Raw genomic sequence first — 121,896 nt, 5'->3', positions numbered from 1 at the left:
GAGAGAGAGAGAGAGAGAGAGAGAGAGAGAGAGAGAGAGAGACGCGCCTTTGGAGCAAAGCAACTCAGACAGCTCTGGCGTGTTTGTGAGAGAGGAAACTCTGAATTTTTTCTTCAACTGTTTCGCCCTTAAACTTGGTGGGGGGTGGGGTGGGGATCCGCTTTAGGAAAGACTTCCTGACATTCGCAGTCGAACCAAGGGCGCACCCCAGTCGGCTATCTATCTCGGACGACGAGCTTCCCCTGGAGATTGTTTTTCTCGATAGTACTGGCAATTTGTTCAGGGGACACTACGTGTGCGGTGGCGCGGCGCCTCGGAGGTGGACTTGCACACAGCAGGGCGACATCGTGCGATCCGGAGTCACCCCCTCCCCGGCGCCTTTCCAGCAGCAGCAGCAGCAGCCACCCACTCCCGCCACCCAGCACCACCCAGCTTGACTGGCGGAGTGCGGGCTGGGCTGCGAGGAGAGGGGAGGTGCTGGTTCAGGCTCCGTCTCTTCTCCCTTTTTCCCCTCCTCTTCCTCCTCGCCAATCCCCTTTCCCTGCGGGAGAGACCGGTTTGCAAGGACAAGGAAGGCTCTCGAGTGCGGGGCAGACAAGGCGAAAACACCCGCCCCCCTTCCCTGCCCCGCGGTAAAGCCGGGCAGAAGCGCCAACCAGCCAACCAGCCAGCAGCCCCGGCCGCGCCACCGCCCTTTCTCCGCCAGGAGGCATGAGCACCTGCGACGCCAAGGAGTATCTGGCCAAGAGGGAGATCCCCCAGCTTTTCGAGGTAAAAACTCCCCTCGCCAGCCAGTGGAACCCGGCAGCCACTCATCTCTCGCCTCTGGACCCTGGGTGGAGCAAGTTCCCCCGAAGTCTAGGGGAAAGGGAGAGTCACAGGATGGAGAGGGCGAGGTTGTGGGATCTAGGGCAAGGTGGGAGAGCACGGAGCAATGACAGCAGCTCGGCATATTGAAGGGGCAAGGCTTGTTTCGAAGGGAGCAATGTCACTTACTCCAGACTTCGCCTCTGACCTCTTTCGCCTTCTTGTTGCACAGTTTCCCAAGATCTAAAACGATGGTTGCGGTCTTTGCCCCTTCTGGCTGGGCACCCGTGATTTGGGCGACATACGAGACCCTACAGGCAGAGAGGGGAATTGGGGTAGTTAGTACGGCAGGGGGAAAGGCATCCTCCTACCCCTGTCTGCTTGTTTTGGGTATCCAAATAGATGCCTTCGCTTACAGAACAGGTTGTGCATCTTCTCAGCCCCCTGCCTGCTTCCTTTTGCCTTGCCCACCTACCTGATTCTGCGGAGCAGAGGGGAGCTAACATTGTCCTCCCACTCTACTTTTAATGGATCTGGAAGCTTTCTTGCCTCCGGTTGCCTTGGCTTTTCTAGCTGCTTGTAAGGCAGCATTGATCCGACCTTGTGAGATGTGAATATGTGTGGAATTGGTGATCAGAAAAGCAGGAGGCAGGAATGTGTCATTTCCCATGGCATTCTCTGAAAGCTCTACATATCTTGACTCCAGGGTGAATGGATGGAGCATTCAGTGGAGATGCTGCTGCAGTTTATTTTCTCCTAGGTTATTTTCTCCTCATGTAGCCATGAATGTGGCTTCCTGCGATCAAACTGTGATATTTAAAAGGGAACATGATTGGGTAGCTAAAGTGAAAATACAAAGTCAGTTGCTTGTGCTACTTGAGACCTAAAGGGATTTGGTCTCAAGCATGTTCATCTGAACATCTTGGCACACTTAGGGTCGCAGTCTCAATTCCAAAGAATATTTTCATTGTCATTGAGTCAAATCTGTTTAATGAGAATTTTTAACCATAACATAAATTCTCCCTTCCCTCTGCTGGCGTTTTCATTTGTCTCATGGAATTCTTACTTTAGGGGATTCTCTAAGAAATATTTCTTTCTTTTCAGCAAATGACTGAAAATAACTAAGATGAATGCTGCATTTGTGAGTTGTTTAAATGGGTTAATTATAACTAACCCACTTGTAGTATCTGAACATAACAGTAAATCACAAATGCTACGTGCAGAGAAGTTTAGAAAACTATTAGAATTTTTTATACAAACACTATTTTTGTGTATTCAGTTATAGATTATAAATAGTAAAATTATTGATAAAATAGTTCTGGGGAGTGCAGTCCTATACATGTCTACTCAGAAAGTAGCTCAACTGAATTCAATAGAAAGTGTGTATAATAGTCAAGCTAACACCCTAATCGTTTCAAGGTGCCTATGGTATTGCTATGCTATTGATATGTTTTTAATCATTATACAACATACATGTATCTAATATCTAAATGCCTTACAATCTATATTCTTGCTCGTTGTCACAAAAAAATCAGTATGATAGGCCACTCTTACTCCCATTTAAGTGTTAAAAACATGAGGCAGTGGGATTACATGGGAGCTTTTGATGTTTGATACAGAAGGACTTAATTTGTGCCAGGACAACATAGTTTCTGCTGCAATTAAAAAGTTGATTCTGCTATGTACATTAATTCACACAAATGAAGGACATTTTGATATATTTGCGTGTTTTGCAAATATCCACTCATTATTTGTTCTACCTTCTGGTCATAGAGAGGAGTGAGAAACTAAGTAAGGGTCTACAGACCTGCCCAATAGTTATCTTGCTCAATTGTCTTACTATTCACCTATGCTTCTGATGTTTCTCTACACTTACGCTGTAAGGGCTGGAAACTTTTAAAAACAAATGCAAACAGGGACATTGACAGGATGTTGACTTACACACTGAATAGCAGAATACGCACAGGCTTGTTCATAATAGTTAGCATGAATTGTTATACAGATTTGACATAATAATTTGACAAGTTGCATTGTAGCAATCAAACAGTTTTGGCTGGGATGTGTGTGTGTTCTTTCCCCGCCATCCCTGTGTCTATCTATTATTCTCTGCAACATACCGACTTCTTATATACTTTAATGCAAGCTAGGTTCCATAGTGGAGGAGGATGTTAATCAATGACACAAGTTTAAACTTTTTTAAAAATTCAGTTTTTAAAATTCCCTTTGATTAGCATCATGCCCCCACATTTTGAATTTGTTGCCCAGGATATCTATTATCTTTCTGCTGGCAGCTGTCATCAGGAGATTTGAAGCAACTCTCATCTCGCTGTACCATCTGAATTGAGTCTGTGGTGAATTGACGCCTGCAGACACTCATGGTCTGGATGTGGGTCAATAAACTAAAACTGAATCCAAACATGAATTTTGTTTGGGATGGGGGGGCGGTCTCAAGACCAAGAATTGGTAGGACAGGCTGTTCAAGACAGGCAGTCCTCTTGGAGGAATAGATGCATAGCATGGGGGGTACTTGTGAGATCATCATTGTTACTTGAAGCCCAGGTGACCTCAGTAGCTAGAAGTGCTTATCCTCAAGGTGTCAACAAGTGTACTGATTACCTGTTTGTCTTCTGGGCAGGCAGAAGGCAGGACAGCAAAAGGAAAAGTAGGCTCCCTGGGGAGATAGAATGGAATATGAGAGAAGGGGGGAGGCAAATGGACATGGATATACAGATTATTATTATGATTATTATTAGATGACTTTCACACAAAAAGTGTCTCAAAGGAACCTGCATATTAAGCTACAAATAATATCAAAGGCATTAAAACCACATTTTAAAAGTCATAAATGAGAGAATATCTAAAAAAAGGTCATGCATCCATGTTATTTATTTATTTAAAGGCTTTAATAAGCCCATTTAATATTTTTAAAAAATTATAAGCAGGGACAAATCCTACCCACCCCACTACGAGATTAAGCATTACAGATAGGCCAATGCGCTCCAAATTAACAACCAAATGCCTGGGTAAAGATAAATGTTTCAGCCTGGTGTCTAAAACAGACAGTGATAGTACCAGGTGTGCTTCCATGGGGAATGTATCCCACAAATTGGGAGCCACCACTGAAAAGGCCTGTTCTGATGTTGCCACCCACCCTTCAGTTACCAGCATGTAGACAACAGAGGTTAGACTAAGCCTGTCTAGATAGGCTTGCAGCTGAATCACTAGCTAAAAGTGATGGAAGACAATTTGCACCATCTAGGCTATTTGACAGTAGTGGATCCAGAAGTTGTCCCAGGCTTTGCAGCTGCTCCTGTAGGGGGAAAGCACATTCACCACCACATCTGGAAGTGTAAAAGAGAAATAGAGCTGCATGTCATCAGTATATTGCTTACAGTACATCCCAGATCTCCAGATGATCCCACTCAGTGACTAATGTGGTCAGTGGGAGACCCCTGTGGGACCTCACATTGGAGCCAAACAACACCCCCCATTCTTATCAGTCATGAGAGGCAAGGTGCACAGCTCATTGTCCAAACCAAGCACCTGGTCTATATCCTCAAGCTGTACTAACTGAAACTCATCCAACACAACAGGGGCAAGGAATGCTTTGGATCCCTTTTAGATTCATCTGCTTAAAACCAGATTTGAGGTCCCGGCAGATGCAAACAATTTAATATTCAAAATGCTTTGCAAACAAGTCACAGCATGTTACTGTGTATTCTGCACCTCCTTTGGGCCAGAATGTTTTGATGGCAGACCATCCTAATAGGCCCTCACCCCTGTGGAGGGGGAAAGCTGCTGAAGGCCTAAATCTCAGCTGGAGTAGAGCCAATCCAACCATGAAAAAGGACTGATGTTGCAGTCCCACCCACAGTGAGACCCACCTTGCCAGAATTCAGATTGCTGGCTGGCGGGATCTCCTGTCACACTATGCAGCCAGCCAGAGATTTCCCAACTGCTGGCTCCCAGCCAGATGTTGCTCCTGGGGTGCTTGGGCCCCAGCACGGCTGGCCCGTAACCACTGCCCACCCCTGTACCAGGGAAGTGGCCATTACTATCCCAGATTACGCACTTTCTGTCCATTCAAGACAACCAGATTCAGACATAGCTGCCAAGATTTCCTTTTTCTCACGAGGAAGCCTATTCAGCATAAGGGAATTTCCCTTAAAAAAGGGGATAACTTGGCAGCTATGGATTCAGAGCGTGGCCTACCACATGCCTTGGGTTGACCTTTATTTATTGTACACAAGATACACCATAGTTATATCTTATGCAGTGTTTATGGGACAGATATATTCTTTGTACATATGAGAATATGTTTTGAACTTTAAAGTGCAAACTGTTCTTTTGAACTTTTCCGAAGAGGGTTGTGGTGATATCGCCCCTTTAAGACTGGTTTATGGCAATGGGTTAGAACAGGCATCCCCAAACTCGGCTCTCCAGATGTTTTGGGACTACAATTCCCATCATCCCTAGCTAACAGCACCAGTGGTCAGGGATGATGGGAATTGTAGTCCCAAAACATCTGGAGGGGCGAGTTTGGGGATGCCTGGGTTAGAACCTCAGAAAAAATGAGCTTACATACAGCTAACTCCCATTAAGGCTTCAAGGCCGGTGTCACAAGGTAATTGGGTGGTCTAAGTTCCCATAAACCTGGATTGGTGGGAGCTCTTGGCAGCCAGCTAAGCCAAGGTCAGTGTCTGTTTGGGCTTTTGACAGCATCTTGTTCCATTGCTCTGCCTACTGAGATTTAAGTGTGTTTGTTAATTAGTTGGATAAACTAGTGTTTGTTGTCTTCTTACCTTCTGAGCTATTTTTATCTGTGTAATTATTTATCTTTATCTGTGTAATTATTTCTACAAGAGAATTTCTCTCTCTCATAGGCTTTTGCTTTAGTAAAGCTGGTGTATGATTTTATGAAATTTGGTCTGGTCTGAGTTCCTGAACCCTTTAATTTTGACCACGCTTTTCGGACCAAGGGTCATCCACAACAAGGCTGCTACAGTGCTATGAGTAAACCTGCCAGCTTTAGTTTTGAGGCCACAACAGTTTATCTCTACTTCACAAAACTGTAACAGCAGTTATGTAAAGTGGTTGTTTAACAGATGTTGCCACATCATAAAAATGCATTAGGTTCTTCAGGTCACATATTTCTGGAGTTGCACATTTTTCTCTGTGTGTTACAGAGCACATGCATTTACCATGGAGCCTTTGTTTACTATGACAAATAGTGTGATTTACAAAGTGTTTACACATCTGTTCAAGTGGACAAACTGGCCTTATGTGAAAAGATGTCAGTAACACGCAACAGTTTAATTCTTTTATATCATGGTGACTTGAGCAAAATAAATCCGGGCTCACTGATCACTTCTCACTGTTTACCGTACACATCAGGGGTGTTTATATTTCAAGAACACCCTGTAGTTGTGATTTTAAACATACTTAAACCATTCAAACATTCATGAAAAGATTTGGCACTATCCACCAGGACCATATTGCTTTGGAATGCAAATGAGGAATCCTGTAATTGAACTATATCTCAAATCAGAAAGCTCCTGCATGTGGAATATTTACCCGATTGGGAAGATAATGAACCTATTCATTAATGTATTTATAATCCACATTTTCATAAAATATATCAATCAGCAAAAATAAAATCAGCAAAAAAGCATCCATGAAAACATCATTAAAAACATCAAACATCAATGATGCAGCATTCCCCACAGAGGAAGGATCTAATATGCAAGATCTTTCAAATACAAATTGCCAGCTGCCTTTTAAAGTGGTATAGCCCGTAGCCAACACTACTACAGTACATGCTTTTTAGGGATAGGAAGGTGATACCCAAATCATGTATTTCACAGAATTATATGATTAGAGGAGATCTAATGAATCATCCTGCAAGGATGTTCCTCACCAACATTCATGAATTCATTCAGTAACAGTGGTTTTTTTAAAAAAAAAATGTTGATGCATTTACTGTTGTATGGAACAGATGCTCTATAAAATGGGTATAATTTACTATGTCATTGGTGGGTAAAAAATGAAGTGAAACAAATAGAAAACATCCTATAATTTCCATTTATTTAAAATATTCTTCCAGGCATCAAGCAGGGCCATAGTGATGCCTTTAAGCAGCTTTTGTTGTCTATGTGATGAGTTATCCATATGTCTAATAAATCTAAATATAGTCATAATTGGAGTAGGCCTATTGAACGTAATGGGTATTACATTTATCATGACTAAAGTCCCATTGATTTCAGTGGTTCTTTTCTAAATGTGACTAAGTAGGAAAATAAATAATCAGGGAAACTTATTCCATAACAAGATAGCAAGTCTTGAAAATGATTTGCTATTCTATCACCAAGTGCTTCATTATACCGTATAATACCACATGTATAAAGGCACTGTGGGTTAAACCACTGAGCCTAGGGCTTGCCGATCAGAAGGTTGGCGGTTCAAATCCCCGCGACAGGGTGAGCTCCTGCTGCTCAGTCCCTGCTCCTGCCAACCTAGCAGTTCAAAAGCACGTCAAACTGCAAGTAGATAAATAGGTACCGCTCCGGCGGGAAGGTAAATGGCATTTCCGTGCGCTGCTCTGGTTCACCAGAAGCGGCTTAGTCATGCTGGCCACATGACCTGGAAGCTGTACGCCGGCTCCCTCGGCCAGTAAAGAAGATGAGCGCTGCAACCCCAGAGTTGTCCGCGACGGGACCTAATGGTCAGGGGTCCCTTTACCTTTACTGCTATCTGGGTGGGGAAGGGGATTTCTGAATTTTTATTGTTGTGTGCTTCAGCAATTTTATGAACCTAACAAAATATTGCACATAAGCCTTGGGGCGGATTTAAGAGTTCAGCCCCACTGAGTTGGTTGAAATAAATAAATAAATAAATAAATAAATAAGGGGAAACCAACTCATTTGGCAGTTTTGTACCTTAGCAGTGGTCCTGTAATACCCTAATCTACAAATTGATTTAACTGGTATGCTTGGATTGTTTCCAGGGTAGTCCTATTTAAATCAGTGGCATTTAACTTGCTTAGCTTTGTTGATTAAGAAGGCCTATGAGTACAGGTGACCATGTGTTCATTGGAAGCATTGCTTAATGAAAAATGTGCATTTTTCATGCTTTTCCTAAAAGCAAAAGGCAGCTAATAAATCAAGTCTTCATGTGCAGCAATGTTATGTTTCATAAGTCACACTTGTAATTCTAAGAGGCTTTTAGTTTGCCATAAAATGGAAACCTAAAATAACAAGGAAAAATGGGATTGGTATATAACAAAGATAATTGTTAGACTACAATCTTGTTTTCAACTTCACTGGCTTATAAATCACTTTGGGGCATTATGTTTCAGAGTTTGCTGAATGGATTAATGTGCTACAAACCCGATGATCCAGTCGAATACCTGGAAGGGTGTTTACAAAAAGTGAAGGAGCTGGGAGGAACAGAAAAAGTAAAATGGGACACTTTTGTCAGTCCAGAAAAAAGGACACTACCTGCACTGAATGGCAGCCAGTCAAGAAGATCCTTTTTCAGGAATGGTAAGATTTATTTTTGTATTAATTTTATGTTTCAGCTTGGATTCAGGTGACAAGATGAGTATAATGGGTAAGACACTGTATGATTGAAGGTGGTGGTGATGTGGGTGCATTGAACATTTAATGCCTTAGCGCATTAATTAGTTGTGATGTGATTATGATTTGCTGCCTTGTGGCTTCTGTTAGTGATATGTGGCCACATTACACAAATGGGAATCACACCAAATATAAATCAATCAACAGCTGTAGAAGGATCCATCTTCATTTCAATTTTGATTCTAATTTAGATTTACAGTATTGCTGAATAATCTTTAAGTAGATAAGTCTGTAATTCTATGCACTTATTTGGGACTAAGCCCCATGAAACAGAGTGGGCCATATGAATAAGCAGGAGTGGTGAGCTGAGGCCTCCAGATGTTGCTGGACTCCTATCATCCATGGCCATAGTTCTATGCTGGCTAGGGCTAATGGGAGCTGGAGACTAGCAATACCTGGGTGGGGGACAAGGAGGTAAGTGAGTGAGACCCATGATTTCTGCAGAAAAAATATGCCAGATTTGTTGGAATTCCAGTTGGAGCAGTCTTTACAGTTGGAGGAGGGAAATAATGTTTCTTCCTACGTAGCAACTTTCTCGCAATGAGAAGACTTATGATCTGCATATCTTCAGTTGACTGGTATTGACCAATCTGAGGAATTGTGGTGCTTTCTAAAGTTTGCTAAAGCTGTATAAAGAAATACTTATTTACGATGGGCAAAAGTGCAGAAATTGGAATGCTCTGAAAAGCCTTACTAGCGCCAAACATAACAAACAAATACAAGCAAGTGTATTTTCTCAGAAATGCCCAATGCCTAGTCATCATATACAATAACCTGATTGGCATTGCTGATATAATGAATATGGATTAGTTAGAACACCTAGAAAGCTGGGTATAAATCAGCTTGGATTTTAAGCCATTCCAAAAATCTGACTGGGATAACATACAATGGATACATAGGGAAAGTACCTAATTATTTTGCTGTTGTAAATGTTCCCATAAAGCTACTAGAATTCTATGCAATTTCTTGCTGTAGTTTCCCCTAAGCAATTAAGGCATTTCATGCCTTTTATGTGTTAAAGGCAGTAATTAGATTAAAATGTACACATAATGTGTGTGAAAAAAGCAACTCTGGTATGATGTCTTAACATAACTTTAAAATCAGACTTACAAAATAACTATAAGAAATTTATCAGCCTGGATGGGTTTTCAATTTGCCCACCTGCCTATATATGCTACATGTGATTCAACAACTGGAATAATGGGGTTTGGCAAGCTTCTTACCCAAGATGAATTGTTACTTGCTGTAGACTAATTTGCAAGGCATATCTTTAAGTTTCATATAGACAGCATCTTACTTACTAAACGAAACTGGAAAAATGTATTACCTTAATGTGCCAGTTGCTTGAAGTCCATCTAGGAAGCCCCAAATAGCAGGGAATTAAATTTGCAGGAAACCACTCACTCTCAGGGGCTTACTTCAAGCACAGAGTTGCTTAGTTTTAAACTTTGTGATGCCCAGTAAAAATTGCAACCTGTAGCTTCATGTGCTTTACTGTCTCTTCAGTATGGAAACTCTGTTTTATCCCTAGAGAGAACTCTATCTCTATTTCCTTAGGAAGCCATGGCAGTTTGCTTACCTTTGATAAACCATCTGTGATTGTCATTTAATCTCCATTTGTCTGCTGGATTCGCAGAACACAACAAACTAGGTATCGAAAGACCGCAGCCAAATATTTGGATATTGTAGGTTTCAAATTGTGTGGCATTTGTCAACTCTTTTTTCTGACCATTCTACAATGTGCTTTAAATTTACGGCATGTGTGTACATGGCCTTTCTTCCACTTTTCCTTAGGTCAGCTCTCCTTCTGGCTTCCTCCTTTGCCTCTGTTCATCACTCTCATGGCCTAATTTTCTTGGTTCAAGGGCAAAGAAAATTTTCCTTGTTCAGTCTGAAGCCATGGAGAGCTGCTGTCAGTGTGGACGTCACTGAGCTAAGTGGACCGGGGTGGTGGTGGTCTGATTCAGTATAAGCCACCTCCCTGTGTTTCTTTGTTGCCATCTTTGGACCCCTCCTGAAGCCCACACCTCAGCAGGGAGCCCACTGCCAATGTCTGGCCTCCCCAGGCCAGCTTCTGCTGCTCCTTTGCAGCCTCTGCCTGTCCATATACCTCCTCTAAGCAAGAAAGCTGCAACAAAGAAAAGGAGCAAGACTCTCTGCTCATCTTGCACACACTCTGTGAATTGGGGCCTAAGCGAGAGGCTGAGCCAATAGGCCACAATGGCAGCTGCGAGGAAGACTGTGGCCCACTCAGGGCCTCTTGTCCGATGGCTTCTCAAAACTACCTCCTGGAACTGCCTGCCTCCATCGGCTTCTTTTGGCCTGTTGGCTGCTTATTCTTCTGACACCTGTTTTGCTGGGCCCATGTTACTTTATGCTTCTTTTCCCTAGGCCAGGAAGCCTGCCTTGTTTATCTTCCTACTGTTGTGGAAGATTGGTCTAGAGTGGCTTCCAAGAGGAATGTTCCTTTTCATGGTTTGATTTGATGGGAGGCAGTTTTTTTTAAAAAAAAATTAAACTGATAATTGTTTCAGGTACTACAACATAACCGTTTGCCGTGAGGCATCTTTATATTCCAGCCGCAACCAGCTGGAACTGGTTCTGTGAGGAAAACGTAAAAAGTGGTATTTTACTCAGAGTAGCCTGATTGGCGTCAGCGGACCTAACTTAATCACATCCATTAATTTCACTAGCTCTGATTAAAAAATTAGTTGAATCCCACCCAAAGTTTTCTTAAAGGGACAATTTACTTTTCTAACAGCTTGAATGACGTGCAGTGCCTGCCTGTGAGACATTAGAGCAGCCAGTGCCTTTGCTGCCACTGCAAACATTAGCTTACTGCATTCCAGTACAGAAGGATTGAAATCATTATCTGACTGTATAAAAAATAAGATGCCCCTCATTATTGTTTTTAATTATTTTTTAGGCAGCCAGAATTTCATGCCAACAGTTGCATTGTTAAAATATTCCTGATTTTCATTACTGGTAAATGTAAGAAGAGTTCCGGTTTTCATATTTCCTTTTCCTTTCCTTTCTTTCTTTCTTTTTACTGTTATGAAGTGCTCCCAGACAATCCCAACTTTCCTTACCGGCGGTATGAGCGACTTCCTCCAATCCACCAGTTTTCCATAGAGAGTGACACGGATCTCTCAGAAACAGCCGAACTTATTGAAGAATATGAGGTATTTGATCCTGCAAGATCTCGACCTAAGATCATCCTTGTCATAGGTAAGACGGCAGGAAGAACAAATAGTTTTGTTGGATTAAGTGTGGATTTTTTTTTTTAAAAAAACCATTTATCCAGTGGATTAACTGCTTGAAATGCGCATTGATTCATAGGATAACTTTGGAGGATGAGGGTCAAGTGATGTAGGCAAATTGACTGACCAGCATAAGCAAAGAATTGTTTGGAAAGTCATCATACCTGCCAAGTCTCTTGTGGACGCAACTTCCGGTGTCGCTTTGCCCATCTATGGGCACCGAAAATGGCCGGCGCTGGAAGTCGCGTCTACACATGTCCGGAAGTGCGTAGATGCAACTTCTGGTGTCGGCGCCGGCCATTTTCTGGTACCCATAGATGGGCAAAGCGGCACCAGAAAAATGGCCACCGACAGGAACCAAAAAATAAGGGAGATTAACGGGAGAGGAGCTGAAATAGGAGACCTCTGGGAAACGGTAAGGAAAAACGGGGGTTTCCCAGGAAATACGGGGTACTTGGCAGCTATAAAAACCATATTCAGCAAGTTGCCAGAATGTCGAAGTGTTTTTGTTTTGTTATTAGTGCCAGGGATGTAATAGGCAGAAGTCGCAGTGCCTCCAGCGTCTCCAGAATAACCAAAAAGCCTCTAAAAAGGGGAAACTATCAGACTTCATACCCAAACTTTTGGGATACCTGGGATAGTTACACACTATGTGCTTCCTAATAGCATTCCTCTTTCTGATGCTCCATACAGAATGGGCTGTTTCATTTTTATTTGGTAGGGGTCAAGGCTGCAACTGGGAAAACCCTTCAGGGGAGAAAGCATTTCCTCACCAAATATGGGGGGCAGTGTGGCACCCCTCCCTCCGCAAAGTTTCACCACTTTCAAACCTTTCCCTTTGAAAAGAGAAGGGAGCAAGTTGGTTATTTGGAGAGCAAGCAAGGGAGACTTTGAAAAGCAGTGACATTGGCAAGAAAGTTTTTCAATCTCCTGGTCTCCACTGATGGGAGAAGCCTTTGTTTTGTTTGCCATTCTTAAGGGTTCTGTTCTCATCAGAAAGAGTTCTTAGCTCTCCTTAGCTCAGTGGTTTTCAGCCAGTGTGCCGTGGCATGCAACACTGGCCTTCCTCTTTCCTTCCCTCCCTCATCGGGTGCCCTCTTGCATCTCTGCCTCCCAAAGGCATGCAAAGCTGTTTGTTGCAGCTGCCCTTGCTACAAGGTCCCCCAGGTGAATGGGGCCTTTGGGGCTGACCAGGGGAAGCTTCCCAGCCCCCAGTGTGAGGAGGCACCTCTCTTTGGGGCAAGGGGGGCAGCTCAGAGACCAGAGGCGGCGGCAGCGGCTGCCCGGAGGACTCCTAAGGAGAGGGATAGGAGAGTAGGCTGAGGGAACACTTTACAAGGGTATTCAAAAAAGGGTGAGATGCTGCCAGCTATGCAGGAAAGAGGTGACATAACTGGGCTCCTGAGCCCCACAGGGGTGTTGCAGAAAGAATGTATCAGGGGTAGGCAACCTAAGGCCCAGGGGCCGGATGCGGCCCATTCGCCTTCTCAATCCGGCTTGTGGACGGTCCAAGAATCCGCGTGTTTTTACATGAGTAGAATTTGTGCTCTTATTTAAAATGCATCTCTGGGTTATTTGTGGGGTGTAGGAATTCGTTCTCTTTTTTTCAAAATATAGTCTGGCCCACTACATGGTCTGAGGGACGGTCGGTTGAAAAAGGTTGCAGACACGAGGGAGCTATGGACTCAAAAAGGTTGAAAACCTCTGCCTTAAATGTTAAAAGAGCAATATATTTAACCCTTTCCTGAGGCTGCAGCTCAGTGTTAGGTGCTAAGAGGAGGATGAGGGATTCCCATAACAGGTGCTTGAACAACACATTTAACCTAACAGCAGTGTAGAGTGGCATTGCTTACCTGACTTTCCAGTGTCAAGTGTCTCCACCAAATACTGAGACTGGGAGGGATGAGGGGCCAGGTGCATTGGATTGCCTCCACTGCCACACCTGTACAGTGCTCCCCGCTGCCTCACCCTTCTCCCTATCTGCAAGTGATGTGCAACCTTAGGAAATGCCACCCTCCCTGTGCTGTCCCACCAGTAGCTTCTGATTTAACCCTTGGTTGTAGCAGTCAGGGAAGGAAAGAAATGAAAAGGATTCCCAGGACTATTGCTTGAGTAGTGCATTTAATTCCCATGGCTGCAGTTCAGTTGAAATCACACATTTTGTGCACCATTAACAAGTTTTTTTCTCTGTGGAACCCCTTGGGTTGCTTTGTAGCACTCCAGGGTTCCATGGGATGCAGTTTGAGAAATCTCCTATTGTGCAGCTAATTAGCAGTTTGGAGAATGTTACATTCCACATCTTTGGGAAAGATTTTGGCAGACTGGCACAGGTGGTGGGTAGTTTGCAATGAATCTGAGAAAACAGAATTGCTTTTTTCCCTTATAAATAATAGGTGGCCCGGGAAGTGGAAAGGGAACCCAGAGTCTGAAAATAGCTGATCGCTATGGATTTGAGTACATATCTGTTGGTGAATTGTTAAGAAAGAAGATCCACAACACAAGTAGTAATCGAAAGTGGAGCCTGATTGCCAAGATAATTACCACTGGAGAGTTAGCCCCACAGGTACAAACATGGCAATATCATGTTATTCGCTTTGCACAAGATTTTTGTATGCATTCTTAATATATACTATCAACAAACTAATAAACCTTCTTGTGCTTGTTTTTCACACTTCAAGGAAACAACCATCACTGAGATAAAGCAGAGATTAATGCAGATTCCTGATGAAGAGGGTATTGTTATTGATGGATTTCCAAGAGATGTTGCTCAGGCTCTTTCCTTTGAGGACCAAGTAAGATATTTGCTATTCAAGACAACTTAACGAGTTTAAAGAAAAATATGATAAGCTCTTTTTGTTAAGAAGCTGAATGGCAGAAAAACTAAATACTGTATTATTACTCTTTTCAGATCAGTAGGCATTGCCCCAAATTCATTGTAAATGCTTGATTATATGCAGATAAAAGGTTGTTTTCTTGACATACATTTTGGGAATATCATGATCCCATGCTCTTCAAAACAACCAGAATTCTGTCATGTATTGAACAATGACAGCACTTCCTTTCCAAAGGGAAGAAAAAGAGCCTATTTAACAAATCGTATTTTTCATACATTCCTGATTTTAAAAGCAAAGAGAAAAGGTTATTCCTTAATGGCACATTTTCAATGCTCATTAGGAAGAGCACAATTTCACCAGCATATTTTTTTCACAGAGAGAGGCAGCCTCAAGGTTATTATGGGCTGCTGAACTAGAATACAGCATTCATACAATAGCTTTTGTAAGACAAACGTGTTAGGTAATAGTACACCTTTTATTGAATTAGCTTTTTGTGTGATCTCAAATTTTGCTTTAACTCTGTTCACTTTGCTATTACATTTTTATTGTGCTTGAAAAAGATGTCTTGTGAAACTTGCTTGTCTTATCACTTAAGATGCCGATTCCTTAACACCTAAAATAGTTATTGAAAGTGATTTGTACTGCAGGACATATTGACTAGAGAACATCTTTGTACAAGCTGCTTTTGCAGGGAAAATGACTAATTCATGTGTAGAACAGATTCTTCAGAGTTTGTCCTTATTTTGAGCTCATTGGGATTCAATTCTGACATTTCATATTCTTGACCAAAGGCTACCCCAAAATACATTTTGAGAAATACAGTTGTTTAGTAGGATGCTTCATTAATGTATATGAAAGCAAGCCAAGTGCAGGAATACTTGTGATGAGTCAGATGGAACATAGATTCATAGCTGTTAATTTACGGATTGGAAAATAAGGGATCAGCAGCCTCACCCTGTAGCGCGGCACCGGAAGCGGCTTCCGATGCCTGCCTGCCCGTGTCCGCATGTCTGGGCACCGGAAATCGCTTCTGCGCATGTATTTGGTATTTGGGTTATTTTTGTTTTTGAGGATTACTTTGTTTGAAAGTTAAGTTATGAAAATCAGTGGTGAGGAGGTTGCGTGCTTTGGTGCTTAGAATCATAGAATTGTAGAGTTGGAAGAGACCACAAGGGCCATCCAGTCCAACCCCCTGCCGAGCAGGAAACACCATCAAAGCATTCTTGACATATGCCTGGTCTCCTTGCCCTTTTGCTAAAGTTGAAGACGTGCTTAACTCATCTATCTACTTAGCTGTTTGTCTCAGTAATTTGTCACTCAGACTGAGACACTTCATCAGCTGGGCCTCCCCTCAACTTCCTCATGTTCATAGATCCCAGTCAGACATGACTTTTTTGAACTCTTGTAATGTAGGTGCAACATACGGTAGTCTTCAATAGCAATTCATTTATTAGGCAAATAAATAAATAAACAAACCAACAAACCACTTGATTTTTAAAAATCTCCATAAAGTGTCCAGATAAAAGTATAGAAGACATGTCCAAAGCTATGTCAATTAAAAACAAACTTACATTGAATAATCATAACTAAATACAAACATAAAATCTGTAAAGCATTAAAACAAATACAAATAAGTGCCATTTTTATTTTATTAATGGTGGTACCATGGATAAGTGGTGCACAAATAAACAGTAAACAATAATCTTAATAAACTGAAACAGCAATAGGTTGGCATCATAAAAATTAATATCATAGATCTAAACAGGCAGCAGAAAGCAAAATAAAGCATTTTATATTCCCCATGTACGTTCTTATGTGACACACAATGCTTCTGTAATATCTATAGGGCACCTAAGCAGCTAGTTAATTGAAAAAGATCTTTGGATTCCTGGAACAGTTTTGATTAACTCACATATAATTTCTCAAAGTCTGAATTTTGATTTGTCCTTTCTTCAAAATCATTAGGTAAACAAACACTTACTTCTCCAGCATAACACATTTCAGAGAGTTAGCAAATATTAGGAAGCTCTTTAAATTCCAAATGCATGTTGGAAAATGCTGAGAAAGAGGTCTGGCTTAACATTTACCTGTCCTCCAAGCTGAAAGCCAGTGAATCACCTGCAAGCAAGACTAGCATATTAAATACCATCCTCTGCTCCAGTGAGGCCCTCTTCAATGTCAGCCAAGCATTCTCAAGTGGATGTGGGCTGACTATAGTTTTATAGCACTTTTCTTCAAAAGTTCTTACTCCAATCCCCCCATTCCTGTGTTACATTCATCCATGTAAAAGTCTGTATATCATAATGGGCTTCAATTTATTTACTGCTGCTATAGTTATCCTATATAAATGTGAGTGCGAAGAACAGAGGGCCCATTGTGAACCAGACAGCACGCAGCAGTTACTTACAAAACGATAAATTTTAGGGCTAATGAGGAGAAATAAACAATCTGTTCCCCAGTTTTTTAGGCAACACTGTAATAGAAAATATTGACAAAACCACAAGCCAGAGCATACTCCAATCTCCTAGTTCAGCTCCCCGAGGAGAGGCATGCTGCTTTGACCACTCTAACATATCATCTCGCATCATTTTTATTATCTTCCCACTTCTATGAACACATGGAGTTTCTATATCAGCAACTTTCCCTGTTCACCTCAATGACATAAGACAGCTGCAAGCTTAAATTCTTTAATGCATGTAGACTGCTCTATTCACTGTAGTGAACAAGGAAACCTTAGAAGGCAGTTTTTACCACAACCCCACACATGCAAGGAATCATTGACTAGGGCGTATGTCTGCATGAGTGGGACTGAGCAGAGTTTTTCCCATGCCATATATCCTGTTGGGGCAAGACTCTGTATTTACTATAAAATGAATCCCAGTTACGTAGGCAAACTACAAGGGAAGTCATGGCTTCTCATATTTATTCACGGCAGCTGTCAGCCTCTCTCTCCCCTGTTGGCAGCTAATCAGAGAATTTAATATTCCATGTCTGGATGGATTCACAAATTCATATCAACTGATTTATCAGTTGATGACTGCAGTATCAAGTCTTGACTTCCAGGCAGGAAAGATCTAACAAAGATCAAGCATCCTAGATATGAACATAAGAGTCGTCCTGGATCAGACCAGTGCCCATCAGGTCCAGCAGTTTGTTCCCACACCGGTCAACCAAATATCTGTGGGACTCTCACAAGCAGGGTATGAGTATAGTAGTGCTCCACCACTAATGATCCCTAGCAGCAACTGGTATTCACAGGCATATTGCCTCTGATATTTGAGACAACATGTAGCCATCATGACTAGTAGCCATTGATTGCCTTCTCTTCCATGACCTTTAATATTATTTCACACCATCTCCATTAATCATTTTCAGTGGAAATATTAACATATTCAGCTCACAGTTAACAAGTGCAGAATAATCAAATCCAGCGATGTATATGCAAAGATGAACTGATCCAGTTTGTTCGTAAGATAAACCAGAATGTCCACTTTGAGGGTGGTCATTTTATTCCCCCATATTTTATTAGCGGATATTATTTTTCTGGTCTGGCCCTTCTAAATAACTGAGTAGGAGTACAGTAGTTTCCTTAAAATGTATTTATTATGCATTAATGGCATTTATATACCACCCTGTAATTCTCTTGGTGGCTTATAATAAAGATTCTCTGAGTTGCTTACATTAAAGGTTGTGGGCTATCCACCTGTTTCTAAATTTCTCATCCAAATTTGAAAACAGTGGGAGTTTTAAAGTTTAACTAATTAGAAGTAATTGGTTGCACATAGAACATATAACTTACATAATTGCTAAGTATCACTACAATAAGCAATTAGGAGGAGGCTGGAAGCTTCTGTCTCCATGTTTATTAAGCATAGTTTAGCACTATGTCCAAAAGCCTAAGTAGTGGTTCATCTTAACTAAGGTTTATAGAAGGAAGACAGAACCATGGTTTGAAGCTGGCTTGTTTAAAGCATGGCTAAGAGACTATCCACAGTTTATCCTGCCTTGGGTGCAGGACTAAATTTTGATTAATCAGAAACTGAAGCAAACACTTCTGAATTCTTCCAACCATGCTCAAGGCTCAAGGTTTAGCACGGGCATATACAAATTCGGCCCTCCAGATGTTTTGGGACTACAACTCCCATCATCCCTGGCTAACAGGACCAGTGGTCAGGGATGATGGGAGTTGTAGTCCCAAAACATCAGGAGGGCCGAGTTTGCCTATGCCTGGTTTAGCAAGTCTCCCACTGTGTATCATATTGTAAACATGTAGAAGCTCCAACAGCTATAGTTATCCCTTTCATTGTTTTAGCTGTTCATTCTTTGGATTGTCATTTGATTCACCAAAGGAAAATGTCACCAATTTGAAATACTGAAGACATTAAGCTTATTTTAAAACGAAACAGTGACTAAGAAGGGATATATATATATGGAAAAGTGATTCAGTGGTACATTGAATGGTAACCTTTGCTGTGTGAATGCAAAATAGATTCTAATTTTTGCAGTGACTCCATTAATGTCACTGTTCATGCAGAATAGGAATATAAATGATAATTTATACTTGCTTAAGGAAATTTACTACAGCATGGTAGTCATTATAATTTCTTCTTTGTAAGCAATATCCTTCCCAGAAAGGGCAATGATATCTCAAATGCAGAGGTAAAACAAAAAACACCTTAGAAAGAAATGGAGTTCCATCTCTTGCCACACACAAAGTGTGCTTTCTTTTATTTTTGCTAGCTAAGGCATAGTGAAGACTTCAAGGACATACATCTCTGAAGGTGGAACACAGCAATTCATTATGGATGTAGTGTGATCTGAGAATAATCTACAGGTGACACATCTATAGGGCTATGTATGGAAAACAGGCCCGGCTCTAGGTGTAGCCCCGAGCCGGTAGGGGGGGGCGCTCGCGGCGAAGCGACGCGGAAGCCGTGCTGCGTGCTGCGAGGGCGACGGAGCGATCTCCGTGCCTCAGCACCAGGGCGCCCGACCTGCTTGAGATGGCCCTGATGGAAAATGTTTTGTGCCATTCATTTTTGTGTAAAGGTGAAGCTACCATGTGAGCACTGCAAGCATAGCCTTTCTTTTCAAAAAGAATTTGCAGTTGTGGCATCTAAAAGAAGGAGGCTTAATTCAGTTCCATTTTAGCTTGATGGTGAAGAGTCATTTTGGAGCAGCATCTCTGCAGGTGCCTTTCTGCAGCATGCATATCTTTGGGCCTGTACCACAGTGGGTTAATCTGTAGTGGGATGATAAATGCAGGGTCCTGCCTTGCAGCAATATGTCAGACTACATGACCTGCAGCATTCATGGGCAACCTGTGGCCCTCCAGATTTTGCTAGACTACAATTTACATCATCCCTGACCAGAACTGACCATGGTAGCTGGGCTTTTGGAAGTTTGGCTACAACATTCACAGCTTCCCCAACTACCCTGTCAAATAAGCAGCAAAATTATTAACCTGAACATCTTTTTATATTAAAAAAATGCTGGGCCTTTTAATTGTTCTTTGGAAGACCATTTATGGCTGCTAGTTTTTATCTGCTATTTTACTTCTCTTGACCTTTTGTAGTATTTTATTGTTACAATTATTTTCTTATTGTTTGCTGTGCTGTTTGTCAACATAACTATCTCCAGGGCACCTCACACTAATGCATGTTATTCATAAAATAAATAAAAAGTCTGAAGTGCAAATTGCAGTTATAAAACAAGAGTGGGATACAAAATGTATCTATACACTCCTACTCCAGATAACTAGCAGCCTATCTATATACAGATGCAGGAAACGTGGCTGACCTTATCACTACTTCCTTCCTATACAGATTTTTATTTTCTTAATGTGCATAGGTTACTTGAGAAGCAGCCAAGTCACTAAAACAATTCTAGTTTACAAATAGTTTTAAATCCAAACTATGTTATTAATGTTGCTTGTGTCAAGACTCTGAAGTGACGAGGACACCATATTGTGGACTGGAAAGACTTTCCTGATCTGAGCCTATTGCTGGTGATCAGGGGTCCACTGAACCTGAGGCTGGCAGGTCTGAGACCCATCGAACCAGAGCCAAAGCTGTTTTGGACGCATTGTTCTGAGCCCCAAGAACTGCAACACTAGTCCAACAGTGCAAAGGGTCATGGGGCACAGAAGTGCCAGAGTGTTGGTTGGCCCTTTAAGAATTTCCAGTTCTTCAAAAGGGGCAGAACATAGAAGCAGTATAGCAAGTCCTTAGTACTGTAGTGCTGTGAGCAAACACTCTGCCTTGCCCCATGGGCCTTCACTGAACCAGAGCAGGATAATTTGCCTTGAGTGCAGGCCATTGTTTTCAAAACTTGCCAGTGCAGGGGGGCTGACCTAAATAAGGATAGATGAATTAACACTTGCAACTTGAAGTGGCTCCAAGCTTGATTCTACAATTCCACTGGGGAACAATTGGAAGCTTTCCCCCCAATGCAAAGTGCAGGTGTGGGGTAGTGGAGGATCTGGAGCAGGGGCACAGGGGAGGAGGCAAAAAATATGTTAAAAACAACAACAACCCTACCCCTTTTGCTACAGTTCATGCAGCCTGCCCCTTCTCCAGAGAATATTAGCACTGTTGTGTAGCATATTCTGATTTTTCCAGTAATTCCTGTAGCTTCAGTTTTTATACAGGTTCTAAAAACAGTTTTGTGTGAAGTCCAAGTGTGTTACTTCCTATTCATTCCTATTCATCTATCTGTCTGTGTCACAGAAAAATAAATACATAGCAAGTTTTGTCTTGATGGTTTCTACTCAAGAATGCAACGCCCTGCTGTTTATTCTCTGTACTGTTCTCAAAGGTTTTCCTGTATGCATTATCAAAGTAAGCTTTAGGCCTGCTGTACAAAAATTATTAAGAATTCCCATTGATTTTGCCTGCTAAACTGAGAACAAAGGACATGATTGAAGGGGGAAAGGGTTACAAAAAGTAGTCAAATCAGATTAAAACAGTTCTTCTTAGCATCCCATGAATACTTTATATTCAGTAGGGAATGAATCGATGATACTCTGAAAGTGCTTAACAAACAATGGATTTGGATGAATCATGAGCCATGACAACTTTCTTGCTCGGCTCCCTAGGGAATTATTGTTCCTTTCACAACTGAAGAAGTGAAAATGTGTCAAAGAATCCCAAGTTTTATGATGCTCTGTAACATAGGTTATATTTATTTTGGGAGTTACCAGCTTTATATACTATTGAATCACATTTTCATAGGATTTAAGACTCCAGCATCCCTTCAGCTCAAGCCTGTGAATGAAAATCCAATGTTAGTTATCTCAAAATACACATTTCTGCATCCTTTCGAACAGAATTAACACTTTGCAGGTATAATTCATGGAGAGAGACACTATTTGGAAAGCCGCGCATTACACTATTGCAACCAGAGTAAGACTGTGTATCCATTATCAGCATAAAATCCAGCTAGGTTGTTCCTTTTTCTCAGTTTGGATCAAAGCTGGTTTGGGGAAAGGGGCATCAAAACCCAGTACAGTATTTCATAAGGAACAACAGGATAGATATGGAGTGTGGCTAACGTTTTGTGTATACTGACTCCCAAACCAGTGGTGGGAATGAACTGGAGGTAGAGTAAATAGGAGTTCTGTCAGACCTAGCACACATAATTAAGGCTGTAACAATGGCTCCGTGACCTGTGCTCCTATAATGGGCACAGCTGAGAAACTTCTTGGGCAGGCATCTCCTATTGTGTTGTCAAAGAGTGAGCCAATGTTTGGCCATTCAGTAGTAATAATAATGATAACAACAACAATTTATTATTTATATCCTACCCATCTGGCTGGTTTCCCCAGCCACTCTGGGCAGCTCCCAACAGAATTAAAAGCACAATAAAACATTGTGGCACTCCTTCTGATTGTGACCTCTTATTGGCCCATTTGAAGCTGCCCTCTTTGGCGGGAAGAACGCCCCTCAATCCTGCTGGGTGCTAACATGTTCTGGCTGCCGAGGATGGAGGTGGATCACAAGGGGCCGCAACCATCACCCCACCCCTGTGGAAGCGGTGAGCAGCCATTCTAGGCCATTTTGTCTTGAGTTACTGAGTACAGTACCTGGCAGCTGGCCCTGCAGCCAAGAAGATAACCTAACCAAGCCTTTTGACCTTCCATATTTAAAATCTATTTTCATTCTCAGAGCCTCCCCTTTCTTTTGAAATATCTAACAAAGTGGCTTGATGTGTGGATGGTCCTGAATCCACCCATCACTAATGCACTTTTAGTACATCAGTGACAAGTTGCAGAATGCATCCACGAAAACACACATGTCCAGTGGGGCCCTTTCTGGATTGAATCTCTAAAGGCTTGTTTACTAACTCCTTCGATTCCCTTCTGTATTGGTTTTGTGTTGGCTTCTATGATGTTACTGTTCCTGGTGTATAATGATAGGAACCCACACATACTGTTAATTAATCTGAAACTGCAGGATGCCAATTTTTCAAAGTGCTTTGTTATGTCTAATTAGGGCCATGTACACATTACTGGCTTAAAACGCAGCAAGGTCATTCTTTTTCTCAATTTGGATTAAAGTTGGTTTTAGGAAAAATTAATCAAAATGCAGTATTTCATGAGAAACAGTAGGATGGATGATTTTATTTATTTTATTTATAAATATTTTTATTTGTTGTTTAAAAATGAACTCAAAGCAACTTACAAAAACAAAGATTAAAAATAGATATAAATCAAGAATACGAAGAACCTAAAATGCTCACACTACTGTGCACAGCAAATATAGTTCAACCCCACTCCACTAAAAATATGCAGATAATTAAACTCCATAGGCCTGGGTGGATACAAATACTTTAACCTGGCAGCTAAAAATATACTGTTCATGCCAGGCACACCTCCCTGGGGATGGTATTCCAAAACTGGGAAGTCACAACCTAGAAGTCCTCTTCTAGGGGAGCCACCCTTTGTACCTCATCAGAGAAGGTGAAGATCAAGAACATTGGGTCCAGGTTGGTTCATGTGGGGAGACGTGGTCCTTGAGATATTGGGGCCCTGCACTGCATGAGACTCTATAGGTCAAAACCAGCATTTGGAATCAAGCCTGAAGAAACCAACAATATTTATAAACTTCTATAAGTTTCTGGTCAGACTTGTTCCTTCTATTTCCTGTGTTCAGATGCTAGTTATCTAGCCAAAACATTCCCATCCATTCCACAAGAGGAAGGTATCAGTAAGCTCCCCAAGATCTGCAGAAGTGCTAAAAATGTTTCAAAAAAGATATACAGTATAAGGGTTTGGGTCGTTTCATGCCTCCAGGGATTCTGTTACAAGCATAAAATAGAGGGAATGAATGTGTATATGTATACACACACTCACACACCAAGCTGTATAAATTTACGCAGACTGATATATATAAGCCGTAGACAGGGAATAAGGCTGCACGAGGAGGCAGTGTAAATGTGATACAAACTTCTCTTGAGTTAATTATACACGTTAATTCTGAATGTGTTCCCCTTTGTAATATTAAGTAACTTATGCCAGCAATCCACCCCCTTTTTAAACACTTCCTTTCCAAATTCTAATAACATTGACGTTGCTCTCCATAGGACATCCTCTGTGCCATATCCTCATCTTCCCAATTAAACAATGTGAACTAAATTGGGGGAGGAGGACAGTTCAGGGTGTTTTAATTATGTAGTTAACTAGGTTGTGCTGTCCCCTGCCATGTACACTTTAACCGTCAGGCAAATTATGTGCGACAGATGCCATATTAATAGTTTCAAAGAAAATAATTACTCCCACCATAGACAGTGAAAAGTAAATATCTGTCTTAAGACTTTAACACAACAATTATGCTGGTAGAAGAATAACAGTTAAATTAGGGTTGTTTATGTCAGCTGTGTATTATTATGAAGAAACTTTATTATTGAGGACAGGAGTGTCATAGTCGGTGATGGATGCCTTTTTGTTTAAGTGACAAGATCGCATTTCTGAAGCTTTATGGGTGTTCCTCTCTACCTCTTCCTATGGTGCAGGTCACACTGAATATTAATTTGTGTGCTCCTAGGCAACAAGTGGTATAATGTCCTATGGTTTCCATACTAGCTGGCACTGAATTTACATGAGAAAAAAGGCTCTTAAATTGACAAAAGAAAGAAATTGCATTAGAAAATTAACTTATATATATATATATATATATATATATATATATATATATATATATATATATATAAACAAGTTACAGCTCTGGAATTTTCTGCCATGTAATAGTACCGGTAGTACTCTATGGGTGTGGGGCAGAGAGAGAAAAAGACACTCTTCTCTTCTGTCTGCTTGCTCCCACTGTATACCCTACAGAACTAATTTATAAGTCCTAAATTGCTGAGGAGAATGACTCTAGTTAAGAATGTTATAAGTAGCAAGCAGACAGCATACTTTCACGTGAGAAAATACTGAGGTTTTCAGGATTCACAACTAGTTCTTAGACATGCTCAATTCTTGTCCTTCCCTCACAGAAATGAAACAATTGCTCTCCAAAAGCTAAGGTGAATCAGTCTACTAATTTTAATATTTAATTCATTGGCATAATATCTCCACAGATCTGCACCCCGGATTTGGTGGTGTTTTTGTCCTGTTCAAATCAGCGGCTGAAAGAGCGACTAATGAAGCGTGCAGAGCAGCAGGGGAGACCCGATGATAACCTCAAAGCTACGCAGAGACGCCTAACGAATTTCAAGCAGAACACTGTTCCATTGGTCAAATATTTCCAGGAAAGGGGGCTGATCATGACTGTAAGTCTTCAGTCAATGTATATGCTTGGTAGACAAATTGTAAGTGTTGTTGAATTCCATGTAAGTAGAGGCATAGCATTATAGCTAATGTAATGTAGGTCTATTAATTTCAGGTCTATGTTGATTAAATACCACCACACATATTCAAAAATAAGCCTTTAAAAATGCTTCTTTCTCTCTAGAAAAAAAAACACATAGTCATGTGCCTTTTATCTTACATTTGGAGACTTTTAAGATTTTCATTCATTTACAGAAGTATGTATCTTTCCATTCCAAATATAGGTAGTCTAGGTTTTGTAATGCTTTCTCTATCGTAGATAACTGATAAGGCTCCATATAGCGTAGAGCTATTCTGATGCTCTTTCTGTAGGAACAGATATGCACATTCATAAAATATTATTAGAAGTTTGTCTTTAGAAATCATTTCCCACCTTTGGGGAAAATATATCAGTATATTTCTGAAGCTACCTGTGGTTATTTTGCATTCTAAAATAGCTTTTGGGTGAAAATAATCATGGAACTTCTGGGAACATGTAGAGTGGCACTCTGTATTGGCTGGCTCAGAACTATAAAGGGTGCATCCTTTTCAGTTTTGCCATTGATTCACGTGTAGTTTCTCTGCTCAGTTAGAGAAAGTGGTAAAGTTTGTTTCAAGGCAACAATGTCATTTATTTGAAAAACCCTTGGGAAAATGAGTCTTCAAAATCTCAGAAAAACTTTCCATGCTATGCCAGGGCTAGTGATTCATCAGTTCTTCACTAGTATAAACTAACAGCATTTCTTTTGAGTCACTCAGGATGCATACTAAAGTGGCCTGGATAGCTCTTGCTACCATTTCTGAGATGAACTCTGCTTTCAAAGTAAAGTGACATCTATGCACCTTTTTTCAATATAAAAGTATACTGCAATGAAGTATACACTTAGGGCAGTGATCCCACACACTTACCTCATTGAACTTAGTAGCACTTGCTACTGCATTGGATTGCATAGTTAGCATGTTTCACTCTGTCATCCAAGAATACCCAATGTTCCCCATACTGCATGTTGATAGACTTCGAATTTATGTCATCTCTGGCCATTGGCCATACTGGCTGGACCTCATTGGAGTTGGTGACCAAAATCTAAAAGGCCACATTTTCCTACCCCTTTCATTGTAAACATATATAATATTATGGAGTAACTCCTATTGATTTTTAAAAAGTGATTTCTTATGTTGCCTGTGGATGAAGTAATAATTTTATGTAAGTTTCAGACTTGCTTAAAAATCTTTGTGAGGACTCTTTGTCACAGCCATTCATCTGATAAATATTTCTCTAGATGTTGGAAGTGAATGAATTTCATTTGTAGGCTCCATCAAAGTACAGTACCATCTTAACATTTACAAAAGTCCACTTAAGGACACTTTACATTTATGACTATACCAGGGGATTGTGTGTAATACCAATTTTATTGTGTGTAAATGTTAGGAACCCACAATTGGCATTGGGTTTCCAACTCTCATACATATATATGATATTTACACATGCATGTATATCAATGGTGTGTTTGACTACATCTGTGTAGGTTAAATTGCATACGAGAACTGGCACATATCAATCAACAAATGGAATGAACTGTAAGGCTTGGGGATGTCATAGTCATAAGACTATTGGATTTCTATAAAAGTTATGTATGGCAAAAAGCCCACAACTTGGATCCTAAAACAGTCTATTTTCACTTTTCTCTCCCCCCCCCCCCTCATTGCACTTGAAAGGGTTATATAGCTTATCTAAGTAATGTAACATCTGCTTGCCATTGCAATAATTTCCTGCAACAATTAGGGTATTATCAACTACAGCCAGAAGGTTAAGAAAAAAAGAATTGGCAGGTCTTTACAAGCTACTACTACATACTTGGCAGCTAAAACATCTCAAGCAAGAGAGGAACTGGAGCCATAATGTAGAATATTTGTGTGAGAAATTAAAGGAAACAGGAAAGAAATAATAATGTTGATCTAGTGCGTAAAAAGAGGTTGGCTTGCAGATAAGTAACTTCCGTTTAGTTATTGCACAACAATTATTTATTTATTTATTTATTTATTTATTTATTTAAGGAACTTTAGCATTGTACAGCAAGCAACTAAACTGAGCTCAGGGAAATATTATTTGAAAAATAAGGTGATTGCATGGCAGTTTTAGAAGGATTTAAAGAAGGGAGAATGATCTTCTGGGCGAAAGTATGCCCTAGAATATTTGTGCTCTGACATAGTGCAGTGGGGGATGACTTGTATAATTGGGGCTTCTGTGATGGGGGAAGAACTGTAGGGACACTGTCAGCACAATCTTGTCTTGTGGAAGGGCTTTTGTAGTTATCCCTGCATGCCAGTCCCGTCTTAAGTACCGTATCACCTGCCAAAGAAGGCAAATCTGATTCCAGGGTCACAACAGAGCTTTTCTGCTGTGGTGCCTAATCTGCAGAAACATCTCCCTGCCTGCCACTCACACTCAAAAACCAAATCTCCTGAATTTTCAGCACCTTCTGAAAATCTGTTTACCCCAGCATTTGTTGGTCAATTGTTACCAAGTCGTTGAGGGGTTGTCTCATTTATTGTGATTCTGTTGCATTTTATTGTATTCACTTTATTTCTGATATTTTATCACTTGTTCTGTTGTTTGATTTGTATTCTTACTGTGACATAAAATATTGCAAGTAAATCAATCAATCAATTTTTCAAGTATCTATCATCTATAGAATGGGGAAAACCAGAGATCTGTTCAAGAAAATTGGAGATATGAAAGGAACATTTCGTACAAAGATTACCATAATAAAGGACAAAAGTGGTAAGGACCTAACAGAAGCAGAAGACATCAAGAAGAGGTGGCAAGAATACACAGAGGAATTATACCAGAAAGATATGGAGGTCTCATACACCTCAGGTAGTGTGGTTGCTGACCTTGAGCCAGACATCTTGGAGAGTGAAGTCAAATGGGCCTTAGAAAGCATTGCTAATAACAAGGCCAGTGGACGTGATGATATTCCAGCTGAACTATTTAAAATTTTAAAAGATGATGCTGTTAAGGTGCTACACCCAATATGCCAGCAAGTTTGGAAAACTCAGCAATGGCCAGAGGATTGGAGAAGATCAGTCTACATCCCAATTCCAAAGAAAGGCAGTGCCAAAGAATGCTCCAACTACCGCACAATTGCGCTCATTTCACACGCTAGCAAGGTTATGCTTAAAATTCTACAAGGCAGGCTTAGGCAGTATGTGGACCGAGAACTCCCAGAAGTGCAAGCTGGATTTCGAAGGGGCAGGGGAACCAGAGACCAAATAGCAAACATGCGCTGGATTATGGAGAAAGCTAGAGAGTTCCAGAAAAACGTCTACTTCTGCTTCATTGACTATGCAAAAGCCTTTGACTGTGTCGACCACAGCAAACTATGGCAAGTTCTTAAAGAAATGGGAGTGCCTGATCACCTCATCTGTCTCCTGAGAAATCTCTATGTGGGACAAGAAGCTACAGTTAGAACTGGATATGGAACAACTGATTGGTTCAAAATTGGGAAAGGAGTACGACAAGGTTGTATATTGTCTCCCTGCTTATTTAACTTATATGCAGAATTCATCATGCGAAAGGCTGGACTAGATGAATCCCAAGCCGGAATTAAGATTGCCGGAAGAAATATCAATAACCTCAGGTATGCAGATGACACAACCTTGATGGCAGAAAGTGAGGAGGAATTAAAGAACCTTTTAATGAGGGTGAAAGAGGAGAGCGCAAAATATGGTCTGAAGCTCAACATCAAAAAAACCAAGATCATGGCCACTGGTTCCATCACCTCCTGGCAAATAGAAGGGGAGGAAATGGAGGCAGTGAGAGATTTTACTTTCTTGGGCTCCTTGATCACTGCAGATGGTGACAGCAGTCACGAAATTAAAAGACGCCTGCTTCTTGGGAGAAAAGCAATGACAAACCTACACAGCATCTTAAAAAGCAGAGACATCACCTTGCCTACAAAGGTCCGTATAGTTAAAGCTATGGTTTTCCCAGTAGTGATGTATGGAAGTGAGAGCTGGACCATAAAGAAGGCTGATCGCCGAAGAATTGATGCTTTTGAATTATGGTGCTGGAGGAGACTCTTGAGAGTCCCATGGACTGCAAGAAGATCAAACCTATCCATTCTTAAGGAAATCAGCCCTGAGTGCTCACTAGAAGGACAGGTCGTGAAGCTGAGGCTCCAATACTTTGGCCACCTCATGAGAAGAGAAGAATCCTTGGAAAAGACCTTGATGTTGGGAAAGATGGAGGGCACTAGGAGAAGGGGACGACAGAGGACGAGATGGTTGGACAGTGTTCTCGAGGCTACGAACATGAGTTTGACCAAACTGCGGGAGGCAGTGGAAGACAGGAGTGCCTGGCGTGCTATGGTCCATGGGGTCATGAAGAGTCGGACACGACTAAACGACTAAACAAACAAACAAAATCATCTATCTATCATCTATCTATCTATCATCTCTCTCTCTCTCTCTCTCTCTCTCTCTCTCTCTCTCTCTCTCTCTCTCTCTATATATATATATATATATATATATATATCATATATCATCTATCTCCCAGTCAGGCGGAGATACTACCATACTACATAAAGTGTTCATGCTATGTATTTCCATGACAAGCTGTAAGATAAGACTGCCTCTCTATAAGAAAATTAAATAAACATGCTTTACTCCTTTTTTCCACAGCAATTTTTCCTTCCTAGAATTATACTTGCAAAACCCAAACAATACCATTAAATTGCAAAATACATTTGGTAGGCATTACTTCTAAGAATATATTTCCAGCAGTTATACATTTCAGTCTGCCAAGTAAAAGCCACGGAGATGGCGTTAGATTTCCCCAAGGACTCTCACTTCTCCTCAGCATTTCTTTGTGAGCTCTTTTTGGGAATATGAGAGCATTAGGCCTTTTAGTAATTCCTTTAATGCTATTGAACAGAAATGTGCATTATGATTTCTTTGTAATGTCACAAAAACCTATTTTGCTCTTGAAGTCTTGCTTCAACTTTTACAGATAAATCTAGCCCAACTCCTTCCCTTTAGTTAAATTTCAGAGTTTTTCTTTCTTTCTCATTTGGGATTCAGCATTTAAACTATACAGGTTTTAGCTCTGATTTGTGATCCCTCTGAACGCTATTTATCTTTTAAAAAGCAAGAATAAATAAATATACCTTTACTGTTCGGATAAAGGAAGCTGTAAGATTCTTGGAGGTTTTTTTAAAAAGTAAAGAGTGCATGTAAAAATAAATGAAACGCGACAGAAAACAGATGAAGAGAAAGTGACTCAAGTGAATGCTGAAAGTTTGACACTTTCAAAGAGGCGAGTAGAGATTGTGAGTTACCAAGTGAAATGAAACAATGTACTGTCTGCCTGTCTTGCTTTGTTTTGCCCTATCTCAGAACAGGGCACCAGTGATGGGTTGCATTTGTCTCAGGGCATCACATGTTGGGCAGGCCAGCCTTCATGGCTGGTAAGATAGAGTTGGCTTTTATTGACATATGTAAGAAGCAACACGCATCCATTTCCAGTGAAGATCATAGGAAAGGCTGAAATGTTTCCACCAAGAAGACTTCATATTAAAACTCAGATGATACATGCTGCGTTGTTGGGCTTAGAAAGGGTGGGAAATAATGTAGTCTTGGGTTGTTGGAAAGTTCCAATGAGTGAGTGAGTCCTGTTCAGGCTCACATTTCACTTCTGCCACAGCCAGAAAAGTACCGTAGACTTTTCAGCTGTTTATACAGGGTTAGGATGCACAGCATTAAGCTCTTAGTCCATTCTCTTTCATGACACCCAAGGAATGCCCTTCTCGTTTTTACAGCAGGAGTAGGCATCCTGGAGGGCACCACATTGGTTACCTCTAGACTTACAGGGTTAGCTGATGCTATGACAGCATCTTGCTCACCTTTGATGACGCCAGTACATAACTTGAGTCTAATGTACATACTTATTTTTGGATATTCCCAGTGCTTATCCGTGCTCTTTCCTTTAGCCCAGCTGGGTTGTATTTTATCAGTCCTACAGTCTGTTGGTATTGCTGTGCTGATACTTGCACCAGACCTTGAAGATTTGCCACCTGTCAAAATACACAGTATTGAGCTAGATGGATCATTGGCCTTTATGGCAGCTTTATAAGTTCATGGCAGTCTTCTGAAATGGTAATTCATCCACTACCTCCTCCTAGGTTTCTGCTTTCATACTGAGATTTCTTTTGTCCTCTGGGAAATTTGTCTCAGCTTGCAAACTTTTCTTGAGCCTTTATACAAACACTGAAGCCAAGGATTGATTTGATTGTCTTCTTTTATTAATGCCTCCCCTATTTCTCCCATCTGCTAGTGCTGTAACTTTGCAGTCCTGTTTTGTCTTGTTCTCTGCAAGTACTGGACGTTTTGTATGAATTTTACAGGGTTCAACACATGACTCCTTTTTTCATTAAAAGTTCTTAACTTTTCACTGCCCGTTCAGTTTATTACTCACCTTCCCTTAATCTGAAGGTCTAGTATGCCATTTTCTTAAGTGAACTTTTGTACTCTGGCCATATAAAGGCACCAGAGGGAGCACTCTAGATTGGCTCTGCTGCTTTGTCCATGCCCCCCTGTCGTTGCCACTGCCCCCAGCCGCCTACAGCTCTGTGCCAGTTGCTACTGCTAAAACCTCAGTTCCTACTGAATTACTAAAAATTGCATAGGATGCAGAGCTGACTTTGTTATCGTGTAGGAGATTGATATTGGCAATTCTGCTGCAAAAGTCTGGAGCAACTGCAAAATATTTTGGGTGTTCAGGAGATCGTTTCTGCAGGTCAACAGAATCTAATCCAGGCATCCCCAAACTGCGGCCCTCCAGATGTTTTGGCCTACAACTCCCAAGATCCCTAGCTAACAGGACCAGTGGTCGGGGAAGATGGGAAATGTAGTCCCAAACATCTGGAGGGCCGAAGTTTGGGGATGCCTGATCTATTCTAACCCAAAGCAGGCCTGTCATTGCCATGAGTGAAACCAGATTGGTTCTTTTGTAGTTAAAGTATGAGTTTAAATATGATTCCTTGGAAGATAATACAAGCAAAATTTATTCAGAGTTCTCCTTCATTACTTGTTATTTGTGTCCTTCGGCGAGGTGCAAAAATTCATTTTCTGATCGAACTGTGAGATCTTTAAATCCTGCACATATGATTGCTTCTGTTCTTTTGGGTTCTTTGTTTACCATTGCTATTAAACGGGGAGGAAAATAGCTCTCTCCTTATCTTTCTATTCTTATTGTGATAGTTACAGAGATTTTACTTTTTATCGCTGATAACATTACATTGAACATTCCTTGAATTCAACATGACTCAAGCTTGCACTGGCTGTGCATATACTACCAGGCCAGGTTCACGGTTTGTGTATTAATCCCTTAACAACTTGGGTCTAGGATACTTAAAGGCTGCCTTATCCATTATATCCCTTCTCGATCATGGAGGCTTTAGGGGGAGTCATTGCTCCCTTTAGGGAGAGGCCATTGCTAATGGCCACCCATGGCTCAGGTGCACAGCTCATGTCAGCTAAAAGCCACATGTTCAATACTGTGGACCCAATTTTGGTCCCCTGCCTGTTGAATTCTGACACCAATTGAAGACTTAAAAAAAAATCCAGCAAGTATTTAAACTGAATTCTGATTTTAGTTTAACTGAATTTTATTGCATCAAGTTTACTGTACACTGTTCAGAGACAAATATAATTAGGCATATATAATTTTAATTAAGCAAATATAAATTATTATTTAAATTGTTGATATAAAGTAAAAAATAAAGGCAAAGCAAAGCTGTATCTGTATGAAGTATCTCCCTTCCCTCTTCACTACTTTCCAATAGTCTTTTCCTTTTCCAATTATAGGATTTATCTGTCAGCAAAACAAAGGAGGTCTACGGTACCACGAAGGACAAATTGAAAATTGGTTTTTCCTTCTGTTTTGCCATGTGTATTTAGAAATACAGTTGTTGTTGCGAGCAAGAATAGAAGCTTTTGAAGCTTTCTTCACTAATTAGCATAAAACACTCATTATCTCTGGACTCAGCTAGATTGGTATAGAAAAAGTGTTTTATATGCGTTGGATATCCAGAAAGGAGAGGAGGAGAATGGCTATTTCAATTCCTGACTCAGCTCTGCAGTGAGGTGACCTGCAACATGGGAGCTATGAAATAACTCTCAAGTGGCAAAACGTTAGCTTCTAGCTACTGTATTTGCAAAGTGCTAGCTCACGTGGAACAGCAGAGGTGTTGAAAGCATGTGCTATGTATGAAAATACTCTACAAAACATGAAATTGCCATCAACGGTAATGGCTTTTTTAAAAAACAGAAAGACTGACCATTCAGAGCATAGCTGCCAAGTTATCCCTTTTTTAAAGGGATTTTCCCTTATGCTGAATAGGCTTCCTCGCGAGAAAAGGGAAAACTTGGCAGCTATGATTCAGAGTATTGAAAACAGTTGAGCCACATTTTCTTTTCTTGATGTAGATTCATTTATGGAATGAGATGTATTTCCATTAATACTTAAACACATTAAGGTTCTTTCCTCAATACTTTTGAGATACTGTTTCCATCTCTGTGTTCATCCAGTTATTTAAATTGCTTGTTAGGCTGTCAGCTTGTCATACAGGGTTTTAATTTCCTGCAGGCTTTGCTAATTTACTGCCTGTACAACTTCAGTTTAGCTGTCTTTGTTGAACTCAGCAAGGCTCCTCATAATTAAAAGTCAGAAACTACATACAGTCTTGCATTTCTAAGGTTAATAAATACGAATGATATTTTCATTGCCATATTCTGTTAAACTAATTAGTTAAGGTCTTGAGCACTCAATGCTTAAATTCACTATTTGATGGAGTATGGAAACATACACCTATACCAAGAATAGTGTAAACCATCCATTTACGTCATAACAGCTAGAATTACTTTTGCTATCATAAGTGCCCTTTTCCAAGCCACTATAATCACAAAAATGGCTGCTGAGATCCCTAAGTACCAGTAAGTGGACAGTTCACACCAAAGTTTATCTATGTGATTGTATACCTAAGTTAAGTGTGTCATCAAATGGTGAAAATAAACACTGGGGCTTATTAACTATAAGAAAACAGATATGGATTTCTAGATTGTGAAATGGTTTCAGATCCTGTAGTGGCAACATAAATTCGACTGTGTACACACCATAAATTTATAGCACATTTAAAGCACATCACTTACCTCAAAGAATCCTGGGAACTCTAATTTGTTAAGGGTGCAGGGCATTGTGCTCTGAGGGGTAAACCATGGTTCCCGTGCATTAAATAGATGACATGTAAATTATAGCAGTCTAAAACAGGACTAGGAAACCATGAGGGTAGGGAATACAGTCTACCAGGGCTCTCTGTCTGGACCTCAGGAATCTTACCTATTTCTTTACATTTATTTTATTATATTTATATCCCACCTTTCTGCCTAGAACCCAAGGCAGCACATGTGTAGTTCTCAGGCAGCCACCCATCCAAGCACCAAACAGAGCCATACCTGTTTAGCATCGGCAAAGTGGTGGCCTCATGTGCTTTCAAACTATACCCTTCAGACCAAGCCATGGGAATATATAGTGTGTACCCACCTTCTTTTTCCCAGCAATGTGGCTGGAATGTGTCCTTAAACTGATAATAGTTTTAGTAGTAGTAGTAGTAGTAGTAGTAGTAGTAGAAGTAATAATAATTTATTACTTGTACCCCGCCCATCTGACTAGGTAGCCCTAGCCACTCTAGTTGGCTTACAACAGAATATCAAAGAACACAACAAAACATAAAAACATTAAAAGCTTCCTGATACAGGGCTGCCTTCAGATGTCAGTGCCACAACTTTCACTCCCTTTCCTGAGACTGCATTTTATTAACTCAGAAAGAACACACTCTCTTTAGCCTAATGCAACATTTAGTGTTGTTCCACTGGAATTGTTACCAGTCTAGTGGTTTACAGGGAAAATGTTAACTACCTAATCTCTTTCCCAATTTCATTTTAATCTTTCTACTGTGCTTTTCTAGAACCACTTTTCTGTTACAAAAACACTCGTTTTGCTAAAGAACAATGATTGCCTTATTCTCAGTCGTTACTCTCTTCCTACATTGTCCACAATATGATCATTCTTGCCAGATACACTGTAAAAATCGCAATGTATTCAGCATGTATGAGACAGCAGTTTTACAAGGTTGTTTCTCTTTGTGATTTTCCACTTCCCTCTTTAATATGCCTACTGCCAAGCATTTCCATCTTCGATGACTTCATCTCTCACTGAATTCCATGTTCATGGCAGTTTATGTGCCTTCAATTCCAGATTGCTCAGAATTTCCCTTCTTTAGGTGTCTTGAAATATTTGAGGGCTGTTCCCTTTTGACGAAGTCACATTTTGGTTCAGGGCTTATGTAGGTACTTTGCAACAAGAAAAAGGAGCAATTATATTTGTGGTAATTTGCAATATAAATTTACAATAAACCAAGAGCCCCTCTACACATACCATTTACAGTGCTGCAGCTGCTATTTGTTTCAGTGTTTTTTGAAGCTAAATTTGTATGTCGATATTTTATGGTATGTGATTGCCCTGTTTCTTGTCCACGCGAACTAGTAAGTGGTCAGAGTTATGAGCAAGGACACAGAGCAGTGATAGTCCTTAAAAACGGGGTTTGTGTGTTTGTGATACTGGGGTATTTAACACCTGTTATTCCAGAATTAGGGTTTTTGGGGGGGTTAGATGGCAAGAATTTCTTGAATTAATTGCTTTGGTCTGAGATATGTCAGAAGAGACTGATGAAAGGGGGAAAGTGTGAAATGGAAGTTGCTTAGGCCTCCAAAGGCCACACAAAATGTGGGAAATAGCATAAAACAGCTTCAACACAATGCAAATATTGCAGAACTATTTCAGATCTTTGACCAAAAAAATTTTGGCTAAAGAAGAAAAGATGTTTTGATGACTGCAATATTCCACAATAGTGATGGAATAATAACAAGGTCGTATGGAAGCGTGCAGAAAATCTTTAAAAAGCCAGCAACAATAGTGCTACAATTTATATGTCTGGAAGGGACACAAACCTCTTTTCAGAAACTCCACAATATAGGTTTCCTCCACCCCATCCACTGTACAGAAGAATTGTCTACTGATGCTTTCACTAATGCCTTAGCCTAGCCAATCTCTTTTCTGTTGCCTTGATCAAAGCACAGACTCTTTGAATAGCTGTATAATTCCTGGCCTCTTGTGGTAGAGCACGTAAGAAACCAAATGTAATCATAACCAAAATTGTTTTTGTTCAGTCAATATGAAAACAATATTCCATAAGTACTCCGGATGGCATTAAGTGGCCCGGAGCAACATTTTATGTTTACTTTTATGTTTAGTTTGCCTATTAAATGTGCAGAATCCATATATATATATATATATATATATATATATATATATATATATATATATATATATATGAAGGAAATTTAGCTGAAATTACAAAGCACTGCATATTTTCCCCTCACTGTCCCAATGCTAAAATTTGCCTCACTTGTTTCACTTATGACTATCAAAGAGCTTGCATTAGGAGGAAAGGGTATATACAATACAGGAGAGGCAATAGAAAATTAAGCACACCAAAGAGGCTCTGCTTTAAACTGTGTATTCTGCGAGCGTTTTATCCATTAGCTCTCAACAAGCTTCCTTTCCTCTTAGTTCTAGTGAGACATGCTGTGTTATATTGCCTTTGATTTCTAGAGTTCAATGCTGTCAAGCCACTGAGAAATTATGCAGTTTTCCACCTCCACAATAACAATTACAAGGAATGTAGTAACTTAATCCAATCACATTACTCCACTTTTTAAACAGCGTTACTTAAACATCTGAAGCCCTTCCCACACTTATGTTCCCTTTGTACCATATGATAAAAAGACAATATGTGTGATCCAGCCAAAGTTAAGCACTCTGAATTTCCATAGATACAATGGGAGCGTATTTAACATTTACAACATGCTTTACTTTCCCACTTAAGTCAGTGGGACTTTACATTGCATACCTACTGGCTTGATTGTACTTTTGATTAAAATAAAATAAAATACATTTAGTATGTACTTTTGGTTAGACAAAAATAACCAGCCAATTGTTCTAGATCAGCCTTTTTCAACCTTGGGTCCCCAGACGTTATTGGACTACAACTCCCACCATCCCTGACCACTTGTCTTGCTAGCTAGGGATGATGGGAGTTGTAGTCCAACAACATCTGGGGACCCAAGGTTGAAAAAGGCTGTTCCAGATAGTTATTGGCAATAAAAAATGTTCAACATGAACTGAAGAATTAATGTAAATAATGATGAAGTAATGTAGGCTATATTGTGGTTGGGTTAGAAATTTGCATTCCCCCCCCCTACAGATTGTTTAGCTTTTGTAGCTTGAACTCAAGGTGGGGCTAGAAGTTATTAGCTTCTTAACACTCTCCCTGCCCACAGTTTTTAATACCCCCCTCCAAGCTGACTTTCAAAGGCAGAAGTGAGTCCAGCTATGGGATAAATGGTTGAGAGGCATTTGTAGGTGAGAATCAGCTGGTGAAGTAAAGATTTTGAACACAGGAGTTGTCCTCGGTTGAGTCAGGCCAACACTGACTAGAAGTGGCTCATCTGGTTATATTGGGAATCCTTCACAGTCCTACCTGGGCAGGGATCAAACCTGTGACTTCTGTATGTATACAGTAGCATGTGTTCCACTTTTGATGTATTGCGCTTCCCATTTTTCAATCCTCATATCTTTGCAAATTCAGGGATTGTAGCTATTCTTAGCAGAGAAAAGGAGGCATTGCAAAATTGGAATACAGAATAAAGATCCAACTGAGAGATGGTGTATTGCAGCCTTACAAGATATCAAGTTTCCAAGCTTTCAGTTTACACTGTTGTTGTTGTTTTGTATTGTCTCAGAAATAAGCCCTTGGACCAAATACAAACATTGCTATAGGGAAACAAATCCAATTTTCAAAGTCCATAAACTTTTTAAATGCCCATTATCTTTATTGTATTTATGAACCAAAAGGCAATATAACAAAATAGTTTAAATTGAGAATATGATTCAAGAAGCATAAACATAAGTTTGAACAAAAAAAATAGGTCTAATGTATTTTGGGGCATGAAAATGAACACTGTGGAGCTCTTGTAAACGATCTAGACATCAGTTATGAACCTGCAGTTAATATTTTTAAGAAGCAATTGTAGTTCGGTTTAAAAATCTTTTAATGCCTTTCTTCACTGACATAGCTTACCTAAAGGCATATAATCTGAAGATTAGGTTTTACTGTTGTAACTAGTAAATAGAAACAAACACAGCCAATAGCAGAAGGGCTGGCATTATCCTGCTTAAACAACCAAAGCTTGGAATTGTTAGCAGAGGAACATTTTGCTGGATACATACAAGGGAAGTGTGCTAGTTATTCATGATGGAACTGCATGGTATTGCAGTTCCATATATTAAGAAGCTTGTTTCTATTACCAGCAGCTGCACATAGGTTGCTGCATTTGTGCATTGAGGCTTAGCTGACATAAGAAATCTATGAGCTGATTGCCTATGTCTTTTTCTTTGCTTGAAAGTAGATTCAGGGGAGCTCAGTTTGGACTTCTCCAAAGCTACTGTTAGCCCCCTAGGGGAGGGGTGGAAAGGGCAGATACTATGGAGACTTATTTCAAATACTGGGCACCTGCCTTTTCCTCCCTTTATGACCAAGGGCAGTTTAGAAGATTCTGATAGAGAAAATGGCACTAAGATTAACCCCCATGCCCCAGCACTGTGATCCCAAGTTCAAATCACCCTTTCCCAATGGATGCTTCTAAGTAAAGAATAAGACATTGGATGATCCAATCACATCATGTCTAGTTTACCCCAGAGAGTTTAAGAAAATGTGCTTTGAAAAAAACCAATTAATGAATATTTTCACATGTACCAGTTTTTCCAGAGTAATTTATGGCCCCTCCCTTTAAAAACACCTCATTTTCTCTCTGCAATGCAATTCTTATATCCACTTTCTTAAATTCAGTGATCATTGAGTAAGGGAGTACAGTAATTACAATTAATATGGTTTTTTTCATAAGGAGGCTCTAACCCATGCATCCCCAAACTTCGGCCCTCCAGATGTTTTGGACTACAATTCCCATCTTCCCTGACCACTGGTCCTGCTAGCTAGGGATCATGGGAGTTGTAGGCCAAAACATATGGAGGGCAGCAGTTTGGGGATGCCTGCTCTAACCAGTTATTTCTGTCTGGAATAACCAAAGTAGTTACCTTCAATTGAACAGGCAAACTACCGGTATCTTAGGTAACCTTGTAAGCATTTGCCTCCACGAGAAAGCGATCTGACAGCAATAGGTAGATTGACCTACAAGTCAGTAATGGAAGAGATAATCTTTAAAGCTGAAATACCATACTTACTTACCTTGGAGTAAATCCTATTAAACAGGGAGGCTTACTTCTGAATAGACATGTATAAGATTGGGCTGTATAATATGTGGGGCATAAGCTGTTTTGCCTGATTAATTTGTGCTGCAAGTACTCTATTCAAGGTCCTGGGTTCACATATTGGGTACAGCTGGGAAACCAATGGCTGTTCCAGAGGCCACTAGATTAAACTCAGACTGTACCTTTTAGGGGCTATATAGCTCAGTAGTAGAGCACTTGCTGTACATAGGTTCCATCTTCAAGAAAAACACGTCAAATAGCAGCATCAGGGAGAAGGTTTGTCTGAGACCAGTCTGCTGCCAGATTGAACCATTAGACCCTTGGTCTGGCTCAGTGTAAGATGACTGACTGCATTCTTATGTGACTCCAGTACATTTAGTACACCCTCCTACATCTAGTTATTATTAGCTGTCTTGGAAAGTTAAGGATTCAAAATAAGGAGAGAAACTATGCTGAGTTTTAATACCTATACCACTTTCCTCCACCACTGTAATTCCCTTGGCCAAGACACATGTGTATATACTGTCCACTTCTATTATAGTTACTGATGACAGCCTGAGGGACAGAGCAAAACAACTTGACTAGTGCATCATTGGCAGTGCTGAAAAAAAAGAAACGACAATGCAGAACTTAAATGTCTAAGAACTGATTCAGGGAGGAGAAATGGAGAGGAGTAAATAGATTTCTTCTGTCAAAAACACTCAGCACAACTATCATTACATTTTAAAAGCAGTTAAAATGCAGTCATAAACCAGATTGACAGCATGGCCCTCCTCCTTCATTTTTTATCACATAATACTAACTGGTCACCCACTCAACACAAAGCAAACCTTCTCATTACTCACATATTAGCCTCACAGCAAGAGAACTTCCAATTAATCATGGCAGTATTTCTCAAGAGTATTTTGGGGTGGGGTGGGGGGAACACACAGCACTCATCCAGTTGCTGGTTTGTACAGAGCAGGAACATGTTTTAAAACTGGTTTAATGAACAGATTTAATCAAAGCAGTGTAGACCAACCCTGTTCATATTTACTTGAAAGTAAATATTGGTCCATTGCTCTGTGGACCTCCTATGTAAGTATGCAGAGGATTTCATTTCATTTCGGTGTGCTCAGCTATGCCTAACTCTGCATAGGATGGGACTCTAAGCTGTAGTCCTTCAGATACTAGGGAGACTTATTTTAAATTAACAAGTGGTAGGATGCAGTTGTAGGATGCAGTGGTAGGGACGCAGGTGGTGCTGTGGGTTAAACCACAGAGCCTAGGGCTTGCCGATTCGAAGGTCGGAGGTTTGAATCCCCGCAACGGGGTGAGCTCCTGTTGTTTGGTCCCTGCTCCTGCCAACCTAGCAGTTCGAAAGCACGTCAAAGTGCAAGTAGATAAATAGGTACCGCTACAGCGGGAATGTAAACGGCATTTCCGAGCGCTGCTCTGGTTCACCAGAAGCGGCTTAGTCATGCTGGCCACATGACCCGGAAGCTGTCTGTGGACAAATGCTGGCTCCCTCGGCCAGTAAAGCAAGATGAGTGCCGCAACCCCAGAGTCATCTGCTACTGGACCTAACGGTCAGGGGTCCCTTTACCTTTACCTAGGATGCAGTTGTCAACTACTATGCATCTGAGAGGACCAGTTTTATTCAGTGGTCCTTAGGCATCGCCTGCTTATTTTTGAAGCCAATACTCTTTCCCAGCTCTATTTGGAGATGCAGGGATTGAACCAGAGGCTTCTGCATGCAAAGCAGGTGCTATACCTCCGGGCTATGGATCCAAAGCTTTAACTGAGACACAACTCATTATTTTAGTCTCTTACCAATCGTGATTCATGAAAGATTGCAAGTTTACATTGACACAATGTTACGTGTTTGCATGCCTAGATAAAGAGATAATAGATGAGGAATTTGAATTTTTGGAGCATGTGTATATAAGAAATGTCACCAGCATTGTTTTGGATTATGTGACCACTATGTTAATAGGACTGGAGAAATGTAGTTGCCACCGGGTTAGGATGAATGCAGCTTAGTTAAATGATAATCTAACGTCATCAAGCAAATTATTAAACTACCACATAAGAAGAACTGATAAGAGTCAGTTCCTTAAATTATTTTGTGAATTAACTTTTAGAGAGAATGTATATGTACCGTTACAACCCAAATATTATGTTTATTATTTGTTAAATTGGTATACCGCCCTATACCTGGAGATCTCAGTGTGGTTCAGTGCACAGAATTCCAATATAAAAAACACAAAATACATAATACAACAAAAACAAAGACAATTCAATGACAAACCTACCTATACGACGCTGACACAAACCTCACACAAACACTATGTGAAAGAATGAAAGTATGCTACCCCTCTTCTCTCCCCCCCCTCTTCTCCCCCAACCTTATACTGTATACAGTATTAAAGTCTCACATCAAATATGACTGATCTATAGAAAGGACTTTATGATCTGAAAATTCAGTTGATTTTGGTTACTTTAGTAACCAAGGAAAATCTTTAATAAAAACATTTTTTTAAAATAACCCTCCCTTCCGCAGCACATTTTAAAAGGGCAAGGAAAGGGAGGGAGCAAGCCACCTAACTTGGCATGTGCTGCCAGAAAATGAACATTTTTAGGTTTCCTCTGTTATTTTGTTACTTTCAAAATATCAAAATAGAGGCATCAGAACATAAAGGTTAAACCAATTTAAAATGTTTATAAAGGTTTTCAAAAACAGGAAACATTTATTGTAATGGTATTTCTGGACCATGGGACGTGGGTGGCGCTGTGGTCTAAACCACAGAGCCTAGGGCTTGCCAATCAGAAGGTCGGCGGACTGGGTGAGCTCCCGTTGCTCGGTCCCTACTCCTGCCAACCTAGCAGTTTGAAAGCACGTCAAAGTGCAAGTAGATAAATAGGTACCGCTCCGGTGGGAAGGTAAACGCCGTTTCTGTGTGCTGCTCTGGTTCGCCAGAAGCGGCTTAGTCTTTATATATATATATATAATTTTTATTCATTTAATAATTAAACACAACCAACAACAAATAAAACAAACATATCACAAACATAAAACAACATAAAGAAAACTAAAATACAATAATCATTTTTCCTTTCACATTTTAAAAAGGGACTTCCTTGAGTTCCCCCTATCTGTGGTTCATTTCTACTCATCTTTAGCAATTCTACTTCTTAATTTTAAATCCTTCCAATTGATATTTTCTCAATATAACAACTTATATTGACCTACATTGGCTCCTACGGTAGTACGTTTCCGAGCACAATTCAAAGTGTTGGTGCTGACCTTTAAAGCCCTAAACAGCTTCGGTCCGGTATACCTGAAGGAGCGTCTCCTCCCCCATCATTCTGCCCGGACACTGAGGTCTAGCGCCGAGGGCCTTCTGGCGGTTCCCTCGTTGCTAGAAGCCAAGTTACAGGGAACCAGGCAGAGGGCCTTCCCGGTAGTGGCACCCATCCTGTGGAATGCCCTCACACCAGAGGTCAAAGAGAACAACAATTACCAAACCTTTAGAAGGCATCTCAAGGCAGCCCTGTTTAGGGAAGCTTTTAATGTTTGATGGATTTCTGTATTTTAATATTTTGTTGGAAGCTGCCCAGAGTGGCTGGGGGAACCCAGCCAGATGGGCGGGGTATAAATAATAATAAATTATTATTATTATTATTATTATTATTATTATTATTATTATTATTAAACATAATTCTTAAACCTGCAATTTCTATACTCTTCTAAGTCTACTCCTACTAATCAATTTTACAATATTTTTAAAATACATTTAAAAATCTTTCCAATCTTCTTCCACTGACCCTTCTCCCTGGTCGTGCAGTCTCCCGATCAGCTCAGCAAGTTCCATATAGTCCATCATTTTCATTTGCCAATCTTTAACTGTTGGTATCTCTTGAGTTTTCCAGTTCTTAGCTAGCAATACTCTTGCCGCTGTTGTGGCGTACAGAAAGAAGGTTACATCTTTCTTAGGATTTCTTTTCCGACTATACCCAATAGAAAGGATTCTGGTTTCTTGATAAATGTGTTTTTCACCACTCTCTTTAGTTCATTATAAATCTTTTCCCAGAAATCCTTTACTAACGGGCAAGTCCACCACATGTGATAAAAGGTCCCTTCTATTTTCTTGCATTTCCAACATTTATTATCTTGATTATGATAAATCTTAGCTAGTTTTACTGGTGTAAGATACCATCTATACATCATTTTCATTATATTTTCTCTTAAAACATTACACGCAGTGAATTTCATATTCTTCCTCCACAACCTTTCCCAGTCCTCCATCATAATATTATGTCCCACATCCATCGTAACCTTTTTTTGTTTGTTCATCTTTCGTGTGCCAATCCAGCAATAACATACATTCTGGAAAGAGTTTTTGTTTTTGATTCTAACAGTTCCGTTTCCAACTTGGATTTTTCTACTTAGAAACCAATATTTATATCCATTTTAAACACTTCATTAATCTGATGATATTGGAGCCAGTCATCAAGCTTATTCTTCAATTGATAATTGATGTCTTTAACTTAAACTGGTCTCCTTCTTCTGTCAAAATAGAAGCGGCTTAGTCATGCTGGCCACATGACCCGGAAGCTGTATGTCGGCTCCCTTGGCCAATAAAGTGAGGTGAGCGCCGCAACCCCAGAGTCGTCCGCAACAGGACCTAATGGTCAGGGGTCCCTTTACGTTTACCTTTACTACTATCTGGGTGGGGAAGGGGAAGGGGATTTCTGAATTTTTATTGTCATGTTCACATGACACATCTACACACTGCAGCCAACACACTAACATTTCACGGCACACAGTTTGGAAATCTTGGCTAAATAGTATTAGAAGTATAACAAAATTATTTAGCCACCATTATAAAATAAACCAATTATTTGGGGGGATGTTGCTTAGTTAGACACAATTCTTTCAAAGAATTATTAACAGAGTTCAACTGGAAATATTGAACTCTTTTTGGATTAATGCTTCTAAAATTCAGAATGTATTTATTACTTAATGACTTGGCCAGGTTTTATTGTTCATTTTGAAAGCAGATGAGATAAACAAGAGATGGCCCTATAGTTTAGTGGCCTTTCACATGCTGCAATTGTTGTGGTTTAATTCCAACCAGGAATGGGGGGGTCTCGTGAGTCCCACCAGCCCCAGCTTGTGTGGCCAATGGTGAGGAATGATAGGAGTTGTAGTCCAAAGGCATCTGGAGGGCAACAGACTCCCTGTACCTGATTTAAACATTTGGTAAGCTGTTGTAAGAGAAATGTACTTGAAAGTCATTCCAGCCAAAGCTTGCTAACCTATTTTCTTTTAAAGTAATGCAGGACAGGCAATGACTGAGTTTATGATGCAGCTGCCAGAGACGGCTATTCTCTGTAATAACAGGAAAGTAGTGACTCCATAGTGGGAGAATATGGCTCCATGGTGGGAGAATTGGAGTGGAAATACACAAGATTGTTCCTGTTCATTTGTGAAGTGTTGCAGAATATGATCATATCCTAGCAACACCTTAATATATGCAAAAAGGAGGGTTAAAACAAACAATTTTGCTTAGTACTGCTGCTAGCAACTATAGTAAAACTAAAGCTTTTTTTAAAAAGCACAAGACATTGCTTTAGACTGAGCACTCGTCTGTCTCTTCAACAAAGCTAGGCTTCAGAGTGTTGGGATTAAGGTCTGCATCAAACTGCACAGTGGAGTGTTAGCAGGAAAAGCAGGAGAGGCCCACTAAAATATAAATGAGCTGCTTGCCCTTTGGATTCATTCTTCATGAAACGAAACATTAATCCAAAATGAAGAACGACCTCAGGTATGGGGGTTCTGCCAGATGGAGTCAGATGGAAATTAGAGCTGCTCCAAGCTTGGTGGGCAAGGCAAACACAGGAAGCTAAGGGGTATTATTTTTGTCAGATGAAAGCTTACACAGCAGAGGACATGCATAGACCAGCAGCCTGATCTTGGGCAATTTTGCTTTGTGGAATGAATGAGACTTACTCTCAACTAAGTGTGCTTAGGGATTCCGCTTGAGAATAAGTAGGAGGTTGACTTGGGGTGGATTTATGTCCTGCTTCCTCCCATTCAATTCCTTGGAAAATTACTTTGACATTCTATGCTCCCTGTCTGACAGAAAGTGAGAATAAACACATTCCCCATCAGTTTGAATCTGAATTGCTCATTGATTGTTTTCACAGTGATTCTTCTGTTCACACTAGTTACTTAGAATACTGTTAAAAATGTGAAAGGTGTGATCTTTTGAGACTAGTTACCTGAAAGTATGACATTGACTATTTGTGCTGCAAAGGTTTATATTTTATTTTTTCATCTTAGTTTATTTTTTTCTGTAAGATTCATGTATTATATGGATGGACGAGCTTCAAGCTTGTGGGATCTATTTGTTTGCTTACTAGAGCCCTAAGATCCATCAGCTGGAGGACAAGTGTTTGCATAGGGACTCAGTGGGGGAGACATTCACTTAAATAATGGTAAAGAGGACATCTGAATACAACCTCCCCTAGGATTTTTTTAAAAAAAACAAATGTGAGTTCTTAGTTTTTCACATAAAAATTCACATATGGCTCCCCCCCATCTCCCTTCCCAAATTTCTTCATTTCAGTAGCATTTAGTCTTTATTTTTTATAATTTTCATTTATATACATTACAACAATTATTTAACCAAGTTTTAACATTTTCAAATTTGACTCCCTCCCTCCTCTTTCTACGGTTCCTTACATTTATTTTCATCCTTTCCTGCATACTTCAAATTGCCTTAATTTATTCTTTTAATCGTCTACTCTCATATATATCTCATATATATTTTTTTTAAACTGCAGGTTTTTACAATAATCCTGCCAATGTCTTGATCTGTTTATAGTTTGTTTATAAATACTCAATAAACCACTTCCATTCCTTCTAAAAAGTTTGTTGTCTTGATTTATTATTCTTCCGGTAAGTTTCGCCATTTCTGCATACTCCATTGATTTCTGCATTCAATCTTCTTTCATCAGGACCTCTTCATCCTTCCACTTTTGGGCAAATAACATTCTTTAATCGGTGCTTTTTCTGGGTATACTCAAGGGCATGCAGTACCAACACCCCTTTCCCCCCCCCAAATGGTAAAAGTGTGGCATTTACTGTAATAGCTTCATGGTGAGTACCAGCACTATTTTTTCTTAAAACAAACAAACCACTGTTATCCTTAAGGTAATACCTGGTGGTCACAAACCTTTGCTGTTCTCCTTCTGTCTACATCAGCCCCCGCACCTTCCTCCCCCAGAATACAGGAGCTTCTACTTTTATTTTTTAGAGGGGGGCACAAATAACTTGATGAAATCGGTGTGTGGGGCCATTCCTAAAGTATGCTGCCCATTGTGGTGGAAGGAAATGAAAGAGGGGGTTTGTGCTGGTTATAATGGATAAAATACAACATGTTCCCCACCTTGTATGGGCAAAATAGAAAGATTTCTTCATGAATAGACATATTTAATTTTGTTATAATATAAGTTTCTTTGGGAGCCCGCTGAACAAAACCAGTAAGGTATAATGGATAGAGTGTTCAACTTGGACCAAGGAGATCTGAGTTCAAATTGCCACTTTACCATGAAGCCCAAAATAAAATCATTACCTTTCAGTCTAACTTATCTCACAACATTGTCGTGAGAATATAATGGCACAATCGCAATGTAAATCATTGGTATCCTTAGTATATTCTTGGGAAGGTAGGTAACAAATTTAAACAATATTACTATTTGGGCACGTATTGAAAAATATATTATTCATATCAATAGCTTGCTATATTGTCATTTGAATCTAATGGCACCAACAATTGAAAAAATAAAGGAATATACCTGCTCCATCATTTAAATAGATAAGGAATGACTCAGAGAGAGGCAGGACAAGGGCTGTTGGGAGCTTAATGGCTAAGGCTTACATTTATTGTACTTCTGTAAACTGGCTGGGATTGCATTATTATGTCTTGGTACTTCAGCAATGCAAGAAAGCAAAACAGGTGTGCAGGCAATAATATAAGGATGACAATAGTAACTGCTGCAATGCCTCTGTCAGTGGATAATTGTCATTTGTTCTTGAAATGTTCTTTTCCCCTCTATTTGGAATCATGGGGCACTATGCGCCTGAATGATTTTCTGTAGCAGTGTCTCTCACAAGTCTACTCAGTTGGTTCACTACAGTACGTAAAACAGAAGTGTGATTGATGTGTTTTGTTGTAGAGAATAAAGGAAGCCAGTGCAGATTCTACTGTGGTTCCATGCTTCAATGACATTTGGTATTTATAGGAATATTCCTCCTGGCTCTAAAAGATTTTGCATAATACCATAACATTCAGATAAATAACCTAACCTATTTTGGAATGTCTGATTGTCTTCTGTTTTATTACTAGTTTGATGCTGAGAGAGATGAGGAAGAAGTATTCAAAGACATAAGCATGGCAGTTGACAACAAACTGTTTCCTCCTAAAGAACCTGTTGAAAGTGAGTTGATTATTAACCCCCAAATACTGTAGGCCCAGCCTTGCTTTCAAAATGTAACATATTTTCAAGATCAAAATATATTAATGCTTCAAAAAGTATATTAATAAAAAAGTTAAATGTCATTGTTTTTAGGGGGTTGCATGTCTATTAAGTATGCACAAATATGTGACATTTTCTGAGCACTATTAATGTTCTGTTGATATACAATATATAATGTATGAGACAGGGATGGTTCATATATTCCCAAATTCATACTTGAAAAGTGCTACCATAAAGGGTTTTTAAAACCACATTTGGATCATAATCTGTTAAGTGATCATCACACATTACAGTGTATAAGGATGAATTGGCCCATTTCTCTCCTGAATATGATTTCTGTGTAAGATTTAGCAGTGTGCAAAGCAGCCCACAATAGCAGGGACGCGGGTGGCGCTGTGGGTTAAACCACAGAGCCTAGAGCTTGCCGATCAGAAGGTTGGCAGTTCGAATCCCCTTAATGGGGTGAGCTCCCGTTGCTCGGTCCTTGCTCCTGCCAACCTAGCAGTTCAAAAGCACGTCAAAGTGCAAGTAGATAAATAGGTACCAGAAGCGGCTTAGTCATGCTGACCACGTGACCTGCAAGCTGTACGCCTGCTCCCTCGGCCAATAACGCGAGATGAGCGCCGCAACCCCAGAGTCGGTCACGACTGGACCTAATGGTCAGGGGTCCCTTTACCTTCTTCACCTTTAGGTGAAAACCAAATGGCCCGTGCCAATCTGCCAAGTTGAAAAATTCCTACCAGGCCCTTGCCACAAAACAAGCGACCAACCGAAGTCCCAAGCAAGGCTAAAGCACAGAAAACCAAAGAGGGCGGGTGGGCGGGTGTTCGGCAGTGCGAAACAAGTGGCTCTAACACGTTGCGCTACTGTTTATAAATCCTCCCCCTCCCCCAACCCACAAATCAATCTGATTGGGTGTCACAACTGGTGTGATCGTGGGACCGCCGCAGAAACAACCAGGCTATGCACAGCCTCTGGATGCTGTGGGGGCCCCAAGGTCCCATGTGCAAGCAGGACTCTCCTTGAAGAGGATCCCATTTGTCAAAATTAGTCAAACTATCATTTTAACCTCTACCTTTATTTTATTCAAACTATTTCTTCTGTCAAACAGAAATAAGATCTTAAAACGAAATCCTTAATTATGATTCTTCCTTTCCTTTTAGGGTGAGGGAAACCTATAAAAAGCTGGACAAAATAATTAAAAGCCAGAGAGCCCTTTGCTTACATCAAAGATTTTAATAAAGCAATATTTTAACTCAGTTACCTCCACTACTAATTTAATTTCTTCCTGCAGTGTATCTATTCCAACTTGCAGACTTTCAACAGAATGTTTTTGTAGCATATCCAAGCCTTTGCATCTTAAATTCCAATACTGTAATTGGTAGGAAAAAATGGTTTTTTAAAGGAAAAAACTACTTGCAGTCTTCAAAGACAATAATATATTCTTATTCATTGTTGCTTCCTAACGTATAATAAGGCTGTTGCTAAGGGCAACAACTTGTCATGAAATTCTGCAGTTTAAATATATACTTTTAAAAAATGAATTAGAAATACCTGAGGATAAGAATGAAGCACTTTTATCATTCTGATGCCAATCAATCTATAATAAATTGTTGTCTTAACAAGACAGCATCTTTCTGTCTTCATAATTTCAAACCACTTTTCTAGCATTCTGTGTGTCAATACTTTAAACTTTAAAGCTGTTTTTACATATCTCATTATATATTTGTCCATAAACAAAAAGGGCATATAGATGAGCAGTATCTCTCTTGGAGGTTATTTACAGTAGTTTTTCAAATCAAAAAATGAACAGATAAGATATAATTGAATACATTCCTTAAAGAATTGCTTTCAAAACCAGAGTATAAGCTACAAACAAAAGTAGTGCTGAACTGTGTAGGGCAAAATAAACTGGCTTTGTGTCAGGCAGAAATACACGTGCCAGTGATCATGAGTTCCCAGATGTATGGTTTCCAAGATTAATAAAAGGAGAATAAGCACTTACAGCAAAGGATTACCATGAAGGTGGAATGGTTACTCTTTCCTATCCCTGCCCATTTCCCCCACTGCAACTTCACCTCCGTGGTGGGCTTCTGGCTTGGGACTCCAAAGTAATAGGGACAAGTAATCAAAACAACCTGGAGAATATTTGCAACAAAATATTAGTAGCCAGGAAAAAGTTCAGCTGACTAGGTAAAGGTAAAGGGACCCCTGACCATTAGGTCCAGTCGTGACCGACTCTGGGGTTGTGACGCTCATCTCACGTTATTGGCCAAGGGAGCCGGTGTACAGCTTCCAGGTCATGTGGCGAACCAGAGCAGCACACGGAAACGCCGTTTACCTTCCCGCTTAGAGCGGTACCTATTTATCTACTTGCACTTTGATGTGCTTTCAAACTGCTAGGTTGGCAGGGGCTGGGACTGAGCAACGGGAGCTCATTCCGTCGTGGGGATTCAAACCGCCGACCTTCTGATCAGCAAGCCCTAGCCTCTGTGGTTTAACCCCCAGTGCCACCCGGGTGGAGAGTAATTATATATTAGAAACCAGGAGCTGTTGATACCTTTTTTCAGAGCAGCAGACTAGGGAGAGGCCCCTTAAGGAACACCTGGTCCATTATAACTCCCTTTGTTGCAACTGCATTTGAAGGGGAGCAGAGTCAGAAGTAGCAGCTGGATATCAGCCTGGGAGAGGAATCCTTGCTACTACATAGAAACAGATTGACCATGTGAAAAAGAGGACAGGACTCTTGCACATTAATTGTTGTGTAGGAGAGGGAATTTCAGCAGGCATAGCTGAAGGAGATAGGGCCAGTGAGTGTGTCAGTATATTTGAGGATTGTTTTCTGTTTGGTTTGTGGACTGGAATCAAACCTTTACTATCCATGGTAGATAAAGACAATTTGGGAAGCAGATCGTGCAGTTAAGGTGAAGTGATACAGTTATGGTAAAGCGATCTGTTTTAGATAGTAAAAGGTGATGAAGGTGATAGATGACAGCAGGCATTAGTGTCTGAATGGTGCTGCAAGATGTCTTAGAAATGTTAGCCCTAGCAGGGGAAGGGGAGTCCATTTGGTCCCTTTTTCGGGCAGCGACATATCTTGGCCTCGCTGCAAAGCAGGTCCCAAAATGTTGAGGAGCAGGGGTACTTTCTACATTCTTTCCCTTTTCACATTTGAACTCGTCTGACAAGAGAAGCAACATTAAAGCATGATAAGGAGTTGTTTGACCGAAGCATCTGTTCATGAAGATGTATCCTTGGTGACAAGCGTTCTGCAGCTGAGAAAGCAGGAGAGTGCAGAACGAGGTTTATGAAGGAGTGTTAGAGCTCCAAGCATGGCATGCAGCAATGCATGAGAACTAGCCCAATGCTCATAATGGTTGGCTGGATGAAGGAGGCTAGAAGGTTCCACACAGCAGGAACAAGAAAAAAATGATCCTAATTTTCAGCACAAACCTTAAGTGTGATCCTATCTGAAATGGCCTCCTTTTATGTCCTTTTAGGGAACTGATTATTTTGATAAATACGAAGCGGCTTGATTGAAAGAAAACTACATACTGAGAAAAATGGCTAACGACACAGAAAATATGTTCACTGTCTAAATTGACCAAAATCTCCTTCCTGACCCCCTGAAGCTATGCATATTTTGACTTGTACAGTCTTTACTTCTGTAGAGTAAAGCTGAGAACACAAGCAGTTCCCCTTGGCGATCAATGAGAATACTTTTTTTTAAAAAAAAGCCTTTCTGTGCTTCGCTACAATTGGAACTAAGTTTGAACAGTAGAAAAGCAGCCTGAAAAGTAAGAAAGAAAATTACCTTCAAAACTTTTATTTCTGTTAAAGATGTGAAGCACGTTAGTTATGAAATACATTATACAACCCAATGCGTGTTTACTTAGGACGGTGCAGTCCTTCAACCCTGGGTTGATAGGGACTGAAGGTAGGGTGTTACGTATTTTGCTCATCATCAGTCTCCACTGACAGAGCAGAGCATCACTAGTATATGTGGAGTGGAGTGGGGCTGTAAATCATGACATACATACAACCGTACATACAGTGAAACCTATCAATCCTTTTTCAGAAGAACCCTTTCTCTTTCCTATTTTAGGTCCTGGTGAAGTTGACCTTAATCTCACTGTGGACCTTGGAGATATTGCTGATAATGAATTTGACTTTGAAGACCAGGTAATGGATTTTATCAGTTAAAAGCTTTCTCTCATTCATATCATCTTTTAGGTCACTTGCTTTAGCTTCCGTTTTTCTCTTAGGTTGTGTTCACACCCCCATTTACTCTGCACCCAGTGTGCTCACAACACTGGTTTCCAAAGTGGTGCGTGCAGGACATTAACCACAATCCACCTCTGTTGTCCTTTAGTTTCTTACAAAATACTGCATTTTGATACATTTTCTCCCAAACCAGCATCAATCAAAATTGAGAAGAAGAATGAACCGGCAGTGCTTTAAGCAGGTGATGTGTACACAGCCTTAGCCTCCTTGTACACTAAAGGATAGACTACTGTGATATAGAGGGTTAAATTATTCATGTGACTACTTAAATTATTTCATTGTTCAACACACTGTTACAGATTTTTTTAAAAAAAAACTTGTGATATTTCTTAAATATAGGGGTGAAGGCAGACATATATTCTACAAATGATGGAAATAGTTGTGTAAACCACTTTTAATGTTGTTTTATGTGTACAACATAATAGATGCAGAATTCAAAGCACTTCCACCACACTTCAGAATGTATGTCATTCTTCATCACAAACATATTGTTATTATTCTGAACAAACCTAATGCTTCTCAGTACTGAGTTCCTATGTTCTTTGTATTCTTTTCTTTTACAGACTCCCCTCAGTTCCAAACAAATTTCCCCTTTCATGTTGCGCGATTTGTTCTGGTTTCTGAGGGGAAACACTGTCAGTTTTTATAGGCCAGTGAATTTTCAGAACACAAGGTTCACTTTCAATTCTTCCGCACAGCGATTGCATTAAGGCTACAGTCCTATACATACCATACTTACCTGGGAATGAGCTCCACTGAACTCAGTTGCACTTACTTCTGGGTAGACATGGCTAGGATTGCATTATTTCAGTCTATACCATCATCCCTCTATTTCCCAACTTCACCAGGAGGATGTTGTCGCTTATGGCCAACATTATATGATCCAAACACAAAAGGGAGGTATCAGTAGGCTTGGGGGGAAATTGTAGAAGAACAGGAAAAAAAATATTGGGGAGGTGTAAAGCCCTTGAAAAACAGCCCCATTGTTGCTTTTCTTTTTCTGTTGTTTTCCTGGAGTTTGCCAAGGTGCATTGTTAACAGAAGGATGTGCAACTGTGTGTTTAGATGTGCAAGGATTTAGATGTGCAAGGGATTCACTTAAGAACATTACACCATAAACAGCGATCTGTTTTTCAAACTGCCTTCAGTTGGTTATTATCCAAGGAACCCATGCCTTTCTAAGGAATTGCTGAATGCATTAGGTCGGAGGGAGAAAGGTTGTTTTCTGCTGCTCCAGAGAAGCGGACACGGAGCAATGGATTTAAACTGCAAGGAAGAAGATTCCACCTAAACATTAGGAAGAACTTCCTGACAGTAAGAGCTGTTCGGCAGTGGAATTTGCTACCAAGGAGTGTGGTGGAGTCTCCTTCTTTGGAGGTCTTTAAGCAGAGGCTTGACAGGCATATGTCAAGAATGCTTTGATGGTGTTTCCTGCTTGGCAGGGGGTTGGACTGGATGGCCCTTGTGGTCTCTTCCAACTCTATGATTCTATGAAGACTGAAAAGTAGGGTTGCGATATTCCCAAAAGTGAAAAACTGGATGGAGTTATTGAGCTTTATTTGGGGGGGGTGGCAGTGGGGTTTTTTAAATCAGAGTTGTCGAGCTTTTGGGGGGCTTTTCTTTCATTTTTTAAAAATAATTTTTTTTAAAAAATGAAATAGTCCAATTTGCCAAACGTCTGGGTTTTCTCGGACATTTTGCTGATTCAGCAAAAATCCGCCCGGACACCATTTTTCTGAGCGATCCCCAGACGTATGGCAGCTCTAATGAAAAGTGGAGTAAGAATTCGTAACATATGGTTGGCTCCAGAGCTTTCATAAGTAGGACTCTGCACATAGCTGCAGGAAGAAGGGGGAACTGGCAGAAGTTGCGGCCTCTTCTCACTCTCCATCCAGCAGGATCTTCCACTGGATCTTTACCCCTTCTGTTTGAGGAAGGAAGACCTCTGTTTTCAGAACCTCAAATCTGGATGCAACTTGATGAAATTATCTGGGAAAGGAAATGGGAACCAGAAGGCAGTGTAGAATTTTTCTAGTCGTCCACCAGTGACTTCACATAAAATTGAAACGTTGCTAAAGCTGCAGACAGTAACTTTACTTTCAAACACTGGAAGTTCAAAATAAGTGGGCGAGAACATGAAATTACCAGAGCTATGCTCAGTTACCAGCTTCACAGAATACATAACTTTACTAAAAGGGGCAAAGCCTAGCTTTGGTGGTCAATGTCTTTATTAGTATTCAGCTTTATACCCTGAACCTTGCCTTACCTTCCATTAGAAAAAACTTCTACTCATCAGTGGCGAATATGTAAATATATTTGGGGCACATCTCTTAGAAGTAGGTGTACAATTCTGAACCTTACAAGTCTATCATTGATTTACTTCTTTATTCATTTTATGTGTTACATTTATATACCACCTTTATCTTCCAAGGATCTCAAGGTGGTACACACAGTTCTCCTCCTTCCCATTTCATCCTCACAACAACCTGGGGCAGTTTTTCCTCAGTGTATGCTTTCTGTAAAAAGAACAATAAAAAAAATCAGTTTCACATGTTATTTGTCAAGAGGGCAACTACTTTCGTTGGTTTAGATTCCTAATGCATTTATTTTGAGTATACATTTTTCTTGCATGCTTCCATACATGCAAAAAGTTTGACTTGCATTTTGCCCAGGCAAAGAGGAAGAATACTTCTTCATCCAGAATGTTCGGTTTAGAGTATGATGCCATGGAACATTGTCGTACAATCCCTTCCACCCATTGAAAGATGGGTGTGATGATGACCGCATGGGCAAGTCCTGCTTCGACACTGTATGCGCTGACAGGCTTCCGGGTTCAGCGCCAGAGCCGATCGGCGGGGTTTCGTCTCGTATCCGAGACGGCCCGTCCCTGCTAGGAGTGGGGAGGGCAGCGAGAGCGACGCTGCGCCCCTTAGAACCTCGGGAAGGGCGTCCCGGGGGCAATTTGCTCGGCACAGCCCAAATCCGGACTCCCCAACTCTTCGGTTAGCTCTAATAAGAGCTCCGGAGCGAGGAGGGTAGAAGTCGCGGGGGCCATTTTGAGCGGCAACGTTATTCTAGCAGGGAGAAGCTTCAAGCCGAAGGCGGAGAGCGCTGGATTCTTCCGAAAATAAAACGATTGGAAAAGACTGTAAGTAACCTCATGATTTGGATTATAAAACAATTTGGATCTGGGAGAGAGGGGAGAAAAGAGGAAGCCACCCCCCCCCCACGGCAACAAAAGAGACAGTAAATAGAAACCCGAAGCCGTAAACAGAAGATTTGTAATTCAAAAGGATCCCTCAAAGGCATCAAAGAGAATCTCCCCTTTGATGCAGGGTGAAAAGGGGAGAGAGATTGTGGTTTATGACTGCCCTGCAGCAAGAGGTAAAGGCTAAGAAAAACCTTTTCTTTCCTCGGGAGCCGGCAGCCCAGACAACCCAGTGAGTTGATCAGGATTTATAAGTCAATTTTTATTCCACTTTGTATTTCTGGACTTTGTGGAATTTCTTTTTTGGTTTAAGTGCTTGTGAAATGTGAGTTCGAACTTTACTGTTAATAAGACTTGAAGAATGCAGCCAGCTTGTTAAAATGGAGTCGAGAAAATAAACTGTGATCATATTCCACCCCACGTGACAAGTTTTGACCTTGGCAGGATTGAATTATGTCAACAAAAAAGTGTTCCCCTGAGTTCCAGCGGTCTGTTTTGACCTTAATGTGGGAAACAAGAATAGAGCTATGTCAAGAGGAGACACGACGGCAAGAGTTACAGCAAAAATTTCAGATGGTGATGGCGGAATATGATTTTTTAGGAGATGAAGCTTTTGACACTGAAAAAGATGAATGCGAGAATGACAATGATGATGACTGTGATTCGGAAGGAAAAGATGAAGATGAGGACTGTGATGATCCAACACAAAATGAAGCACACCACGAAGAAAATGATGACTTTACTCTACAAAAAGTTGGATGGAGTGCCCTGCTTTTGAGGGGGGCACGATTGGTATTATTGGAACTCCAGAACGCCCACAGGGAAGAAGAAAAAAATATGCAGAGAAGAGAAGAAATCCAGGGGTCCTGTATGGTGGCCTGGATGGCAAAAGACTGTAAACAGGGGGTGGGGTGAAGGGAAAGTGATGTTGTGATTATAAGGATGGATTAACAGGTTTATAACTGGTCTGCTGATATTGGAATTTGCTGGATTGGGGGGGTGGAGCCGGTAATCGGGGATGTAAGGTTAAATTGAGAATAGTTATAGTTTTAAAAGTGAATGGATTTTGGAAAATGTGAAAATATGGAGGCTTATAGAGGGAGAAAAAATTAGGCACGGGAAGAGAAAATGGGAGTTTGATTTTTCAATGATTTGAATATTAGATGAAAATGTTAACAATTGATTTATAAGTTGTATAAGATACAAAGGTGTATTTTTATAAAGTAAGAAACTGCTGCAGATGATAAAAAAGGGATGAAAACCGGGGAAGGGGGGGAGGGGAAGCCCACAAAATATGGTTTTACAACTATGAATGCAAGAAAATTTTTTCTGTTTTGTATTGTTTTTTTTCTTTTTTTTCTTTTTTTGCCCTTTCTTTTTTCCCTTTTTTCCTATTTCTATTTTTCTCTTTTTTTGGTATGACAATAGATGGTTGGATGGATGGCCTCATGCGTACTGCCCTGGTTTGCTGGAGCTCCCTGGTGGCAGGGGGGGCCTTTGGGGTCAGGGGAGGGGGAGGAGGACTGAAATCCAAGCATAAAATGGACCATCTCTGACTGTTCACATACATGGGATACTTCTGTGGCAGGGGAGGACTCATGTGGGTGGGTAGGAAGGAGGTGGAAAAGGTGTTTACGTATGTACCGTCTTTTTTGTTTTTTTGTATTTTGTAAAATTAATAAAAAGTATGTATGCCGCTGACATGCTCCTTCAATGTACATGTGCAAGAAGGAATTATACTTGCATGCCAATGTATATGTGCTCCTCCACATGTGGACAGGCTGGGGCCCAATTTGGGTCCCTCTTTGCATAGAGGTGCTCTGCGCATCAGTATGTACGTATAACACCTGATGTAGCTCGAACTTTGCAGGAGAATGACAGGTGGTAGGTTAGCGTCACATCATTATAATTAGAATACCACCTGTTTACAGCCTCTGTCTGAATGAAACCTACTTGCAGCCTTTATATGAGCAATAGTAAAAACCCTTTCCCATGCTAACAGCAAATAAAAGTGCCCTATCTTCAAAGTTTGCTGTCGTTCCCTGAGTATATTGTGACTGTAACAGAAACTGAATGCTCCACTGATTTTCTCATTACTAAGGGCCATCTTCAAACTGTGAATTGTCCCAAGCACTTTTCTGCTAAGAATATCAAACAAGGAGAAGATGCGTATCTAGGTATCAGTGTGCCATATGTAGCTGAGAGTAGATAAAGCACCTGTCAGAGAGATGGGGCCAAGGGGGTTAGGTTTCCAAGCAACCATGTGCAGCTAAGGAGCTGAAAGCTAGCAGATATTATCAGAACACTTTGACAGCCAACGGAAGCTAAAGGCATCCATATGTTAAGCACGTGATGCTTTTAAAATATCAGCAATAGCAAAGCAGCAATTCTTAAACTGTATGTGGTACAGTACTACTACTAGTTACTGACAGGTTTAGCTCGTTTTCTTATGTAATGGCCATCATCTTGCTCCTTTAGAGGTTACAAGTACTTTCTTATGTAAACTAGGGCACATTTCCTCCCAGAACATAGTGCATTGGTGTGCATTGAAGGCCATTCCAAGTTTCAAGAGAAGCTTATAGAGCAGCATGGAGAATTCTTTCAGGAAGTTTCTCTGTGTACATGTACTTAATGGCGGTATCTTGGATTATAGCCATCATAAGCAACTTCTAACACCTGCCATGTACTCTCTATATAGTATATAGTATAGCTCTCTAGTTTTCACAACCTCATTGTTTATTTTCACAACAGCAGTTATCTAACCAGAATGCAGACCACATTTTGACTAGAAAATAAAACCCCCAGGGGACACTTATTAATGACAGCCAAGACAAAATACCTTTATAAATATATTATAAGGCACTTAAAAAAAACACCAGACCCTGTCCTGGAATACTAAAAGATGGTAAAAGAGCTATTAAAGTGCATAACCAATCTGTTCATCTTAAGTTACCATGGGAACTGGCAAGACAAAAAAAAAGAATTCTATATGCAAAGAACTATAGTTTGCCTTGGAGAAATTCTGTTTTTAATTTTACTTAGGCATCATAGTTTTGTGGGTTTAATATTTTGGGAGGATGCCTTTCCTGCATTTGCATTTTTGTTTTGCTCTTATTATTTATTTTATTTCTATACCGCTTTATATTTATAATGCTTTAAGGGTATTATAAAATGGGGCGTATCTGCTTTTCAATAATGACATCTTCCATTTGAGAGTTTGTTAGCAAATAAAGCATCATGTGGAATGAGATCTGTGCTTGAAATTTAGAATGAGAGATTACATACCAAAATAAGTTTTTCTAGTGGTGTTTGAGGTGATATCTTTACAGCATTGTTAACATTTACCACCACTTAGTGCCCTTCCTATATGGTTGTCTCCTGCACTTCATTGGTGCAGTAATGAATTGATGTTCTGATCCTGTGCATAGACACATAGTTCCCACATCATCACCTCCCTCTGCAAGAGAGCTACTGACACATGGCATAAGTTGCACAAGCATGACCCAGGCAATCCAGCATGATAACATACAAAGTTACTGGTGTGATGTAGGCTCTGTACACACGACACATAGCACAGTTGAAACACTTTGCCCCTTCAAAGAATTCTGGGCACTGTAGTTTACCTCTCACAGAGTTATAATTTCTTGAAACTCTTAGCAAACCACAGTCCTCATACTTCTTTGAGGGCAGAAATGTGCTTTAAAGGTTTACTATGCAGGGTCGGTCCTACGGCAAGGCTGGGTGGCGCAGAGCGCCGGGCCACCAGGGGGCGACGTACTGCGGCGCCCGCCAGACAGCCGCGCTGGGAAATGGGGCGCGGAGGGAGCTTCGCACCACGGCGCCAGGGCACCAGATATGCTTAAGACGGCCCTGGTAGTATGTACTGTACGCAGCTATGAAGGAGCAACTTGAACTACCTTTATGTCATGGTTTTTGTGGGAAAGCTGTTACTCCATATGACTCAGTGTCTGAATTAGGTCTAAAATAGAGGCTAGGGATCTTGAAGAGGAATAGCAGGAATCAAACAGTGACAGGGCAGAGAGCCAGGGGAATAATAGAGAAAGGGTAACAGAATGAGAAGCAGTCAGTTTGTTGGAAGCTAGTGTTTGTTTGTTTGTTTGTTTGGTTGTTGATGTGGCCATTTCTACAGGATCTTCTGCTTTTGAAAAATCCTATTATCTTATTTTTATTTTATTTTGAGCATACAAATAAAAACCACTTTTCTTCTATCATGGAACTCAAGGCAGCTCTAATGGTTTCCCATCCAGACAGTGACTAGATCTAGGTTTTCATAGCTATGGTGCCTGTATCAGGACCGTCATCCTATGGCCAAATAAAATGTATTCAGATGGCAAGATGAAACTATTGTTTTAATCCAAAGTTATCTGTAGAATTAGAGGTGGTTGTTATTTAACACAGATTTTTTTGTATCCTTCAAATGACACAATTATTGAGCTCAGAAGCATAATAAAATCTCTGCCTAAGGCAGACCTCCAACTATTTCTAGAACTACTAGCAACTAAATTCAAGCAGCTTTTCACTGTTTTGAAGTCAAATGCCCATGGGATTTGCTCTTATTATAACAAAACAAAACACATAGCAATGGGATACTAAATACAGATCTGTAAACAGCAGACTAAAAGTAATGGATGAGTTGAATGATAGAGAAAGGAAGCTATAAAACAGAGGAGGGGATGACTGAGAAGGCTAGGTTTAGAGAAAAGCCATTCTGTATTCTTTTCCAACTTAATAATGGAGGGAAGCCTTGGGTGCCTGAAAAATAGATTGGAGAGGACTGCCCTCATTGTCTGCTCTCATGAACCTGCATACCTAAATTTGAAAGGTGTATACAAAAGTGAAAGTAGAATAATGGACATTTATTTGCTAATGCTTAAAACCAGGGACCCAGGTAGCGCTGTGGGATAAACCACAGAGTCTAGGGCTTGCTGATCAGAAGATCGGAGGTTCGAATCCCTGCAACGGGGTGAGCTCCCGTTGCTCGGTCCCAGCTCCTGCCCACCTAGCAGTTCGAAAGCACATCAAAGTGCAAGAAGAGAAATAGGGACCGCTCCGGCAGGAAGGTAAACGGCGTTTCCGTGCGCTGCTCTGGTTCGCCAGAAGCAGCTTTGTCATGCTGGCCACATGACCCGGAAGCTGTCTGCAGACAAACGCTGGCTCCCTCGGCCTATAGAGCAAGATGAGAGCCGCAACCCCAGAGTCGGACACAACTGGAACTGATGGTCAGGGGCCCCTTTACCTTTACCTTTACCTTTACAACCTCTGTTCAAAACAGATCCATACAAGGTTTCTGCAAACATTGCATTTGTTTTGTGAATTTAGTTATGAGTCACACAAATCACCACTACTGACACCTCAGGGTCCCTTCCAATTCTACAATTCTATAATTCTATGAAACCAGCTATAACATCTGAGTGGTTGTATTTCATCTCACCGCAACATGTGTGACTTGCTCTCATTGTCTGGTTACAATAAAAGGCAACTCAAATTTCATGTGGCAGTTTAAAAAAGGCAGTACTATAAAGTATTTATTGTTTGTAAAAGTAAAGGGCTGGTTTATGGCCAATAGAAAAAAAATTCTGAAGCTTAAAATTTATTTTGTTATTAGGTAGCCAACAGTTCTTCTGCCATCCTCATCATCAGCATAACTGCAAAGACAGAATCATATCTATGCTGTTATTGAAATTGCACAGTTTACTATATACTTTTTTTTAACAAGGTCAGCTAAAGCTCTTGCTTCATACTTAATTTTTCATTTCTCTCCCTCTTTCTCTTTCCTTCCCTCATGTGTAAGCCTGAGGACAAGGCCTGTGTCCTTTTATTTTATGTACCTTCTTTGTTTTTGTACATGCTTTAGAATAATAGAAATAATAGAATTACTAGTAAATCAAGCCTAGCAGTAAGTGTAGACAGAACTATTCTTTTTATGGACGCTACTTCAGCTATTGGAGGAGAAAGTGCTCTGACTTTATGCTATTTTCAATAGCATGTTATCTATTAGTCACATTAAGGAACAATCATCAAGTTTTTTATAAGCCATTAGAAAGAGAGCTTGCATGAGAATGGTGAGAGCATGAGACACTAATTGCCCTTGCTTGTGTGATTTATACAAAGTTATATTTCTTTCACAGCTTTCCTGTTCAAAATTAGAATCATTGGTAGAACCAGGGTTTTATGTCTACCTTCAAAAGAAAAACATATACGGTCACAACATTAGGGGGAAACTATGGGCCATATTCAACTTAATCTTTGTACTAGAGGAACCCAATGCAATGATGCCTGCTATCTCCTTGGGCTACATGCCCCTTGTGTCCTCCCCAGGTCTGCTCCTGTCAGGAGAAACTCCCTACCCAAACAGCAGATTTTTTTGGGGGGGGGGATAGAGGGAAGCTTCACTGATGGAGCAATCTCCTTAGCACTTTGTTGAATACATCCCTGTGCATTCCACTGCAAAGTGTCAGCTGGAGTTCATAAAAATGCAAACACAACTGAACAGATAAAATTATCCTATTGAAAACTATACAAATTAAGACTTGGAGAGCACCATAGTCACCCTTATTTTAATGTCAGCCCCTAGAAATTTTGTAGGCTGCATTAGTAGTGCCTGATTGTTTTGGTCTGCAAGGAGAAAAGTCACTTAGAAGTCAGATGTTTGTCTTGGATGAAATGATGATAATAATGATGTTAGCTATTTTATGCATGTGGTTCCATATGCAAATAGCAGTTTTAGCGAAAGATCAGTGCATGAAGCAGTGTTTCAGTATTTCCACCTGCACACAGACAAACACAATTTTGGGATGGAATTCTCTTAAAATGTTGAAGGCAGTACACTCTGTCATCTGTATTTTAGAATGGTTAGATCTTGTGGATTCAATACTGTACCATTGTATCAGGAAGACTAGGTCAGAAACTACCATACCAGGGACCTAAGTTTCTTAGAGCAGACAGATTGTTCAGTATCAAATAGGTGCCGCATCAATAGATTCCTTGCTTTGCTAGAATGGTAATGGTTGTGATGAAAAGTCAGAACAACATTGCCTTAAATTAGTGGCTTTCACCCAGCTTCTCTCATGTAAATCAATTATAACTTAGGGAAACTAAACAAAAGCGGATAAATTCAACTGAAGGAAATACTTAAATATTCTGAAATATTTCAGCCTGTGTGAAAATAGAGAGATAACCAGTTTCTGCTAAACAATCAGCTTTTGAAACACATCCTGGTATAGAAAAAAAAAGGTCTAAAGTGTTTAAGAATCTAGGTTCAAGCACTGGTATAACATTTTAACCTTTTGTTCAGAAAAATACATTAAAATTATGATATTCTGTGTAGCTTTTTTTTACCACATATTCCTGTTGAGCTAACCATGCTCGATATGATTGAAAAACTATGCAAAAGTATTTGAAGACACTAGGTGGTATAAGACAAAGCCATATTCGGAGACATCCCTTGGGTATTAATGAACTTAGATTAGTCACAACTAACCTAAGTCCATTGACTTCAGGGGGTCTGCTCTGCATATAACCTAGCCACATGCCCCCCTCTAACTTGTTCAATTACCTGTTCCTCCCAATTCGGTTTTATTCGAGAGGCAGGGAGTGACATATAGAGAACTTTGAGTTTTACAGTACAGTGGTACCTCGGGTTAAGAACTTAATTCGTTCTGGAGGTCCGTTCTTAACCTGAAACTGTTCTTAACCTGAGGTACCACTTTAGCTAATGGGGCCTCCTGATGCCGCCGCATGATTTCTGTTCTCATCCTGAAGCAAAGTTCTTAACCTGAGATACTATTTCTGGCTTAGCAGAGTCTGTAACCTGAAGCGTCTGTGGTAGCCCAAGGTACCACTGTACTTCACCTCAAGCTTTCTTTTTGACAGTATTCAGAAATGCTGCCAACAATTTTCCAGGGCCTGCTTTTATCAGGGACTGAACACCACCATCTGTGTACAGTACAGCAGAAACAGTTTTTGTGACTGACTTGGGCACATGATTACAGGAGATGATAAAAATACAACAGTGTTGTTGACATACAGATTGAACAGGATAGGTGCTTGTGCAACCTTGATGAAACCCTTTTGAGGATGGCAGAGAAGCTATCCTCTCTGACGTATTTTGTACCTTCAGACATATATTATTATATTAAAAAATAATTATAAGATGAGTATTTTACCTAACAACAGCAGAGTCCTATCTCAGCTTTCATAGTCCGTATATAGAATTTATTTTTAATTGTTCAGTTTAAATCAGTTTCTTTGATTCAAGAAACCTCTGGGCAGTCCTTTGTGGTTTTGCCAGATTAATTGCTTCCACACAGAAATTGCCAAGAGAAGAACATCACAAGATAGCCTGGCCCTTAGTTCTTAGAGGGCCAGGGGGGAAGGTCAGTCCGTGAACTCCAGTTGATAATGTTCAAATTGGTTGATACGTTTTTAAAGAATAGTACTGCTTTCAACTTCATAATACAGCAGAATGCAACCATACAACATGGTTGACCTAGAAACATCATTTTTTGCACTTTTTTGTGGGATGCTAATCATTATGCACACTGACTGCCTCAGTGCCACTCAATTGCACTGTAATAGACATGCTGGAATTTCTGACACGACACACACTGCAGTCATGCTCTGCAGCAATAAATAAGTATACTCAGCAGAAGTTCATTTGAAGGTGCTGTCTCAAAAAACAAGTACAGGACAGTGCAGTGGGATTAGCATTGTGGCCAATATGTTAAAAGGGTCTTTACTATTGATAAGAATAGATAATAGATGCTGATGCATGAAGATGTAAACCATAAATAACATTTTCCAATATGTTAATTGACAGGCATTTGACCAGTTATGCCTTTCTGGACCTGAGAATATGGGAGGTGAGTTTTACCAGCTATCCTTTAGACTACTGTAATAAATGTTGGCAGAACGTTCCCTGCGTCTGTAAGCCACAATTCATGAGAAATTTAGGCTGCATTGGAAGATCACACACTGCAGCTTCCACACTTCAGCATAATTATATTGTATTGTGGAAATTGGATGACTGTGGTTTTGGGTTGTTTTTTTTAAGATACAGTATATGTTTTAATGTATTAATCCATTGATTGTTGGTGTATTATCAGACAATGTTGCACATCACCCTGAGTTCCCTCAGGAGGAAGGGCAGTATATAAATATAGTAAATAAATTTGAGACAGTATAATATAATAACACGCATAGCAACCTTTAGAGCACACTGTTACATCAGACTGCTCCAGCATTAATACCAAGAGTTCCGTAAAGGTCAGAGTTGTGGGTGTCAGGATATGCACTTGTTGATGCCCAGTGGGACTTCCTAATTTGGCTAAAGAAATTAAGGATAAAATCTTGGTTCCATTCGAGCCTTCGAGGCTGCTTATGTTATAGTAAGTCCCTTTCCTTGTATGCAGAGGGTTAAGGTTTCTTCTGAACAGCTGTGGTTGTGCCTTTGCTTGGGTAAAGAATGAACTTCTGTTCAAGAAAAGAAAAGGCTGTTGTGTATAGATCTCTTTCGATACACTTGTCTGGAATGCAGCTAGTGACCAGTGAAGTCTGGATGTCAGACTGAACTTAAATCAAAAGCACCCCCCCAACACACACACACACACACACACACACACACACACACACACAAATGTGACCAAATGAATATGAACTCTGACAAATGTAAACAAAGCTTTTTTAAAAGGGAGGCACAAACTACGAACTATTCTTAACTCAAGAACGCTTTATTCATAGATGGTCATTTTTCATTTTAATATTTGGTGCACACACAAAAGAGCTGTCAGTGTTCTCATGCATTAAATATGTATTTTATCACAGCTACAGTAACAGCTATAAAACTATGACTGTGAACTGTTCCTTCAATAAAAGAAATTTCTAGTTAGAAATACAGTACAAGCTTGGTGGGATTTTTTTTGTTTTTTAAAAAATATTTTAGCTGCATTTGTATATTCACTTGTCTGGGAGTAGTTCCCATTCAATTCAATGCTTCTGAGTAAGCATAAACTTATTATAAAGTGTGATAGATAAGCATAAACATATTGTTAAGTGTGTTATAATTATACACAGTTTTATATGTAGTGACACTTATTGCTAGAAGTCTTTCCCCTTCTTTTCTACTTAATTTAGGTTTTACAGAAGACCTGAAGAAATCAAAAATAATTTTTGTAATAGGTAAGTAGGAACTTCATAAACCACTCTCCCATAGGCAGCTAGCATTTCTGTTTACAAGTGCCCACCACCACATGTTAAAAATTATTCTGGCAGCTACTGCGAAATTATAGATCTACAGCTAGTTTAGATAATTAGGCATTTCCAAATGCTGGACTCTTTAGTGGTGGCAGCCCTCACCCTCACCTATCTGGGGGCAATACTTACATCATACAGTAGATGAATGAAACAAACTGCATCTGTTGGGGAATCGTATACATAATTTCTGAAAGGGGACCGTTAATTACATCCTAAGGGACATGTCTGGAACTTGTGTCATAACAATTTCCTGTGCTATTTCTAGAAAAAGAGGTGCTGCAACTCACCACGAACACCTCCCTTGTTCTCTTATAATGGCAGTGGCACCCACCTGAGAGATGCCGGAACTAAGTTCTGGCTGGGGAAAAAAATCCCTGACAATTTTCATTATACTACATTTGTGGGAGATGATGGGTGGTTTGAGGATGAAGCATGAGAAGGAAACAGAGAGCTTGTGCGGGGGTTTTCTGGAGGTTCTATATAATTATTCTCCCCCCCCCCCCGGAAAAAAAGTTTCCATAACTGGTTAAAAAAATGAATGCAATAGTATTGCTTTCTAAAGCCAAATTTACTCTGAGTTTATTGCTAAGGTGGTTAATAATTTCAGAAGTGATTGTTAGTAGTATTAATGGAAATTGTCATGGCTTGCAGGATTGGCCCCATATAAAACAACCAGATTAGCTCTTTTACAATGCAGGAATAGGGTATATTGAATTAGAACCAACCATCTCTCTGAACTATTTACACTGTGGGCGGCTTGACTACTCTAGGTTAAATTTACAGGAGAATTGTGACCATGTTGTGTCATTCCATAAATAGAGCATAGCTATTTATTTATTTTATAAAATTTATACAATGCTTGATTGTTAAAAAAAAACAAAACCTCAAAGTGGTTATGAAGAAAGAGTTATTAGTAGGTATTTTGATCAGTCCCCCCCTCCCCCCAACCAAGGCTGGCTATACGTTATGTTGCTTTTCAGCATTCCACATTTTTTAAAAGACAGAATCCAGACAGATTGTCCATGAATCATAAAAGTAAATATAACTTCATAACTTTTTCTGTGTTGTTATACAAGAGTGAGATACTCCACATGGTAGGTTTTTTTAAATAGCTAATAGGCAATGAACTTAGAACCAGACCCCAAAGTTTTGTTTTGCTATAAAGAATAGTTACTATATTAGTATATTAGATCCAGAGAATGAGGTCCAGTTCACACATGCATATGTATCTCCTGATTATTCAACATCGGATTGTTACCTGATGTTGGAGTTTGATATCATAACTATTTCTGTGGTGTTTGTTCTGCTTGCACACATATGGTAACTGTCACTGGATGCTTCAGTCATCACAACAGGCCTGCGACTCTGTTTGCTGTTAGAGAAAATGTCAAGATGGGCTTGCTTTGGTTGGAGAAGGCATGATTCAGAACCTAACTTGCTTCTTTCTCAAAATGCACCATGTGGCATTCATGCTAAAACTCTCAACTGTTCTTTTTTTTTTTGCTCCTCACACATTTCCACCACGATGCATCAGGCATACAAAGTCCTGAAAAGATGGGGAAGTTGCTATGGCAATTGCCAACACATTGTAAAGGGGGGTGGGAATATGCATCCCTTTCTTTGGAAAACACCTGAAATGCTGTACTATGCAGGAGAGAAGAATGGTCCTGGCTTTGCAGCATATTTTGTGTCTCAGAATGGAATGGGGGAAATGTTTCACTGGAACCATGTTTGCATTAGTTGGACGAAAATAAATACACATCTTTAGCAAGTAACTCGAGAAATTTCACCAATGAAATGTGATCCTGTCCCCTCCCCCTGCAAACTGTGTTGCATTTCTGCTTTAACTGAACCAGACTTATTTCCTTCTGAGTGGACGTGCACTGTTATTCTGTGAGCAATTCTGGCATGCATCTCGTGTGACTGGCAATTGCTTTTAATATCCAGATTTTTTAAATTGTTGTCTAGAGCAATCCAAACTCCACCCCACCCCCCCACTAATCCGGCATGGCTTTGGAGTGGCAGGGCCTTGGTCACACCTGCAGCCCCTGCTGTGCCCAGCAGCTGGAGTGCAAGGTGGGGGAACAGGCAGATCACTGCACCGGCCCAGAGTTGGGGCAGTGATCAGCCCCAATGCCATCACAACTCATGATGGCAGCAGGGCTAGCCAGCAACAGAGCATATGCCCAGGCTGCCCACGGCGGGCACGCTCCCGAGGGGGGCAGGGCGCGGAGGGTGCCCTCCCAGGTGCGGGATAGCCACTTAGGTGCATGGAGCAGTGTGCGTGCCCTGCAGCCAGGAGCTGAGTGAGCAGGCGATGGCAGACATTTGGCACGCTGCCTCCCCGCGACTCCCAAGTCTCCCCCGATCTGTCAAAACAAAGGAGGAAGAGGGGAATGCCACTGGCAAAGCAGCGCAGCTCCCCCCCTTTCCCTGACGGCTCGGGGTAGGCTTGGGAGTCATGGCCAGGTGGCACGCCACACATGTCAACCCCCCTCAGCTAAGACACCTGGGGTGGTCCACCCCCACAGCCCCCCTTCCCCAAGGCTGGAAAAGAGACACCTCTGCTCAACTGAACACACTGTTACCCAGTGCAAATAGGGTTTGGATTGTTTTTGTAAAATATTAAACTGCAACAGTAGCTATTTTGGCACATGGGCCATTTGAAGCTACCAGAACTCTTTGCTATGGTGACAGGCCCTGGGAATGCTGATGGCATGTGTTGCCATAGCAACTCACCAACTTGTTGCTGTCAACCACATTTTTAGAATGTTCTAGAATCAGCTTAGAATTAAAGTTCTGCTTTTTTGCCTCTCTAGTCAATCCTTGCTGGTCAGTTCTGGCCATTTCTCTTTGTTCCTGGTCTTGTGCATAGTTCCACATATCATAATGCACTGGAAAAATTGTAGCGCCAGTGCGGTGTACTGGTTAGACAGAGTATTAGGTTGGGATCTGTGCACAGCTTCTTGGGGCAGTCGCAGTTGAACTTCCCTTATTATTTATTTAGAAATTTCAATGTCTCCCTCTTCCACTGTTAAGCTTTTAATGCAGCTTACAGTATAGAAAGAACAATACAGAGATAAAAAATCCCAATGAAACTCAAGTAGAATAGTACAAGAAAAGAAAGGAGAAAAGATATTTCATTGAATGCTTAGGCAAATAAAGCAATTATAAATTGGCAAAGCTGGCGCTGCACAGACAGGATGCTACCAGAAAAAAGCCCTGGCACCCATTCCTCCCCAATTCCTCCCCACCACGGGCCCAAGCAGTAAAGGAAGTGGCTGTTTGAGCAAGACATCAGAAGCTAGTCTCAACAAATAGCTAGGTTTGTACAAGAGAAGGCTGTCCTTCATAAACTCTGATCTGGAGCCATTTAGAGCTTTATAGGGCAAAAAAACACTAGAAGGCAATGGTTTTTTTAAAAAAAATGCACATTTAAATTTAAGATAAAACAGTTGAGCAAAAGATTTCTTAATGAGATGCTACTTTAGGAAGAAGTTTTAAAACTAAGCTGATAAATATTCTTTCCCCCTTCCGGATGTAAAGGGAGAGGTGGGCTAATTAAAAGATTTGGCAGTAATTAACTGAAAATGCAGTCTAGGAGCCAAATAAATTAGGCAGCTATCCTGCTATTCCAGTCTAAGGACCCAGTGTAAAACTTGAAGCTGGAAGCGCAAATATAAGAGAGCCAATTATAACAGGCACATGTGTTCACGCACACAAATACAAATGTTCAAAGCTTGTGTATTTTTCCCTACTGTTTTTTTGTTAAAGCCCACACCAGAAAAGAGGAGTCGATTTCCCTCCCACTTATGCCTCTTTCCCCAATCAGCCAAGAATGCCTGAGCAGCATCACAAACTGCAAGCCAAAACAGAACAAACGCCTAAATTGGCATCCAAGCATGGTGGCTGTTGAGCTGCTATCCCAATCCCAGTCCCGATCTCAGTGTGTATGTAGGTGCAACTTCATTCCCAGAAATGTAGTGCCGATAGACCACATCTGTGCTTGGGTATGTGTGCTGTTAATCTTGTGTCCTGGGAGGGGAAAGGATTTGCCTTCACAGTTTAAAAAGTATCCTACTTTAGGAGTTGGGCTCAGAAAATACCTGCATGCACAAGGGCACACATTCCCAGAAGCCAATTCCGAACTCTGCAGTTCTTTAAACTGCTGAGGTGCAATTCCCCCTCCCAATGTCTCAGAGAACATGAATCTCAGGATGGGGAGGAATTGACCTGTGGGAATGTGCCCCCTCTGGTAGCTGCATATTGGTCTGTGTAAATATTTGCAGTGTAGTGCAAAGGCAAGAAGCAGCAGATCCTGTCAGTTTCGCGGGCCAGGGTCCCCCCCCCCTTATAAACAAGATTTCCCTACATGGTTCAGGAGTCCTCGCATCTAGGGATTACCCATGTTTTATGCACTAGTTGCATCTGTACACGCAGCATTCGCTTTACAAATGTCAGTGGGACCATCTATTACTAAAATAATTCCAATATAATTAGAAAGTTTGGGCTGGGTGCCCATCAATATGCAGACGATACCCAGCTCTACCTCTCTTTTAAATCGGTACCAGTGAGGACAGTGAAGGTCCTGTGTGAGTGCCTGGAGGCGGTTGGAGGATGGATGGTGGCTAATGGATTGAGGATGAATCCTGACAAGACAGAAGTACTGTTCTTGGGTGACAGGGGGTGGGCTGGTGTGGAGAACTCCCTGGTCCTGAATGGAGGAACTGTGCCCCTGAAGGACCAGGTGCGCAGCCTGGGAGTCATTTTGGACTCACAACTGTCTGTGGAGGCGCAGGCAAATTCTGTATCCAGGGCAGCTGTCTACCAGCTCCATCTGGTACGCAAGCTGAGACCCTACCTGCCTGCGGACTGTCTCGTGAGAGTGGTGCATGCTCTAGTTATCTCCCGCTTGAACTATGTAGTGCAGTGCACTCTATGTGGGGCTACCTTTGAAGGTAACCCAGAAACTACAACTAATCCAGAATGTGGCAGCTAGGCTGGTGACTGGGGGCAGCCACTGAGACTATATAACACTGGTCCTGAAAGACCTCATTGGCTCCCAGTACATTTCCAAGCACAATTCAAAGTGTTGTTGACCTTAAAAGCCCTAAACGGCCTCGGTCCAGTATACCTGAAGGAGCGTCTCCACTCCCATCGTTCTGCCTGGACACTGAGGTCCAGCGCCGAGGGCCTTCTGGCAGTTCCCGCACTGCGAGAAGCAAAGCTACAGGGAACCAGGCAGAGGGCCTTCTCGGTAGTGGCGCCCGCCCTGTGGAACGCCCTCCCATCAGATGTCAAGGAGATAAACAACTACCTGACATTTAGAAGACATCTGAAGGCAGCCCTCTTTAGGGAAGTTTTTAATGTGACATTTTAATGTATTTTTAATCTTTGTTGGAAGCCGCCTAGAGTGGCTGGGGAAACCCAGCCAGATGGGCGGGGTACAAATAATAAATTATTATTATTATTATAAAGTTATTGAAACCAAAAGATTAGATCTTAATATAGGAGCTGTAAAGGACAGAATATATGTAGTTTTCACAGAATGCTAATAATTCACACGAGTCATGAAAGGATCTGGAGTTCTTTGAAAGCTTTTTCTGGATGATCAAAAGTTATCTGTGCTTTCTTTCTTTCTCTTTCTGAAAGTATTTCCAGTGAGAAATTAATTGAGATGCTGTTGAACCAAAGGGAAGATTAGTGAAAGAAACTTTTAAAGCAGCCCACAAAGTCATCGGAAATATTTTTTTCTTTAAAACCTGAACTGGGCTATCTGTCAAGACAAGCTTGCTCTTTGTTTGAGAGAACAGGCTGTTTTGAGATGAGTTTGTTCAGAAAATATTTCTTTCCTTCTGCTGCTGCTTTCCTATCTCTTAATGATCAGGAGCCTGAATCAAGGAGTCAATAGTGATTCACTCTCAGCTGTTCTGCTTGGCAAGCATCCATTATGGACCAGCCGCACAAACTCAGCACCTTGCAAAGGAGGATATGCACAACTCTTGTCATTTTATGCATTGTGGCCTTGCCTGCTCCCAACACAGAACTCCATAGGAAATCATTTTAACAGCGTGCATAGCCTCCTAACAGAAGATTTCTGGAGAGTGTTGGGTGATGTTTTAGTAGTGTTAGTACAATCCAAAGACCTACTCTTGGATATTTATTTATTTAATTCTTGGAAATATTGCATTCCCACTTATAACTCCGTAATTGGGTTTATATGCTGGATGCTCAGTATTTTTAAGAAAGTAAATCTATTATCTTAGTTACGAAGTGCAAGGATTAAACAGTTGTACGTACTGCAATGAGAACCTGTTAATACTGCACATGGGTTCACCAACTGCCTGTTGCTTCCTTTCTGTTACCTAAAGCACAAGGGCATATTATTAGCAAAATCAGTTTTGATTGCTGTGGTCTGTGTAGATGCTTTTGTTGTGATTTCCCCTTTCTCGTGTGAAAGGGGCCTCAGATTTCTAGCACAGATGGGTATTGAATAAATAGAACATCATTTACCGTAGTTAACTGAACTACCGGAGAGCTATCCCTGTTTGCTATGCAGAGAGGTTTTCCTGGGTGCATATTTTCATGTTTGCCTTATTGATCACATGCATATGTTGGATGGTCTTGGGTCTAAAGCAGAGGATTGGGGTTTAGCCTTCGGGGTTTTCTTGACCCATGACCAACTGCAACTGCATGTTACAAACACTCAACAGCACTTTCCCCACCACACAAACCAGTTTCTTGATATGAAGCAGTGAGGTGGCTTAGCCTTAGGGGAAGGGGTTGCTTAAATATTTCTTTACTCACTGCTTCTCCACACCAGGTCAGAGCTATCCATGAGGATATAACAGAATAGCACCACTTAATCACTCCTTTAATAAAAGTATCACTAGGATGTTGATATAAGCAGGTATGCTTCTAATGGTTTACTGTATCATAAATCAGAGCCAAGGTTCAATCTAGACCACAGAAGGGAAGATAAGCAGAGGCTACAGAGTTTATGGTAGGTGGACAAAACCTCTCCTCCACTTCCTTTGCTTTGGAGAACAGCCAGAGCACAAATAACAATATTTGCAAACCCTGCAACACCTTTTATGTCTGTGGGCTGGCTTTTGCTGCGTGGGTGGAAAGCTGCAATAGAAGAGTGGGAAGATTTAATAGCTAATTCATTAATGTCACTTGAGCCTAAAAGACCCCCAGGGTTTCTTACAACAACTAAAACACAATTCAGTACAAATATCAATATGATACTATTAAAAAAGAGAGTTTACAGAGCAATCTTAACTCTGTGCCTGGGGAACAGCCACTGTTGTATCCAAAGTCCTGCCAACCAGGGGAAGAAGGTGGAATTTATTTGTTGCACCAGCTTCAGGCTTGGACAGCTGAGGGGCGTGAATCAGGTCCCTTACCTGGGAATGGGGCAGCATAAAGGATCCAGAAGATCTTTGGCTGGCCCATCTCTGCTTCTGCCAGTGGGAAGACCCCTGGGTAGAGGTCAGTTCTGCATTGCAGCAGAGCCTCCCCACCCCCCAGTAGTTCCTTCTCCCCCACCCAGCCATCAACATCAGAGGGTTAGGATGGCTCCCCTAATAACCAGTTTAAGTCTCCTTCATGGGTATGATTTTTTTTCCCACAGCAAAGAGGCTCAAATTAAGCATTAACTCATCAAAATCTACAACATTCAATACAGTACAAAACACATCAAACAAATTCAAATAGGACAAAATAATCAGTTCAGCAAGCATCAGATAAATTCAGTTACTATAATGAAATTATATATAATGTAACAAGAACAGAGCTTAATCAAAATTAACAGGCAATAGTCTAATCTAGACTATTGGTTGTAGCCTTGCTGCACTCCAAGAGACTGCAGTAGCCTTATTTAAATAAAGTTCAGAGCACAAGGAAAATGCTTGTTCTGGCTGCTAGTTTTCCTCTTACAAGACAGCATGACTGAGTCTCAGCTACTTAGCTTGTATATGAAGCAAGAAGTGAGGCATTAATTGTTGGTGTCTTTTATTTCCCTAGTGGCCCATTGTAATCTTACTGCCATTTATCACAAATGGCCCTCACCAAATGAGCTGCTCTGTCTGGGCCCAGAGCTAGGATCCACTCATAGTCTACCTTGTGAAAAAAAATGTGTTAAGGCATCCTCAAAAGTTATCGCACACATCACAGGAGGACAGCTTCCTTAACATGCTTGCTTGGCATGTCAAAGCTTCAGTCAGCATCATGGCAGCTTCCCAGCCAGCTCCTCTTCTTCATCCTTTTTGCAATTGTTTCTCTGCAATTGTTTCCTTGCAAAATAATAATATAGGAGAGAGCATGAAATGTATCAAAAACCAATACATGTTTCTACTTCATTTTAAATGTTAATCCGCCGTTAATTTGATTTCAGTGTATCATTTCTCATCCTTCTTACTTCTGTGCTCTCCTTTGTTGTTGAAGGAACTAAATCCAAGGGTGCGTTGCAAAATGTATACTACAACAGCATAGTATTCTATTGATATTTCAGATTCAGGTGAATGTCGTGACGAGTTTATTGGTTGGTGGTCATTATTCACACACTGCCATAGGAAGGAAATGCCGTATCTGCAACAGATTTCCAGCTGAGTTAAATCTTCAGAGCAGATGTATGCTATTTATTATTCATGCTTTAGTAGCAGCTGGAGACTGTTGTGCAGACAACAGCTAGTCCTCAATTCAGTTTGCAGGACTATGCTCACACAGCAGCATACCTGACAGGGACATCATACAAGGCCACCAGCAACCCGTTGCTTTTGCATAGACATCTTTATTTAGTGGTCTGCGTTCCTGAAACTTGCAAAGGAAACCAGGAGTGGCATCCGAATAATATGTCGCATCAGTGCAAGAATTTACACTTGCACAACTTTTGCCCTGTCTTGCTCCACCCCTCTTGCGTATTTTCTAGGGGTTCCCCATTTCAGCTGGCCTTAGAGTCTAAACCAGGCATCCCCAAACTGCGGCCCTCCAAATGTTTTGGCCTACAACTCCCATGATCCCTAGCTAACAGGACCAGTGGTCAGGGAAGATGGGGATTGTAGTCCAAAACATCTGGAGGGCCGAAGTTTGAGGATGCCTGGTCTAAACCTATGCACGCTTACTTTTCCTGGGTTCAACTTTCTAGTGGATACATGTAGCAGTGCAAGCTTGATTTTTCTCTAAGTAGGAGCTTTCCAAATGGGAAAGAAGAAGAAAAACCATAAAAGGGATCCTAGAGAAAGACAAGAGTCCCCGTGTCTACAGACTCCTTATCCTTAAAGTGGAGGGAAGCAGAAGATGCTGGCAAAACTGAGTAGGTATAAGGAATGCATCAGTCCTGTCATGTGACAACAGCATTCATCTCAGTCCTGCTGACCTTATTTTTAGTCAATTCATCCATCTTTGACCTCAAGCAATTCCAAGCAAGAGGGGGGTGAAAAGCTTTTAATAGAACATAGAACCAGTTTCAAATCCCCTTTGATTTATATTTCTTGAAGAGGTGGAGAAGGTATTCCATAACTGAAAAGTTGCATATGCTTTGCAGAAACAAAAAAGAAATGAGAAGGAAAGGTCAATTCCACAGCACTGACGGAGCTTTTGAGCTTATTTTAATCACATTGTGGATAAGTATTTTGGGCTCTTTTCTAAGGTACAGGTTATTATTACTGTAAAGGAACTGGCAGAGGGAACAAAAAACATGAAATAATTCTGTCTATTAGATCTTGTTTCTTGATTATCAGGTTCCTCATTTTCCAGAAGAGAAGAGGCAAGTTTTCACGTCTAGTCTTTGTAACAAGACATGCAGTAGGTAGCAATTAGCTGTCTCCTCTCTGCTGGTCTCCTTTTCTCATCTGGGCACTTGCAATTATTGGTTTTCTTATTACAATGCATCTGTCCAAGAGAGTAACGGGCACCAGCAGCCGCCCTATATAACCACCACATATAGACACAGTGACCATCATTTCTCAGCAAGTGACTAGTATTTATGGAAGTGTGTATGTGATTTATCACAAGTAAATGTATAAAAGGCAGTAATCTCTCCTCTGCTGGAACATTGTAAAACTGACATATGCAATAATTTTGCTCATGGTAATTATTGAGTAGACGTGTTTCTCCAGAGACGAGAATTGAGGTACCATAGAGAGTTACATAAATACAGCAGGGCAGTGTTTCCGCAGCTTGAATGAGCCCATGGTGACTGCCTGCCTCCGGGCCACCAGTCTCTTCTTCTGTCATCCATTCTGTTCATTGTTAAAATCCTATTTTCAAAATGGGTGGGAGGCCGGAGGAGCTGTCATGAGAATCATAGTCATTTTATTTATGTTCCACATTTTCCGCAAACACATTGTGCTCACAAGAGATGCACAATAAACGGACAATTTAAAAACAATAGAGTAAATACAAATTACGACGCAGTTTAAAGTTTGACGATTAGCAGTATAGTTAAAACGCATCAAAAGTCGGTTAACAACATCCAGTACTAAAAACACCAATGCTATACCCACACTCAATTCAGCAGTTCCTATGAAGAGAGCTAGCAAAAGATGCATAGCCCACATCATTCTAGTTGTAAAAAAGAGTAAGTTAAAACTAACAAAACTGAGCTGTCCTTTGCAGCAGCCTCCTGCCATGCCAAGCCAAACACCCTTTTTAAAAGCCCTATTTGGGTCTAGATGTGCACTCTCACACATTTTCACTGGGTTGACAGTCAGTAATGCATGTCGTGTTTCTTCCTTGTGGTTCGTGCTCTGAACAGTGTATCAGGCTGTTTACTGGGATTCACCTGCAGCAGCAATACTTGGCGCAGCTGACGAAAACAGTGATAGCGGCAGATTAGTGTCAAAATTAAGGCAGCTTTGCAGATAGGTTTTAAAAGGTTACTATTATTTGGAGTCTGTCAACAGCCTGGGTGTGTTAAGGGTGAAATAGGGGAAGGAAAGAAAGAAAAACTATAGACTTGTCTTATTATCATCAGTTTACAAAACTGCTTGCCTGGCAGCTATTCTTATTTCTTACAGACAGGCAAGTAGCTGTTTACAAGCCTGCTCTAGGGACCTCTATTTAGATATTGTTTGGGGCACTGGTATAGGGTTTTTTTTTAAAAAAAAAAGTTTGATGGGCTTCAGTGGTTCAGCAGTTCAGGAGAGCTTTATTGCACCACTCCAAACACCATTTCGCAGCATCTTGTTTTTTGCTGATCTGTCTCATGATGAATTGGGTTGAACTGTCTCAAATTTAAGAACTTGTGTTTGCTCACAAAGGTGGCCCAGGCTCTGGTAAAGGAACCCAGTGTGAGAAATTAGCACAGAAGTATGGATTTTTGCATCTGTCGACGGATGGTCTCATCCAACGTGAAATGTCATCATTATCAGAAAGGAGCAGGATCATCAGAGATAACCTGGAAAGCGGCAAACTTGTACCAGGGGTAAGCTGTGATCCGGGGAGGTGATGGGTCTGACAAAGAATCTGTGCATCACAATGACACAAAACCCAAAGAAGCAAAGAACATTTAGTGCAGTTATGACTGCCAGCTGTTTGAAAGGATGTCAGGAATGGATTGTGCAGTGGGGCTGGGCCATTTACCTGACCTCCCTCTGTCCAAGTCACAGAGACAGAGAGGAGCAGGGGCGATATAGTGACAGTGCAAATGTACACTGAAACACTGGATTGGCTTCGCCAGTGTGCTTACACCACATTGACCTTGCTGCTGCCTTGCTTCTCCCCATCTTCATCTGACTGTGCAGTAGTGACTTGGCCAGAGGGAGATCAGGCAAGAGATTCAGCCCCACCACATTCTCTGCTACTGGAATAAGTCCTCTTTCCACAACACCTTTCAGAAGATCATTTGTTACTAGCCAAAGATTCCTTTGGCACCCTAAAATTCAACCACAGTATGGCACAAAAAGCATCCTTACTTCAAGGCATCATAGGCTTTTTTCCCCTCCTCACAGATTTAAGCTATTTTAGATGCTCTCTCAGCATACTATATTTACAAAGGTCCCATGTTGAGTCAGCTGTTAATCCAGCTCTGACTATGATGAGATTATTTTTTTTAAATCCAGTAGTTTGGTAACTAAGCACTTTACTTCCTGTGAAAATGTGCAATGAGGATGTTGGCGCATCCTCAGCTGGTAAGGGTGGGGGCATAGCACATGGGCCTGACTAGGATTGGGAGTTTTGTCTGTGTCTCACTCCAAAGCACTGCAGTGTCAAAGTGGTTTCTAAACAAAAATCATTTAATCTTCTTCCATTAAGGATATTGTTACGGATCTCCTGAAAGAAGTTATACTCGCCAATATGGGAGGCACAAATGGGTTCCTGATTGATGGTTATCCCCAGGAGATGAAGCAAGGAGAAGAGTTTGAGAGCCAGGTGAACATTTATTATTATTATTATTTAAAGATTTTATGTGCATTCTTTCTTCAGGATGTGCATTCTCTCTTTCTTCAGGATGTAAAGTCTTTCCTACATATCAATTACATTTGTTATGAGACATTAATGTTGAGTACAGTATAAGGTTAGGGAAGAAGCAAGTAGAGGAGAGGAAGAGGAGTGGTGAAACTTATATTCTAGGTGAGCATTATCACAGTGTGAAGGGAAAGGCTGCAGCTTAACAGCCGAGCACTCGCTTGGAATGCAAAAGGTTCCAGGTTCCACCCTTGTCTTCTCTTGGTAGGCCATGGGGAACACTTCCATCTGAAAACCCTGGAGAGCCACTGTCAGTCTGGGTAGATTGGCCTTCCCTAACCTGGTGCCATTCAGATGTTTTAGACTACAACTCCCATCAGCCCACCCAGCATGGCTGGGGACCACACTGAGCATGAGAGACTGATGATCTGGTTCAGGAAAAGGCATTTTCCTATCTTCTAATTAGGGCTGCCAGGATTTTTTTCCAGCAAGGGATCTGTGCCTCGTACTGCTCTGCAACATGCCAAAATTCATAAAAATGATGTCTTAGTATGCAGAAACTCTGCAGGAAAAGCTCTGCCTGCTGAACTCTTGTGTTTAATGTTCATACATTGCATATCACTTTTTATGCAGAGGGGCAATCAAAGCACGCAAAATATCAGTTTAGGAAAGCACCGATACAAAGTATTTAGAAAGCGATACATATGCAGTGCAGTTTATGTTTGCCATAGAATTGTTTAAAGAAAGTAGAAACCCAGATATAAATATATAGACAAAGACAGTGAGAAAAAGCATTGAGCTATTTCATTACAGATCCATGTTTTCCATTCACATTTTGAGTTTTCCCTTTTGCTGATGGGAGAGCTGGAACCCAATAGCTCTGCTGCATCAGGGCCTTCTGATCCAGTCCTCAGGTCGCACAGTGGCCAAACAGATGTCCATGGAAAGCCTGCAAGCAGGACCTGAGCATCCTTCCCACTTTTGTTCCCTGATAACTGGCACTGATAGCGTTATCCTCCACAAATCCCTTGTCTAATCCCTTTTAAAGCTGTCCAGTAGGTAGCACATTACTTGCCAGCTACTTCAAAATACCCTAAATAATTAGCTGAGATGGGTTGAGGGAGATGACGACATACATATTCCCTCCCCTCAGCAGCTCCGTTGAGTCTTATCTCTGTGCACCTGATGCTGACGGGATTCCATTTAATCCTTTAATTAGGAAATACCAATGAAGAGTGTTGTTATTATTTTTACATTGTCACAAAGCACTTTTTGTACAAAGTACTGAAGATTAATCCTGTCATTAGAACACCAAGAGTCATGGGCTTCACTTCCTCATCTTGGCAAAAATGGCCTCTTCCCCTTAATTAAGCGGCTCCAGGATATTATTAAATTGTTCTCTCGTCATTGTGATGTAACATTTTAAAATATGGCATAGTTGATTCCTCAGTTCACACCAACAGTGTTATTGTGTCAGAATAACTCCTCACTAGATCAGAGACTAATTTTTGGTACACTGGTGCCTCCTTGTGTATGAAATGAATTATGTTATCGTCTGCTATATAACACTGCACGGGAAGGTGTTTTTCCATTAAAACATAATCTCAGGGCTGATTTAGATGTTGCATTTTTGCAGCTTCAAGAGTCTCTGCTTCTACACTAGCTATTTTAGTTATTATTTTCTCAAACAGCAGCTTCAAATGCTAAATGGGCAAGCTTCTTTTGAAACAAACAGGAGTCTACAACATGGCAAGGGGCTCAGCTAGTTGTAAGAATCCTTTTACTTTACATAATATTCCACAAACCTAGAATCAACAAATTGTAGTTGAAAGGGACTCCAAGGGCCATCTAGTCTAACACCCTGCAATGCAGGAATCTCAACTGAAGCATCGAAGACTAGGCCATCCAACCTCTGCTTAAAAATGTTGAATGAAGGATAGTCCATCACCTGTTGTGGGAGTCTGTTCCACTTTTGAACTGCTGTCAGAATCTCCTTTATTGTAACTTGGATCCATTGGTTTGGATCCTAGCTTCTGGAGCAGCACACAGCTTGCTGCATCATTGCATGTGACAGCCCTTGAGATATTTGAAGATGGCTATCATATCTCCTCTCAGTCTCCTCTTTTCCAGGCTAAACATACCCAACACCCTCAAAAGGCTTGGTTTCCAGACCCTTTATCACCTTGGTTGCCCTCCTCTGCACACATTCCAGCTAGAGCTAGACAATATCCGTCTTAAATTGTGGTGTCCAGAACTGGACCTTGTACTCCAGATGGGGTCTAAGGCAGAATAGAATGGTACTACTGTTTCCTTTGATCAGGACACTATACCTCCGTTGATGCAGCCTAGAATAGCATTAGGGGTTTTGGGGGGTTTTTTGTTGTTGTTTTTTTGCTGCTGCTGCTGCACAACACTGTTGATTCGTGTTAGCTTATGGTCTACTAAGACCCATAGATCCTTTTCACATGTACTAGCAATACAGCTGCCCCATCTTATATTTGTGCAACTGGTTCCTGCTGCCTAAGTGCAGAACCTTACATTTGTCCCTATTGAAATTTATTTTGTTAGTTTTGGCCCAGTTCTCCAATCTATTAAAGTCATCTTTAATCCTGAGTGTCTTCTGTGGCATTGTCTTCCCCTCCCAGTTTGGGGTCATCTGCAGATTTGATGAGCATCTGCTCAATTCTTTAGATTGTTCTTGAGTCACCTGTCTGAATCTCTCCTACAAAATCCACGTGGATGTTGCATTCTGACCTCATTCCCATGAGGAAGAATGATATGCTGTGATCAGCTCTTATATTCAGTCAATTTTCTCATTTTTTCTCCCAGATTGGCGAACCATCTCTGATGCTCTGCATGGACTGCTCCTCTAAGACAATGAGCAGCCGCCTTCTGAAAAGAAGCCAGAGCAGCCAGTGCTCGGATGGCAGTGAAGAAGCCATCATGAAGAGCATCCAAAATTACTACCAAGCAACGGAGCCTGTGATCACCTATTATGAAAACAAAATTCCATTGTATAAGGTAAACCGGCTAGGGTTTGGAAGTGGACTATGGTACCACCTTCTTCTGAATACATCCAAAAGGCTAAGAGTTCATTCACATGTGCTCTAAGCTTTCCAAGAGGCCAAAATCCTCTCCTAGGTTTGCACCAGGGCGTATGCACCAACCACACTGTTCAGTTCGAATATTGGTTTGGCACTTTGGAAAACATTTTGTCATGGCCCAAAGCATTTGGGAGGCTGCCTGGTTCCTAAGAGCATATGAAGAACCCAGTGGGATCAGGCCAAAGGCCCATCTTGTTCTCACATTGGCAAGCCAGATGCCTGTGGGAAGCTCACAAGCAGCACCCTGAGTGCAGAAGCATCTTCCTCATCTGTGATTCCCAGCCACTGGGATCCAGAGGCATAAGGTCTGATTCCCCTTCAGTACTAGAAAATGAGGAAATAGCTGTAATTTTTTTCCTTTTATGACAGAAGTGGGTAACATTTGTAAGCATGCTGGCCCACCAACTTACAAGCAACTAGGTCTTAGGATTTTTGTGTTGGGCACTTTAGAAGTTAGGGTGGTGGTTGTTGTGTGTTTTTTAAGGAAACATCTTGTTTATTTTTGGTAGCTCCCAACCTCTAGCATAGGGGAAGGCAGTCCCTTAGGTAACTTGGTTCCAAGTTGTGCAGAGCTTTAAGAAAATCTTGAAAATGGCTCTATTGCCTGTTAAATGGCTCAGTACTTAATATACTCAGCTGACTTCACTAAAGCACTGAATAATGCCCTATTGCAGGACTGTTCAAAAAGGTCACGCACGAACATTCTATCCTGAAATGAATTTCATAAAACTTAACTAAAAATAAAAACCAGGTAAGCAAACTTTTGTTTTCTAGCTCACAGGGCATCTCGTGGCTACTGAGCATGCTCATTCCTCTTCAGGCTGTTTTGGTTTTGCCCTTATGATTTTTGTACTTCAACAGAATTGAAGGTTATCTCAAGCATGGTGCTTGTTCTCGGCAGCATTTTGACTAATCCTGTAGGCACTCACCTCCTGAATTTGCATTAGAGGGAATAATTATAGAATACCAGAATGGTTTCCTTTTTGAGCTTCAACTATCTGATGCAAAAAAAACAATATCTTTTTTTTTTAAACAGATAAATGCAGAAGGGACACCAGAAGCGGTTTTCCTGGAAGCATGTGCTTCTGTCGATGCTTTTCTGAAAAAGGAAGGAACGGCACCATCTCTTTCCGTGTAATTGCAATGCTTTCTATCTCATATGCACAGTCGGTGGTCATCAAAAATGCTGTCTAAAGCCACAGCTGCTGCCTTGAAAGATTAGTGCGTATTGTAAACTTTGAAAAAAAAAATCAAATCTGTATAACCCATACAGTACAGTAACATTCAAGTACTGTATGTTGTCTCTCATATGGTTTGCACTTTGCAGGTTAAAAAGCAGCATGGTAAACAACAACTCTAATTCCTAGAAATCATGTCTTGCATTTCATTATTACCTGGTATACTATACAGCATCCGAGTTTCTAGTTAACTGACAGTCAGCAGAACTGACAGAAATGTTTTGTTTCTGTAAACGAACAACTCAATTCTGAGACTATTCAAGCTTGCTTTTTTTTTTTCTTATAATGCTTGAAAAAATCTGTTTTCTGACATTTTATCTTACTGGTGGAACATGCCTGCAGTTAAGTTGCAGTCATTAACACAAAGCAGCAGAAGTTAAGAAATCTTCTGAAAAAGTGGTATCTTATTATACAACGTAAGTAAAATGTTAAGCAGTTAACAAATATGATTATGGAATCAGCTGCTGTGTCAACACCAAACTGGGTACAAACAGCCTATGTACTTAAATGTGATAATGTAAGGATATTGCGGTTTGGTTAAAACAACAACAAACCAGTGCCAAAATATTGCTGGTGCACTTAATGTATAAGCACTTATAGTATTTGAGTGTCAAAATACATATGTTGAGATAGCTAACATGCACCCTTTAAAGAATATGGGGGCATCACATCAATACATGTTGTTTACTGTTGTTTGACAAGTATTTCAACTGTAAATCTCAATTTTAGGTCTTTCATTGCCTGAGGAACGTGTGAAAGAGATGTGTTTTACTCAGCCTGTGTTTATAAATCTGCAAGCACTCTCTTTGCACAAAACACAATGGGTTGAGCCAAAGAAGATTGGGCAGGATGCCACAGATGCAGTGATGCTTCCCTGGCTCCCCCTCCTCACTAAAACCCCCGAGACACCCTAAAATTGACTCCTGATGCAGGATGAGACATAGGAGCTCAGGGAAATTAGAGGATGTTGGTAGGGGTGCCTTGCAAACGTAGAAGTAATTTTCCACTCAAGTCAAGGTATCCCTGGATACAAGTAAAATTGATTTCACAAATAAGTAAAAATGCTGAGATTTTCTGAACAAGATAAAAAACGTATTTGATTTCTTTAGAATTGGCTCCTACCTTCTCCTGGACCATCTACTATTTCTTCTTGCATGATTCATCTCTCTGTCAACAGTTGCATTTTGAAGCAGATTTGTATTTTTCAAGCTACTTTTCTTGTACTGAAGATGTAAAACAAATAAAATGTATGGACAAACACTAGGAGTAATAATTTTTTACTTTGCACTTTTGGTTTCATTAAACAAAAGCAACCATCCAGAGAAGGTTTTAAATATTTTTACTTCATTATCTGCAGATCCTTCTGCATTTTTCAACTTGCTTTAAATTTGCACAATAAACGGTTTGCTACTCTCTGAACTATCAATTGAGCTTTTCTTTTCCCTGAAACTGTGGATGTTCCTGATTGTTTCAGCCTTTTTACAAATATTTTCTGGAATTTTTACTAATGCAATATTATGGCAACTGCTGTGGGAACAAGTCAAGGCATGTGGGAGCAGTTTGTCAGGACATATAAGGAAGCACAGCACTAAACTTCATTGCAAATTTGAAGAAACTCATATAAAACATTGATTTGCACATTGATCTCTGCTACTTAACAAGGTTTGGGGAAATGACCACAAGGTTTTAAAATTCCAAAATAGGCCACCCTCATCTTGGTTTCATTTTATCTTTCATAAACCTTCAATGTACACGAAGTTTGTTACGTCTGGATTATCGGGGGGGGGGAATAGTCAGAAACTTAGTCCCCCCACCCCCCAAAAAGCTGATTTTAAAATCTATCAAGATCATCCAAACACACTTAGACAAAGCTTAACTACCTATTCTATATGGCTTTGATGGGTATGCTGCTAACTTACACTTTCTGTAATATGCAATTTGAGCATGTACCCGGGCTTCTTAGAAATGGGTGTCGTCATGTAACAAATAAACCATTTATTTAATTAAAACAAAAGATCAACTAAGAGATTTAGTTGTGTTTCGCCCATTAGTTTTCCCCAGCTGTGTTTGGCACACCATGAAATCCCACAGGAAGTGTATTAGGGTGGGTCCAACATCAAATTGGCTGCCTTGCTTACAGAACACCTGCTCAAAGTGTGGTGGCTTACAGAACCAATCCCTTTTCTGAATGACACGGCTAATATGGCAACGGATTTCCCCCACACCAGAAACTTTGAATGTTGCAGTGTAAAAGAATTATCAAGGCTGATGGGTTACACCATTTGCATATGTAAAAAGGACATAATTTATATTTGCATAATTGGTTATTTGTCTTTCCCAAAGCAATTTGCCTTTGCTTTTGTTAAAGAGAAAAGTGAAATACATCAGGTGTATTCTTTTCCGTTATATATATTTTGGTTTATTAAATTTCTCAAAGAATGAGATATGCTTACAGACGATGTGTTATACTGCTCAGTCATTAGAAACGGTACTGCATCATCTACTCAATATATTTAAAAAATGCTCAAGCTCCTCTAACAAAGAGTGATTACACCTAACAAACACTGTGAAAATTAACACTGTGAATAAACAAATCAAAACTGCTATCAAATGCACCAGCCAATTCTTTGTTAGTTATTTACTGCCATATTTAAGTTAAACATGTACTCGAAGTCATTCTGAAAATTCAAGTTTTTTTTAAGCAAGGGGAAATCTATTACAGTTAAAATAATCATTATTTCTGAATCACAAGTTATACATGTCAAAATGATATATTAGCTAAAAATATGTAACAAATATTACAAAGCTTTTTCGATCATTGCTATATTTAGGCTACTAAAGCGTACCAAAATGCTTTTCCTTTTTACGCTGCAATTATAATACTGGGGGGAACGACTGCATCATAGTCATAGAGAAGCTACATGGAAGTATTACTTATTTGCTTGATACCTTCTCCCATGTAGTCAATCCAATCCAGTGGTTTCTTAAAGACATGGTAATTCTGACATGCACCCCAATGCGCTACGCCATTCATTTTAAAAGTATACAGTTGTGCATGAGCATTAACACATGTGCAAACCTACATCCTCCATCAAAGTGAACAGAGTAGCACATGCACAAAAGGTCTATCTCAAGTGGGAACAAACACGGCTCAGAACTGGGGTGTGCCAGGATCAGGGTATTTGTGCATAATCTTTGAAGAGGCTGCGTAAATAGCTGGGCAAAGGCTACCAGGACACACTGAGCCCCTTAAGGGGATCAGATGTCCCTTGAGTTTAAGAGCTAAATTATATTTTCAATTCTGAATGTTGGTTCGATAGTCAAACCTTAGAAAAAAGTCACAGTAAGCATTCTATATATAAACAGACTGTATCCACATAGTTTATTTCTCACAGTTCTCCTGACAATTGAACATTATTTAAGAACATACTGTATACACAGATAAGAAGAAACATACAAAATGTTTTAAATGATGCACAACAAAATCCAGCAGTATAAAAGAATGCATGTGAACCTTTGCTCACTGCTCAGGCTAAATTTAATCACTTGTTTAAATAGTAATAAAAATACAATCTTTCATGGATCTTGTGCATACTACAAAAGAGGAAAATTATTCCCATATATGATTTATATTAGGCAGTTTTCTTTGATGAGTTGCAATAACAACTCCAAATACAGAGGCAGAAGGCTGTGTATTTTACTTTATAAGAGTTAATGTTGGGTATTAGAGACTTTTACACAGTTACTACCACTGGCACTTTTCACCATATTTTTGTACACATCACATGGTCATTTTATATAACATTACATTTAAAAATATATTTGCGTGACAATTTTATAATATTCACACACCATGAGCTGGTTAAGGAAGCAATGCCACTGTTGCCTCCTGTAGTGCTTCACTGTTGGTAAAAAATTTTTTTGTTGTGGTAAAAAGAAAAAAAGAAAATGAAATGAAAGTAAAGAAACATCAACTTGATTAAGCAGCTCCAATTTTATAAAGGCCTATTACCGACCATCACAGAGACAGTGATTGTTTTAAGAATACGTTCTAGACGCAAACACTGTCTTAGGTTAAAACACTGCCTAAAGAAGTCAGTTTTCTGTGCTGCAAACTATTTTCACAACAAAACTGCAAACTACTTAACTGTTTTTTAATGTATGCAATTCATCATCTCTGCATCTCCTAGTAGTTCTTTGGACTATCTTTAATGTGTGCTTTCATTTCTGGCCACACTTTTGCAACTCCTCTCTTCAGATTAAACCAACTTACACACACACACACCTGCCCCAAAAAACTAACGCAGTGAAAAGAAAATCTCCCCCAAAAGCTTTCCGCACGCTAGGAATGTTCAACCTCTGTTCAGTTATCTAGTATCATGACAGGTCAGAGAGCAGGATTTTGATGAGGGCACTCGGAACGCTCTCATGCTGAGGATGACATTCCTTGGAAAGCAAACGTCTTCCCAAGGTGGACACAGAATCGTCAAGAGTGCCACAGTTGGTTTTCAGAGAGGATACTAAGCTTCAGGTTGCAGATTTGCTTTCCATGTCATCTATTTGCAGGAAAGTAGTTGGGGTCAAGGTAATTATAAGTGGGGCCTTGGGACATACAGTAGTCTCTATCTAAGAACATTTCTGCTCTGTACATAGGCTCCAATCGGTGACTTTCCTTGTGAATGTCTGTTTCATGCAGACTGAAAGAAAAGGAAGAAGCATTATTTGTTAAGTATGAAATTCCACACAAAGAAATCCATGGGTGAATTCCATTTGTCAAAAATTCTCACACTGAACATTTGTAAAAAATGCCCTACAAAATATCATAATTATACCCTATGCATACGATATTTTATCCTCAGCGAATTTATATAACTTTCTGGCACGCATTTCATATCACGATTTAAAATTGGGGTGGTGGTGGTTTGAAATTACATGTGATTTTAGTCCTCTACTCAGAGATAAGGCCAGGCACCCCCAAACTGCAGCCCTCCAGATGTTTTGGCCTACAACTCCCATGATCCCTAGCTAACAGGACCAGTGGTCGGGGAAGATGGGAACTGTAGTCCAAAACATCTGGAGGGCCGGAGTTTGGGGGTGCCTGGATAAGACCCACTGAGACAAATATGCACCGGATTTCCGTCTTAAGCTTACTGTCAGTAATGGTCATGGATGCATGTTGCTTACCAGTCAGAACAAGAATCACAGAAATCCAAAGACATTTCTGGAGGGCAGTCTCGGCAGTGCCACCGAATGCCTTGAATGGGATCGATTCCACAGTTATCGCACTGAAAACAGATTCAGGAGAGAACACTCAGGAAAACCATTTCCAAAAGCAATTTCCAAAAATGTAAGACTCTACAGGTTATCATTCTCTACGGAGAGGGCATCAAAAGTTGTAATTTAAGGAATATTTTCTCACCCTCAATACTGAAAGAACACATAGGGGAATATAACTGGCTGAGAGAGGAAATAAGTTGCTGTGCCTAAGAGCCAGGGGTGTAGTGTGGGGTGTGTGTCTGTGGGTGTGCGCCAGGGGGTTCGTGAGCACAATTTCTGAAGGGGCATGAACCAGGCGTGACCATGCAGGCACCCCCAGCACAGCCCAACCCAGTGCCCCTCTCTGCCCACAAAGGCCACATCAGTTGGCAGGGCTCCCCCCTGCACGGGCAGGCAGGTGACTCAGTGCAGCCCTGCGTTGCTCCAGTGGGGGTCGCTCTGGTGGTGTGGGCGAGGCTGGCACACACACACACACACACACACCCCAATCTGGCGTGCACCCACCCTGGGTACTGGCAGTCGACGCTAAACTGCTGCTAAGAGCTAGTTGCATCATAAACAGATTTCTCTAACATCTCCCCTTTCAGAACTATGAGGTAGGTTGCAATGCAACTATTATAGTTATTGGTAACTAGCTCTACAAACAGCTCAGGATCACCTACGAACGTCATCGTTTCATCTCTGACAATGTTCAAGGGTGGAAGCTTTTTCAGAAATATCACTGCCAGTGCAATCTTACTTAAGATTAAATAATAATAATAGTAATAGTACAGTAATTAAATTTATTACCTATCCTTCACCAGCAGTTCCCAGGGCAGCTTACAACAGTCTGGTGCAATATAACCAGTTTCTAACATGAAGGCTAGGTCCCGAAAACAGCTATACTTTTTCTCAATCTCTCTTCAGGTAAGTTTTACTCTGCTTGCATGGACCACTCTAAAACACTTACGCTTGTTCTCATCCAATGACACCGCCACCCAAGTTGACTAAAGCAGTGGCAGGAACTGGCTGAGAGTGGGTAGGAGAGCTCCCACTTAACCCTCCAGCTTTACTAACCTTAAAGCCTATGTGTTGCACAAAACCACTTTCGGCACGCATGTGCTGCAGTTTCTGCTTCTTCAGCTTTTTTAGTTCAAGCAGCTCTTTATATTCTGGTAATTCTCGATATGCTACAGGGATACTTTCTTCATCCTGTTAAAGAGGAGGGAGGGAGGGAGAATGAATAATATTAAGAATCCAAACCATTTAAGCAGATCCACAAATAGCTTGCTAAAGGAAAACAGTATTTTTGTTATTTTTTTGCTCTCTAAGACAAAATTTAAGAATAGAAATGTTAGAATGGCTTCATTACTGAAAATACATTTCCCCCTCTCCCTCTTAAAAATTTACATGAACTTGATTTTTAAGTTATCAGATTCATTCATCAGCTCTAAAAACACTTTGATGGCTAGGAATAGGAGAGAAATGTGGCTGGAAAGCTTTGAAGAACCATTGAGACAGGAAGAAACAGAATGTCCCCCGAAGGCAGAGATGCAACCAAGACAGAATGAGAAATTCTAATAGGGTATTGCATGACTTCTAATGTAATCTTTGAAATGTGATAGAGAACAGATTTGTTTTCACTAAAGATAAACCTAGCAAACAAAATCATTCAATACAGTTCTACAATCTGAAGTGCAGAATAGGAGAACATTTATGAGATTTATTTTTACCCTGACTTTTGCCTTTAAAAGCCCTCAAGATGTCTCATAAAACAAAATCACATTAAACTTGGATTTGTGTGGCTTTCGTCAGCCTCCTGTTCTATGTCCCCTTCCCAGGGTAGGCAGGACAATCTCTGACCAAAGTTGCCTATTACAAAATAAAAAAGTAGCCCAGCATGTACAAATGCATGGGAAGTAAGAACAGCAGTAGGAGAAAAGAGGATGAAGCAGAAAAGTAATGTTCTGAAAAAAGCCACCTGTCTTGCTAAGGGAGCCCTGAGAAACAACACACTTTGTTCTCCCTGATGGCAGAGTTCAATGGGGCTTATGCCCAAGTAAGTGCACAGAGGACCACAGCCTTGGAGATGCTGTGGCAGGTACATCCAGGAGACGCTACCTGTGAGGAAGGCCTCCTCTGGCTCCTCACGAGGGTGGGGTGAAGCAGAAGGGGCGGGCTAAAGTGGCCCTAGGACTATAGCAATGGCCTAGTTCACTTTTTTCTTATAGAAGCAGAACATCCAGACAGAAAATAAACTAATGCCATGAATGAAAACAATGTGCCTGGTCAAGCTGGAAAGATCACACCTAACCATTTCCAAGCTGAGAAGTTGTGGAAGATAAATTTCTTTATCTGACTACTGTTTACACTTGCATGCCACAGAATCACTGTAGGCAATCCTCACAGTAAAATTAGTGTCATCTTCTAATTACAGAGCTGTATCTGAGGGATGTGAATTCAAAGCTCTAACCGCTGAGTTATCCTGCTTACCAACCACAATAAATTCTTTGGAAATCATTCATTTGGCAAGTTCAATTGCAAAATGAGTACAATTTACATTGATATCTATGGGAATGTTTCTAATCTGTGATTTATCTGATCTCTCTCCCGCTCCCTCCAGTTTCTTCCTGAAATGGCTGCAGCCAACTAGCAAGAAAGAGACAAAAGGAAAACTGGTTTGTCTGATCCCTCCTGCTCCCTGATTTGTCTGATCTCTCTCCCCACTTCCCCCCTGCATGGTTTCTTCCCAGAAAATCAAGTAAGGAAGTAGGCAAACTCAAGCTGTTTGGATATCTGAATCTGTAGTGTGGTATAGCAAGTTTTGGGCATAATTCTTTATGTTTGGATAACTGAATTTTCGCATAGTGGGTGGGCAGATAGCAGGACCTGCATGTACAAAGAAGATCTGTCCTTGTCTGTTAAATAATAATAACCACCTCAGAAATGTACCAAGATGCTGACGATTAAAGCGGCAGTATTTTCAGCTCTCGCATGGGGGTTTGGAAAGGAAAGGAAAAATAAACAGATACACCTTTACCCAACACTTTTGGCACCGAAAACCTGTTCCTATTATATTGAAGATTTTCCTTTACTCAACACAGGCATTCTTTGAGCTGTCTTAACTCTCAGGACCTTCATGCATAATCATCTACTTAGAATAAAAAATATACCGATGATTCCTCCTCTGCCGCATTGCCTAAATGACTATGAAAACTTGATCTGTCATCATCTTCGTCCATATATACGGGAGGTTCATGGGATGTCATGAAAGTTGAGGGCTTGAAGAGATGTTTATTCAGAGGATGTTGCCTTCTACTGGAGGACTGCAACAGAAGAACACACCATCTATGACATGGTATTAAGAAACCACCATTGTAACATTTTAATGGTATCCAATGTGTTCTCACCATCAGTTTGGGAAGCTGTATACATACAGCGTTAGCTACAATTCATATCATGTAGTTTCTTGTTAAATACTGCATTTTGATGCACTTCCCCCAAACCAGCTTCAACATGAATTGAATACTCATCAGGAAAAGGCATCCTCGCCGTGTCTCGGCCCACTTCTGTGGACATTCACAGGCAATTTAGATACACATCAAACCGCTGACGAGTACAACAAACAAATGGTGTGTGAAATGCAATGAAAAAGAACCACCACATTACTTCTAATTTTTATTATAAAGACATTATTAAAACATATGGTCAAAACGCTGATGAATTCTGAAAACAAGAAATTGTTTTGCCAAAAACTGGCTGAAAATCTGATTAAGTAATTAAGTGAAATAGAACACTCCCGCTTCCCTGTTTACAAAATCCCACAAATAAAATGATTTGTGTAAGCGATCAACAAGGCAAACATGGTGCTTTAAAGCAAAATGTTTAATAACTGGTTTAAAAACAGAATTTAAGTAATGAAGATGGGAAAGTGCCACTATGTAGGACCCAAAGCCCCACAAATCCACAGAAGGAAGGTCCTCTCAGTCATACTAGCCTAGAGGTGGAGCACCAGAGGGTGAGGGGGTGAGGAAAAGGCCTCCGCCTTCTACCCTGGCTGGGCACAGTATGAAACTGCAGATCTGCTGCTCTGATATTCCACTGAATGTTCACTTTAAACCATTCGTTGGATATTTAATGGTAGCAGCCAGGTTGGTTATCATCAGATTTTGGGAAGGGATTGAAAGGAGAAACCAAATACAAGCTAGCTAAAAACAGCAAGGTGGGGAAAGGAAAAAGTACCATGGATAAATTTGTGTTGGAATGGTACAGTTTTATTACACACATGAACAAGACATGCAACAGTGGGCTTTCAACCATTATCTCTTAAACAAACTATGGTTTAATGTGAATACACAGCATATTGGTGACACACTACTGAAAATTTCCCAGTCCTCTGCTTCTATACCACTAGTCAAGAGTCTCGAAAATTAATCCCCCCAGATTAACTCTGAAAATTCCCTGGTTCTATCTGTCTGCAATTTGGTGGGTTTATTGCCCCAGCACACCTATATGTCTGTAAATTTCAGTCTAATTGTCCACAAAACACTAGGTAAGATGAAGTGATTCCTTTTTTAAGCCATCTGCTACAATTGCAATTGGATCCTTCTGAAGGTATCCTTCTGAAATCTGTTATGATTCATGGCTTAAAAAGGAGTGATCTTGTCTCCAAATTGCATCTAATTCCCACCCCCCTCAAAAAAATAGTTGATATTTGGGTTTTTTTAAAAAATCATAATGGTGTCCGGCAAAAAAGCCCCTAGACCAGTCTGAAATTTGGCACTCTTTGACCACTATGGAAAGGCTACACTTTCTGAAAATTTCTTCCAAAGCAGGCAGGCAGGCAAGCAAGCAAACAAAAAAAAAGTGCTGGTAAAGCACCATTCATGTTTTCCACAAATGTATTTGCGGATTGAAGTTGAATCCTGACAAGACAGAAGTACTATTTTGGGGGGACAGGAGGCGGGCAGGTGTGGAGGACTCCCTGGTCTTGAATGGGGTAACTGTGCCCCTGAAGGACCAGGTGCGCAGCCTAGGAGTCATTTTAGACTCACAGCTGTCCATGGAGGCACAGGTTAATTCTGTGTCCAGGGCAGCTGTCTACCAGCTCCATCTGGTACGCAGGCTGAGACCCTACCTGCCCGCGGACTGTCTCGCCAGAGTGGTGCATGCTCTGGTTATCTCCCACTTGGACTACTGCAATACGCTCTACGTGTGGCTACCTTTGAAGGTGACCCGGAAACTGCAATTAATCCAGAATGCGGCAGCTACACTGGTGACTGGGAGTGGCCGCCGGGACCACATAACACTGGTCCTGAGAGATCTACACTGGCTCCCAGTACGTTTCCGAGCACAATTCAAAGTGTTGGTACTGACCTTTAAAGCCCTAAACGGCCTCAGTCCTGTATACCTGAAGGAGCGTCTCCACCCCCACCATTCAGCCCGGTCACTGAGATCTAGTACCGAGGGCCTTCTGGCGGTTCCCTCATTGCGAGAAGTGAGGTTACAGGGAACCAGACAGAGGGCCTTCTCGGTAGTGGCACCCGTCCTGTGGAACGCCCTCCCAGCAGATGTCAAGGCAATAACTAACTATTTTACCTTTAGAAGACAACTGAAGGCAGCCCTGTTTAGGGAAGTTTTAAATGTTTAATGCTGTACTGTTTTAATATTCGGTTGGAAGCCGCCCAGAGTGGCTGGGGAAACCCAGCCAGATGGGCGGGGTATAAATAATATATTATTATTATTATTATTATTATTATTATTATTATTATTATCTAAACACCAGAAACAGATGTGGAATATTCTCGCAATTACCTTTTTGGAGTAAAAATACAAGTTTGGAGTTCTGCCTGGAACTGGAATACCAGCCTTAGTCAGTTTTATAAAATACTTTTGCACTCTGCTGGCAACCTGAAAGAGTAACAACAGATTTTAAAAAATACATATGGGCACTAATTCTAAACATTAATACCAATTTGTAAGCTATGTTTTGTATTTAAAAAGGTAAAAACACGAGAGATGGATGACAGCTGGTAATGTTACCTTAAACATTTAACAGAGACATAGTGAATATTATCTACTCTACAAATGTGCCACTCATAAGTTCCTAGCTGCCATGCTGCTCCATACACTTAAAGCCATGCCCTCTTCCCTATTCAGAACACTTCACACTCCTCTTCAAATCCATCATCAAGAACAGCTTCATTTGCAGAGCCCTTCCAGAGCTCTGTTTGCCCACTTGTCACTCACTTTCCCAGATTGCTACTACCGTGTTTCTCATAAAATAAGACGTACCTATAAAATAAGCCATGGCAGGATTTTCATGCATTGACAAAATATAAGACATACCCCCAAAATAAGCCGTAGTGGTGGGAGCAGGTCTGGATGGCGCCATGGAAGAGGAAGATGCCTGTCAGCGCCCGGAACCGGATGCTGCCGCCCCTCCAAAATGCCTAGCAGCCCCGACCCCACAAGAGCCGCAGCGCGCGCTGCGCCCTGACCCGGCGGTGGGACCCGGCAAGAGCCGCAGCGCGTGCTGCGCCGAGCCCTGACCAGGCGGTGGGACACGGCAAGAGCCGCAGCATGCGCCGCGCCAAGCCCCGACCTGGCGGCGGGACCCGGCAAGAGCCGCAGCGCGCACCGTGTGGAGCCCCGACCCGTCAGGACGCAGCAAGAGCCGCAGCGTGCGCCACATGGAGCCCCGAGCCAGCGGGACCCAGCAGCGCGCCCTGCTGAAGCACCAACAAAGCGCCCAGCAGCGCAGCAACAGCCAGTTCCAGGCGCCGAGCCGCAGCAGGAAGAGGAGGTAATTAAAAAAAATAAGACACCCCCGGTGAGTGAAATAAATATAAGACGGTGTCTTATTTTATGAGAAACATGGTACTCCTTCTCCCCAATCCCCCACTTAATTTTGTCTGTAACTTGTATAAAGACAGTGCCACCTCCATTTTCCGCAATATCTGCCCCATATTGCTCGTGCTTAAAAGCAATTAAATAGTGAACATACACAGTTGAGATACCAAAAAGTTATGGAATAAAGCTTTTTAATTTGCTAAATTAGCAAAGTAAGAGGTTACAGATTAGTTTTCATTCTGTCCTTCCTTCAACAAGATCAGAACAATGTATATTTAATTCAGGATTATTCTCTATAAATTCCTATTTAATAGGATACCAATATTTTCAGATTATGAGGAAACCTATTTAATGAATGTATTGTGGCTAGGAAAAGATCTAGGACATAAAATGTCTTAAGGGGGGAAGGACTAGGAGTTCCTAATATAATGCTACATTGCATTCATATCATAGGGTATTATTGGTCGCCTCTTAGTTGTGAATCTGGTTACAAAGAGAAAATATGGTTAAGTACTATTAAATTGTACTTTGCTCATCAGCAAAAGATGGGCTTTGGGGCTTCTTTTTGAGAAAGGTATAGAAATTTAATGAATAAGTGAGGAAAACGCACATTTCAAATAAAAAAAATATTCTAGATGTGCCTTCAAACTACAACATAAACTCTGGGAGATCATCTTTATTGTGATTTAGTGGTATGGATTCAACTCTAACTTTAATCAAAGGAGATAAATGGATTTTTTTCAGTCCAGGATAAAAATCCTTTTCACACATTTATAATTTTACTCTAGGTGCAATGCAACAACCTGAAAATCTGCAATTTGCCATTTTTCATGTACTTTTCAGACAAAGTTTACTAGACAGCTGGTACCATTAGAGGATTTTTTTGCCACTGATAGCATAACTAACTTGTGGGCAGCTGTCAGTCTCATGAGACAATGGAGTGCACCTCCAGGTGTGAAGTCAAACTGCTGCGTTAGCAGCACCTAAGTGACCTCCCTGGGGCGCAAGCCAGAGGAGTGTGCAGAGAGGTCCTGCTCAGACATCCCCCCTTGGCATATGTGATCTAAAGGAATGCAGGGTAATGTGTTTGGTACCAGCTTGGCTGCAGGAGTTGTTGGAAAGAGGTGTACAAAACGCCGTACGTCTTAGGGATTTGTGTAGGGTTCACGCCTTACCCTTTTCTTCTCCTGAAGATATCCCCCAAGGCAGCGAAGGGTTAGGACCAGAGTTTTCTTATTAATACCTCCTAATTCATTAATTAAATGGAAAGAACAACAAACTAATAATACTGGTGTTCAAAAACTAGGTTCTCAGTGGATGTTATATAGGAATATAATTCTGAGGCCTCTGTGCTATTCATATGAAAGAACTCTGGTAAGGTTTAGCTTTGATAGTAGCTCATTACTGGGAAGAGACACAATGATAATTTGAATAGATTTTGTTGAAAATATGGTTCAAGATAAAATTGATTGCCACCCACTGCTAGTCTTCTCAGCACTCCAGAAGAAATTGTATAACCAATGACACCAACTCTTAGCAAAAGAAACAGATGAGAGTCTGTTGGGGCAATGAGAAGAGAACTGAGCAGGAAGGCACCTGTTGCATTTCTTGAAGCTTGTACACCAAGGATTGGATAACCACCCCTAGCTCTCTGGCTTGTTTTACACAGGCACAGAACCCACCTGTTGGACTGCACAGACCTCAAACGAGTGTTGCTCCTTATTACCTGCTTTGCAGTTCTGTTTCCCAGTTCATCAGCTATTTTCTGCCATCGCCGAGATTCTATTTCTTCTGGTGGATACTTCAGGAGTAGTAATTCAAGCTTTTTCTGAAGCAACCATAAAGTATGTCATAAATACCAATTAATGTTTCACAGAAGAGCGCTCCACTTATTCATTAATGGGGGTAGGCAGGGGTGGGGAATACAATGCAAAAGCCAAATGAACATTATAGAATTGTATGATTCTGCTAGCCTCGTTTTCCATTACCTGCTCTTCTGTACTCCACAGCTGATTAAAAGTTTCAGGTTTGGTCTCATCACAAAGTCGCCCTCTTATCATCTGCTTAAATACAGTACATAACATGGAACAAGACTTTAGAGAAGTTCATTTAACTGGATTTAATTCAAGCAAAACCAGAGTTTGCTCAATGAATGACAAAGCAAATCATCTAATTTTTCACATTAAAATAACTATTCCTAATGGCAGGTATTTGAATTCATTATAACTATCAAAAATGATGTTTTATAAAATCCTGAAAATAGCTTCTGTCTTATTTTTGGTAGTATTTACCTGCGGACGATTGTTTGCTGAAGCTTCTGGACAATCACTGAAAGGCAATACAGAGTATGAAGTGGCCTCTCCATCCTTTCTGAGATCCAAAGGACTTTTTGGTCTTATAGGTAAACCTACTGAAAATAATAGAAAATAATTATTAAAGAGCATTAGAGTGCCCCACCACCATGACATAGTTATTTATTTACCTTTATCAAAAATAAGTTTTGCTCGTCTACTGTTACGCTTTCGGTTTTTGAATTCTCTTTCAAAATTCCCAAGGCTTGTAGTATATTGGTCCCAGGATATCTCTGGCAGCTGAACAACTCTCTGTGGATATGGAAGCCCTACGTCAACCTGAAAAAGTCAAAATTAAGAAGAAAAGGGTTCACAAATACACACAAAGCACACTTTCAAATGATGCAATATGAAACTAATATGAGCCTATTTTAAAGTAAGCCATGTTTTACTGTATTTCCACCACATTTTAAAAGGAACTCATCCAACAGTAATACAGAGGAAAGCATATAAAATATGTAGGGGAATGGGAAATGATGGCTTGTTGGAGATCATGTTTAAAACAGTTACAGTCATCTCCTCTTACTGTCTTTTGTTAGCTAAATAGAAAGCATGATTTCCCACCAAATTTTAGTCTGTGAGCAAATATAGCATATTAAGAGAGACAGGGAGGAGACCAGGAAATAGAAATTAAAGAACATACCACAGTTGGTCAAAAACATATTCAGAATGTGTGTGGATATTTACCCCCACAACTCACTCACTATATGTTCTTCCCTTAATAATTCAATTGTAATCAATGGCAGTTTGTTCCACAAAAACATCTATAGACTGGCCTGAAACAGACACTTCTGCTTTCTCATGACTGCATCATACAGCTCAATTGCTAGTTCTCTTTGCTAGGACATCTAAACTTTCTCTGCAAAATCAGAAGTAAATTAATTGTCAATGACAAGCAGGAGGAGTTATAAAGCTGCAGCATACATTCAACTAGGGGTGGCAAATGACCCCAAAACAGTGTTGTGGGACATTAGTGTGAGCATACAACCCATTCCCCACCTTCAGATAGCTTTCAGTGTGAACCAAATCCTATGCATGAACACCTGGTCACATGGAGATGTTGCATTTTTCTCTGCAGAAATTTTGCAATGAGAAGCCTGCTTCAAATGTTCAGTCTAAATATGTGAGGGCAAGGGGAGCAGAAAGAGACTACCGGTTAGGTGTGTGTACCACCGTTACCTGAAAATCCTGAACCATGTCAAGAGTTCCCATTCCCACCACACTCGTCCTTTTAGCCTTTAGCACAGAAGTCTGCAAGGGGCTTCCATTCAGGAACCTTACAATCGGGAACCCTGATAATATCGATTTCCTGGTTGAGGGGAGGCATCTAAGCACATTCAGCTGAACATTTCTGCAAGTTCACTGCAGATCACTGTGCTAAACACTAGGTCAGGAGTAGAGGAATGAGGGCCAGCAAACATGCCTCTGGCCTCCTACGCTTTTTGACCTTAGTGTGCCCAGGCTGTAAGATCAGGAGTGAAGGGCTGAGTTTACACTGAAAGCTATGTAGAGAGGGACATGGATGTGGGAGGGCATAAACCCCATTTTCTACCACAATGTTTCAGTGTCACCCCTGGATGAATTGTAGCTGGGGTGTTAAGGGACCCTTAAAAACCCCAACAAGCACTGGCGCTGTCTATAGCATGAAAGGATATGGAGGCCACTGAACATGTCACTGATGGTTGAAGGGAGGTATCAGGTCAGGAGAAATGGTTGCCTCTGCGGAGAGTGGTGGCTTTTATAGACAGTTTAATTGAAACTGCCAAACAAACTGGGAGTTGGGCACAGTATGGAGAATTTCATACCTTGGCTACCTGAGTGCATGGGAGGCTCTGAATCAGAAGAACCAGCCCCAAGTGGGGAATTTGGGGAAAGACAAGTTAAGGGAAGAAGAATGGAAACTCTTGCCCTTATCTATCAGATCTGACAGGCCCTCAACCAACATTACAACCTCATTACAAAATCTTCACAAACACAGTTTTGAACAAATAATGTATTTGAGAAGGTAACAGACTCAAGAAGACCTAGTTGCCTGTGTCTTATAGAAAGGCCATGTTTTCCCCTAATTCTACCATTTACACACACTTGTCTGCAGGAGATGAATTATTCGTTATCAAACATCTCTCAGGAGTGCTTACAAATTCCCACTGCAATACCTTCTTTTGGAGACTCTCCACAAATCCAATGGGATCTTTCAGCGCTTCTCTCTGGTGTCTGCCTAAACTCTCAAGATCTTGAACTGCTTGAGTGCGCTGAGCCTCGAGTACCGCAATCGTCTGTAAGAGTCTCTGATAACTACAGAGACAAAGGGAAACAACTCACTACAGATTTCTATGCACAATAACCAAAGCAAAAGGAGGGGGGAAACCCCAAAACCTCAGCACCCAGCACACTTATCTGAAAGACTCAAACAAAGCATATTATTTTAAACAGGACTGCATATATTAAAAGTAATTTTTAAGTACACCAATAGAATGTGTGTCAGAAGTTCTTTTTTAAAAAAAATAGTGGTAGGATTGACTGCTTTATAGAAATGCCAGCAAAAACACATAATGAGTATAAAAAACTGGATGCTGAGTAAGCCACAAAACAATGACTTTTTCTTCTTGCTGCACAGTATGTTTATTTCTACCTACCACTATAAATATGGTTCCAACATACTAGACTAGTATCACTCTAATACCTGAACAAAGGAAGTATCTAAGTATCTATCTACCGGTATCTTTCTTATCTATTGTAGTCAATGAGGTTAATCTAAGTTAATTTTCCCCCACTACCACAAATATACAGTACCACAAAACCTTGCCTGGCAAAAGGTTTTGGCATAGCTAGGGGGTGGGGCAGACTAAGTGAGCAAGCACTGGGCAGGCTGTGGACTGAGCCCCATCTGAAAGCGGTCCAAGGCCTACTGCAGGTCTCAGTCCACTGTTTGTGTTTCTTTTAATGATAAAGCATCCTCAGACTCTGTTATTCACATTTGCATGGATGGTATACTTCACTTTTCAGTGATGCAATTCATGTCGATATCTTATTTATGCTGAAAGTTATTATCTCTTATTTCTTTTGCTTTGTCTTACCAAAGACATGCCTCAAGTTCCTTCCTATCTGCATCATTAATGTTTTATATCTTCAGTATTATTGTGAGTGTATGTGTTCACATCCACACAAATGCAGAGTTCTGACATGTGTCAGCACTGAGGTCCAGCTCCAAGGGCCTTCTGGTGGTTCCCTCACTGCGAGAAGTGAGGTTACAGGGAACCAGGCAGAGGGCCTTCTTGGTAGTGGCGCCCGCCCTGTGGAATGCCCTCCCACTAGATGTCAAGGAAATAAACAACTATTTGACTTTTAGAAGACACCTGAAGGCAGTCCTATTTAGGAAAGTTTTAAATGTTTGATGTTTTATTGTATTTTTAATGTTTTGCTGGAAGCCGCCCAGAATGGCTGCGGAAACCCAGCCAGATAGGCAGGGTATAAATAATAAATTATCATCATCAACATCATCATCTATATTAAGATATTATTTCCTAAAGCGTAAATAATGAGTTCTTGCTTACACTGCTGTCTCACAGAAAAAAATTCGGTAAGTCTTTTGCATTGACATCTTAGGAGTTCATACATGCTCGCAGGATTTTATTTTTTTAGCAGAAGGAAAGCATTGTTTTTGCTTAGCGATACTATTAAGCACATTAATAAAATCAGTACTTAACTGGCTTAATAGGCACAAATCCCAAGAGGATAAATGTTTTTCTAACAATATGTTAGACAACAAGCCTTGCAAATACATATTCACAGAGGGTAGCTACTTTTTATAGTTTATACAAACATATACAACTCCTGTGTGGGCAGGCCTGAATAATTATGACATTGAAGCAACAGGAAAAGAAACTTATATGTGCATAATTGTTCCTATATATAATTGTCTAGGCATATGAGAAAACAAACCCAACAGGGAATGCATACCTAATGGTGCAAAAATGGAATATTTCCGTTACTATTGGAAAAAAATCAATATATTTACATATTAGGCTGAATACTCAGGAATCTTAAGTGTGTTCATTGTAGCTAGATAAACATGAAGTACTTCCAGCTAGAAATGTTTTATGCAACAATTTGATTTCTATCTCATGTGAGAAGAAATATGCTGACATTTGAATGGTTTTCCCAGACAAGCTACTGGGCAAGTCTTTGCCAAGGGTAGTTAATTTAAATAACTAGATAAATTCCTAGTATAGGCATTTACTTCCTTCCATAGCGAGAGCAGTAAACAGGAAAGGAAAAAGTGAATCACTAATGGGAGATCCTGAAATTGTCTGAATGTAGGATATGCCTGATTTTCACACTGGACACAGAATAATGAGAAGAGGGGACTAAGAAGAGATGGCAAAAAATAGCCAGTTCTGGATATCCATACAAGGTTCAATCCTTACAGAAAATACTGTCTTACAAGGTCTATATGGGAATTCATGCACAGCCTCTCTACATGCACATTGAATTAGTTACTCACTAATATTTGCACAGGGGTTTTGCACACAGGGATTCTGAAAGCAATCTTAGAAGTAACACCATCTTCTTTGACTGCTTGTTATGAGCAGTACCACAGTCCTCAGGTCTAACAACCCATGAAATGATCTATGGTAGTAAAGATTTCACATATGTTTTGCATTTTTAAGTCTTTGCCTTTTAAATATTTGAAAGATCATATAGTCCTTTTTTACAGTCAAAATTCCAACATAGTTTGCAGTGGAAGAATTAGTTTCTCAGCTGACTTAGTTCAATAAACTATTTTATGTGATTTATATTTAAGCTGTTGTGGGTTAAGCGGTCTATCATGCAACTTTATTTTTACAAAGCAATCCGTCAGTCCAAATAATTAAAATCTGTTTATAATTAGTCATTTTCATTATACTAATAATTTCAGATTGCCCCAAGGGCAGATAGAAAATGTGTTTACTTCCTGGAGCCAAAGAAGACAGCTGAATCTACACAGAAGCACAAGGCTACATACCCAGTAGGCATTCATACATAATTATTAATAATAATAATAATAAATTTTTATTTATACCCTGTCCTCCCCAGTGAGTCAGGCTCAGGGCAGCTGACATCAATAAAATTACAATAAAACGTAAAAGAAAGAAAAACAATTGATTAAAATGCAGATTAAAATACAATTTAGATTTTAAAATGGTTTTAAAATGCAGCCTCATTTTAAAATGGCCCAAATCAAAACCCAAAGGCCAGGCGGAACAGCTCCGTCTTGCAGGCCCTGCGGAAAGATGTCAAATCCCACAGGGCCCTGGTCTCCTGTGAGAGATCGTTCCACCAAATTGGGGCCAATACTGAAAAGGCCCTGGCCCTAAGTTGAGGCCAATCTAGCCACCTTATGGCTTGGGATCTCCAAAATATTGTTATTTGTGGACCTTAAGGTCCCCCGCGGGGCATACCAGGAGAGGCAGTCCCGTAGGTACGAGGGTCCCAAGCCGCATAGGGCTTTAAAGGTCAAAACCAGCACCTTAAATCTGATCCCGTACTCCACCAGAAGCCCGTGCAGCTGGTAAAGCACTGGATGAATGTGATCCCGCGGCCATGAGCCAGGGGACTCTTGAACTATTTATTGCCACACCTTGGAAGCAAGGTGGGCCGGACTGGATCTTTTGGCCAGGTTGCTACAGTAAAGTAGTGCTTCCTTTAAAATGTTCTTACACTGCTGTCTACTGTTTTGTGGACCCAGGCACAGTGAGGCAGAGGTGGAGTGCACAGACAAAAGAAAGGGAACAGGAAACACATGCTAGATTCAAATTAGGCCACAACTTTAATGATTATAGATGCAACTGGTTCAGCATAGGCATTGGGTGTGTATTGCAAAGATCAACCACCCTACCTGCTGGTGATGAACCATTGAGGTTAACAACAAATTAGAAGTCCCCCTGCAGTGGCTACCACATATGGAGAAACCCTAAGTGATCCCCAGTGTGGTGTGGCAGAAGAGGAAGATTGCAGAAAAGTGTGAAAGCATCTCTGTAAGCAGAGATTTTCCACAATCTTTCCTCTTCGTCTCCCATACCACATCCAACCCCATTCAGCAGAGGAATTGAGAAGCCTTTCCAGAAGACTGCCTGGGAGAGGATGGGGTGGAAAAGTCACTTTCCACCTCACCCATGGGTTTATCTCTGGATCCACCCCAAATATACATACACACACTCATATGTATTGAATACTAGTAACCTCATTAGTATTCTAAATAAAATTCTTTTTTAATCCTAGGCAGGGTTTTCAATCTTACAATTGTAACACAATTAACTTTTTTGCCAACACAAAAGCTAACAAACTTAATCTCAAAACATTATTTTGAATACATATATATTATGCCATTCCACCACACGTCTGCGACAGGTGGATCACATAACAATTAAATACTAATGCAACTGAAACAAAGTTTAAAATACAAAATACTTAACTCACCACAACTGCCTTTTCTCTTAAGAGAATCAAAATCCTGCCAACACCAAAAAAGAACAACCATACATTTGTAAGGGCTGCTATGAAATTGCATGGACTCATAAAACTACTGCTATATTATCAGCAGCACAACTGAATTCTATGCTTCACTTTCTGATTCATATATTTATGTAAGGAAATATCACAACAGGACATTTAAATAAGTCTTTTTTCTGTCTCATCATGATAATAGATGATAGATGAAAAACCCATTTAAAAAATGCTAAACACTATCTCCAACAAGTAAACGCTTCAAAAAATTTCTTCATACTGATAGTATGAAGTTAACCTATCAACAGCAGAACTGAATGCCCACTTTTATAAACCTTTGCTTCTCTAGTCAAGAAAAATAAGATTATCCTCATTCAACATTAACAGAGTAAAGGTAAAAAGTAAAGTACCTCTGGACAGTTAAGTCCAGTCAAAGGCGATTATGGGGTGTGACGCTCAGATAAGACTCTATATTGTTAAAATATTCATACTTCATAAATCAGAAGTTAGGGTATAACCTGTTTTGAAAATGCAACATATGAATGTCTATTTTAATTCTTATTATGAGACCAAGCGTATTATAAATTTAAAATGGAACAAGCATAGCATCTTTTGTAATACACTAACAGGCTAATGTGACACATTTAGTGTTTGTTCTGATAAAGCACAGAGATGGCTCACTTAGAACATAAGAGTCATGAACTTCCTGCATAAGTTTATACAAGGCACATCCTGTATCTCAAGGGAAATGTTTCATTATTTTTTAGTTGATTCTGCTATTTCAAGCAATTATTTTGTTTCCTGCTGTGGAATCACATTATTAATTGTGTATACAGTACTTATTAATTTAACACACTTTAAAACCGAGACTGGAGAACAATAAGCAACGAGATCAAGGTAAAACATAAAATACAATTTGTGGAGCATTTTAAGAGGATGATAAACCACTGGTACCAGGACATACATAGTGTTCCTGATCCCTTTTCCATGTTTGTGAGACTGAAAGCTCCCAGTAGGCTCATTCACCTCTCACACCATTTTCTATCACACCAAAATCCCTTCCCTCATTCCCTTTTCAGAGATGACTTTAAGGTTGCATTCATGATAATAGCAACCATAGAGAGCTCAAAATAAGAGATGAAAGCATACACATGATTAGAGGTGGGATGTTAGAATTAACACCAGTATAGACATAATTCTGAAAAGAGAAGTGAGGGGAAGTTGCACACAAGTGGTAAAGGTATGTAGAAGCCTATGGGGTGTCAATAATTTCCTAACCATAGTTAGAAAATCAATAACATTATGTCTGAAGTCGGTTTTCAAAATTTAGTAAATATATATCAGTTCCAGTATTTTCCAGACAAGCATTACTGGTTATCGGAAAAATAAACCTGTTAAATGCATGTCTGTTGAAGAAACATTGCAAATTGGGCTAGGGTGGGTTGGGAGCAGAGCTCGTCCAGGTGTGATTCTGTCAGTTTTGCTCAGGAGGAAGTTGGGTATTTAGTCCCAAACCCTGGAAGAATGCTACACTCCAGCACCAGCACTTGTAAACAAGAACTGGAAAAGGTGTTTAAAAGTGATATGAGCTGGTGAAGAGCAGAGCTCAATTCCAGGTGTAGTGGTCTCTCTGAACTCAAAGAAATTTAGAGAATGATTCAGAATATAGAGAGCAGATATATAACCATCCAAAGCAGGCTGTTGATCAAGGCAACATATTTATGTGATATTTACTATTCTAGAGTCTTTTAACACTTTAGTCAGCAAACTAAGTTGGACTTGCCTTTGGGAACTTTTAGTAGATAAGTGGAATAAGAATCAGTCATTATTAGTCACAATAGATAACTTATTCCAAAGCTTTTTTCCTATGAGAAGATTGGCTTCATTAGACCCAAAATGAGAATCCTGCCATCCCCAATTATTTAGTTCTGCTATTGCATTTTGTTCATTTACTTATGAGAAACAAAGTACTCTGAACATGTTTAAAACCATTATCCTTTTTATTACTTCATGTGTTTCAAAGTGAATTCTGGCACACACAATTGGTTCTAGAGTTGGGTTATTGGGAAGGAGAATCTTTGAAATTAATCCAAGAATGAAATGAAGTAACAAGTCTTCTTCAATTTGCTATTCTTCACACACACACACACACACACACACACACACACAAGTTACTTTTACAAAAAAAGCATCTTTTTTCCATCTAGAGGAAACAAAATCAGAAAAAAGGATTTGGCCATAAAAAGTACACACATTTTATTCTTTTTGCCTTCTACAGAGCAGCCAGAGCTGTTGTAATGGAAATATTCCAAAAAGTATTTATGTATAAAAAATACTTCTATGGTGATTTCATTAAAAATATCAAAACAGTTTACAACAATTATATCTATACAATAAAAACCATATAAAAATTTAAAATCACAGATAATCAGCTATTACAAAAGATGTATTAATTGTCTTCCTAAGCCTAGTGACATAGAAAAGTTTTCAGCAAATGTTTAAAGGCTAAAATAAAAGGTGCCTGCTTAGATGGCTATGAGATATTAATCCATATGTATCAATGTATCTAAAAAGCAACAGCTACCATTTATCCAACCTTTTAAACAATTCAACAATATCCCATTCCCGGGCAAGGTACTAGAGTATCTCAGGCTCTAGGGGTTTCTGGATGAGATGGAATACCTAGATCAATTTCAATCTGGTTTTAGGCCTAGTTATAGGACAGAAGCGGCTTTTGATATGCTTCCCTTGTTTAATCCCAGTGTATGTCCCAGTTCGTTCTGCTGGACCCTCCTGGGCCACCTTAATGGGATAGGATTTGGAGACACTGTTCTTTTTCTTCTTCTTTTATTATTAAAGGTTTTCTTGATTTACAAAGATATGTGCAATGCCTCTCATAACATTTTTACAAATCAGTTTCATTTATTGAGACATTGGGAAGAAAGGGAGGAAAGGGGTAGATGGGGGGAGGGTGGGTGGGTGGGGTGGGGTGTCTATGTTTCTATTTTGCTTAATATATGTGGGATTTTTTGTCAGTGTTGCTTGTGTAGGTTCTCTTGTGTTGCTTTGGTGGTGAGAGATGCTGGGGTTGGCCTAGGATATGGTTGGAGACACTGTTCTAAACTGTCTCGGTTATAAACTGGTGTGCCATCAGTAATGGAACTTAATCCAGACAAGACAGAGGTACTCGTGATCAATCGGAAGCCAGAACAGTGAATATGGATTCAGCCTGTACTGGATGGAATAACAACTGCCCTTGAAAACTCAGGTTCACAGTGTGGGTGTGCTTCAGGATTCAGTCCTGAGCTTGGATGCCCAGGTGGCCAGAAGTGCATTTGCAGTTAAAGCTAGTGCACCAGATACACCCACTCCTGCAGATGTCTGATCTGGCCAAAGTAAGACACACACCTTATTTGCATCGTGTTTGGATTACTGTAGCACACTCTACGTGGGGCTGCCTTTGAAAAGTGCTCATAAACTCCAACTGGCCCAAAAAGCTGCAGCCAGGCAGTTAACAGGGGCCCAGTTATATGGAACATATGACTCCCTTGTTACAATAACTCAGGCATCCCCAAACTGCGGCCCTCCATATGTTTTCACCTACAACTCCCATGATCCCTAGCTAACAGGACCAGTGGTCAGGGATGATGGGAATTGTAGTCCAAAACATCTGGAAGGCCAAAGTTTGGGGATGCCTACAATAACTCCACTGACTACTTTCAGGCACTGGTCTGCTTTCAGACACAATTCAAAGTGCTGGAGTAAGGTTTAGGTTAGCAATAAACCACCTGGTGTCAGTGAAGTTAGCTCTTTATTCAAATAAACCAAAACAGCCCAGCCTAGTGATCACAGCTACTCTGCCCAAGAGGCCTTGCCCCAATGAGGCAGTTGCAAGGACTAAAGGTCCCTACCTTCCCATTGCTCTCTAAGGCTCCTCCCCTGGTTACTTCCCCAGCAGCCTAAGGTTCTGTCAACTTGTCTCTCTTTGTTGTGCCCTCTTCATTTCTCTGCATATTCTGAGAGACCGGGGGGATAACTATTATCTTTCATATGCTTTTAGCTTACTATATTTTTTCTACTTACAGGTAGGTAGCCGTGTTGGTCTGACGCAGTCAAAACAAAATTTTAAAAAAATCCTTCCAGTAGCACCTTAGAGACCAACTAAGTCTCTAAGGTGCTACTGGAAGGATTTTTTTATTATATTTTTTCTGTGTTGTTTTAATTTGTGTAAGCCACCTTCAATCCCAGTCTGGGAGAAAAGTGGGATATAAATAAATATAAAATCATCAACAACAAAGGTATACCAGTAAACACACAAATCCCTTGGTGACAGCACAATCATCAGATATACAAGTGCCAGCTTCACCAAAAGCAATGCTTTTGGCTTGGAACAAATTTTCAACTTTTATGTGTTGATTGAATATGTGCCAAACAAAAACAAAACAAAAGTTTTTTGTAAGGTGCAACACTGTTCTTTAAAAAAATAAACATAAAAACAACTTCACTTTGTCAACAACTGTTAACCACTAAAATATCTCTAGCACACAAACAAGGTTTGATATGGCCTTTCAGTCCACATCTGACTTCTAGCAGTTCATTTCTGTTTCAAAATTATGCATTCACTGAGAAAAGATCACAATGGGGAAACATCCATTTACAGAAAACTTAACTTAAAAATAAGGTCAAGCTGTGAGTATGTTTCAAATTCTTATGAGGAAAAATAAACTGCAGCCAATTGTTATTGCAGTTATTTCCACAAAACGTTAACAGGAAAAAAACACTATTCTAATCCAATTGCTTTTATTCAAAGCACATTATCTAATTCCAGCAGTAAAAACATCCATTTTAAGTGATGTGACTCCAAAAGTAATAGTACAGTCACTGATCCCAGAGATTAGAGACAATCATCTGCTACTTCTGCGTCACAATGTTCATATAGTTACAACTGAGTGTACAAAACCAGATTTTTTGCTAGTAAATTATCATGTTTCTCTTTTCATCAGAAAACTAGCTTTTTAACTGGCCTTTAATACTTTAGCTATTCAGTACCCAGAGTGCAACTAAATAAACTGTGACAAAATGTTTAACTCCAAGAACAAATAGGAAGAAATTCTTAACATACTCCAAATCTCAAAATTACATATTAATTCAAAGTAACTTAATATTTCTTGTTGCATAAACAAGGTCTTGGGTTATTTACATATGTGACTACTCCATTATACAGGGGCCATCATTTAAGATCCACAAGCTAAACCTCTCTCTCCCAGCTGACATTAACTGTCTAAACCACTACTCATCTAGACCACAAAGCCTACCACACTTTGCTACTTCATCAACTTTGCTACCTCATCAGCCTCCTGCACCCAGCAAAGGCTAAATGTGGGCAGGGGGGCGGTTAAGAATAATTCACTGTTGGATGTTTAGCTGTTGAGGATTCACATGGAAAAGCACTATCTATATACCTTAAAGGTTATATGAGTTCACAAACCTTCCCAACCTCCACCTGTCAAAATGACAAGCAATATATTTATACAGCTAATAATGTATTAAACCTAATTGATGAACCATATTATTTTATTGCGAGAGGGATTCATATACGAAGCCTGATCAGCAGAAGTTCTGTTTGCACAAATGGGGACTTCCACTTGTGCAGGGGGGCTCCCCCTCTCTACACCCCACTGCATGCACCCCAAAATTGACTTGTGGACGTTGAAGAACCCCAACAGCGCACAGGGAGAGAGACGGGATTGTTTCATCTGTGCAAACTGAAATTCACAATGCTGAATTCCATGCAACATTACTAGATTTTACAGATGAGAGTTTTAGAGTAAGTTTAGAAACTGCTACAAGGTAAATTAGCAACGTAAACCAGGTTACTTAATTTGAAGCTTATATAGATTAATCTCTTTTGCAATACTGTGTAACTGCCATGGTAACTAACTGACAATTTATACACCCTGCTATGTACACTAATAACACTATTCTACAGAATAAATTGTATTTAGCATACTAATAAAATGAAGTTTTCACTCAAACGTTGCAATAAAACCTGAAATGTAAAATTCTAATTCTGAATTAGCTTTCAAAAACAAAAACAATGAAATTTTACACTGCAATTCTATACATGTCTATTCAGCAATAAGACCCATCAAGCTAAATGGGGCTTGCTTCTAGATAGACAGATATAAGATTGCAGCCTTAAAGTCAACTTCCTGCTATATTCTCACACTAAAATAATATACTTAAATCAGTTCTTGCAGAATTAAAGTGTCTTCTAAAGAAAACTATTATTTAAATGAAAGGCAGATGTAATAGTACTTGAAAAACTACGGGCTTGAATAACAAACAAAAAGCAGAATCCATGGTTACCATAGTTACACATACTCTTTGTTGTGTTTCAATGCCACATGATCTGATTCAAAGAAATACACATCAGGCTCTTCCTCTTCATCTTCTACAGCATGAAGATTGGCACTCTCTTTGGCAGATGGTAGGGATCCAGTAACAAGTCTAGCCTCTGGGGGTGGTTTACTTAGTCCTTCATCTATATATTCCCCGGAATCACAACTTCTCTCTTTCTCATTCAGAATATCTGTTTTTACAGAAGACCCATTGATATTGGTAATACTTGATTCTACATTCGTTTCAGCGGCACTGTGATTGTTCTCCTCAAGCTGTCCATTTTCTCTACATGGAGAGTTATGTTTAGTAGGGCTACCTTTTGCTGTGCCCACCCTCCATGGTGATGTTCTCAGTGTGTATCTGTGTTCTTGAGGTTCTGACACAGATGCAATTTGAGTGGAAACACAGTCCAAAACAGAAACTGATGGTTCAGGTTCACCTGAGACTGATGTACTGTCATGACAATTGCCCAGGTTGCTGTTGGTTTTTTCAGACTGTTCTTTTGAGGCACTGCTATCACCCACCACGTCTACTTCCTCCTCAGAATCCCTTAATAAAGTTGACTGGATTTCAGAAGAGGACCCCGTACCCGTACCTGACTCATGTGCCTGATTAGTAGTTTCCTCAGGCAAACAGTTGTTTAGTTGTTTGTGGTCCTCTAATGTTAACTGTTCTTGTGAATTTGTGCAAGGCACACTGTGGTCAACAAAACTGTCCTCTTTATTTCTGTTGAGAAAAAATGATGAGTGGGCCAATGAATTTCCATTTTCTGCAACATCTTTTTCCTTAGATGAACAGGAAACAACATTGTTTTGTGCAGTATTCCCATCAGGCTGACAGTTCTCACACTTTGCAGCATTTGGACCTCTCCCATCAACTCCATTGACAGTCTGACAACCTGCAAGTTCTTCGGATACTGAGAAACTGTTAATTTTTTCTGCACAAGCATTCACTTTTTTAACTTCCCTTTTATCACTATCGTCCAATATAAGACATCGACAAGCTCGTTTAGCCCCTGGAGTGACTGCAACATTGTCTGGTACTGAACTCTTGCGTTCCAATCGTTCCTTCCCTGTTTTAGAAGACAACACTTCTTCTGAACTGTTTTGTCCCTCTGAACGCAGGCAGCGCTTAACTCGCTTTAAAACTGGTGAATGAGGTTCCCCTTGTTTCTTCTCACAATTGTCCACAATTTGTTTCTCAACACTATCCTTTTCTGAAGCCGATAGTCCCCTTTTTCGAGGGCTTACCCATGATTCCCTAGAACTTTGCTGTTTCACATCGTTACTTCGTGCACTGTTATTTCCCTTTTGAGTCTGCAGAGATTCTGGTTTTTTCTTTGGTGATCTTGATCTTACTTGTGGAAGAGAAGAAACTTCCTCTGGATGAGCGATGCTACGATTTCTTAAAGTTCGGCCACAAAAATTTTCATCCAAACCATTTAACCCTACTGTTGATCTTGTGACACGAGTAGATCGAGAAGCAGCCATACTATGGCAAGTCCCTAAAGTATGTTCCTCATGATCCACTCATTCCGAAACCTTCAAAGAAAGGTAAATAAAACAATGAGAAAAAGCATTGTCTGTAGTAGAAAATATGCTAACATTTCAATTTTATGACTAAATAAGGATCTCTATTATGGTAGTTTCCTTGTGACAGCAGGGCAATCATCTAAATTTCTTAGCATATGTTAACACTAACTGCTCAATATTGACATTACTATTTATATAGCAGAGGGTCAGAAAAAGGTTTTGACACTAAAGCAGGTTTATAAAATGTAAATCACTTTCTTTCCGCTAAGCCAAACAGAAATGTTACGGTACAAAAACCATTGTTTCTGGCATTAAATGAACAGGAAGGATTTCTAATGCATTTGGAGAACATACAAAAAGGTCCTATCTAGTTTCAACAGTATTTTTCAATTTATAATTTAAAAAAGGACTAAAAATCTACAACTCAAGCAGTGGATCATCTACTTCTACACTCATAACCCAAAAGGATATCCTACGACTAAAGCAGGAGTTGAAAATTTTGTCCAGAGGCATATTGCATGTGACTCCTTGTGCCTATGAGTCCTATGCTGTCCTATGGTGTAATATAAGAAGCCTAAGACCATGTGGGATATCCTATCACATCTTTTCCTTGTGCCAAGGTCAATCCTTGGATAACTGAATTAATGCTTGTGTCAGGAGGAGCTGTTGACAAAAACAAATCAACAAGTCAACAGTGAATGAGTAGAAGATCATACTGTATATGTCTCTAAAACTTGTCTACTGAAAATAGAAATAAAGACTGTGGGAAAATAAAGCAAATGGGGCTAAATAAATTATGCACATTTACTCAGCAGTAAGCCTCATTAAACTTCGTGAAACTTGCTTTAGGGTAAACCTGTACAAGATTGGACTGTTACTATTTTATACCACGGTCTCACTCTAAGTTAAAACGGATAAATATCAAGATGTACTTAATTGATTGAGTCCATGTACAAAACAACTGCACTAAAAACCAAACTTAATGGATGAAATAATTTAGCAGGATAACACTCAATCATAATCAAATGGAACATCAAGGTTTTTTTTAAAAAAAAGCCTAGGAGAAACTAGGACTGGATTCTAAATTCCACTGACTTCAATATCTTATGGAATAAGATGGTAGTTTCTGCTTCATTTTCAGAAGGTTTTATAAGCTAAATAATAAAAACATATTAAGCAACAGACAGGCTCCCTAAACCACTATTGACTTATAAATACCGGTGCTAGATTTATAAGAATTTTGGAATAATAGTGGAAGTAACTTATAAATTTAGGGATCATGGATCTGTACACAGACATAAGCAAAACCAAATTCTAATGTAAAATAAATTATATCCACTTCTAAACTGTCCAAGCTTTAAAGCCATTTCCTATTTTTTCCCATTAAAGAGATGGACTGCTGGGAAAACAAAAGTTGAGGCTCATGATTTCGATCTATATGATATAACTACTCTCATACCCCTTTTCAGGAGAAAAAACTGTGATGAATTATGTCCTTTTAGTGGGAACGAAGTAGGCCCTACAAAAACAACAACAACCCTTGTATATGAATGCAAAGAAAACAGCTAATATAACTCCTTGCAAAAGAAAGGAACATTTGTTTCAAATTATCCAGTTATTTAAGTGTTTTAAAGGAGTATTCTGCTCATCAATGTAAACATGCTTCAAAAGCAAATTCTAAAATACTTAATGCAAATATTTTATTTGGGAGGATGAAATGTTTGTGTTCTTATCTTCCAGAAAGCCATGATATCAAGGAAGCAAAGCCTAGATGAGATAATCCTAAATGTCTGGTGCACGAAGCAGACTATATGGCAAGGATGGACAACAAATGACCCTCCAAATGTTGCTGGACTATTACGTTAACTGGAACTGGTGAGAGTTCAACAACATCTGGAGGGCTACAGGTCCCCATCCCTGCTACATGGAGTCTAACCACACATGGGGAATATTCTTTGTCCGTAAAACTTAGAATATACATTATTCATGAAAATTTGACAAGGGATTCTGAACTAAAGTTACTGGGTTTGGCTATAAGCAAATGCTACGGTGTTTTGATCAAGAAAATAAATTGTTGTACACTTCAAATAGTCTACCCTTAGTAATCAAGCTGTAACTGAATTGGAATTCTGGATTTATCGTGTCACACCTTTCCAACCTTTGCAGTCCCACAACCACTGATGCATTCCATGAAGAATGTAATGACACAGGGAAGACAAGCGTGGCCCAGCCATCTGCATGGTGTTGACTTCTCTGCCAGAAGAACACTTCACTCTGCTTTATAATTGCCAGTTGTCCAGCAACTGCAGGGCTGAAGGGAAGCATAATCTAGCCTGATCCATCAGTCTAAGGACAACTGGGATGTGTGTGCATTGGGGAGGGTAACAAGATACCATCACCACATATAGGCTACCATTAGCCAGCTTCAGGATCTTCATTGCAGAAGCCAGGGCACAAAGATTCAAGTAAATCTCCAAAGATGACATAATTCCCCCATGATAGTCCGTTTTGGAAATGTGGAAGAGACTAGTACGAAAATGAAGTTAAACCCCACTTTAAAGACCCTAAAGATCATCTAGTCCAGGGGTTGTCAACCTGGTCCCTACCATCCACTAGCATGTGTGTCAGGATTCTAGGTGGGTGGTATGGGGTTCTATGGCACAAGCTGAATCCTCCTTCCATCGAGCACTGGTGGGCAGTAAGGAAATTTTACTATCAAGAAAGATGCATTAGTGGGCGGTAGGTATAAAAAGGCTGACTCTAGTCCAACCCTCTGCAATGAAGGAATATGCAGCTGTCCCATATGTGGATCAAACCTACAACCTTGGCATTATCAGCACCATGCACTAACCAACTCTAACATTACATAGCAAAGAGCATGTGAAGGTTCTGCCCTTAGAACCAACTGTTTCCTTCTTTTATTATAATCCATTCTTTTTGAAAGATACCTGATAAATTTAAAGTCTTGGATTGCTTTCTGTCCATAAGGAACAATGCCCAAGTAGAGAAACGATGTGGAATTTATAGGGAAGCTCTATGACACAGAACTGGCAGATACTGTATTAACCAAATTAAAATAAAAACTAGTTTTCATAAAAAGTTAAGACTATACCATAGTAATTCATATTCCACACAATTATATTTTATGAAGGGCTGGTTCAGATATGTTGAGATGTGAAATAACTATCTCCATGCAGGTGTTCTTGGTATAGATACACCCATAAGCAAGCAGCAGCATGTGGATTCCTATGAATCCATAAGCAAGCAGTCACATGTACAGTAATTCCTATGATTGCTAAAAGTATTTCTGAAGCCGTCACAATCATGGCAATCTCAGCAATCATGGGTAACAAGGTACATACATACTGTATCTTCATTTCACAATGTAGAAAAGCACAAATCCCTAGACATCTGTGCAGAGGTAGGTGCTACACGTAATATTTCCCTGAATGGATATAATCGTGTGCTTGATACAACAGTGCTCTCTCAATTACATAATCTTGTTAATACTGTCTTCTGAATCAGCCATTAATTTTCAAAATACTACTATGTCTCCAAAGTAGATGCATCTCAAGCATTTAGTAGCAGAGGGATGCAAAAGACTTAGTTTTTAAATTAAATTATAGATAAAAATAAAATAGAAAGTGGTGACAAAAGAGTTTTAAGTCACCAGCCCTCGAATATTATTTATTTATAAGCCAATTACATATGCTGCTACGGGTGTAAACTGGAAAACCGGTCCTGTGTGCAGAGCAACTATTTTCCTTGGACAAGTAGCTTCCGTAACAATCTTACATGCAGAGAATCATGCAGTCTATGTATGTGGTGCAATGGCTTATGCAATGGCCTGCACATCAATATATAAAAAGGCATGAGCACTATTGTCTTGCACACAAAAACAACACTTTGGATCAAGCCTAGGTCTTCAATTAGTACCAGAGACAAAAAGCAGGGTAGTGTGACATAATAATGCTAAGAAAGCAATACGAACCACATCCAACAACTTCCAGTTCCCAGGAGTACACTCTGCGCCAGGTAACTAGTGCCACCTCCCAGAATTATAAAGCATAGCAGGCAGCCTACTACAGAAACTGGGTGTAACATATGTCTGAAGTTGTTACAGTTGTACCTCGGGTTACGAACACCTCGGGTTACGAACACCTCGGGTTATGAACTGCGCAAACCCGGAAGTATTTTCGGCCACGATCGCGGTCTGCGCATGCGCAAAGCGCGAAAATAGCGCTTTGCGCATGCGCAAAATGGCCGTTCGGGTTACGAACTTTTCGGGTTACGAACTGCGACCTGGAATGGATAGTGTTCGTAACCCGAGGTACTACTGTACTTTGCTAAACTTCTCTACAGTATACTCAGTCTGTTCCAATACATTTTTCGTTGTACAGAAAAGCTCAAAATGATTTTAACAGCCACAAGTCTAAAAATCCTGGCAATGTAACTCCTTTCTAAAAAGTGACTAATCTCATGCAAGAAATGCAGCCTTTCTTCTTAACATACCATGCCTTTAAATATTAGAGTTAAACAGCAGGCAATACAGATTATCAATTATGATCCAAACAAATTAAAGCTTATACAACGCCATACACTGGGGATCTTCCTTGGGATAGGTATAAAAAGAGATTCTATTTCCACTAAAAATGAAACAGAACAAAGATAAACAGGTTGCCACCTTAAGTAAATTATGGCACTATGTAGATTGAAGAAATATCTGGATTATATTACATTGCATTATAAATTCTAGCAAACAAGTGAAACCTGAAACAAATTTTTCAGTGCATCCTCATCTCCTAACAGGAATGATCCAGGCAGGGGTTCTTGCTAGGCAGGCATGACCTCCTCCAGGATTCCAAAAGCTACAAAGAGCTCCTAACTCAGGGCATTCCTCTTCTCTACTAGTCCTGTGCGATATCTGGTTTTCAACATTTTGGTAGATCACTAGCTAAACATCATCATACAGTGGTACCTCGGAACTCGAATGGCTCCATTCTCAAAAATTTCAGCTCCCAAACGCCAAAAACCCGGAAGTGCTCCGGTTTTCAAACGTTCCTCGAAACATGAAAGTCCGATGTGGCTTCTGCTGTGCAAAAAACAGAGCTGTCGGCCAATCAGAACCTGTGCCTTGGAACTTGAACATTTCGGAAGTCAGACAGTCTTCCAGAACAGATTACGTTCGAGTTCTGAGGTACCACTGTATACTGATATATCATGATTGATGTCTGAAATAAGGATGTAAGTATATAGAGGCAAACAGTAGAGCTGGGTAATACAGTCATACCTCGGGTTATGAATGCTTCGGGTTGCGGATCACGCCAAACCCGGAAGTACCGGAATGGGTGGCTTCCAGGTTTCGGCGCTAACGCATGCGCAGAAGTGCAAAATGACATCATGTGCATGTGCAGACGTGCCGAATCGTGTCATGCGCGTGCGCAGACGGGGTGCTTCAGGATACGAACGCTGCGGGTTGCGAACGTGCCTCCCGCATGGATCACGTTCACAACCAGAGGTATGACTGTATCTGGTTTTCAACATCGCAATTTATCACCATGTCTGAAATAAAGATGGAGCTATTCTAGAGGGACTGGCTGGCCTCATGGTTTTCCTGCATCGTGATTTTTGCATAGTGCATGTGTGTACACACACAGAGAGAGAGAGATTTATGGTATATTGCTGGGGCAAAAATTATGAAACTGATATAACTATATAGACTTCAAACCAGTTTTGAATGATATATTGATATATCGCCTAGCCCTATTCTCCACCATACACCCACACATTTTATTTTCCAACTGGTACAGTGGTACCTTGTTTTGAGTCTGGGATCCATTCCAGAGCCCTGGAAGCCTCCATGAAAGGGACACTCGACAAAGCGCCGCTCTGTGCATGCGCACAGAGCGGTTTGCACTTCTGTGCATGTGGCAAACCCAGAAGTAGCCTGTTCCGGTACTTCCGGGTTTGCTGCGGACGTTCGCCGAACGTATTACTGTACTCAATTTCCAATGGTTTCTGAGCATGGGGTTGGAGTTTTCTGCCCCTTGGTTCTGCATGGTTCCCCTGAGCATGTCAATATATATTCTCCTTGTTTTTCAGTGGACCCATGTTCCCTCCGTATCTGTCAGCACTCACCACCTGAGTTTCAGCGGCATGCAGAGTCACTGATTAACCCAGTGATTTACAAAATACGCGAGTTTACTTGCACCGATATATATACACAGACTCCTAACATGTTCCAAATAGTTAGGAGTACTGCAGAAGTCAATCATTTATTCTATACTAATGGTCAACAATGGTAATTCAATATTATTATTATTTTTTTAACAATGTATACAGTACTTTTTCACAAATGTTCAAAGGCAGTTTACAGAAATCAAGATACCACAAAATAAAATAAAACTACAACCTAAAAACAAGACAAAATGTCTAATTATAAAATATCATAATTATTTACTAGAGGATATATCACATCCCAGGGGTGTCTGGTTTCAGACTTCAAAAGATTCACCCATACACTGGAGAAGAAAGTGGTTCATAATACTAAATATTCGTTCATTTTTTATACATGTAGGTTTCACTACCTGAACATAATGCGTTCTCAGGAAATTGTTTGTTGGGTGAGCGTTCGCATAATGAGTCAATTGATTCCTATGTAACAATTTCTAATGTGTCCCCAACCACTAAATTTTGACCCCAAAATGACAAGAAAATCTGGGAAAAACCCAGGAAAACATTCTGAAACTTTCAAAATGCAAACAAGGAAGGGAAAAAAATGCTCTCTTATTTTTCTGAGTTCTCCCCCTCCCTCCTTCCCACCATGGTTTCTGCTGAAATGGCTTCCGAGGACCAGCAAAATGCAAAAAGTTAATCTTGTTTAAGACTGCTTACAGTCCTGCATGCAGGTCTGGCTGTTTGGATATCTGATTCTACAGCAAGTTTTGGATACTAATTGCTTGTGTTTGGATAAGTGAATTTTTGTATAATATGCATTTGGATAGCGGGACCTGTATGTATATGTAAGTTGACAGGTGTGTGTGTGTGTGTGTGTGTGTGTGTGTGTGTGTGTGTGTGTATGTGTGTGTGTGTGTGTGTGTGTGTGTGTGTGTATGTATATATATATATATATATATATATATATATATATATATATATCGTATCACAAAATGTTTGGTGTTTAAATCTAACTGGTCATTAGAATAAATGCAGTAACATTTAAAAGATTTAATTGTACAATAAACCACAATAATTTTAAACAAATATATTTCAATTATTTCCTACCATTGCAAAAATGAATAGAATATGAACTTCTCTTCTGAGCTTTGAGGAATTCCAGTGTAGCTCCACTAAGCTTAATAGTCACCATTGCTAACGTCCATGATGCATGCCAGACATCATTTTCAAGCAATTTACATTTCTTTTAACAAGGATACTGTAAAAAAGAGACAACAGAATTAAGAAAAAGTCAGTGTATTTACTCTCCATATGGCATGGCATACGACAACCTTCAAAGTATTCACTCTTTCCTATTTGCAAACAATGTAGGTTAAAAAGGAGTATTGGGGGGGACTTTTTAGGATGGTTCTACACTAACCTACAGGGCCAATTCCAAAATGTGGTCCCATGGGATTTCTGCTTTACCCCACAGCATATTTGCTGATCCCACAAGGTTCCATCTTATCCCCATGGTGTTAAATATCTATTTGAATCTGCTAAGTGAAGTAGTTCAAGGAGTTGGAGTGTATTGCCATCCATTTACAAATGATACAAAGCTCCATTTGACATTCTCTTCAGAGCCTGGTGGGAATAGACAAGTGTCTGGATGCAGAAGTAGAATGGGCGGGGGCAAACAAACTGAGATTCAATCCAGATAAAACTGGCAGAATTTGTAAGAGGTTCCTCAGCCTGAATGAGTGGGATTCAACACTGCCTTAGAATGACCAAGGACCAAGGCTGAGGTTGCCACTAGAACCATCATTTTCATTGAAGGTTCAAGTGGCACATGTGGCACTGAATGCCTTCTAACAGTTTAGGATGGTATTCATTAGGACATCAAATGCAGGCGGATAATCTAGTTGATAATCCACTAGTTGAAAAGCAGTGCTCTATATTATCACAATCATGCTTTAATTGTTACAGCAATCAGTTAGCATGGATACTTGGTGTGTGGCGGTATGGGTATGGGTATGGGTGTATTTATACATACAGTACATGTGTTTTTTCCTAGAGTGAACTTGTTCAATTCACCAAAACACAGTATTTTTATCTTCCTATTACATTTATAATAGTCTTAAACCAACAAAAACCTCTCACTACAGGAGAAAAACATGGCATTTGGCCTCTCAGACTATCACACAAACAGAAAAGCAGTTATCTCTAGCAATATCTTTAGCAAGGAGACCAAAATTCCCTGCAATTCCTCTAATAAGTAGCCTCATTAGAGAGAAAGCCTCTCACTATCATATGACTATTCCCAGAGAGACTCTTGCCAAAGATACTATCATTTCCTAAGTGGTGTGAAATATACATAAATCACAGATTTGATAGTTGAGGAGGAAGCATTATTTTTTCACATGTCCATAAATGGATTGTTTTGATTCTGTTTTCCTTACCACCAATTAGCAAAGGTAGCCTCCATGCTACCTAGAGTAGCATAAATACTGTACATTGCTGCCTCTAGTTACGTACTTAATTCATTCCGGAGGTCCATTCTTAACCTGAAACTGTTCTTAACTAGAGGTGTGCTTTTCCTCTTGCTGCCACTGCACCGGCACACAGTTTCCATTCTCATCCTGGGTCAAAGTTCTCAACTCAAGGTAACTCTTCCAGGTTAGTGGAGTTTGTAACCTGAAACATTTGTAACCTGAGGCATTTATAACTCGAGGTAACACTGTAAATCACACAACATGGCATTCCTTGTATTGCTAGTACAACAGGTTCCAATATATTCACCCCAATAATGTGTAGAAGGCTTTCTCCTCTTTTCAGTATTCAGCATAGTCAAAACCATGACTAACAAACTTCCTGCTTTTATCAGACATATCACAGGTAGCACAAACACCACAAATTTGTGCCATGCCAGGACAGGGGTATGGCATAGAACTAAGCCAGTATTCTACTATCCCAGTGTACCTCTCCCTGCTCCCCAGCCAGGCCCGGCTCTAGGTGCAGTCCCGGTGGCGCGGGGCGCCAGGCCGGCAGGGGGGCGCTGCACGGCGAAGCCGCGCGGAACCGTGCTGCCGCTGCGAGGGCGGGGGCACCGGAGCGATCTCTGCGCCCAACCTGCTCGAGACGGCCCTGTCCCCAGCTTAGAGACTAAAGGCAAAGCTACATCAAGGCATATGGGGCTACCCAAGTACACAGTGCGCACTAGAACTGTGTAAGTTTGGAAATACTGTAATAAGCTACAGTTCTTGAAAGTCATGTGAGTTTTTAAAAACACCCTTTCTGTTACTTCTCAATTCATTTAATATGCAAAAGCATAACTTGCCTAATTCAACAGGTATTTATTACTTTATTGTTGTTGTTTGGAAGGGGGAAATCCCTAGTTTTCATGCTTCATCAATATGAAGAGTATAGATAAAGTAAGGTTTGCTTCATCACCTTCAAGAGCAAGAGTCTACAATATTCTCCTGGAAGTAATGTGCATAACGGTTGCTGGCAAAAACTTGATAACTACATTTTTACACCAAGTCAGATGAGGAAATAAGTTGTGAACTGTCAATGGATGGTTTTGGTTTACAACTAACATGGATGGCCAACTTGTGTATTCTCAAGAATCACTATTTTATTTATACTTAATGAATTTCTAAATCAGCCCAGAGAAGCTCATTGACAGGATTACAACCAATGCCTCTTCTATATATCCTAAGGTAAAGAGCAGCCGTTACTGGAAGAGTTTATCTATATAATCTATTATTATAATCCAAAAATCAGAACCTGGAAAGACAACAGATGAGAATGGAACAAATCAAGGATCGGGAACCTAAGTGCATCACTTTTGCTTTTGTACCCACTGCTGGGCAAGATAGGTTTATACAGGAGTAATGGTGGGCTGGGATTAGTCACATTCTGGCAATGTAGCTGGCACTCCTTAAGATTGCCTGGGGGATTTTTTTCTAAAATATGCTCATCCTATGGTAGTGCTCTGTTTCAAAAGATAGTTTTGTGTCATACATTCTAAATG

At 40.4% G+C, this 121,896-nt stretch overlaps 2 protein-coding genes across 8 annotated transcripts in view; one reads left to right on the top strand and one right to left on the bottom strand.

Moving 5' to 3' along the window:
* The first annotated feature begins 202 nt into the window (after positions 1-202).
* AK5 (adenylate kinase 5) lies at positions 203-84,243 on the top strand. The gene is made up of 14 exons (XM_035121631.2): positions 203-771; positions 8,162-8,348; positions 11,502-11,669; positions 14,095-14,264; positions 14,380-14,493; positions 25,111-25,302; positions 48,182-48,272; positions 52,417-52,493; positions 64,643-64,685; positions 65,956-66,000; positions 77,340-77,503; positions 78,334-78,450; positions 81,316-81,507; positions 82,627-84,243. The coding sequence occupies exons 1-14, from the start codon at positions 712-714 to the stop codon at positions 82,726-82,728; spliced, it is 1,722 nt and encodes a 573-aa protein (XP_034977522.1). The 5' UTR covers positions 203-711; the 3' UTR covers positions 82,729-84,243.
* A 978-nt stretch (positions 84,244-85,221) lies between these two features.
* Positions 85,222-121,896, bottom strand: part of ZZZ3 (zinc finger ZZ-type containing 3) — a 43,637-nt gene continuing 6,962 nt past the window's right edge. For 2 of the 7 annotated variants that reach the window (XM_035121625.2, XM_035121624.2), the window contains exons 2-13: positions 118,992-119,142; positions 110,158-111,716; positions 99,444-99,582; positions 97,419-97,566; positions 97,228-97,346; positions 96,925-96,999; positions 96,663-96,764; positions 93,899-93,994; positions 91,258-91,410; positions 89,162-89,296; positions 88,013-88,113; positions 85,222-87,525 (exon numbers count right to left, since the gene is read on the bottom strand). In XM_035121625.2, the coding sequence (XP_034977516.1) occupies positions 87,381-87,525; positions 88,013-88,113; positions 89,162-89,296; positions 91,258-91,410; positions 93,899-93,994; positions 96,663-96,764; positions 96,925-96,999; positions 97,228-97,346; positions 97,419-97,566; positions 99,444-99,582; positions 110,158-111,665 (2,721 nt within the window). In that variant the 5' untranslated portion in view covers positions 111,666-111,716; positions 118,992-119,142 and the 3' untranslated portion in view covers positions 85,222-87,380. The remainder of the gene's footprint in view (positions 87,526-88,012; positions 88,114-89,161; positions 89,297-91,257; positions 91,411-93,898; positions 93,995-96,662; positions 96,765-96,924; positions 97,000-97,227; positions 97,347-97,418; positions 97,567-99,443; positions 99,583-110,157; positions 111,717-118,991; positions 119,143-121,896) is intronic. The other 5 variants (XM_035121626.2, XM_060276805.1, XM_035121627.2 and 2 more) reach the window with 4 other exon arrangements.

This window comes from Zootoca vivipara, chromosome 7 (genome assembly GCF_963506605.1).
Source record: "Zootoca vivipara chromosome 7, rZooViv1.1, whole genome shotgun sequence".
NCBI lineage: Eukaryota > Metazoa > Chordata > Lepidosauria > Squamata > Lacertidae > Zootoca > Zootoca vivipara.
This window is presented reverse-complemented; position numbering and strand designations above follow the sequence as displayed.

Coding starts and splice junctions, on each gene's coding strand:
- AK5 (XM_035121631.2), top strand. CDS start 712: ATGAGCACCTGCGACGCCAAGGAGTATCTGGCCAAGAGGGAGATCCCC. Junction 66,001..77,339: donor AAAAATAATTTTTGTAATAG/GTAAGTAGGAAC, acceptor TTGCTCACAAAG/GTGGCCCAGGCTCTGGTAAA. Junction 81,508..82,626: donor ACAAAATTCCATTGTATAAG/GTAAACCGGCTA, acceptor TTTTTTAAACAG/ATAAATGCAGAAGGGACACC.